Source organism: Meriones unguiculatus, chromosome 6 (genome assembly GCF_030254825.1).
Source record: "Meriones unguiculatus strain TT.TT164.6M chromosome 6, Bangor_MerUng_6.1, whole genome shotgun sequence".
Taxonomy (NCBI): domain Eukaryota; kingdom Metazoa; phylum Chordata; class Mammalia; order Rodentia; family Muridae; genus Meriones; species Meriones unguiculatus.
Genome location: NC_083354.1, coordinates 118551235 through 118695413, shown reverse-complemented (window position 1 = coordinate 118695413; position 144179 = coordinate 118551235). Strand labels below are relative to the sequence as shown.

General features: G+C 40.2%; 2 protein-coding genes and 1 long non-coding RNA gene across 9 annotated transcripts; 1 reads left to right on the top strand and 2 right to left on the bottom strand.

Moving 5' to 3' along the window:
• Positions 1-11816: 11816 nt before the first annotated feature.
• On the bottom strand, positions 11817-36006 carry LOC132654562 (uncharacterized). Its single transcript, XR_009592187.1, has 3 exons — positions 35688-36006; positions 12766-12856; positions 11817-11970 (listed from the first exon to the last, which is right to left on the bottom strand). It is a non-coding gene; the product is annotated as an uncharacterized LOC132654562 (long non-coding RNA).
• A 27351-nt stretch (positions 36007-63357) lies between these two features.
• Positions 63358-99091, bottom strand: Tgs1 (trimethylguanosine synthase 1). Of its 5 annotated transcripts, none has more exons than XM_060385927.1 (14): positions 98835-98956; positions 96868-96939; positions 89012-89076; positions 87271-87428; positions 86179-86989; positions 83734-83851; positions 81872-81958; positions 79557-79731; positions 77653-77959; positions 74772-74927; positions 71972-72115; positions 69653-69869; positions 68742-68820; positions 63358-65076 (listed from the first exon to the last, which is right to left on the bottom strand). In XM_060385927.1, exons 4-14 carry the CDS (start codon positions 87328-87330, stop codon positions 64948-64950), a joined length of 2283 nt encoding a protein of 760 aa, XP_060241910.1. In that variant the 5' UTR covers positions 87331-87428; positions 89012-89076; positions 96868-96939; positions 98835-98956; the 3' UTR covers positions 63358-64947. The 5 variants fall into 5 exon arrangements, 4 of the variants coding, with proteins under 4 accessions (XP_060241910.1, XP_021482135.1, XP_021482134.1 ...); XM_021626460.2 differs by having other exon boundaries at positions 96858-96939; positions 98835-98950; XR_009592472.1 differs by lacking the exon at positions 96868-96939 and adding an exon at positions 68348-68597 and having other exon boundaries at positions 64949-65076; positions 98835-99091.
• A 38-nt stretch (positions 99092-99129) lies between these two features.
• Positions 99130-123551, top strand: Tmem68 (transmembrane protein 68). Of its 3 annotated transcripts, XM_060385929.1 has the most exons (8): positions 99137-99281; positions 104190-104234; positions 105097-105485; positions 110120-110284; positions 114384-114577; positions 118761-118821; positions 120910-121049; positions 122235-123551. In XM_060385929.1, the coding sequence occupies exons 3-8, from the start codon at positions 105161-105163 to the stop codon at positions 122337-122339; spliced, it is 990 nt and encodes a 329-aa protein (XP_060241912.1). In that variant the 5' UTR covers positions 99137-99281; positions 104190-104234; positions 105097-105160; the 3' UTR covers positions 122340-123551. The 3 variants fall into 3 exon arrangements, with proteins under 3 accessions (XP_060241914.1, XP_060241913.1, XP_060241912.1); XM_060385930.1 differs by lacking the exon at positions 110120-110284 and having other exon boundaries at positions 99135-99281; XM_060385931.1 differs by lacking the exons at positions 118761-118821; positions 120910-121049 and having other exon boundaries at positions 99130-99281.
• Positions 123552-144179: the final 20628 nt, after the last annotated feature.

Below are 144179 nucleotides of genomic sequence, written 5' to 3'. Positions count from 1 at the left end.
CTAGCGGTAAGGTTGACTTTGATAATTTGGTTAAGAGGATCCATTAATTTCTTTCGGAGAGGAACTTGGACAATATAACCTTTCTGTTTTTCACCAAACTTTTACCCATTCCTATGAGTGTTCACTGGCAATCCTTGCCTGGATCAATTATTACATGAGGTTGTCAAATGTTACGTACCTACGGCTCTAAAATTAAAAAAAAAAAAAAGCTTAATGGAATTTGACTGTCAGTTAAATAAAGTAGAAGAGATTTGGAAAAATAAATGATAAAAATCAAGGAGAAAGCACAAAATCACCCAGTTTTCAGAGCAGCTTCCCAGTGTCATTTAATCAGAGGGCTATATCAGCACTATGAAAATAGCTGGGTGAATCAAGAGCCGTCATGAAGGATGCTGGCATCAAGAGGAGGTGTGTGCTCTCTGGAGGGAGACAGGAGCCAGAAGAAGGCACTGATTAGGAATAAACTACAGAAAGATACTTCCCTTGGGAGAAAGTGTGGCCACCTCCAGAAGCAACCCTGATAACACAGAATTTGGTCTTAAAACATGGAGACACATATGATTCCTGCTGGAAGATATAGCTCAGTAATTATTGCTTTGAAAGTTGAAAGTTAATAGATAAGTCTGGTAACACACAGAAATTGAGGGAACAGACTCCACTGGTAAAGAGAGGATGACAACCCATTCTCAGGCAGGACCAGGATTACGGCACAGATGTGCAGGTTCACAGCTGCAGAGGGAGTAGTCAGTCACTGGATGCTGAGCTGTGGTGCTCATTCCCTCCACCTCCTCTCCATCCCCTTCCTCCTTATATTACTCCTTTCTTTATCCCCCTCCTCCTCATCTACCCCCTCATCTTCCTCCCCTCTCTTCCTTTATTTCTTTTGTTCTTCCTCCTCCCTCCTGTGCTATAGATCAATTCCAGGGCCTCATCACGTTAGTCAAGCACACTACTTCTGAGCTACAGGCCCAGCCCTGACCGTCTCCTTCCAAGTTCTCCTCCTTATCCTGGGTTGTTGTGTATAGTAATGACATGAGCTTAGTCTCTGGATGGAGGTCTTGACAGCCAGCTGGATTCTGCTCTCAGATCTGTAGGGGATGGCCTTGGGTCCAGGCTGGAGCCTGACCTCAGCAAAAGCCTCCTGGCTACAGGTTTCAGTTCTAAAACCACAACTGTCTCCATTCTATCCATTCTCTTATCTCCCTTTTGCTTCATATTCCAGAGATTAACTTCATCATCTGTGATCCTAGCCACCTCCCACAAGACTCCAACCACCCAGGACAGCTTTCTTAGAAAGAGTGTGTATGTACTTACCCATGAGTGAGACGGTAAAAGTTGGAAAAACAAACCTGTGTTTGTTTGCAGGAAAAATAGGAGACTTTAGCATAAATTATTTACAGATGCAGAGAATTGTTATTTTTTTAAAAGTAACTTACAAACTACAAAACAGTGTAATAAGTATTGTAAAATATCATCTGTGCTGGCTAGTTTTATGTCAACTCGAGACAAGCAAGATTATCTGAAAGACGGGAACCTCAATTGAGAAAAATGCCTCTATAATATCCAGCTATAGGGCATTTTCTAATTAATGATCAATGGAGAGTCCAGTCCATTATAGGCGGTGCCATCCCTGTACTGATGTTCCTGGGTTTTATAAGAAAGGAGCTGAGCAAGCCATGGGGAGCAAGCGAAGGACCAGCACCTCTCTGTGGCCTCTGCAACAGCTCCTGTGTCCAGGTCCCTGCCCTGTTTGAGCTCCTGTCCTGTTATCTCAGTGATGGGCTATTAACTAGAAGTATAAGCTGTAAATTGAAATAAAGCCTTTCCTCCCCAGGTTGTTTTGGTCATGGTGTTTCACCACACCAATAGTAATTCTAAGACGCCATCTCTGCATGAGTTTTTCAGATGCTGACTTTTATCAGGAAAGCACTGATACTGCTGTGATCTTGAGAGAGGTCTTAACGTGTCTTTGATTCAGCTCATGTGCCCAGGCCACAGGCATGTGGTGATGCACCTACTAGGACATTGCTCTGGAGATTTCTAGACAGTGGAAAGGGATGTTATGTGTCGTTGCCACTTGGCGGTGACATGATATCTTGTCTGAGATGCCACAGGTGTGTCCTCTAATGTGCTGCTGTTTGGTCACCGTCATAAATATGTCAGTAAAATAACATCAACCATAATTCAAAAGGGATGTACATGGATGCCCGAGCCCTCCTTACCAACACGAAAACAAATACAGCCTTTCCCCCTGAGCTTAGGCGATTCCATATTGATGTCACTTTTCAGGGTAAATTTGTTTTCTTCTCATTGATTGAACAACTGGCTGAAACTGCTGAATCCCAGAAAGATAAGTTTTCACCTTTTAAGCATTTGCATTGCTTAGTTCAGCACAGTGGACCTGATAACCACCTGAAGATAACCTGACACTGATTTGACAACTTCTCAGAATGTTCTGGGCAAACCAGCTAGTGGTGGCAAGAGCGACATCGGCACAGCAGTCCACACAGCTGTCGAGGCAGTTCTCAGTAACAGAGTCTAGCCAGATTCCTGCTCTTCCACACAGTCATCCCAAGAGAGCGCCATGAAGTGGCACCCCTGCGCTGTGAATCCCGTGGCCTGCTCTTCTAGCACCAGCAGGCCCTAAAACTCCACTTTGTTCACTTCAGCCAGCTTGGCCATTGTTGGTATAAGGTGCTGCAGTGGCCTGTTGTTTTTTTGAGACAAGGTCTTATAATTATGCCATAATAATATAATGTAATTCTCCTGCCTTTCCCTCCAGGGGACTGAAATTGCAGGCATAAATCACCATGTCCACCCATATCAACCTTTCATCTTGAGCCACAGAGAGTCTTTTGGGGTCTGCTGGGATAATGTTGCCTCTCATTCATGGGTCACCGTCTCAGGCAGCCCTATTTCCACTCATCGAGACCCTCCTATGTTCAAGGAGCAAGAAGACAGATGTGTCTGTCTGTCTGTCTGTCGGTCTCTCCCTCTCTTCTTTCTCTCTCTCTTTCTTTTTTTTAAGACAGTATATGACTATGTAGCCCAGGCTGGCCCTTAAAGTTATGACAATCTTTCTGCGTCAGCATGAATTATCACACCCAACTTGTATTCAATTGTAAATAAAGTTTGTTGACAGCCATCAGGTGCACACAGCCAGTTGAGGATGTTGAGATAATGTTGACAATCACTTTTTTTTACCTTAATGTTCTTATCTTCATTGGACGGTGCTCTAACATTTATGTGTATATGTATACATGAGTGTCTATATTTGACCATCTTGAATGTTCAGTTTCCCAGTTCATATCATCTCTGAATAAACTTAATTATCTTATGGAACATCTGATTTTGTACCCAGGTCTGGGAGGCTTAATGGATGAACTTCGAGAACATTTGAAAAACACACCTATGGTCATTGTAGCCCAGAAAATAGAAGCTGAGCAAAGAAACCCTCTCTGACTTCTTTATCTTCAGAGTCTTCCTCAGAGTTGGATTCTCTAACTCAGATTCTGAACAGCAGCAAGAGCAGCTCCAGGCCCTCCAAAGAAGGGATCAAGTCCTCATCCTCTGGCACTCAGAGCTCTGCCTCAGCTAAACATACAAGAAAGAAGAGAGTAGGGAAGGCCAGAAGCAAGAAGTAGATAAACCAGCCAGGGGCCAGCAGACATAGGACAGGAGGTGGAGAAGGAGGAAGGGAGGAACAAAGGCATCGGAAAGGGAGGACTGAGAAAGCAAGGTTTGAAAGCAGAGCTCAAAACTTACAAGATGCAGACTGGAGAAATCCCCTAGCCAAGTACATGGTGGACAGAAGCCAAGAAAATAGTTACAGTAGAGTTGGGAATGGCTGGGACCAAGATGGATGCAGAGAGCTGGAGGACAAGCATGGCAAGACAAAAAAAGAGATGGGAGAGAAGAGGTTCTTTTTCTGAAAATCAGAAGCAAAGAACCCAAAATCAGGACAGTGAAAAATGTTAGAAGAAAAGATCGCCCCAAGTCAAGGGAAAGCAGTAGAAAATATTCAGGTCGTAAAAGTGATGATGACGAGTATCGGAATGGTGCTGAGAGATGATGGGAAAAAATCTAGCAGATACTCTGCACATTCTAGGGAATCAAAGAGACATCAGGAGTGGAGGAGAGAAAGGTCTCCAACAAAACAAAAACAGGTCTAATGAGAACTGAACATGCCTTACATTCAGCTCCAACGTCTTTTTTACATAGATGGACTTTATACAGAACTTTCCTATAAAGTATCCATTTGTAAATTTTAATGATGTTTTCTGTTGGGGGTTCATCTGATGCTATGTATTTTAATGCTAATTACTGGCCCCCAAGTTCTGACTCTGCTCAGATGAGCACATTCTCATGTATACCTGTCCTTGTTATGTAAACCTTGCTCCATCTAATTTAAAGCTTATTGGGTAATAAAAAATGCTGAAGATTGGGATTTGGCAGAAGAAAGGGAGGTAGAGTTTGAGGTTCTCAGGCTGGGCTTGAGGGACCACAAGGTAAGAGAGGAGAAGGAGAAAGAAGTAAAATGGACCATCGTCATGGGTTAGTGTGGGAAAGGATCACATGGTCAGATCAGCACATGGTGAGTATTTGCAAGTATTTATGGAATTTTGGATAGGAAGTAGGCCAAACAGAAATTACAACAGATGCCATGGTATGGAGGCTTGGGAGGTAAAGGATAGCTTAGGAGGTAATATCTGCCGTGCTCCAGGTAAGACTAGTCTAAAAAATACAACAGGTGTCTGTGTCTTTATTTGATTGATAGGGTTAGAGAATACTGCTGTAATAATTATAGCTTAATAATAAACATTTCTTAGGCATACCATTTAAATTAACCACGACATATCGGCTTCCAAAGTGGGGCATGAATCACAGTGAGAGAGAGAGAGAGAGAGAGAACTCAAGTAAAGACGGAATTAGCCAGAGAATGAGAATGAGCCAAAAGATTAGAGCAGATTGCTGGAGTTAGTTTGAAGCCAAGCAGAGCGATTCAGAGGCCGAGAGAAAAGTAAGTTTGAATAAGTCATCTAGGAGAGGAGTTTGAGCCAGGACAGCTGAGCTGAACCAGGCTGCCCCGAGTTCAGTAAGAATAAGGGTGAGCTTATTAAGCAGTAAGTTTCAGAAGCTGTCCAGGACAGCCAAGACTGCATAGAGAATCCCTGTCTCAAACAAACAACAAACAAATAAACCCTCCCAAATAAAAAAGAAACAAAAAATAAAGATAAAGATAAAGATCTGATAAAGATCTGATCTGAGTAAGAGAAGCTTCCAAATGAAAGGTTCGACTCAAGAAAGAGATTAGGAAAGACAGCAATGCAGACAGCGCAGAAAGCAGATCCTCCTCCATGGAGACAGCTTAATACACCAGCTGAAGAGAGGCGCATAGTTCATCAGAAAAGCAGACTGGAAAACCTTGATGCTGAAATGAACTGTTGTTGAAGGACAGATGTCAAGGCTGCAATTATGGGGGATCATCACATCAATGACTGAATGGATCTTCATAGGGACATTTGGACTGTTAAGTTCGTGGGGTTGATAATTGTTTCTTTTGTAAAATTTAAACTGTGTACAATTTTTAACATAAATTGTAGAGGAATGTTAATTCAAAACAAGACTGTTCTGGCAAGAGATCACATCCAAGACCTTCTAGGTCAGGGTGATCTGGTTGGAATACAACATGCCTTTAATCCAGGAGGCAGATGCAAGCAGATCTGAGTTCAGGGCTAGCCTGGTATAAAGCAAGTCTCAGTTAAAAAAATAAAGGCTTAGGTCCAGGGGTGGTGGTACATGTATTTAATCCCAAACAATGATGATAAAGTTAGATGTTTGAAAATGATGTCTAATTGAGTGACAGAAATAGAGATGAAACAGAGAAAGATTTGACAGAATAGGATATTCCCAGCTCTCATGAGAATAGAGCAAAAAAGGGAAGCTACTTAAGGGGCAATACAGAGAGAAAAGAGAAAAGGCAGTCTTACTGGGGCAGTAATAGGGAGAAGGGTTGCAGAGAGAGAATGCAGGTAAAGACAGAATGAGCCAGAGAATGAAAAGGAACCTGGAGATTAGAACAGATTGCTGGAGTTAGTTTGAGGCAAAGCAGAGCAATTCAGGGGCTGAGAGAAAAGTGCAATTGAATAATTTAGTTGAAAGAGGAGTTTGAGCCAGAACACCTAAGTTGAACCAGCCAGCCCAGAGCTCAGTAAGAACCAGAAAGGGTGAGCTTATTCAGCAGTAAGTCTCGGAGGCTGAAAACATTCTAGACCTAGGTTAGATTGTACAGAGGCTAGAAGTTTCCAGGACTAGGCCTAGGTTAGCAGACAGAGCTAGTAAGCCCCCAGACAACAGTTGAAACACAGGAATAAAAGTCTTTTTTACATCTTCCCCCTCATATATGTTGAATTATCTAACAGTTTTTAAGAACTGGAACTCAGAGCTGTGAGTTTGTCTGAGTCTCAGAGTGTCTTTGGACTTTCAAACAGTATCAGAACTATAAGACTTTTGAATTTGGAGTGAGTGCATTTTTCTTTATGAGATCTCAATGAGGTTCAGGCAGTCACACTTTTAGCCACTCCACTGTGCCATTCCTCATCTCCTTTCCTCACACCCCCTAAAGCCTTTATGCCATGTGAATGGTTCCCCATTCATTCACAGCCCAGCAGGGCCTGCCCCCACCAAGCACGCATTGGCCCTCTGATTCCTAAGGAATGTGCTCTGCAGACGTCAGAGGGGCAGCCCTAATAGGTCTAGAACCAGGTTTTGAGAGCACAAGTAGAGTTCAGTATGTATAAAGTAAGTGGTGAAGAATGAATAAAATGCAGACTGTTCCCTTACCTCGAAAATCATGTCCTGCAGTATTCAAAGGTATATGAACCATTCAAAGGTCCAGAGAAGCAGAATCAAGAGAATACGTGTGTATAGATGTATATTCATCTATTCTCTCTGTCTCTCTCTTAATGAGAGAAAGAAGTACTTACTGTAAGGAATTGACACTTGTAATCATAGAGGTTGAAACATATGCTATCTGTAAGGCACTCAGCATACTGGAAATCAAGGGACCTCACAATATTATAGGTCAAGTCCAAGGGCATTCTGCTGACAGAGTTTACTTTTCTTCACTGAACCTCAGTTTGTTTGTTTTTTTCCTCCTAAAGTCTTGAACTGGTAAGAGAAGACCCACCTATGATATGAAAGATAGTTTGCTTTTCATAAATTAATCTACAAAAGCTTAAATCTAAACGGGCACTTCAGGATGTAATTTTTTAATTTATTTATTTTAAATTATTATTTATTAGAATTTATTCACTTTGTATCCCCACTGCAGCCCCCCCGGCCCCCATCTTCTCCCAGTCCCACCCAACCTTCCTTTTCTCCCTCTATGCCCTTTCCCTAGTCCCCTGATAGGGTAGGACCTCCTCCCCTTCTATCTGACCCTAGTCTATCAGGCCTCATGAGGACTGGCTGCATCATCTTCCTTTGTGGCCTGGTAAAGCTGCACCCTCCAGGGGGAGGTAATAACTCCCTGCCACTGAGTTCATGTCAGAGACAGCCCCTGGTCCCCTTACTAGGAAACCTACTTGGAAACTGAGCAGCCTGTAGGCTTTATCTGAGCAGACAGGCTAGGTCCTCTCCATGCATGGTCCTTGGCTAGAGTACTGGTCTTTGCAGGTCCTGGGCTGAGGTGTGTTTTTTTGTTTGTTTGTTTTTTTTTTTTTTGTTTTTTGTTTTTTTTTTTTTTTTTTTTGCTCTGTTGGTCACCTTGTGGAGCTCCTGTCCCCTCCAGGTCTTACTATCTCCCCTTTCTTCCATAAGATTCCCTGCACTCTGCCCAAAGTTTGGCTATGAGTCTCAGCATCTGCTTCGATACCCTCCTGGAAAGAGTCTTTCTGTTCCTTATCTTCTCCTACTTCCAATGTCTGTTCTGTTTGTCCTTCTGAATGAGGTTACAGCCTCTTCCCTAGGATCCTCTTTGTTGTTTAGCTTCTTTAGGACTATAGATTTTAGTATGTTTATCCTATATTATATGGCTAATATCCACTTATAAGTTATTGAATACCATGTGTGTCTTTCTGCTTCTGGGTTACTTCACTCAGGATGAATGGAAAAATGATAGCATCTTCAACAAATGGTGCTGGTCTAACTGTATGTATATATGTAGAACAATGCAAATCGATCCATATTTATCACCCTGAACAAAACTAAAGTCCAAGTGGATCAAAGACCTCAACATAAAACAAGACACACTAAACCTGTTAGAAGAAAGATTGGGGAAGAGCCTTGAACTCATGGGCACAGGAGACAACTTCCTGAACAGAATACCAACAGCACAGGATCTAAGATCAATAATCAATAAATGGGACCTCATAAAACTGAAAAGCTTCTGTAAAGCAAAGGACACTGTCAACATAGCAAAATAACAGCCTATAGACTGGGAAAGGATCATCACCAACCTGACAGAGGGCTAAGATCCCGAATATATAAAGAACTCAGGTTAAACACCAACAAAACAAGTAATCTAATTAAAAAATGGGGTACAGAGCTAAAGAGAGAATTCTCAACAGAGGAATATTTAATGGCAGAGAAATACTTAAGAAAATGCTAATGTCCTTAGTCATTTGGGAAATGCAAATCTAAATGACTGAGATTCTACCTTACACCTGTCAGAATGGCTAAGATCAAAAACTCAAGGGATGACAAGTGCTGGAAAGGATGTAGAGAAAGGGGAACCCTCCTCCATTGTTGGTGGGAATGTAACTTTGTACAAGCACTTTGGAAATCAATCTGGCACTTTCTCAGAAAATTAGGAATACTGCTACCTCAAGATCCAGCTATATGACTCCTGGACATATGTCCAAAAGATGCTCAACCATACAACAAGGACATTTGCACAACTATGCTCATAGCAACTTGGTTCACAATAGCCAGAATCTGGAAATAATCTAGATGTCCCTCATCAGAGGAATGGATACAGAAATTGTGGGGCATTTACACAATGGAATACTATTCAGCCAATTAAAAACAAGGAAATCATGAAATTTGCAGGCAAATGGATGGGACTTCAGGAGTTTTGATATCTGGATTAAAGTCTGGAAGTATTCATGGGCTCAGTTCCTTTCTAGAGAAAGAGGGCATGGCTACAAGGCCTTCCTTTACAACACAAGGAATGCGGCTAGCATGATTTTATTTTTTTATTCTTTGGGAATTTCATATATGTACATAATTTATTTTCATGATATATACCTCACGTTCCCTCCTCCAACTCCCCCCCAGAGCTCCCTAACACTTCCTCCCCCAAACTTCTTTTCCTTTTTTAAATTTTCCTTTTTCTTTTTTTTTTTTTTCAATGCAGTTTATTCAGGAACCTTGAACAATCATCTGACCCTGGGGAAAGCCAGCCCACAGCTTAAATAGCCTCTGGGAAAAAACGGTGCATCTAAAGAAACTAAGCAAGAGAGAGGACCCTAACAAAAATGTCCAATCCCCATCCGGAAAGGCAAAGAGGATGGACGGACATCAGAAGAAGAAGAAAACAGGAAACAACCTAGGAACCTACCACAGAGGGCCTTTGAAAGCCTCTGCCCTTCAGACTATCAAAGCAGATGCTGAGCCTGATGGGCAACTGTTGGGCAGAGTGAATGGAATTTTAGGTAAGAACTGGGAAATAGTAAGAGCTGGAGAGGACAGGGTCTCCACAAGGAGAGCAACAGAACAAGAAAATTTGAACACAGGGAACTTCCCAGAGACTCATACTCCAACCAAGGACTATTCATGGAGATAACCCAGAACCCCTGCACAGATGTAGCCCAGGGCAGTTCAGAGTCCAATTGGGTTACATAGTAATGGGAAGAGGGACTGCCTTTGACATAATCTGATTGGCTTGCTCTTTGATCACCTCCCCCTGGGGGGGGAGCAGCCTTACCAGGCCATAGTAGAGGACAATGCAGCCACTTTTGATGTGAACTGATAGACTAAGATCAGAAAGGAGAGGAGAACCTCCCCTATCAGTGGACTTGGGGAGTGGCATGCAAGCAGAGGGAGGAGGGAGGGTTGGATTGGGAGAGGAGGAGGGAGGGGCTTATGGGGAGATGCAGAATGAATAAAGTGTAATTGATGAAAATTTAAAAAAAAAGGGAAAAAAATAATTTAAGAACCTTAAATGACTTTCAAAAGTGGAGGAAAACATGGAGTTAGTCCTTTTTCTTTTTGCTAACCGACTGTGTCCAATTAAACCCCATATGTGCATAGGTGTTGGGCCAGCCATTAGAATATGGGTCAACTTCTAGTGGCCACAACTCCCAAACAAAAATGACCCTTCCTCTCCCAGCAACCAACTACCAAGGTCAACTACCAACAGCTTCTCAGTTAGGGGTTGGGGCTTGTGAACCACACCTGTACTCATGCTAGAAATGCTTGAATGTTGACTGTCTTATCTAACTAGCTCTCACGTAGATACCTATAGCTACTGTGAGTTCATAAGCGCAAGGGCTGTCATGTCCCTAGGTCTGCACTTCACAACTCTCCTCCCCCTCCTCCAGCTCTTACCTCCCTTCCATTCCCTCACCCGTGGTGTTTCCTAAGCCTGTATGGGCTGGGGAATGGAGGAGTGCTGATACAAATGTCGTGCTTAAGGCTGAGCATGCACAGTCACTTGTTCTCAACACTTAGACCAGTTCTGAGTCTCTGCGTTAACGAGTGGCTACACAAAAAGCCGCCTCCCCGATCGAGGTTAAAAGCAACACAGATGGATGGGTATAAACACAAGTAGTTAGCAGACAGTGTTGCTAAGTGGCTTTTCATGTATCATGTCAATGACGCCAAAGCGGCTCTAATGTTACACACAAAATTGAGACATGCTCAAAAATCACATCACTACTGAGTGGGCCACCAGACATCAGTGCAGTACCCCTGCTTCCTAATGACCTCGGCCACCATTCAGTGATGATACATTTCTCTGTCCATCTAGACCTCAGATGCAGACTCAGTGGTCACATCCCAGGCTGATGCTATAGAGGTGCACTATGCCTATGCCGCTCAAGGTTGACAGCCTTGCTCCTCTTCACCTGCTCATGCCCACAGTGAAAGGCCCCTAGGGCATCCAGTGAATATCTGTTAGATAAATGAATTGTTCAATGTACCGACAATTATATCTATAAACAATTTTTTATTTTTATAAATAAACAAAACTTAAATTTTAAGGATATCTGCTGGTCACACAAATCATCTTTCTGGAAGAGAAAGAATGTGTATAGAAATCCTGAGGTCTCTGCCCCAGTTGTGATTTCACGGCTTCTCAGCTGTGAAATGCTGATTTGTTCATTTTGTAGAGCAGGGCTTGGTGCAGTGGCCTCTGTAATAAGATTCGTTGCTTCTTACATTAAGACGCGAATCCGTTTATTGCTAGTTTAAAGCATTTTACCTAAGAAGATAATTCATTGAAGCCTAGGTCCAAGTTCAAGGAGCATACTGCAATTCCAACACTTGGGAGGCTAAGGCAAGGTTAAGGCCAGTTTGGTCAAACTAGTGAGGTCTTGTTGTAAACAAACAAACAAACAAACAAACAAAAAACAACCTGTGGCTGGGGCATAGTTTCAATAGAAGAGTGTTTACCTCTTGGGCAAAAATCCCTGTGTTCCATCTCCAGGACTAAAAGAAAAAAGATTGAAAACTAGTAAAATAAACCAGTGATCAAATGCTTTCACTTTATTGAAAGGAGAAATTTTCAAATGTTTAGGTAATTCTTTACAATAAAGAAGCCATAACTGTATATTTAAATGCAGATATTGAGAGATATTGGGCCTGGGGTTTGAGTACTCAGTGTGTCCCACAGTCCATCTGCTAAATAATCAGTTACCAGTTTGTGATGATGCTGGAAAGTCGTGAAACTTTGGAAGGTGTGATGGTCGTCTTGGCTGTCAATTTGATGAGATTTAGATTCTCCATGGACCAATTCTTTGGGCATGTCTGTGAAGAATTATCTGGATTAGGTTTGTGGTGATGGGAAGGCCCACCCTAAATGTGGGCTACACTATTCCATGGGCTTAGTGTAAGGCTGGAGAGACAGGAGAAAGTGACCTGAGTACAGGCATTCGTTGATGTTTCCTGACAGTGGAGGTTGTCTGACCAGCTGCCTCCTGACCCTGCTCCTGGACCTTCCTTGCCATGATGAACAGTATCTCTTAGAACTACAAGTCAACTAAACTTTTTCCTTCCTTGGGGGGTTGTCAGGTATTTTGTGGCAGAATCAAGACAAATAATACAGAAGGTGGTGCCTTGTAGAAGGAGACAGGTCCTTAGTGGCATGTCCTTGAAGCAAATTTAGGACCCTACCTTCCTTCTCTTTGCTTCCAGGACACCCCAAGGTGAACAGCTTTTCTTCGTGTGCCTGCAGCCACCATGTCTTGTCACTGGCCCAAAGCAGAGCAGCCAACCGTGGTGCTCATCCTGACTTGACCTCTCTCTCCTCTTGCCTTAGTCTTAGTTTATAAGCATGCACCGCTCTACCTAGCTTTAAAAAACTCACCCATAACCCCAGCACTGTAGTATACAGACAAGACAATCCCTGGGGCTGGCTAGCCACCGGCCTTCGAGAAACCAAAAGCCAAATTCAATCTTTCTTCATTTTGAATTAACTATTTTATAAGGAGTTTCTCTGGATGACACACACAATACATTAGTCAATATGTTGCATTAATCAGTGTTGACAAATGCAATATGTGTATGTTGTAAATCTGGAAACAGGAAAAAGAAATGAAGTACCTGAATTAGGTCCACTGGAATCCATTAAGACATTCTTGCTGTCCCGCTAAGGTGGTAGGAGCTAAACCCTTCACAAGTCCAGCACAGTTCCCTAGGAAGAGGTGGAAATTTCACAGACAGCATAAGCTTTCTGATTCTAGATTCTCTTTCCTACTTCATTAATTTGTTTGCCTTGAATGCTTACTTTTCGATGTTACACAGGGACCTCAATTAGCAAACTAACAGTAGCATCAGGGATAAAATGCAAAGGAAAATTTCACTGTTGTAACACATTCTTGTACATTGTTCTGTGTCTATCACACACACACACATATTACATATCATTTGCTTTTTTAATGAAAGCTTTGTTTGTGTAAAACTATGACCTCTTTGGGGGCATGCTGTCACTCATCTTGCAAGCCGAGGTAATCTGTATTCAGTAATAATACTACTTATTTTTTTCTTCAATAAAAAATCCACTCACTTTGTTGTTATTTTTCTCTTTAACGAAGCAGCCAAAGAACCAGAGAGCCAAGAAGGGACCCAGAGGGCCAGAAGCAGACCTGGTGCTTCATGTACTCACTTGTTCTTCTTTGGTGCTGGGGACTGAGCCAAGCACCTTTACATGCAAGGGACCTGTCCTCCTATTTACCTGCATACTTCTCAGCCTGTTTTGTTTTGTTTTTTAGACAGGTTCTCACTATGGATTGTAGGCTAGCTTCAAACTAATATCCCTTCTGCTGCCCTCTCGAGTGCTGGGGTTCCAGGCACACTCTCTGTCGGGTTCATGTGTTGGTTTTTGTTTCATCTCACTGTGAGGAAATGAGGGACAGTAAAGAATCTTGATCTGCCATCACTGAAGTGGTAAATCATGGTTTTAGGCTAGACCACAGGCTATGTTGCTCAGACTGGCCTCAAACTCCTGGACTCAAGTGATGCCCTTGCCTCAGCCCTTAAGAAGCTATGGCTACTCTTTTTGTGTCTGGGTCTATGATGCCAAGTGTTACACCCAGATCCTCCTGAATCTTGAGTAAACACTCCAGCACTGAGCTCCGTGCCTGTCATGGACCACTCCACACCTCCTGGTCTCCCACCACTAAACAGTCCTTGCTTCATTTCCTAACTTGCCAGTCAAGATGCTTTCTCTACATTTCTGCATCTGTCTCCTAAAAGTGACTCACAGTGGTGTCATCAAGCCCTTATTTCAGATGAGAAAGTCAGGTTCAAGAGGGCAAACGAGTTGGCCCAGGTCATACAGTAAGTAAAGAATAACACACTATGCCCTGCCTTAGTGTAAACTTAGTAGCTACAACTTAATGCTAGAGTGGTGGTGGTGAGTTTCTGGCATGGAGTTTGAGGGAAATGTAGTTCAGTGGTAGAGCTCACAGGTAGGAGATGCTGGCGTTTATCCCTAATGCTTACAAACTAAACAAATACAAAATAAAATTAATTTGAGAATATTCATGAGTGCCAAATGTAGCCTAATTAGCAAATGTTTACTAACGGTTCGTCTCACTCTAAGGAAATCGAAGCAACGAGTGAAAAGTAATTGGACTGACATCATTAAACTAGTGAAATCGGGGCTTCCGTGGTGGAACATAGGTTGTGTTGCCCAGGTTGGCCTCAAACTATGGGCTTCAGTGGTCTCCTGTCTCAGCATTTGAATACCATCCCATAAACAGGCAAGAAGCTGCATTTTTTTAAAGCAAAAGTATTGTATTGTCTTATATTTTTTCATCTTTTCTATTCTTATTAGCTTACTTTTCCCAATCTGTGCATACTGGACCATCATTTCTGGAGCTGATGTTTTTGTTTTTTTTCCACCATTCTACTAGGAAGAACACAAAACCATTTGACAGAATATATTTGAGAGTTCTGAACGAACAGAGTTATGTCACAAAACAAAATTATCTACCATTTCTTTTCTTATTTATTTATTTATTTATTTATCGGTTTGTTTGTTTTCAGAGAAGCTTAAATTCCCATTACGAGTAAAAACTGAGCTGGGGCAGTGGCACACTTCTGTAATCCCAGAACTTGGGAAGGCAAGGGAAGGTGGATCATTATGAGTCCAAGGCTAGCCTGGTCTACAAAGTGAGTCCAAGACAGCCAAGACTACACAGAGAAACCCTGTCTTGAAGGAAAACACAAAAGACTAGAAACTGGAGTTGAGAATGGCGGCACATTCCTAAACATGGGAGAGAGAGAAAGGAGGATTACCACAGTTCCGGGCCAGCTATGGTTACACAGCAAGACACCATCTCAACGGCAAATTGACAAAACCCGAACAAAGGAAACAAAACACATGTCAAAAACGGGAGTGAAAAAAAAAAAAAGAATGAAAATATCAATAGCAGAGTGTGGGGGTGTGAGGAAAGCATGAATGAAAACCAGCAGAGGCAGGAGCTGCTGGTGAGCCTCGGACCCCGCGTGTGTGAGGCCCTGGCTTCAGTCCTGCAACAAATAAGAACTAAAACACCCCCGATGGAACATGTTATCAGAGAGAGCGGTGACCCAAAAGCATGTAATGTTCTTTCTGCGTGAAAATTGAAGCTCTAAGTACAAGGTGTGTTTGGTTAAAGTTCAGTTGCCCTTGTGTCTTCTGCAGTGCCAGAAAAGAAACAAAAAATCGAAGTGCTGGAAAAAGTGCACAGTGACTACAGGATGTCCTGTTACATTATCTGGTTGGGCAGACCCGTGACTCACTGCACAGTTTGACACATCGGAAATGGGGTTGTTGGGCATCAGTCCTCTCCCTCATAAATATTAAACACACAGATGTGATGATAACAAGCTATATTTGTTCTAATATAAAGGTTTCTGACGCAATTCTTTTTGAACAGGAAGAAACTTCAGACATGATTCAAAAAAAAAAAAAAAAAAACAAAAAACAACAACACAGGAGCCTCAAGTCAAACCACCTCTGAAGCACCCCAAGTTCCTCCATCTCCCCCTTTGGAGTTGGAGAGTGTGGAAAAGTTGCCCTTTTGCTGTCGTCTTCCAAAGCTGGGATAGCACTTGCCCTGCTACAAAGCTTCCAGCCCTTCACCTCTAGCAGAAGGATGTGCTGTGGGAGTGTGGGAGTGTGCAAGTGTGCCTCAGTGGCAGAGCGCTTGCCTACCACGCTCAAGGCTCTAGGTTCCATCCCAAGGACAGCAAGGATATATTTAAAAACTCACCAGTAATTGAATAATCATAATCATAAACATAGATTAAGTAATAATCATCATTCACATAATCATAAAAGGGAGCAAAAATATCTTCTCATTGTGAAGATGTAAAAGCAAATTTAATGCGTTCAATTTTGCAGTCCTTTGAGAAATGAAACAAAATGAAAAACACACAGAGAAGTCTTCTTCCTCTTTTTAAATGGCAGCATTTTTTTTTTCAGGAGCCTAACATGTCTGCTGTGCATAGACGCTCCTTGATTACATCGCCTCAAAGAATCTCAGTGTCTACTTTCACTATGCATTGATCACTAAGACACTTTGCTGTTCTGTTGTATTTTTAAGGCACAGTCACATAATGTAGTTCAAACTGGCTTAGAACTCACTATGTAGCTCAAGCTGGTCTCAAACTTGCAATCATCTACCTGTCCCAGCTCCCAAGTGTTTGTAAAAAGAAATGCTTTTGCAAAGAAAGAAAATGTCCTTCAGTTTTATCACTGAAATTACTAAGCAATAAAATTTAACCTTAGTTTTACACCTCTCATCCATTTGTAGAGTTTGACCTAGTATTGTGTGTATATGTGTGTGTGTGTGTGTGTGTGTGTGTGTGTTAAGTGTGTGTGTCTGCACGTGCATGTGCGGGGAAGTGTGTGTACAAATACATGGATGCAGGACAGAATGTGTTAAGGGCATCTGTGGGAGTATGTTGTATTTGTGTGGGGAAGATGTGCGGGTACTCAGGGTGTTTTTAAAGGTCAGGGTATGTATGTAGACGGGCACCGTAAGTAAACATGGCTAGCTCGTGTATGTTTATGGAGGAATACAGGTGTGCAGGGATGTACAGGTCTGTTAAGACACATATGTTAACTTCCTGTAAATGCAGATACATGTGTGCACATGTATATTCTGGGAAAATGCTGTGGAAAGGAATTGGCAATGTGAAGGGGTTATGATATTAGAAGGTAGAGATAGTGGGTCATGGACGCTGGACTGTGCAGATCAAGGACAGGAGTGGAGAAATCGCTGAGAACAGTGGAAAGTTGCTGATCCCCCAGCTAGTAGGACAGGGAGGGAGGAGAATCCATATATGATACTTTGAGAGTATCATATATGTGTCACCTCAGCCACAATGCACCTGGTGACCTGAAGGGTTGAATTTGATGGCTGGGTGGCATTAGGGACAGAAGAAGAGTGAAGAACCTTATCAGTTTCTGAGGCCCTACGTCATGAAGGACAGGAACCTGGTTTCTTTAGGCAAGGCAGTTTGCTACAGACTCAAACTTCTACTCTGTATCTTGTTTGGTTTTGAGATAGGGTCTCATTATTTAGCTTTTGATGACCTGAAACTTTCTATGTAGATCGAGTTAGTCTTATACTCACAGAAGTCTGCCTTCCTCTGCCTCTCCAATGCTTGATTAAATGTTTGTGTCACCATGCCTTGGATCTACTCTATCTCTGAAAAGTTTGGAAGGTGATGAACTTGGTAAAACTTGAGTATATTTAAAATTGTGTTTTTATCATTTATATGTGGAACATAGCACTTTGCTCATGTTAAGTACATACTCTATTAGTGAGCCCTAAGTGTCTAATTTTAAATGGATATATGACTTTGTAGAACTGACCTGGTGATGTAATCAAACAGCACAAATGACTTATTATAACTTGATTCATGGAGAAAGTAGAAGGGGAAGAAGAAAAGAATAGGGATTTACAAGGACACTGACCCTTCAATCTATTTCTAGTGTATCTCATTCAGAGTCCACATTCGAACACTTTCAGGCCACAGAGAATAACACTTTCTATATGGGGATATAATGCAGAACATTCTCACTAAAACCAACACACACCTGTATGAAAGCATTAAGTAAGTAAATAAATAACCAGAGATACAGTGTTCGTGGTAGGAAAAGACAGAGTGCCCTGTTGTTGGTGTGGGATAGTGTGAGTCAGCCATGGGCAGAATGCTATCTACTCAGGATGATTCTTTCTTTACTGACAGGCAAAGGATAACTCTTAGAGGTGTGAGATGAACAAAAAAATCCCTCTCCAGGCCCAACAGATATGTGTCAAGACCAGATCTCAGTCCAGTGTGAAAAGTAAAGTAAAACTAAAGTAAAAAGAAACAATGGTCTATGTATTTTACTCTGTCAGCATAGAGGTCAATGAAATGTTTCATCTGTAGGAAATCATTATAGCTTGCATTGTTTTTTTTTGTTTTGTTTTGTAAATTTGTATGTTGATAGTATTTGGAGAATGGACATTTATTAAATAGATACTTAAGATTGGGTGAAGTCATGAGGACAGGGTCTTTATAATAGGATTCATGGTTTTATATGAAGATGCACCACCAAGGATCATGCATGGAGAGGACCTAGACCCCCTGCTCAGATGTAGCCAGTTGGCAGCTCAGTCTCCCTGTGGGTTCCCGAGTAAGGGGATCAGGGGTAAGGGGATCAGGGGCTGCCTCTGCACAAACTTGATTCCCTGTTCTTTGATCACTTGCCCCTGCCTCTGCAGCCTTACCAGGTGACAGAGGAAGAGGATCCAGGCAGTCCTGATGAGACTTGACAAGCTATGGGCAGATGGCAGAGAAGAAGAACTCCCTCTTTTAGTGGATTAGGGGAAGAGGAAGGGGGGAAGAGGGAGGGTAGGACTGGGAGGAGACTTCAATCTGGATATATAATGAATAAATTGTAAAATTAAAATTAAAAAGAAGCCAAGACAGTTTCTCTGAGTTTTAAAATTGAGTAGGGTAAGTGTGTGTGTGTGTGTGTGTGTGTGTGTGTGTGTGTGTGTGTAAGTCAGAAGACAGCCTCAGGTGTCTGATCCTCACATGTGAGTCCCCTTCTTTTGGGTGTGGTAGGGTGAAAACAAGGTCACTTATTGAAACTCACCAAGTGAGATAAGCTGGAGGGCCAGGAGACCGCAGGGATTCCCTGTCTCTGTCTCCCCAGCACTGGGATTACAAGTAGGCAGCACCTGGATTTTCTATTACATGAGAGCTGGGGATGGAACTCAGGTGTTCCTGTCCATAAGAAAAGCACTTTAAAGACTGAGTTACTGCTTCAGCCACCAAATTGGGAATTAACTGTATAGCTGATACTGGTCGAGAATTTATTACTTGTAGCCCTAGGGCTGAACTCAGATTTTCTATTCTGCCTCAGCCTCCTGAGTGCTGGGATTACAGGCATGCACCTTCATGACTTAATCTACATATTCAGTCAGCGTATTTGAGCACTTACTGTGTGCTAGGTTCTCTGATAGGTGGGAATAATCCCTACTTTGAACCATGGAGACTGAATCTCAGGGAGACCGAATTTGCTGAGATGCCCCCAGAGGCAGGTGGAGAAGGCCAGTCTTCAGCCTCCAGCCTAAATTTTCTGCAGTATAGCCTCACCCACAGTTTAGGGGTTGACCCAGAGAAGCTTCATAGAACTCTCCTGACAAACAGGAACTCGACTTAAGAGAGGAAGAACAAATAACCCATTTGTTCTGTGACGTATAGAATTTAATGAATGTAGGATGTCCTACCCAAATTTTAGAGATCCTTATAAAATTTTCTCTACCCCAAATGCTGAGGATGATTTAGAATATTGAAACCCAACTGATGACAGGTATACCTCTCTGCAGTTTTTCAAGCTTTGTGCCACAAAATAGAGGAGGCCTGGAGAGAAAACAAATGAAATACCTGGATGAGCAGTAACCCAACTTTTAAGTTCACCGTTGGATGGTATTCTGTGTGTGGCATGACTGTATGCAACCGTAGTCCCAGCTACTTAGGAGGTAAAGGTAGGAGAGCAGCTCCAGCCCAGGAGTTTGTGGCTAGTTTAGGCAACAGATTGAGTCCTGGTCTAAAAACAAACCAACCATTAAAAACAAAACAGACAAAAACCAAAACAAACCTAAAAACACCCCAAACTACAAACAAACAAAACCTACCTGGATTTCCTCCCTCCCCCTCTAAATAGAACTTTCTAGTTGACTTTGAGCCTGATAGCAAGTTTCAGTCTAATGAACCCCTATTTTTAAGTGAGACAGAAAAAAATAAAAATAAATTTGTTTCTGATGCAGTTCAGTTTAAGTAATAATAATAATAAAAAAAGTGGAGCTTTGAAACAGAGGACTGACACTTCTGTGAAACAAGGAATTTCTGAGTGAAGAAACCTTACAATGTGTTTGCTTAGCTTACCCTCAATAAAAATAAATGGTATATAACCACACTGTAAATATAGAAAAGAAAGAAGACCACAAACAGGAGGCAGACTCAGCAAGCGCACAGATGTGAAAGGCCTTGGGCTGATGGGGTGGGATATATGAGTATTTTTTTAAGTATATTTTCTTGTTCAGTTGTTGTTTAAATCTAGTATTTCTTGATTTACAGTACATTGGGTTTTTTTTTCCCCTACTATGTCTTCTACTCTGGTGAACTTATTGACTGAACTACATATTCCCAAAATTTATATGTTGAAGTCTCTAAAATTTCAATATTTTATATTCTGATTCTATTTGGAAGCAGAGTCTTTAAGGAATTTACTAAGCTAAAATAAAATCACAAGAGTGAGCCTTAAGCTAATGTGACGGTATCCTTATAAGAACAAAACACTGCGGGCCAAGACATGGCACAGTGGTTTAGAGTGTGCACTGTTTTTTCAGAGGACCAGAGTTTGGTTCCCAGCACCCATGATTGGCTGTTCACAACCACCAGTAGTTCCAGATCCAGGGAATATGATGTCCGTACACAGACAATAGTAATTTTTTTTCTTTTTTAAAAATAATTAAATTTTATTTATATATTTATTTATTACAATGTATTCACTTTGTATCCCTGCTGCAGCCCCCTCCCTTGTCTCCTCCCAGTCCCACCCATCCTTCCTCTTCTCCCTCTATGCCCTTTCCCTAGTCCCCTGATAGGAGAGAACCTTCTTCCCTTCTATCGGACACTAGCCTATCAGGTCTCATCAAGGCTGGCTGCATCATCTTTCTCTGTGGCCTGACAAGACTGCACTCCCCATGGGAGGTGATCAGAGAGCCTGCCACTGAATTCATGTCAGAGACATTCCCCTTTACCCCTTACTAGGGAACCCACTTGGAAACTGAGCAATCAATGGGCTTCCTTTGAACAGAGGGTCTAGGTCCTCTCCATGAAACTAAGGAATGAACATTGTTGACAGCATGAAATGGAAAAGCTTCTGTAAAGCAAAGGACACTGTCATCAGAGCAAAACGACAGCCTGCAGACTGGGAAAGGATCATCACCAACCCTACATCTGACAGAAGTCTAATATCCCAAATATATAAAGAACAGAAGAAGCTAAACATCAACAAACCAAGTAATACAATTAAATAATGAGGTACAGAGTTAAATAGAATTCTCAACAGAAGAATATCGAATGGCAGAGAAACACTTAAAGAAATGCTTAATGTCCTTAGTCATTTGGGAAATGCAAATCAAATCAAAACGACCCTGAGATTTCACCTCACACCCTTCAGAATGGCTAAGATAAAAAACACAAGAGATGACACATGCTGGCGAGGTTGTGGAGAAAGGGGAACCCTCCTCCATTGCTGGTGAGAATGTAAACTACTTTGTACAACTACTTTGGAAATCAATCTGGTGCTTTCTCAGAAAATTAGGAATAGCGCTTCCTCAATATCCAGCTATACCACTCCTACACATATATCCAAAAGATGCTCAAGTATACAACAAGGATATGTACTCAACCTATGTTCGTAGCAGCTCTATTTGTAATAGTCAGAATCTGGAAACAACCCAGATACTCTTCAATGGAGGAATAGATACAGAAATTGTTGTACATTTACACAATGGAATACCACTCAGCAATTAAAAACAACGAAATCATGAAAACTGCAGACAAATGGTGGGAACTAGAAAAGATCATCCTGAGTGAGGTATCCCAGAACAGAAAGACACAAATGGTATATACTCACTTATAAGTGGAGATTAGACACATGATATAGGATAAACATACTAAAATCTGTATACCTAAAGAAGCTAAGCAAGAAAGATGACCCCGGGCAAGATGATCAGTCCCCATTCAGAAAGGCAAATGGGATGGATACTGGAAGAGGGAGAAAATAGGGAATAAGACAGGAGCCTACCACAGAGGGCCTCTGAAAGACTCTACCCAGCAGGGTATCAAAGCAGATGCTGAGATTCATAGCCAAACTTTGGGCAGAGTGCAGGGAATCTTATGAAAGAAGGGAGAGATAGAAAGACCTGGAGAGGACAGGAGCTCCACAAGAAGAGCAACAGAACCAAAAAAATCTGGGCTCAGGGGTCTTTTCTGAGACTGATACTTCAACCAAGGACCGAGCATGGAGATAACCAATAACCCCTGCACAGATGTAGCCCATGGCAGCTCATTGTCCAAGTAAGGGGAACAGGGGCTGTCTCTGACATGAACTCAGTGGTTGGCTCTTTGATCACCTCCCCCCTGAGGGAGGAACATCCTTATCAAGCCACAGAGGAAGACAATGCAGCCAGTTCTGATGAGACCTGATAGGCTAGGGTCAGATAGAAGGGGAGGAGGACTTTCTTTATCAGTGGACTTGGGGACAGGCAAAGGAGAAGAGGGAGGGAGGGTGAGATTGGGAGGTACCAAAATAAACTCAAGGGATGATGCATGCTGGAGAGGATGTGGAGTAAGGGGAGCCCTCCTCCATTGCTGGTGGAAATGTTACTGCCACTTTGGAAATTAATCTGGCACTTCCTCAGAAAATTAGGAATAGTGCTACCTCAAGATCCAACTATATCAGTCCTAGGCATATACCCAAAAGATGCCCCACCATTCAATAAGGACATTTGCTCAACCATGTTCATAGTAAAATAATTAGAAAATCAAAATAAAAAATCAATCAAAATCAAAAGCAGATACTATCTAAAGGGACATGGAGCTCCAAGAGAAGAGAGCATTTTTAGGTCTGGGCCCAGTAAATACAAGACAAGGTCAAAACAGTAAGAAGTAAACTTTAAAACAGTACAGGAATAGCATCAGGAGGCCACCTCAAGGGCACTCTATTGCCACAGCTGATTCCAGGACAGCATTATCCTTGGAAAGTGAGGCTAGAGATGGTATGGTGACATTGGCATTGAAGACGGAGGAGAGGGGTGGAAAACAATGGTTGGTTTGGGGCCTTTCATCTTCCCTTCCCATCAATCTAGCCTCCCGTGGTCTTGTGAATGGCTGTGGGCTAAAGGGAAAGGGAGAGCAGTTGGAGATGCCGAGCAGCAAAAGGAAGGGTAGTCTGCATTCTCATGATCATCTGAGAGGGACCCTATTCCAGCTTGCTACTATTTAAAGATAATAATGGGCAGAGATGCATCGACCACAGGTCACCAGAGCTAATAAAGGACTATAGCAACACTGCCATAGATAGTAAGGGCAACAGAAACTAAGTCGAGGAGTGCTGTATGAAGTGAGAGGTACACATTCATAAGAATAGGATCACAAAGAGATATTCTGGAAGTCAGAGTTTGGAGCTGAGATTTCTGGAAAGTAACACTATAGCTATAGCATTCAGTAGACCCAGTGTGCAGACACACAAGTATAGGAAAACAGACAGGAGCAAAAGGGAGGCAAAAATGGGGAGAGAAGCGGAGGGAAATATCTCACATGGAACAATCAGAAAAATTGAGAATGAAGCTACTGTATTTCAATATCTGTGGGTTACTTTGCGAATTTTGTGGGTTACTTTACTATGTTATTTATTTCATGTCACAAGTAATGTGGACAAGTACACATAATCCCCAAGCCCACCAGTGACTTGTTTTTCCAGGTAAGAGTGCAGAGGTCCCACTATCCTGCCCTAGGAAGACTACAGAGACAAACGTCACTCTGGCTGGTCAAGAATTTTTAGTCAGAATTGTATACCTGATATGAAGGCTTCAAGAGGCCTCGAAAGTCTTTACATTATTTAGGCCTTTGGGAAAGAAAATGAGCTGCTAGTTATGACTCTTGTCCTTTTGTCTTGTTTAATGATCCCAGGGCAAAGTGGCTGCAGAGTCTCCTTAAAAAAGTCTTTGGGGAGAAAGCTGAAGCTTTCTAGTGCTTAGAAGCAGACAGCAAAGCAGTGTGTCCCCAGTATGCATAGAACAGAGGAGGGATGGCATTAAGGCCTATTCGTCACTGCAGATAGACTCCAGTTGTTCCCGAAGGTTTCTAAGTCCTCAGCAGGCCTGAGAAGCACATGCCACCAAGAGCCTGGAAACTGGGTGACCTTGGGTACATTGCTCTGTGGCATTCAAGGTAGGCCTAGTTTTCTGCATTCTCTACAGATGACTAATTAACATTTTTATCAGGAGTTGAAGGTTTGCTCTGAGCTGAAATATAACCTTTTGGGCCACCTGGAAGGGAGGTGGCCAATTTAAATGAAAAGAAGAAGAGGAGGAGAAGAGAGAGAGTGAGAGAGAAAAGAAGAAAGAAGGTGAAAGGAAGGAAGGAAGGAAGGAAGGAAGGAAAGAAAGAAAGAAAGAAAGAAAGAAAGAAAGAAAGAAAGAAAGAAAGAAAGAAAGAGCAAAGGAAAAAACATGACTGATCCTGGATTTCAGTACTGCATGAATGAAAAAAAGAAACAAAAAGAAAAGGAAATGACTGCTCCTTGATATGATGGAAGAAAAAGTTTATTATAGATAAAAGGGAGAGCATAGCCAAACGCAGGGACATTTGGGTGAGTCCAGAGTGGACACGACTCTGGGCCATGTGAGGAGAGGTAGAAGGGAAGAGTTGAGAGCCAGTCCCAGAGGCCAGAAGGTAAAGAGTAGGTGAAAAGAACAGGTAACCAAAATGTTTGGATTATATAGGGATGAGCATCTGTTGGAAGGGCAGCCCAGACCCTAGGTAGGGAAAGTTTGAGGTAGGGGGTGGGGCATGCCAGCAATACCCTGTAACAGGTAGGACCTGAGGGGTGTAGGGAGAACCTGTCAGCCAGCGTTTGTTTTGATGTGTTAATGGGCACCTCAGTTATTTTTCCCAGGTCTGAAACTTAACAGCCAAGTATCAGGGGCCAGCTGCATGTAGGTGCTGCTGTTGTTTGCCCAGGGTTCTGTGAGTAGGGACCATCTCCCCATCTCCATTGCAGCCACAATATCAGAGGCTACAGTATGAATCTATTTCCCTGCAGCCCTTCTGGATGATTGCACCACTCCTGTAAATCTATGGCTGTCTTTACATTCTGCTCAAAGATTTGAATAAAAAGTTAAAGCATATTTGAGCAGTTGTTCATCAGTTTTTCAGGTGGGGAGAGATGAAAGGGACCATGTAGATGCCCCTGGACCCCACAGACATTCAGCATCATAATCAGCTCCTAAGACCCGGTCATTCTCTATCTCTCCTTACCTGACCAGGAAAGACTTATTTCATTAAGCTAATTTTTTTTCTTGTATAATTTACAAAACTGTTCAATGGTGGGGCACTTACTCAGCATTCATAAGACCCTGGCTTTGAGTCCCAGTAGCACAATAAACAAATAAAACTATAAGCACCAAAACAAAACAAACAAAAACCCAATAATGCCAATGACAAGAACAATGGTTCTTAGGCTCAGAATTAACCAATTATTTTGTGTTGGGCAGGCCACAACCTTCTTCTGGCAAGAGAAGGCATGAAACTATGAAACCATATGGCAACATTCATAGGCTATCGTAGGATGTTTTGCTAAATAAAAATCACAAGAGGTCACTGTTTTAGGCTAAACTCCTACTCTAGATGCAATACACTAAACTAAAAATAAAAATGGAGTCATTCAGGCTAAAATTCCATCTCATAAAGCAAATAAGCTTTGTATGCAACCTCCTGAGAAATGAGGATTAGGAGACAGCCAAATTCCCACAGGCTGGTTTCCATTGTATGGCAGTGAGGATTTGCAACTCAGTTCCTAGAAAGGACAGCCGACGGGATCTGATATTGACTGACATTCTGGTATTAATTCACTTTAAAGAGATCACAACTGAAAAATGACCAGTCAGGCTTTGTCCATTGTTTCTATTTTCCTCAACCCTTCTGTATATAAAACCAACCCCTTCAGCTTCCTGTATTTTAGAGAGCAAAGTGTTGCCTAATTCTAGAATTCAGAATAATTTCAATTAAACTAAACTATTGTAATTTAGTATGTTCTTGGGGTTTCTTAAGAGATCAACAAAAAGTGCTCAACCTTGATGCTCTGATGTTGACCAAAGTTTCATGTGGCTTATGACTATATTTAAAGTGAAATTATCCTGGCACATTGCAGTGCAGGCTGGTATCAAACCTAAGATTCTGCTTCAGCCTCCTGAGTGTTGGGATTACAAATGTGGGACCCCCATGCTCAGCAAGAATGATGCTATAAAGAAAAGTGTCCTTAGGCTGGATGATATCAAGGTATGGTGATGATAGAATCACAGAAAAGACATACCAGGACAAAAACCTAGGAGGCCACATGACTTCTGCACACTGACATTCTTTCTGCTCTTCCTTGGAAGAGCTGCAGAGACCATGCCTTTCTGGGGGTCTCTAAAAGTGAGATCTTGATAAATGTTGATAAAGATAGAAAGGAGATTAAAATAAACAGTAACAGGTAAATATTAAATAGTAACAGGTCAACAAGAAAGCCATCCAGAATACCCTGTGTAGCTCATTCCTAGAATTTGGTATTCAGGAATCAGAGGAAGGAAGGAGGGGGGGGAAAGCCAGAGACACTATGCTTGTCTTTTGTAACACAAAGGTACATGCAAGGACTGTTGTTTAGTGTGACACAAATACCTCAGAGGGTGTTGCAAAACCATTGACAAGAAAAGAGAGGAACAACTCACTAGTTACCAAGGAAGGAACCATGTTGAGGGAAGCTCATGGAGAACATCCCAGAGGCTTCTCTGGGCCATTTAACAAGATTGTGTCCTAGTATTCTCACAGTGCTGATTGACATCTAGGATGCTCATCAGCCATAGAGGAACTCATTAAGTTAAGCATTTGAGTAGAGCAAAGCTTTTTGAAACCCCCATGGCAATAAAAAAATGGTATAGGCAACATAAAGTATGAAAGCAAGACAGTGACAAAACGTAATCCTACTTAGAAAGTCCTTTTTGCGCAAATCTCATGGTACTCCAGCCGTTTGAAAAACAACAAAAAACTTCGTAAATAATCATTTCAGGTTCCCCTGGAAGCAGGTATTGCGATTAGAGCACTTTTAAGGAAAATAGCAATTTGGTGTTGTGGCAACTTGTTCCCCAGTTTCCAGTCAGCCAAGGGCCCCAGTTGCTGCTAGGCAGTCAGAGAGCTGATCTTTGGCTTCGGCCCAGGTTGTAGAAGGCACGCCAGTGGCTTTCCTGTAAAGCCTCGTGGACACGAATCCAGATTCATACACCTGGCCCTTCAGCTCTGAGGAAGCTTTCCCAAGAACTCTCCTGAGTTCACATTGAAGTGGGGAACGACAGAGCCTTGTTCAGTGACTCAGTGCAGAGGAGTGTGTAGGGGTGACTGGGATACCGTGGTACCCTATTAAGATTTTCCTTTGAAATCATGCTAGTCTCTGAGACCACTGGGCGAGGAGGGTGCTGATGAAAAGCTGTATAGACTCTTGTCCTTTTGTCAGATGATCCTTGCCCGTTTCATGAAGCCCTTAGTCTTCCTCCTGAAAGTGTAAGAGGTCATTCAAGTGACAGCTAACGTTCTCTCTTGCCCTCAGTATCTATCTCACTCTGCCCTACCTTCTTCAAGACTCCAAATGACGTCATGAGATTAAGTGCACAGACCCCCGTGACTCTCCTGGTATTGGAATCCGGTGCTGCACACACAAGGTATTTGTGCGTGTCCTTTAATAATATAAACTATCCTGTACTTGCATGTGCCAGAGTATTTTCCATACGTGCACGGAAACCTTGGAGATAGACACTGAGCAGGAAGGACGTGGGTCATTTCTTCTAACACCACAGCTCCCTTTGTTCGGTGCTCACAGAACGTCATTTCCTCAGCTCCATTGATGAGATCTTATTTGGGGGTATTCTGCCAGGCACAGTAACGGAAGACAACTAGAAGAGAAGCCAGCTTTTCAGCCACTAAAAGAATGCCCCAGCAAGTGAAGCTGGGTGCAAAGGATAGGTGCCACATGATGATACTGAAGATCAGGTTGGGGATGCAACGGTAGAGATAAGAGGAAACTTCTTTTTGATTTGGCTTTGAGACTACTTGCATGTTGCTTGCTGTGGTTGGTTTTTGTCACCTTGGCAGAAGCTAAGGTTTTATTTATTTATTTTTGGAAAAAAAAAATCTCAACTGAGGAAATGCCTTCATAAGAATACCCTGTAAAGCAAGTCTACAGGGCATTTTCTTGATGAATAATTGATATGGGGGGCAGCACACTGTGGGGGTTGCCAGCCCTAGGCAGGTGGGCCTGAGTTGTGTAAGAATATAGACTGAGAAAGCCATGAGAAGCAATCCAGTAATCATGTTTTGTCCAAGGCCTCTGCTTCACTTCCTGTTTTCCAGGTCTCATATCTGCACTGGCTTAACTCAATGGACTGTGACCCAAGATATGTAAGACAAATAAATCATTTCCTCCCCCAGTTGCTTTTGGTCCTGGTGCTTTATCATAGCAACAAAAATTCTAACTAAGATATACTGAATCCCAGACTGTGAAGACTCAAGTTGCTGTCTAAAAGGCTATTGATTCATTTAACAGTAACCAATAGGTACCACCCACATTCAGAACAGAGCTAAATGAGAAAGAGGGAATGAACTAAGTGTTGCTTTAAAAGCATTGGAGTCGTCACCATCAACATGAGGGCACTATCAGGCCTATGAGTATCCACCTTACTGTGAGTATTACTCTACTCTGCAGCACTTCTGAGGGTACAGTGCCACAATGGGGGGAGTCTCAATGTTGGTGTGGGGAGGATGTTCTCATGTCTCTTTTCTGGATTAGAAGCAGAAGTCTAATTTTAATTAATTTTGCCAGCTGGAAGGTTATTGGAGAGAAAGCCTTTCATGGCCATGCTGATCTTTTCTTTTATACTTAGCATCTATTACCATCTCTGTCTGCTGAGTTTGTTATGAGAGCAAGAGGGTTTGGCAGGCTCCCCAAAGGGCTGGAGGAGCCCAGGAAGACGTGAGCAGCAGCTCACCTTTCTACCAAGAAGCCCTGAGTGGGCTGACAAGCTTTTGCACCTCATGGGCTCTGCTGAGAAGCATCCAGCTGAAGGCAGCTGGTCAGCAGGAGGAAGCCTGTGGAATGGGGAAGTGAGAGCACAGCTAAGAGAGCAGCCACCCTCCCTGTGGCCGGAAAACCGCGAGTGGAAAAAGAAAGACTGCCCCAGAAGCCCTTTGAGAGCCTGCGAGTGAGTACACGGTGTCAGACAGGGCTTAATTTCCTTACCTGAGCCCTCCACATTCCTCTCACCCACAAATGAGCACATATACTCACACACTTTCTTTTTCTAAGTTGCAGACCTCTGCCTCTGTGCTGGGCTGGAAGCTCAGGCTTCGTCAATGGAAGCAAGCTCTCTTCAGTTTGTGGGTTTGCTTGTTCTCATTTTTGGTAGTTGTGGGATTCAACCCAGGTGGGACATATGTCAGGCAAGTGTTCTCTCACTGGGATGCACCTGAGCCCTCATTCTTTGTGTAAGCTGGCCTTGAAGTCCTGGGCTCCAGAGATCATGGGACTTCAGCTCCCAACTTGCTGGGACAGCATGACAGTGAGGAGCTGAGCACAGAGGATACATCTTATTTGTATCTCACAGTGAAGGCAGCATGACCCTAGCTCTGGGTTCCCCAGTTGTAGATACTCATAAAGTGACATGACAGCTCTGAGTTTACATTTCCCCATGTTCAAAAATATAGCTAATTCTAGTGCTCCTCTTCCAAGCCGTTACAAAGAGTGAATATTATTAGGTCCACGAAAATTACTTTAAAACCCTTGAAGTACCTCTCAGCCCTTCCTTAACTATTAGCTAGACCAATCATTCACACAGCAACAACAGTATCTACCCCAAGCAAACTTTCCCCTCCTTTCTTACTTCCTCTTTTTCATAGACCCAAGTAGATATTTTGTCATTAAATTAGATCAATAAACATCTGAGTTTCACATCTGACTCTGAGCTAAATAGGTTTAAGCTGAAGTATCCTCAAGAGAAACACATCATGACCACTTGAAGGGCTCTTAAATGATGCTTATGTCAAATGATAAATGAGCCAAGAAGGAGGGCTTTTCCCCCAGAGCATGACTTAATTACTCAGTTTTCTATGCTGTCATAAAAATACCACAAACTGGGAAACCTAAGCAGAGCTGAGTTCTCTGTTGTAGACCTAGGGAGGTCCATGATCATGATGATGGCTGAATTGATGGAGTGAGTTGGGGTCTACTCCATGATCTCACTTTTTTGGTTGCCTGACTTCTTTTTTTCTAGGATGGTCTGTGTAGCACAGACGGTGTTGAACTCCATAGCTTTCGGCATGCTGAGATGACAGTGTGTCACTGTACTCAGCTTCACAGGGACTTTCTTACCCTTACAGTGCTGGAGATCAACTCTAGAGATCCGTACCCATAAATCAAAGGCTCTCCCTTGAGCTATTCTATAAGCCTTTCTGGAGTTTATTGACTAGTAAAACCCCATGCCAAGGTACCATCCCATGTATAGAGCAAGCACACAGCCAAGGGGCAAGAGAGACTAAAGGCAACTTAGCATGAGGAGCCCTGTTAGAGAGAAAGCAGTCGTAAAAAGGGGAACTCACAGATCAATGTCAACAAATCACTTCTACCAGACTGTCATGTAGCTGCTGAGAGCATCCACACTGGGTCCCATAAACTCTCTTCAGAGCGGTTTGTGTAGTGTTTCCTCTGTGTATAGGCCACAATCTACCTGAAAATTTTGCTTTCCTTGAAGGTTTGTTTTCAACTCTTTATTGAAAAGAGTGCTGCAGTGAGCATCTGCCCAGGTCTTTCTTTTTTGTTGTTTTTGTTTGTTTTGAGACAAAAGTCCTCTCTATGCAGCCGTGGCTGTTCTGCTAAGTCACTCTTACCATGCAGGCCACACAAAGAAGGTGAATGGGCTATCATGTGCTAACTTCTTACTAGCCAGGCTCCTGGGCTGTCATTTGCTAACTTCTTACTAGCCCACGTTGTCCTCTCGTTGGTTACAGGAAACTGAAAATCAGCTGCTCAGTTAGAGGGAAGTTAGATGCGGTACACCAGCCAGGGGTGAAGACTCCCTTTCCCAGGGCTTCTAGAGACTGGCAGTGACTAGGATTCTTCTAGAAATGCTGGGTCCTGGACTTGCACTGCCACCATTGCACGATGGCTTCCAGCAAGGGTGACAACATGTTTTGAAGAAAACAAACAAACAAACAAATGTACAAAAATAAGCCACCTGCTTTCAACGCTAACCAGACAAAAAGGCAGAGAGGACAGCACGTGAGACCTTCCCACCCAGCCACTAGCACACGATATCCTTCCATCCGGCCAGGCTTTTCTGGTAGAGAAACTGAAAAGTAGCAGCTTACATTGATGGACCTGTTTGCCCATGTCTATTGAAGACTCCATATGGTCTCTATCTGGGCATGCTTCTATCCTGTGTGGCAGAATCCAGGAAACCTCCTACAAGTGGCCTGCATCACAGATAACTCCCTTAGTTTAGGTTCCACGCTGTCTCTTTTTCCCTTCCCTCTCCTCCCTCCCCCTCCTACCCTTTCCCTTCTCTCTCCTTCCATTTTCTCATCTCTTCTCCTCTCCTCTCCTTCCTTCCTTCCTTCCTTCCTTCCTTCCTTCCTCTCTCTCTTCCCTTTTTCCCTCCTTTTGGTTGCTGTTGTTTGAGACAGGGTTTCTCTGTGTAGCCTTGGCTGTCCTGGACTATCTTTATAGACCAGGCTGGCATCCAGCTCAGCGATCTACCTCCGCCTACCTAAGTGCTGGGATTACAGGCGTGTGCCACCATGTCCGGCTCCCTTCTATATTATTTTTTTTTTTTAAGATAGGGTCCTATTATATTGTTCTGGCTGGCCTGTAATTTCCTATGCAGCCCAGGCTAACACGGAACTCACAATCTTTCTGCTTTAGCCCACTGTGCTTTCTAATTGTATGCCGACTTGACACAGGTAGAGTCACCTGAAAGAAAGGAACCTCAATTGAGAAAATGACCCAATAAGATTTGGCCTACTACAGGACATTTTTTTAAATTAGTGATTGAAGGGGAAGGGCCCAGTGCACAGTGTGCAGTGCCATCCCTGGGCTGGTCCTGGATTCTATAAGAAAGCAGGCCGAGCAGGCCATGTGGAGCAAGCCAGTAAGCAGCACTCCTCTGTGGGCTCTGAATGAGCTCCTGCCTGAGTTCCTCTCTTGACGTCCTTCAGAGATGGACTATGATGTGGAAAGTGGGTAAGTCCTTTCTTACCCAACTTGCTTTTGGTTATGGTGTTTCCTCATAGCAATCGTAACCCTAGCTTGGACACCCACCATGTGCTGGGATTACAGGCATGGGACACCATGGGACTCATCTGAGTTTCTCTTCTTAGAAGTCATTTGTGAAGGAGCAGAAACCAGAACTTGCCTTTTCTTCCTAATACTTTAACATAGCATCATAGCACCACAACATCACTATGGTCAGCATCCTCTAAATAGTTCTTAAGTGTTGTGGGTCTGAAAAGAGTTCTCGAGCACACAAAGGCTCCGAACTACATCCATTTTCATTTTGCTAGGATCAAGGCGATGCCAGCTTTAAACACAGATGTGAATGACTCTAGGGATTTTTAAAAACATGTTACTTCACCCGACTTCCTGATTATTTTAATTTATATATTATTATTTCCTGAACCATTTTGTGGAATGATTGTTTACACTTTCATAAGAAAAGTGCCAGCCAGCTGCTATGTAGCTGCACATGCTTATAACCCTGGCATATGGGGATCAGTGACAGGGGGTTCACTAGCTCAAAAAAAGTCTGGGCTACCTAGTAAATTCTAGGCTACATAGGGCTCCAGAGTCTCAACCTTATTCTTTCCAAAACACCTCAAAATAAAACATGACAGAGACACCAGGTGACTTGCCTACAATTGGTTTGTACTCATACTGGATCAGTTTTGAGGCTCGGGTTTAGCTGAGTGCTACAATGGGTGCTTGGCATGAGGCTCGATATCAACATTGTAAAATAAAAATGAAGGAAAAAAAATAAAATAATAAATAAATAAATAAATACACACACACACACACACACACATACATACATACATACATACATAGCCAACCTACCTTTATGTTCAGCCCTGGCAGTATGGTTAAGACAATGTGATCACAAAGGTAATTGAACACAATTTAATGAGAAGAAAGAATAATGCTCACTTTCTAGCCTTATAACTTATTCATCTACAAAAGCAGAGATGAAGGAAATGCATTTTTTTTTATAATGAAATGCCAGGCTTGTTATTAGCACTCTGACAGCCATCATCAACCCCTTGTTTTTTCTGAAACATAATTGTGTATCAGCGTTACCCTCACTTTTACGGGTCAATGAAGGTGAAGGCTGATTTGACAAGCGCACTTAAATGAGGATGTGATACAGCGAAGCCATGTTACAAACTGTAGCTGTAAGCCACATACTGAGGTCTGCAGCTGTAGTACCAGACATTCAGGAAACTAAGGCACAAAGAACACTTGAACTTGGGCTTTTAAGGCCAATCTGGACAACCTAGTGAGACCTCATTTAAAAACAAAACTATGAACGTTTATATGTGTGGATATAACTGTACATAGATGGCTCCATTTATGACAGGGTTATGTTCTGATAAACCCCTTTGATAACCCAAAACGTGTACTGCTTTTCCACCATTTTAAGGCCAAGTGGTAGAAGAACCATCATAAACTGGGTATCTTCATGTGTGTGTGTGATAATTTTTTTTTTACTGCAAAATACACATAACATTTTATGTTAAAATACGTAGCTTATTGGCATTAAGCATACCACTATGCAGCCAATATATCTTGGAAAATTGTCATCATGGCCAGCGTAAATTGTTGACATGACAATTTCTAATTCTCTATCCCACTGAGCCCTGGTAATAGCTATTTTGCTTTCTACTTCTATGACGTTTTCTTCTCTAGGTCATCCATGTAAGTGAACTAATCTGGTGTTTCATACGTGTTTGTGTACAGCATGAGCAATAAGCAATGTGGCTATGGTAGAAGTCATCTGCACTCATTCCCTCACCTTCCTTACCCATCTTAGCTTTTTAAGCAGTCTGCATGTCTCATTTTTTTTTAATGAGACATGGGAAAGTATATGGAAAAGTATATGGACTTTATGATAGGCATGTTGTGGAAAAGGAAAGTATCAGAACAAACAAACAAACAAACAAAAAGAATGGGGAGTCATTAAGACATAGGCCTTTTCAGCTGGGTATAGTGGCACATACCTGTCAGCCCAGCATTCGGGAGGCGGAGGCAGGTGGATCTTTGAGATCGAGGCCAGCCTGGTCTACACAGGGAGTTCCAGGACAGCCAGGGCTACACAAAGAAACCCTGCCTCCAAATACAAAATAAAAAACAAAACAACAACAATAACAACAAAAACTGACACACACACAAGGGCATAGCTTTTTGGTAAAGACAAGCAGTGTGTCATTTTGATTGATGCAAGGAGCCGTTTTTTATTGTTGTTATTTGTTTTTGTTTTGTTTTGTTTTTTGTTTTGTCTCTGAGACAAATATGAAAGAAATAGTTTGAAGAAGGAATGAGTCATTTTATATCACAGTTTTGTAGTCCATGGCTAGCCAGCTCCATTGCTTTAGGCATGCAGCGAGACAGAATACTGTGGCAATGGGAGTATGAAGTAAATACTTTTCACCTAATGGCAGCTAAGAAGCAGTGAGAATTGAGACGGGGTTAGGGAGAAAAACTGTATTTCTAGGCTGTGTCCTAGTGATGCCCTATATCTTAGTTTCTGCTATTTCCCATTAATACCAGCATATCATGAATCCATCTGAAAGATGAATTCCTTGACTATGGTAGAGCCCTCACACAAAGCTATGTATATTGTATGCTGTAAATTAAGGAATGCCAAGCCACAGCTTAGATAAAAACACCCCCAAGAGAAACTTGATCTTGACATCCACTGATTTTCAAGATGTTTAAGAGTTTTCAAACAGCTGGGTGTGGTGGCACACGCCTTTAATCCCAGCACTCAGGGAGGCAGAGGCTGTGAGTTCAAGGCCAGCCTAATCTACAAAGCTAGTCTAGGACAGGCAAGGCTACACAGAGAAACCTTGTCACAAAAAACAACAAAGAAACAAGTTTTCAGTCTGTCTACAATAGGAATCAGACAGGAAGAAAGTATTGGAAATGGGCTTAATGCCTTAATTCCCTGCCCTTCCTGCCCTTGAGTTGTTGAAGTTAAGTGTAAGCCTGGCTATACAGCAAGACCTTGTCTGCATTAACTGCTTTTCTCATTGCTGTGGTAAAACTCCAACAAAATGAATGGGAGGCAAAAAGGCCTATTTCCTGATTTTAGAGGACACAGTCCATCACTGTGAGGAAGACATTTGGTCTGGGCTCCTGTAGCCGTGGAAGCATGTGGTGGATTAGTTAGCGGGGTAGGGCTCTAACCCTTAAGACCTGTCCCCCAGCAATCTACTTCCTTCTACTAAGCTCTGCCTCCCAAAGGTTCTATAACTTCCCCAAAACATTACCAGTGGGGACGTTTCACACTCAAATCATGACCCCGAAAACAAAACAAAACACCCCTCAAACACTGTTGTGGCTAAAGAAACTCCATTTTACGTTAGACATCCATTTTGGTACCCACCAGCTGTATGTCTCTGACGCCAGTTCCTGGAAGGTAAGTTCCCAGTAACCCCGACTCGGTGACCCCACCCCAAAACGTACAGCCATGACCGTCCACTTGTTACGACTAACTGCTTTTTCTTGCTTCTGTAACTTGCTTGTGCTCTATCTCCCAGCTGGCTCTTGTCTCTGACCATGGAGCTCTGGCTACAGCCATGCCCCTGCAGCGAGGCTAGGAGGATGCAGGCGCTCCTGTTGTGTAACACTGGCAGGCACCATAAGGTCCCTGTTTTGCTGCACCCTACTCTGCTGCAACTGTTCTGCACCCACAGTCTCTTATCTCCAAGCCTTCTTTGTGCTCTGCTTGCTCTGGTCTCTTCCTCCGATCACCGGATTCAGTTTTTGCAGAGATTAAGTGTCATTATGGTACGGTTAATATTTAAATACTGTTTTATGCTGTTGTACCTTATTAAAAAGCTGGCTCAGGAGTTGGGATGCGGCCTTCCTCTTCTGACCCAAGCGTGGTTGTTGAAAAATTTTCTCCAAAATCTCTGTCCTAGGTCAGAAGACCATCTGGTTCTACAACAAAGAGAGAAAATAAAACAGCCCAGGAAGACACTGTGTGCTTTAAAACAGCTAAAATGTAAACTTTCTGTACCGGAAAATTTATAAGCTTATTGGACATGGTTTAAGAGCTGCAAAACAAATATCTGTAAAGAAAACAAAAACAACCTGATGCCAACGTGTTTTGAGTTCCTGTAGATGACTGGTTTTTATGGTTTTTCATTTCATGGCCTCTAGGGTATAGACATTTATATTATTCTACAACTTAATGACCTTACTAGATAAAGAATACTTATTAAGCTTTTTAGGTTTTCTGCCTCTGTCTACATACACTCACAAGCCGGTTATAAAATAAAATAAAATCTTCAGTCCAAAATCCCTCAATAATAACCCTAGATATGCCTGCATAAAATACTCAGAGCTGGACTTATTAAAAGTTAATATTTCTTCAAAAGAAGGAGTTAGGCAAGGTCATTGGACCCTCACCTTAGAAATCCAGTCACTTCTTCCAGCTGGCTGTATGCAATTAGGCCATAATTGCATGAAGCCTCAAAGTTTTCGGGAGAAACTAGGATATACAGGCTAAAAACTAAGAATAAGAATGGGTCTCCCTATGCAACAATGGAAAAGCTGTCATAGATCCTGGGTAAAGGCTCCAGATATTACCTAACACTCCCTCAGGGGAAAAAAAATGTCTTACAAGAAATGGTAAATTTATTTGTCACTGTTATGTCTCATTTTATTTGAATTTTTAAAGGAAGGATTATATAAAAATTAGGATGGCTAAATGTAATTACAGATGGCCATCTCCTTGACTTTGCCCCCTCCCCTTTTTTTGGTTCTTGTTTATGAAAATTGTTCCCTCAGTCAAAGTCATGGGCACTCCAACTCTTGCCAAAATGTAAACTTTCTTTTTCTCGGGATCTCTAAGAAAACGTATGTTTAGTCAGGCACAGTTTTACATGCCTGCAATCCCAGCACGGGGGGGGGGGAGGCAGAGGCAGGTGGATCTTTGTGATTTCGAGGCCAGCCTGGTTTACAAATGAGTTCAGGACAACCAAGGCTGCACAGAGAAACCCTGTCTCGAAAAACCAACAACAAAAATAACATATGTTTAATAAAGAAAACATATTTAATAAATAAGGTTTATAAACTCCTGAGGTCTACTTGTATTAAAAATAACTGACTTAGACATATTCGTCTAGCCTCCTTGTTTTTGCTCTCTTCATTAAACTTTAACTATTTGGATTAACTGAGTCATATAAAAAACTATAATATTCTGTAATGGTATTCTTTAAAAGGATAAAAACAATAGGGTTCTTAATCTCTCTGTGGACTATTTATGGTTTTATAAAATTACCAGTCTTTCTATGGACTACATTTTTGACTTAAATTTTTATTTTAATACTGAGAGCTTCAATTCAAATATCATAAATTTTAAGACTAAAACTTAACCTGGACAAAACTGTAAAATCCTAATATTATTAAAGCTGCTAACTTCTTATGCACTATTAAGAATAATTAGGACATGCAAGCTAATGTTCGGTTACCTTATAAATGATCAAATTATTTAATATGCTCAAAACTATGATTACAATCGTGCTAAGTACAAATGTAATTCATTTTCAGGGACAAGCTTTATCACTTCTTGCAGCTAGTTGTATACAAGCTTTATTTTTTAGCCTTCTGCGTGTGTTTTCAAGGTTAAGCCTAAAGCAAGTAACTAAAAACAAAGTTTGTTTAAAATTAAGTGTGCTTAATACATCTAATGTTGGCCCTCAAACTATACAGAGTTATGTTAAATATGACATTTAAAATGTGTGTGTGTAGCCAAGTATTAGACGGAACTTGGGGAGTCCTGTGGAAAAGTCAGGGGAAGGATAGAGGGATCTGGAGGAGACAAGACCTCCACAAGAAGACCAACAAAGCCAACTAACCTGGGCTCATGGGGCTCACAGAGACTGAACCACCAACTGAAGAGCATGCATGGACTGGACCTTGGCCCCCCACACATATGTAACTGATGGACAGCTTGGTCTTCATGTGGGTTCCCTAGCAAGTGGAATGGAGGGCTCCCTGTGACATGGACTCTATTGCTTTTGGATCCCTTTTCCCTAGCTGGGCTGCCTTCTCTGGCCTCAGTGGAAGAGGATGCGCTTAGTCCTGCTGTGACTGCATGTACAGGGGTGGATTGGGGGAGAAAAAGGAAGAGGCTCCCCTTTTCTGAGGAGAAGGGGAAGGGGAAAAGGGAGAAGAAGGTAGGAGGGAGGGATTGGAAGGAGACGAGGGAGGGGGCTGCATTCAGAAGGTAAATAAATTTAGTAAAAAAAAAGTGTGTGTGTGTTTTAAATCTTCATATCATAGACAAAAACTGCTAGTTCCTGGAGGCAGCCTTAAGATCTCCTATAAAGAAGACAATGGGGCATGAACAATTCCACCTGGATTATAGCAACTCTAACCAAACAGGCAAACAAACAAACAGAAACATAAACAAAACAAAACAAAACATAAACAAAATAAATCCCAAACTTGTCTCATGCCTTCCCTGCTGCCAGGACCCTGCTCACGCTGCAGACATGGTTACTGGAGAACCAACAGACTCTCTTTGCCACTCAGGGTAGGCCAGTCTCTGAACCTCCTCATACAAAACAGGTCTCTTAGATTTGGGTCTGACAGAGGAAGGCTGACTTGTGTGACCATGACAGACTGAACGATATGCTGTGTGATTGACTTGGAAGACCAAGAACCTCTGTCCCCAAGAGCATCGCAAAGGAGCCTAGGGTAACTGTCTGAGACTGTCATTTTAATCGATACAGAGGCCATTTGGATTATACTTCCTGCTCACATTTATCCTTCTCAGATCTCTGATGGTGTTGATCGTTAACTGTAGTTTTATTAGTTAAACAACAGCAAGCGCCCAGCTGCCTTGTCAGCCCATTTCACATGTGAAAAAACCAGGCCCTTGCTTTTTCTAGGGCGACTGGGTCTGCTGAAAATGACTGTCTCATATAAGTTTACCTCACTGACAGGCTCTGCACTGAAAGCAATTTGAAGTTTCTCAAGGCTATGAGGGTCTAGAAAAATGATTTAGGATTCAAATTGCAAGGGTTTTAGGCTATGAAGGCTTAAATAAGTTGTGTAGGTCTAAGAAAGTAATTTAAGGTATAAAGGGTCTGAGGATATGAAAACTTAAGTAGTTGTGATGATCTTAAAAAGTTATTTAAGGTATGTAAATGCTAATTATAAAGGTCTAAAATTTAATTTATAGTACATATAAAAAAACTAAAATAGTTCAGATTTCTTTCCTTCTTGCTATGCCATTGTTGTATTAAGACTTCAAAAGTTCAGAGTTTTGACATTAATCAATGTTTCCCCCTAAACTCCTTAACTTTATTTTCTGTTCCTAGTCTATATTTGTGCCAGCAGATTTCCAGCCAACTGAAGACTGCAAATTGCTCCAAATACACCAGCCTCGGGTGGGCCTTTGAAACTAGTAAACCTTCAACGTGCTGAAGCCAATATAAACCAGATGCTTCTGAAAAAGCATCCTAACTGCTTGAGCCCCAACTTTGGACTAGCTCTCCAGACTGCTCCAAGGCCACCTGCACTTCACTAGCCTCAGATGGTCCAACAAAACATGGACAACAAACCAGACGTCCTCTGTTCCCTCCAGGCCTTTGACCACCGATCATTCCAGCCTTCCTGGGTGCTGACAAGAACATCCTATTTCAGCTGAGGAACACTTACAGAAGAGACTGCGTCATCCCTTATCATTAACAAAAGGCTGCGATGTTAGGTTTAAAGGAAACTAGATTCCTTCTACCAAAGGAGTCATTTCCCTGTCAAAAGAGAAATGGCTGTCTAGGGTTCCTATTGACATATCAGAGCTCATGCTAGCCTCTAGGCTCCTTCAGTATTACAAATACCTGTTAACATCAGAGAGTTACAGAAAGGGTTACTCAAGATGGGGGCTGGAATCTGATTGAATGGCTTAATTAAAATATCAACCTTTAACCCTACATAAATGTGAGTACCCTACATAAATGTGAGTCAATGATTTGATTCATATGATCTAGAGCCAGTGGAGAATGTTATGGCTAAATAAGCTGCAGGTTATGCTAGGCATCTATCTCAGTATCCACCAGCCACTTGTCTATGACTTCAGTCCCTGGAAGATAACTTCCCAGTAACCTTGACTCAGTGACACCTACCCAAAAATATACAGCTGTGACTATCTACTTGTTATGATATGACTGAATGCTTTTTTTTTTTCTTCTGTAACCTGCTTATGTAGACATCCAAAGATTGTTTTGCATTGCCTTAATCACTTACTAGGCAGATCAGAACTTTTTTTTTTTTTTTTGCGTGCTTTCATAGATACTGAAGGTCTTTCTTGTGGTTTTCCCCCTTTAAAAGTCCTTCCTCACATGCCTCCTAGAAGGCAATCTCAATATGTCTCAGAGATTGTTCATCCTGCTAGCAGCTAATCAATATGTCTTTTAATTATGTGTCTATGGTCTTTTCCCAGGGCTCATACGCTCTAGCAGAAACCCGTGAACTTGGCTGGGAATGACTCACAGACAAAGCACTTGCTTAGCATGCACAGAACTTTGGCCTTAAGCCATGAAAATAAAAGCTGAAAGTTCAAGTTGTGGCTCCAGATGGATCTTGTTTTTGTTTTGTAGGGCTAAGAATAGAACTCACGGCACCTGCACATGCTAAGCACATAAGAGCAACCTCCCCCCCACCAGCCTGTGGTTTCAGCTTTTATGAGAACTTGCTTCTGACCTTCGAGCCCCTTGCTTCAGAGAGTACTACATACCACCAGCATAGGACATTCAAAAACTCACTGTTTGTGGTTTCTATTTGTACTTTTGTCAATGGTAGGAATGTCCCGATTCTTTCTGTGTCTGTCCCTTGCAAAATAGGGGTGATCATAGCCATCTTGGATTCTTGTGAGGCCGCTATGTGAAGATACATGTGAAACCATGACAGCCCACACAGCCATTAATTGAAATAATGCATAGATGTTGCTGTAAATACTCTCGAGAGGAGCACGGATTACTTCATGGGTTTTGTCTTTGCCACGCATACAAATAGTCCATGAGCCTGCTATGCCTGAAACACAGACAAAGCTATGTCTCTCCACAATGTCAGGATTCACTGAATAATAGTCAATTCGCAAGGTTGACAACCTTGTTCAACCCACAGCCTACCTTTGTAGCCTGGCTCAGGTAAATGCAAGTTCTTTCATTCTAGTCTTAATTATTTTCTTACTCTTACATCACATAGCATACAGCTATGGTAAACCTAGCCATATGCTGTGAATAACACAGATTCAAGGAGAGAGACCACTGACCCAAGTCATGGCCAAGTTAGTTAAAGCTGTAGCAATTGATTAAAGTAAGCTTTTATAAATTCACGTACATGGGCTATCTCTCCCCAAAGTTGGGGTTCAAGAGATCAGCATTGGACATAGGTGAAGTAAGGGTTTTTATAGTTCAGAAGCAGGCGGTTTCCAAATGGGGAATTTGGCAGGCAAATAGGTGGGGTTACAGAGGCAGAACAGAAGCATAACAATTTGGCCACAACATCTTGTGAGACAAAGACGTGGCAGCAAGATAGTCATAATAACAAAGTAGTAACAGGGTGGTCACAACAACCTCTTGAAACAAAGCCATGCTTGCCATTTCCTGGAACAGGCAGTACAGATCCATTACTATAGTTAAGGTTACAAGTGGGGTGTAGCCCAATCCTTGAGAAACAGATTTACTTGTAAACAGGCGTTAATCTACTTTGTTTTAATTACATGATGGTTTTCAAGCCTAAGATGGAGGCAGGCTGGTTTACCAATGCACATATATGGGTGACAGAAGGAATACAAGCGTAAGAGACTTGCAGCAGAGTCTAAGAGGCTTTAGAAAGAGTCTGTATTGATAAGAAAGTGAACCAAACCGGTGCTGACAGGGAACTGCTGTTGGCTGGAGCTGCTGGAATCAGGGTTTTAGAATGAAGCTGTTCCAGTCGTGAGGTGGAGGGCTGAGAGCAGGAAATAGCTAGTTCAGGTTCATGCCCAGATGGGACAACTTGCCGATAGGCAGTCAGTGGGGATAGCATTAGTCAACAGCAAGCTGAGCCGAAGCTCTAAGGACAGGGTGTGTGTGTGTGGTAAGTCCTCAATGCACAGCAGGTATCAAGTGATAGTTGTGGGGCCATGTAACCATAGTAGCGTCAGGGTCCAGATAAGGGAGCTCCTGCTTTTCCTTGGTCTGGCATGTCTGATGGTAGATTTTAATATGCCCATGTACTTCTACAGACTTAATTCACCTAATAAACATATATGCTGGCTTCCTTTCTTCTTCCAAAAGTAAGTCATTCACCAGCCGTGCTGGATGAGCAATACCCGAGGTTGTGGCTTTTGTGTCCACTGGGGCTATGGCTAGCCCTACATTTGCTTCTAAAATGGAGTCTTTTCGGGCAAGCCACAGCCTGAGAACAGTTTTATACAAGATGGAGTGGCTTGGAGCAGGGCATAGCCTGAGCTGAACAGTTTTAATTTTTGTTTGCCATGATATGGAGTAAGTTTCCTTTTTTTCTAGAGAAAGCAAGTGGTGGTGGTGCTGTGTGGGAGGGGATGGTTGTAAAACTTCCTACATGGCAGCCATCCAAACAACCAAAAACTGAAAAAGGCCAGGTCTTCCTGGACACACTTAGTCTCAGGGCCGGAAGATCTTTGTTAGTTCAGTGCCAGCCTGCTCTAACATGGAGAGTTCCAGGGTAGCCAGGGCTATGTAATGAGATCATGTCTCAAACAAGAAGACAGACAAACAAACAAAAAAAACAACTTAAAAAATTACCTAAAAATCAAATTACAAACACCAAATTTAGTATATATTTATATAATATTATATAAATTTAATATATATGTATTTTATAGACATTTGGAAAATAGTAAATAATAAAACTTAATCTTTTAAGTTATTTTTTTCATGTATAAATAGTAAAAAAATCTGACTGGATGAGGCTGGAAAGTGAGCTCAAAGTTATTGCTTGAGCCATCTCCATGCCATCTCCACACTGGCAGGCCTACCTCCAGATACAGCAAGACAAGAGCGGTAGTGGCGTTTCTCTCCTGGGAACAATCACAGCCACACAATTGGACTTAAGATCCACTCAACAGAAGGAGATTCATGCCTGGTACACCTAGCCCACTACCTGTAGCTGGTGAGGCGAGGGGCCTGAGAGCAGAACCACCTAACCAACTATTGCCACTTTCCTGAACATAATTTCCGAGAGATTACACAAAGCCTTATCAGGTCAAAATGCAGAGATGGACCGACCATGGTGCCCAGCCCCTACTGATAAAGCTACAAAACAAACTTTACACCCAAGGCTCAGGGAACCTCATGGAAGATGAGGTGGAAAGACTGTATGGGCTAGAGGACCAGGAAGTCTGCCCTGAGGTATTGACTTCAGTGATGGGGATGTAACGCCTATGAAATCTTAACAATATTATTGCCTACATAGGACCTGAAAAATGATATCAACTGACATGCCAATGTGAATAGGGGAAATCTTAGAAGGCCTCATAGATAAAGAGCTATGGGGAATCAATGGCTGCTTCAAGGAGGATCGGTCTTTCCCAGGGAAGAGCCCCAAGCAGTCAGCCCTAAAGCATACATATATATAAGTAGCACTAATCAGATTCAGCAGGTTGTGTTTATAAATATGTGTAACAATAATAAAGAATAAGAGGCTATGATTTTTGAGGAGTAGGAGGATTGCAGGAGGAGTTGGAGGGAGGGGAAGGAGAGAGGAGATGAGTATTTAAAATTAATTAAAAGTTATTGCTTTAACTGACTATATGGTGATGTGAAACACTCATTTTTTTTATCACTGGTAGAATAGAAAAAAAGTACCTTTAAGAGTTCTTTTTTTTAATTTTTATTTTCTTTTTTATTTTTTTCATAGAGAATTATTTTTTAATTACATTTTAATTTTTTATATTAATTACAGTTTATTCATTTTGTATCCCAGGTGTAGCCTCCACCCCACCCACTCCCAATCCAACCTTCCCTCCCTCTTCTTCTCCTATGCTCCTTCAGAGGTCCATTGATAAGGGAGGTCCTCCTCTCCCTCCTTTGACCCAAGTCTATCAGGTCTCTTCAGGACTGAGCTTCATTGTCTTCTGTGGATTGGTAAGGCTGTTCCCCCCTTAGTTGGAGGTGATCAAAGAGTCAGCCACTGAGACAGTCCCTGTTCCTATTACTGGGTAACCCTCTTAGACACTGAGCTGCTAAGGGCTACATCTGCTCAGGGGTTTTAGGTTATCTCCATGCATGGTTCTTGGTTGGAATGTCAGTCTCAGAAAAGACCCCTGGGCCCAGAATTTTTGGTTCTGTTGCTCTCCTTATGGAGCTCCTGTCCCCTCCAGGTCTTTCTTTCTTTCTTTCTTTTTTTTTTTTTTTCTCTTATGAATATTTTTTTTTTCAATGCAGTTTATTCAGGAACCTTGAACAATCCTCGGACCCTGGGGAAAGCCAGCCCACAGCTTAAATAGCCTCTGGGTAGCCAACCCAGGCGTGCCACGTGGGCAATGCAGATAGGTCCACATACATGGAAGCAAGCCAGATCCTCAGCCTTAGCCAAATGTGGAATTGTTCGTGACAGAGAGCACTCACTATCGGGAAGGTGGAAGGCGGAAACCAGCTCCATCTTTAAGGCATAGCATTCCGCAGCTCTCTACAGTTCCCCCTTTTTTGTTTTAGACGCATCAGGCAAGAGTAGAGGTCTGATCTCTGATATTAGAAATAAATTGGGACTTTGTACCGATGTTCGTTTAGGTGTCATTCACCCAAAGAGCATCAGACCCGTCTGATACCTTTTTCTCAGAGGCGGGACCTGGGGCATCAACCCGCATGCAATCAGACATGCTCTTCTCTGGGTCGAAAGCGGCTGACCCTGAGTGCAGTGCTTAGCCTCGCATCCTGAGCGTATCATTTTAGCTTTTTATGGTATCCAACCATGCTTGGGGAGAATGTCCTGCTTCAATGGCTGTAAAGGCCTGAATGATCATGGCTGCATCACACTGTTGTGAGACTCTAATCTTGCATATATACCACAGGCAAACCAAGGAGACCAACACCAGGAGGCCTGCTAACGCTCCCATGCCCGCCCATTCCTTCAGATGATTCATGGCTGCAGCAATCCATGATGATAATCCTGTGGCTAGTCCTGCGTCCACTCTGGTAGAATTTACTGTGACAATGGCCACTCTCAGCTGCTCCATCGTAGTATCGAATTCTCCAGTCCAATTACCTAAAATATAGCTCGACAATTGTTTAGACAGATTTGCAGCACAGGAAAAATTCTCATGTTGTATGCTAGTGACACAAAGTCCAGCATACTTTCATTGACAGCCAGGTTGAGCGATTTGCCATAGGGTATCAATTTGCTCCTGCAAGAGGTCAATCCTCTGATTGACCACCATCAAGCTTCCTTTTAGTTGAGCATTAATTCCTTTATGTGCAACTAAGGCATGAGCTACATTGGCTAAATGATTATTCAGGGTCTGAGCAGTCTGCCTAGTATGACTCATGGCTAATGCCCTGGTGGTAGCTCCAACAGCCGCCAATGAGATGGTAGTAACAATGGTGGCTGTAGTTCCAAGATCCCTTTTCTGTCTGAAGAGAGTCATAGCGTGAGGGGCATCAATGGGCACAGGCACCCAGTGAGGCATGCGAGTAACCAGGGCATACCTAAATTTACTAGCATTCCAGCATTGGGCAAAAAAGCAAGTATCATTACCACAATTACTTGGCTCTATCTGGCTAATAATGAATCCTTTAAGAGTTCTTATGGGTATGAATCTTCTAGATCTGATTCATTATTCATGTAAAATTTTCTGGGCTAAGGCTTCTAAAGCATACGCAGGGGTTGGTGATGCTGGCTGGGTGTTGCCTGGCTCGTACACAGAAAGAAACAAAATCAGTGGAAGTGTGAGCTTTTGGAGGGAGAGGAAGTGGTTCTGAGAGCTCTGGGTGGAAGGCAGATTCAAGAATGATGTGTGTTAGCCAAAAGTGGTGGCACATGTCTTTCATCTCAGCATTTGGGAGGCAGAAGCCAGTGGATCTGAGTTTGAGGCCAGCCGGGTCTACAGAGCAAATTGCAGGACATCCAAGGCTGCACAAGAGAGCTTATCTTGATCCTCTACCCCCATAACAGAATTATGTGTGCTGCTCCTGATTTTGAAACTTGCTGGTCATGTGATTGTTGGCTTATCGCAGGTTCTCTAAACTGAAGAAGTGCATGGCACCATAGTATCTCACTTGCCATGTACTGAATAATCTGTAAGAAGAAAGTTTTGCCATTTTGGTGTATTTCAGGAAAAACAAAGGACAGTGGCAGTATCTGTAGCCGAACCTATGAAAAGCTGTGACTGATAAAGTGTTTTCACATTTTAGCAGACATTTTTCCTGCTCAAAGCCTCAACACAAAGGATAAGCTCCATTAACAGTCATGGGGCAAGACCTGTGAGGCTCTGTGGTGGGTAGTGCAGGGAATCCCAGGGGGATGAAAGAGGAGGTGGCTTTCCAGGGGGTCTCCAGAGGGGAAGGAGCAGGGCCTGAGCCTGAGCTGAGACTTGAAGCTGAGCTTCTTTTAGTGCAGTGCAGCACATGGAACCTTCCAGTCAAGACAGACAGACAGACAGGCTAGGCAAAGACAGAGGGGAACTGAAAGTGTCAGTCTGGGAACAGAGGCCTAGACAGGAGAAGCCCAGAGATGGCATTTTGACCGAACCATTTTGACCTACCTCTTGATCTGTAGGCAGCAGGAAGAGACTGTGACACACTGGCCAGGTGCTTTGAGAGAGGACTCAAGAGTAATTTTCTCTCAAAGACAGATAGAGCAGGTATTATTTTTAAGAATCTGCTTTTTATTATTTTAAATTGTGTGTGTTTGCGCACTTGGGGGTATTTGTGTATGAGTTAGAGTGCCCATGAAGTCCAGAGGCATTGACTTATCTGGGACTAGAGTTAAGAGATAGTTGTAAGTTATCTGACGTGGGTGCTAGGAACCAAACTCAGGTCCTCTGGAAGAGCAATAGGTGCTCTTCATCACTGAGCCATCTCCCTAGCCCTGAAAAATTTTTTCTTGTTTACTTATTTATGCAGGGGTTTGAAGACAGGTCTCATTCCTGCTGAACCAATGTCGTATAAATCCAGTCTCCTGAGAAGTTGTAACACAGTTGTGCTGGTGAAGGAGCTGGAAGACAGGTAAGAAACAGCTCGGTGACTACTAACTTAGTAGTCTTGGTAGAAACTGATGGTAGAGATAAGAGTGGCTTAAACGATCAGTGTGAATGGAGCAGAGAAAGATGGATTTGCCAGTTGCTTACCAAGTACTTATATTGGTAAGACGTTATAGAAAGTGAAAATCCAGGTTTGAGGATTTAGGGAGATGGTTCAGTGGGGAGATCATGAGGACCTGAGTTTGGGTCCTCAGCATCCACATAAAAGCCTGGCTGTGGTAGTGCTGGCAGGCAGCGAAGTGGGATCCCAGTCACTCACTGACCAGCAAGGCCAGTCATCAGTAAACTCCAGGTTTGTTAAGAGAACCTGTCTCAAAAAATATCCTCGGAAGATAGCTGTGGCTTGACCTTTGCCCTCCACCTGCACACATGTGGGTGTGCACATTTGCACAGGCATGTGTCCCCAATCTAGAATTTGTTTTGGTCAATCAAGCTGTCCTAGTTAGCGTTCTATTGCTGTGAAGAGACAGCATGGCCATGGAAACTCTTATAAAGGAAAACATTTCATTGGGGTTGGCTTACAGTTCTGAGTCCATTTTTTCATCATGGAAGTAAGCATGGTGGCATGCACACAGACATGGTGCTGGAGAAGGAGCTGAGAGTACTACATCTTGATCTGTAGACAGCAGGAAGAGACTGTGACACACTGGCCAGGCTTGAACTTCTGAGACCTCAAAGCCTGAGACCCACTTCCTCCAAGGCCACACCTCCCAATAGAGCCACCCCTTATGAGGCCTATGGAAGCTTTTTTATTCAAACCACCACGTAAGTAGACATAATAGGCTTGGTGATTGTATGGTATTGGTTATCTGTTGCTGTGTACCAATGATTCTAAACTCAGTGGGTTAAATTATAGCATCTAACCCAGTAGCTAGTTGTCCTGACTCAAGGCCTAGGTGATGCTGCAGTTAAGGTGCTGGAAGGGTTTCAGTGTCATTGAGTCTCTCTGGGGAGGATCCACTTCCAAACTCACTCATGTGGCCATTTACAGGCCTTAGTCCCTCGCCACAGAGGCCTCTATGTGGAAAGTTGGTTTCTCAGGTGAACCATCAAGAGAGGGAGAATGTCCAAACAGAAGCCGGTGGCTTTGACTCTTAAATCTCAGAAGTGGTACAGTACCAGTGCCGATAAAGTATATGAGCCATCCTGACTGAAAAGAAGAGGGGGTATACAGGGAGGCCAGGCCATTCAGAGGCTACCTCAGGCTGTTTACTAGTTAGGAGCCATGCTTTATATTAAAGACATCACTAACCTTAGGGAATGTGGTTGTTTAAATAAGAATGGCCCCCACAGGCTCATATATCTGAATGCTTAGTCATCAGGAGTGGTACTATTTGAAAGGATAAGGAGGTTAGGCCTTTTGGGAGGAAGTATGTTACTTGGGGTGTGTTTTCAGGCTTTGAAAGCCCAAGCTTAGCCCATTGCCTCTCTTTCTGCTGCCTGTGGATCTGGATGTATAGGACTCTCAGCTACTTCTCCAGAACCATGCCTGCCTTTGTGACGCCATACTTCTTGCCATGATGACAAGGGACTAAATCTCTGAAACTGTACGCAAGCCTCAATTAAATGCTTCCTTTAGTAAGAGTTGCCATGTTCATGTTGTCTCTTGACAGCTGACTAAGACCTATTAGAAATGTGTTAAAAGATATTTTGTCAAGTGATACAAAGAAGAGAAACAACTATGAGACTCTAAATTGCTTGTGATGCCTTCTAAAAAGTGTTTCTAAGAAGCACCAATGAGAAACTGCTGACAGTGCAAAGACTGTCCACACACTCATTCATACTATTTTGTCCATGTTTAGACTACAGAGCAATATACCATTTCTAAAAGCTCAATGCTGGGTGTGATGGCACACCTACCTTTAATCCTAGCACCCAGGAGGCAGAGGCAGGTGGATCTCTGTAAGTCTGAAGGCAGTCCAGGACAGTCTACATCGTCAGAGCTTGTCTCAAAAGAATAATGACAAGGAGCCCCAAAGAAACCAACAGAGCAAATGAAGAACAACAAACATTAAAGGTCTTTTGAAAAGTTCAGTTCTGGGGAGATGAGCCGCGATTGTGACAGACTGGTTTAGATTTTCTCCAAGGCAAGATTCTCCAAGGAAGAATATATTTTCTGGCGTAGACACCCATGCTTGTGGACATAAACAGAGCTCATGCGGTGAGGCGCATGCAAAGCAACAAACTGCCACAAGGCTGTAGACCTGCCTTAGCTCTCTTAGGCTCTCTGGTGTCGCCTTGAGGTTGAAAAAGAAGTGCACAGGACGGTTCAGGGAGAAGAAAAAGATTTCTTATTTGCATACTTGCATTTCTTTGTGAAAATGAATATTTAACTATTTTCAGTTTATTTACTAGAAGGATAATTTAAAGAAAATAAATTTAAATGAAGAGAAGAGAGTAGAATTAAGCAATTCTGCAGGCCTTCTGTGTTCGCTGGGAAGAAGGGGGCTGCCTGGGGCTGAGTTCTCCACTAGTTCTGGTGCATTGAGTTCCAAGGGGATCCAGAAGCCTGAATGGATTAAGCAAATGCCAGCCAAGGCCCAGGATGAGATAGTTGCAACAGTTTAACGCAACCTTCAGCCCACACACTTGCTATTTTACACCCCAGGCATATTATTCTTTATCACGGAAAGTAAAGAATCATGGATTCATTTGATTGGGACAGCTAAAGTGGAATAAATTGAAGGCTGTCACAAACCTAAATTAGAATTTCTCAAACTCTTGGCATACCGTCAGAGACCGGTTTTCATGTTCTTGTGTGGAAGGACAACTTGGATATCCTTGTCTGCGCTACAGAAATTGAGCTGAGTGTTTTGCTTCTGATCTAAAGCCCTGCGGCATTCTCTTACCTAAGAATTTAAATGCTCATCACTTTACTCAGTGTTGTGCATCTCCACCAGGGCTTGCATATTAGATATCCTGCATATAAGATAGTTACATTCCGATTCACAATGGTAGCAAAAGTATGGTCGTGAAAAAGCAATGAAACAGTTTTATGGTGGGGTCGCCATGACGTGATGAACTGCATTAAAGGGCCGCAGTGTTAGGGAGGTTAAGAACCGCTGCTCTATCGTAAGATGGGAAAAGCTGTCCTGTGCAAATAGTGTTTTGTTGTGGTTGTTTTCCAGATGTCTGTATGGGAGCCATTCGCAGGGAGCACATGAGTACTTGAAAGGTATTCGATATAAATTAGATGTAATGCCAGTTTTAGACACTCAGCAGATATTTAAGAAATAGGAAAGCAGCCTGGGTGGTGGTGCACACCCGTCACAGGGGCACTTGGGAGTCTGAGTGCGGAACTCTGTGAGTTCCAGGCTAGCCTGGTTATACAGTGAGACGGCAGAACAGAGGAAATCACCACGGAGTTAGATGCTTTTAATGCTGAGATCAGTTTTTATGGTCTAGAATGTGGTCAATCTTACAGAATATTTCTTTTGTTCTTTGTTTTAGTGGTTTTTTGCTTGTTTGTTTGTTTGAGACAGGGTCTCATTATGTAGTCCTGTTTGGCCTAGAACTTGCTATGTAGGAATTAACATCATGCCAAGTTTGGAAGCAGAAGCAGGTGGATCTCTGTGAGTTCAAAGCTAGCCAGTGCTGCACACAGAGATCCTATCTAAAAAAACAAATAAACAAACAAACAAACAAAAGAAGAAGAGGAAAGAAAGAAAGAAAGAAAGAAAGAAAGAGAAAGAAAGAAAGAAAGAAAGAAAGAAAGAAAGAAAGAAAGAAAGAAAGAAAGAAAGAAAGAAAAGCTAAATTTGTTTTGGATATATATTAAAGCTATCTTTTTGGTAATAAAATATATTCATTTCTTTTTAATAATGTTAATTTATTATTAGTGTGTATGTAGACTAGAGGACATCTTGCAGTTTTGTTCCTCAGGAACGATGCTTGCTTTATTTTGAGACAGGGTTTCTCTTTGATTTGAGGCTCTTCAGGTAAGCTACGCCATCTGTCTGCCTCTGCCTCTCAGGGCTGAGGCTAAAGGTGTGCACTTCCACACCTGGCTTTTTAAAAATTATTATTTTATTATTTTAATTTTAAACCTGGGTTCTGGGGGTCAAACTCAGTCCCTCTTGCATGTATGACCATCTCCCCAGCCCTTGGTTTTAAGTTTTTCAGTTTGATCAGGAAATTTGCGGTTTGCCTTTTGGTCTACTGGAAAGCACAAGTCCAGATGATTCCAGCTCACGTTAGTCCTGAATGCGCTGCCAGCTGAGTTACACAGCGCCTTACCCAGTCAGAGATCCAGCATCAAGCAACTTCTTCTTGCTCAGAAGACAGCTTTGCTTTACAAGTCTGGGAAGATGTGTATTGCGTTAGGAAGAACTAGTCAGGCATTACCCACAGGGCTGATGCTAGCTTGCCTGTCTCCTGTAACCCCTTCCTCCCCATTCTCTCTCACATTCCTAAACCCCTCCCCCCTTCCTTAGTTTTCACTGTGAACAGCGCTCTGTATACCTCCATGCTTCAAAGATGGCTGTATTCAGTGTTAGAAAGCCTGTCCTGAAGGCCTGTAAGAGACTCACTGATAGAATGCAGGCAGTTTGTAAGCAAAGACGAGAACATTCAACAAGGGCACAGCTCTAGCTAGCATTCTGGGATTTGCCATTAACAGGCATTTATACATTATTTTTTTCTATACTGTTCTTGCAATACCATTTCACATATCACTGTTTGAAATGATATAGTGAGAAGACCTTTGACTATTTTGATACTTAATGTTAACAAAAGCATTTTTACGATGCCACAGGCGACATGTCTAACTATTATATAGCTACAGTGATACAGTGAGATTGCTTCACAGCCCTAGGCTTTATTCTATATATTTAAGTGTTGCTTTTTTTTTTTTTTTTTTTTTAATCCATGATCTGTGGGCTGCACATACAGTGATACTGTTGGTTTAGAAACCTGTTTAGGAAAACTTTAGTTCCTGATGACCTGTTACCTAAACTTACCTTGCCTTTCTTTTGTCTCTGTATGCTGTAAAGTCTTATTTCTGCGTTGGAATGTCATACCAATTTGTTGACCTTGAAAACTCCTACTCTAAAAAGTTTTTCTCCACAGGTACAGAAAACACCATGTCACACCTCCTAGGTCCTGGACTGGAAAAGCTTCAACTTCATCATCTACCACCCAGTCCACTGCTTCCCACCCAAAGTAAGAAATGCTTAATATATTAAAAGGGCAGTGACTCATCATTTTGTGATATTTGAAAATCTGTTACAAATCAATTTTAACATTAAAAAAAAAACTCACTTGAAGCTGGGCACAGTGGTCCACACCTGTAATCCCAGCACTCAGGGAGGCAGAGGTAGGCGGATCTCTGTGAGTTAGAGGCCAGCCTGGTCAACAAAGTAAGTCCAGGATAGCGACAGCTACACAGAGAAACTCTGTCTCGAAAAACAAACAAATAAAAAGGCCAAAGCCAAACAAAAACTTCATCTGGCAAATGATATGATAGTGTACATAAGTGATCCCAAAAAGTCAACCAGGGAATTCCTTCAGCTGATAACCACCTTCAGCAAAGTGGCTTAATAAAAAATTAACTCAAAAAAAAAAATCAGTAGCCCTCCTGTATACGAAAGACAAAGGGCTGAGAAAGAAATCAGGGAACCTACACCCTTCATGATAACCACTAATAATATAAAGTACCAAGCAAGTGAAAGACCTGTTTGAAAAAAAAAAATCAAGTCTCTGGAGAAAGAAATTGAAGAAGATATCAGCAGATGGAAAGATCTCCCATGCTCATGGATTGGTAAGATTAACATAGTGGAAATGGCCATCTTGCCAAAAGCAATCTACAGATTCAATGCAATTCCCATCAAAATACCAACACAATTCTTTATAGAACTTGAAAAAAATTCTCAATTTTAGATGGAAAAAAATGAAAAACCCAGAATTACTAAAACAATCATGTACAACAACAGATCGTCTGGAGGTATCTCCATCCCAGATTTGAAGCTGTACCACAGAGCAATAGTAATAAAAACTACATGGTACTGGCATAGAAACAGAATGGTGGATCAATGGAATAGAATAGAAGACCCAGAAATAAACCTACACACCTATGGATACTTGATTTTTGACAAAGGAGCCAAAACCATACAATGGAAAAAAGACAGCATCTTCAACAAATGGTGTTGGTCTAACTAGATATCTACATGTAGAAAAATGCAAAAACATCCATGTTTATCACCTTGCATAAAACTAAAGTCCAAGTGGATCAAAGACCTCAACATAAAACCATACACACTAAACAAGTTGGAGAAAAAGTGGGGAAGAGCCTAGAACTCATTGACACAGGAGACAACTTCCTGAACAGAACACCAACAGCACAGACTCTAAGAGCAACAATCAATAAATGGGACCTCATGAAACTGAAAAGCTTCTGTAAAGCAAAGGACACTGTCGCCAGAACAAAACAACAGCTTACAGACTGGGAAAGGATCTTCACTAACCCTGTATCTGACAGAGGGCTAATATCCAGAATATATAAAGAACTCAAGAAGTTAAAAAGCAACAAATCAAGTAATCCAATAAAAAAATGGGGTACAGAGCGAAACAGAGAATTCTCAATTGAGGAATACTGAATTGTAGAGAAACACTTAAAGAAATGCTCAATGTCCTTGGTCATCAGAGAAATGCAAATCAAAACGACCCTGAATTTCACCTTACACCCTTCAGAATGGCTAAGATAAAAAACTGAAGTGACAATACATGCTGGAGAGGATGTGGAGAAAAGGGAACCCTCCTCCATTGCTGGTGGGAATGTAAACTTGTACAACCACTTTGGAAATCAATCTGGTGCTTTCTCAGACAATTAGGAATAGTGATACCTCAAGATCCAGCTATACCACTCCTAAGCATATATTCCAAAAGATGCTCAAGAATACAACATGGACATTTGCTCAACCATGTTTGTAGCAACTTTATTGGTAATAGCCAGAGTCTGGAAACAACCCAGATGTCCCTCAAGTGAGGAATGGATACAGAAATTGTGGTACATTTATACAATTAAAAACAAGGAAATTATGAAATTTGCAGGCAAATGGTGGGAACTAGAAAAGATCATCCTGAGAGAGCTATCCCAGAAGCAGAAAGACACACATGGTATACACTCACTTATAAATGGATATTAGACATATAATATAGGATAAACACACTAAAATCTGTACACCTAAAGAAACTAAGCAAGGAGGACCCTGGGTAAGATGATCAATCCTCAGTCAGAAAGGCAAATGGGACCAACATCAGAAGAGGCAGAAAACAGGGAACAGGACAGGAGCCTACCACAGAGAGCCTCTGAAAGACTCCACTGAGTAAGGTATCAAAGCAGATGCTGAGACTCAGCCAAACTTTAGACTGAGTGAAGGGAAACTTATAAAAGAAGGGAGAGATAGAAAGACCTGGAGGGGACAGGAGTTCCACAAGGAGAGTAACAGAACCCCCCCCCCAAAAAAAATGGGCACAGGGTCTTTTCTGAGACTGATCCTCCAACCAAGGGCCATGCATGGATATAACCTAGAACACCTGCACAGATGTAGCCCTTGATAGCTCAGTGTCCAAATGGATTCCCTAGTAATGGGAACAGGGACTGTCTCTGACATGAACTCAGTGGCTGGCTCTTTGATCACCTCCCCCTGAGGAGGGAGCAGCCTTACAGAGGAAGATAATGCAGCTAGTCCTCTTGAGACCTGGTATGCTAGGGTCAGATCGAGCGGGAGGTGTACCTCCCCTATCAGTGGACTGGGGGAAGGGCATGGAAGAAATGAGGGAGGGAAGGTGGGATTGTGAGGGGATGAGGGAGGTGGCTACAGCTGGGATACAAAGTGAATAAACTGTAATTAAATAAATAAATAAATAAATAAATAAATAAATAAATAAAACCTCCCCTGATTTAAAGTATTAAGTAGAGGTTAGAGTAGAGCATGCAGGAAGGAATGTGCCAGCTGGACTTCACCACCATATGCCTCTTCCCACGGACATGATAGTATCCTGATAATAGCTGATGACTTTAGGAATCATTTGAGTAGTCTGACATAAAACACTAATATTTAGGAAGATGAATTAAATACATACAAATATTCCTTTGCTATTTCTCACTTTTTATGTCAGAGATTATTCCAAAGAGAAATGTTTAAAAGAAGAATAAGAGAAAATATCATCACCACATACTCAACTTCATGGTACTAAATCAAAATGTGATTTCAGGGTATATTTGAGGGATTTATAACTTACTTAAAAAAACTCATGAAGATATTAAAAGTAAACCAAAAGATCTGTGCATGGCGGCATGTGGCTGAAGGAGAACCAGGAGTCTGAGGCCAAATTGTGTCACAACAAGACTGGCTTACGCCTAAAATCAAAGACAACACAAAGTGAAACAAAACTGCTGTAGCCAAAATATCTCGCTTCAGAAGGTACAAGACCCAGTGTTCCTGGTACTGTACCATGAACTCAATGGACAGATAGAGCCAGCGTTTAGAACCCAGTTAGAAAATGAAAGATGGGGACTGGAGAGTTGCCTCAGTAGCTTAGGATACGTGTTCTAAGGAGGATCCAAGTGCCATTCCTAGCACACACACGGCAGCTTACCACCATCTATAATTTCAGTCCCAAGGCATTTGATACTTTCTTTTGACCTCCGCAGATACTAGGCATGAATGCAGGGCACATACATACCTACAGGCAAAATACTCATACACATAACATATAAAATAAAGAGAGAGGCTGTCAAAAGCTTCCAAAACAGTCTACGCTGGCTACTAAAACAAGGCAAATCAAACTGAGCCAAACCAAACGAAAGTAGGATAAGCTGAATCAGGCAAGGTTATTTACTTAAATTACAGTATTGAATTAAAACTATACATTTTGATATAAGACTAATGGAGATTAAGTAATTTGAAAATTTAAAATGGCTTAGATTTTATACACTAAATAAAAACTTCCTCCAAATCACCACCACCACCACCGAAACCTTTTTAGACAGAAGTACGAAGCAAGAGTCATTTTTACAAAATTCCCAACATCCTAATGAATGCAATAGAAAAAGAATAGAAATTAATGGGTACGTGATGAGACAAGTGGTCGTGGATGCCAAAACCTATTTTGAAAAGCAACGTGAAAGAATTGAGAGCCATTACCACCATTTAAAACACACACACACACACACACACACACACACACCTAACAGATTTAAAATTAATCAAGATTAGTTCCCTTAACATAAAATGATGGAGCAGCTCCAGATGGTAATCCCAGTTCCTAGGAGTGTTGGCAGCAAATGTGTTGATCAGTGGCTTGTGATGCTCAGTGGTTTTTTTCTTTAATCCATTTTTACATATTTAACTTCACATTAGAATTTTATTTGATCAAGCATCACATACTAGAGTAGGGCACTTCTAAACTCTTGCCAAGTATAAACGATGAATGAAAGTCTATACATGAGTCTTTTCCCCAGTGCAGTCTATCTACAGGAATACTGATGCTTTGGGTAGGCCTCTTGTTCTACACACATTTGTGCACATGTGTTCAGGAAGACAAATAAGAACATACACTGTAAAAAGCCACACATGCATGAGAGGGTGTGACAAAAAGCTAAAAATAACTGGTGATTTTGGCAACCCGCTTTTGCCTCTGTTTAGTGCTAGTTTCTGTAGAGAATTATTAGTGAGCATTGAAGGCACTATTTAAAAAATGCTGTATAAGAAGCATGGAGAATAGGGAGGTTTGATGTTTCATATTAAATTAATAAAAATTAATTTGATCCTATTAATGAGCAATTCAGCTGCTTGTATTCCAAGGCAAGTGAGCAGAGTCGAAACACTTCAAGGGTGCCAGCTCCCTCTCCAGTGTTGCTTTGTTATGGAAAAACCCATCATGTGTTTGTTGCTTCATTCCGAGGACACAATCCAGGGCTGCAATGAATTTAAGCACACGATTCCTGAGTGTGCCTTGATCAGCCAAATATTCCTGTCCCGGGCGTTCCAGTGTCACTCAAAATCCCTCCAATTGTTTTATTTCCTCCAGGACTATCCCAGGCAGAATGAAAACTTTCCAATAGCCACAGAGATGAACTGCCTCCTACCTACTTAACAAATGCAAACACACTTTTGTTTTTATTAACCTACCATTTAAGGATTCTTTAAAACATTTTTATTCTGTGTTTTCCGTGCATGCACACATGTGCACCATGTGTTTGCCCAGGGAGGACAGAAGAGGGCACTGACACTCTGGAGCTAGAATTACAGACAGTTGAGTCACCATATGGGTCCTCTGCAAGAGCAACAAGTCCTCTTTACTCACTGAGCCTTCTTTTCAGCCCTTGAACATGCTTTTTAGATGAATAATTATGCAACACATATTTTTCCTTTGAATGTAATTTTAATTAAGGAGTATAATCTTTTAAAATTATTATTATTAATTAGCAACAAAGATCTGGATTTCATCATGACATTTTAACATTACTACCTGCCACATGGATATCCTTATATTTGTTGTTATTCATCCTCCCCTCCTCCCTCTGCCCCTCTTGTTGGTATCTCCTTTCTACAAACGGTCCTCTCTGTTGCTTTCAGGACATACATGTATTACTGTCCTTGCTTGTTCTCCCCTCCCCCTCCCTTTAGATCTTGTCTCCACTCATAGCTTTTTACTTTTGTTCCATCCATCCATCTACCTATCTATCCATCCTAGATCAATCTATCTTATCTATCTATATCCCCATGTGATTTCTCTGTTCTACTTTTGTTCCATCCATCCATCCATCCATCCATCCATCCATCATCTAACTAGCTATTTATCTATCTGATCTATCTATGTCCCCCACAGGGTTTCTCTGTGTAACCCTGGCTGTCCTGGAACTCATCTGGTAGACCAGGCTGGCAGAGCTCCACCTGCTCTGTGTACCAAGGCTGGGATTAAAGGTGTTCATCACCACACTAGTTCATTTCACTTTGTATTTTTAGAAAAAAATTTCAACAATTTATGTGTATGTGTATGTGTATGTGTGTGGGTGCTTGAGGAGGTCAGAAGAATGTGTCAAATCTTCTGGAGCTGGAGTTAATGAGGTTGCACATCACTCAATGTGGCTGCTGGAAACTAAGCTTGGGTCACCTTCAAGAAAAGCCAGTGCTTTCTTAACTGTGAGCCATCTCTCAAGACTGTGGTTTCGTCATCTTGATTGTGCCATGGAGAGATTCTTGTTGTTGGGGGCTCTAAATGTGTCTTCTTCATCCTTTTCACAGAAACGTTTTATCCCTTTCATTTCTTGAAGGGATTCTCTGTGCCTTTAGTTTAGTGTTTGTGTGTCTCATATGTGCATGAGTGCCCAAGTACAGATATCGGTGCAGGGGTGCACATAACAGAGGCCAGGAGGGCATCAGATGTCCTCTTTATTACCCTTAGATAGGGTCCCTGACTCTGAAGTTAGGATCAACTTTTCTCTACCTCTACCCACAAAAATTACTGGGGTTACAGGCACCTGTGGCTATGTCTGGTTTTAACCTGAGTGCTAGGGATCTGAACTCGTGTTCTCATATACACAAAGGAGCCATCTCCCTAGATCCTGAGCCTTGTGTTCATCTCAGCTCCTTTTTCTACCTACAACTTTGCTATTTTGATCCCATTTTGCAGTTTTTCTAAGTTATAGCTAGACTCATTTAGTTTTTGATGTCAGAATACAGTATTTCCTTGAACTTGTCCTCCAAAAACTCATCTAACCTTTTTTTTTTTTTTCCAAAGCTGTCTTGTAGTTTCTTCCAATAGACCTAATAAACAGCCCTGAGACAAGCAAAATCACACATTGCTGTGAGGTATTTCCAATGGTGTGTGGCTACTGGTAGTCCCATTGGAGGGACAGATCTCAATGCATCTGATAAATTTAATGTAGCATTTAAAAATATTTTATTAGTTCCAGCTTATTCACTTTGTATCCCAGCTATAGCCCCTTCCCTCATCCCCTCCTAATCCCACCCTCTCTCTCTTTTCCTTCCATGCCCCTCCCCAAGTCCACTGATAGGGGAGGTCCTCCTCCCTTTCCATCTGATCCTAGTTTATCAGTTCTTATCAGGACTGGCTGCACCAGGCCACAGAGGAAGACAATGCAGCATCCGATAGTGTTTATGATTGGTGCTTCCCATTGTATTTAACAGATCCTAATTTCTAACATTTCTGTCCCAGACAATCTAAATTTTCTTCTTACATTTATCTCCCACCTAGCTGAGCTCATTCACATTGCTGTTTTCTTTCCTTTTTCATCTTGCTGACTTTTTCATCCAATACTGGCTTTTGTCACCAGACAATGGACTTGTTTTCCTTAACAATCTTCTTGCTTATAGTATCGTTGGGTCATGGACCACTTTTGCTAGTACACTTTTGAGATCTTTATCTAGTGTTTTATTCATTTGTCTTTGAACTCCACAGCTCAGGAGTCAATCTTTTGCTGGAATGATTGATGACTTGCCTTTTCATATTCACTGTTTTTTTTTTTTTAAACCCATTTTTGTTGTGTGTTTGTATGGATATCATGGTGGGTGTTTGGTATAAGAATAACTTTGCAGACTGCTTATTTCATTCCATTGTGGGTTCCAGGGCCTGAACTCAGGATGTCAGGCTTGTGTGATGTCAAGGCTAGCTTTAGTTGTCAACTGGACATGCCTGGCAAGAGGACAATTCAACTGAGGGAATTGCTATCAGACTGGTCTGTGAGGAATTTTCTTGATTGCTAACTGATGTAGGAGGGCCTAGGCTGGGAGCAATGCCATCCCTAGGCAGTTGGGCCAAGGGTGTAGGAAAGGTAGCTTTGTAGAAGTCAGGAAGCAGCATTTTGCCATGGCCTCTGCTTTGACTCCCCTCAGTGACAGATCATGACCTGGAGTTACAGTTAAGATGAAATAAATAAACCCTTCCTCCCAAGCTAGATTTGGTTAGTGCTTTATCAAAAAAACAAAAATACCAGAGAAGTGCTTTTATCTGCTGAGCTACTTCAATGGCCTTACTGTGTTTTTGTGTTGTGATTTATTTATTTATTTATTATAATTATATCCTAGTTTGGATATAATTTCTGGTTTTATCTGGGGCACTTTCAGTCATAGCTTGCTCTTGAGGGCTTAATCTCCAGTATCAATCATTGGGAAAACTAACAGTAGCAAACTATTCAAGATTCAGAAATACACTTAAAGTCAAGTAAACATATAACTAATGACTAAAAATGTACTAATATACAGTGTACTATGAAATTAGAAATATTAACAAAGATTAATCAGGTTAAAAATGAAAATAATAAATGAATGAGATAAAGGGATAGGACCAGAAGAAAGTAGAAAAACAAGTAAAGATGAAAAATAAATAATGAATGAAGAAGGATGCTACTGAGGAGACAAAGGCAAAACTAAGGGAATACAAAAGCACAAAGTTTTGACAATAAAGATAGTAAAAATAAAGAGTACCCAATAATGAAGAACATGTATAAACAAAACTAGATAAATGGCATAATGAATAAAAAAGGAAACCAATAATTTAAATAAGACACATGAACACAAAAATATGGCACTGGGAGGTATATATCCTGCAGAGGATGTGGTTTGATTCCCAGCACCCACCTGAGGCTCATAACTGTCTGTAACCCCAGTTCTAGAAGACCTGATACCCTCTTCTAGCCTCAATAGACACTGGACATTCATTACAGCATATACATACACATAAGCAAAACACTCATCCACATTAAGCAAAACAACATCCCTCCAAAATTCAATAAAGTAAAAAATACTTTTATGTTTTTTTTTTTTAAACAAAACCTCTGAATTTAATCTTCATTCCTTCTGCAGGAAACACTATAGAAATTTTAAGTCAAATATACATGCTGACTTCTCACAAACTGTGTAAAGGAGTTTCTTTTAGCTTAATGTATATAAACCAAAATATATTGATATATTTGCAAAGTTAATAAATTTTTAAGAGATGATTCTTCTGCTCTCCATCCAGGTCATGTTCTGGATTTCTGAATACAGCCCTTAAAGATGGTCCGAGAAAGGGTACACTAAAAAATACTTCTAAAAGTATAATAAAACCCAAACCAAGTAACTAGAAAAATACAAGGGAAAAATACTGTCGGGAGCCGCATTCGCCATTACAAGATGGCGCTGGCTTCCTGTTTCCTGGTTCTTCTTGTCAGTGCTGTATCTTGCAGCAGCGCATGCGCCACAGGATGCTAATATGGATTTGAGTGCTCTCCCTATCAGAGAACACATGCTAATTGGGTATTGTGCGGAGCACCAATTACAGACGAGCACGTAGCCCTGCGGGCTATTTAAGCAGAGCACTCACAAGGCTTGAGGTCCTTCTCCATCTACTTTCAAGAGCTTCATAATAAAGATTCTGCTGGACAAATCTTCGGTTGCCGCGTCTTCCTTATCGGCAAAGGATTGCGCGCGACAAAATACTAAACGTTCGAGTAGCTTCTTTCCATGGTCTTTGAAAATTGGAGACCATCATGTATATATGTGGGTTGGGTAAAAGGTCAGTTGAACTTCCTCTGATTCATGCCATAGCTAAGCTTGTTTTTGCCAGGTGGCTGAAGCCTGCTGGAGCAGGCTTCAGTTCTGTACCTCACCAGGGGCCTCTGCTGGCCACACTGAGCTCTACAGTCTGGCCTGGATAGGTTCTCAGACGCTTCCCAGACTGTCCAGTTTAGCCCCTCTAGGAGTGTTACACTATAGCTGGGAATTGGTTCTCAAGATACATTGGGAGTGGGGGAAGCCAGCACATCAATGAGATCTGTACAGGCAGAATTGCTCCCATACTTTCAAAGTCTATTAAATGTTCATCACCGTGCTAGTGCATGATGCTTTGATGCCAAGTCTTACACTGGGGCTTTGAAGTTTAAACTCAATAGCACTGAACCTCATGGCTGGCTTTAGAAGCTAGTCTACTGCAGTCTTCTGGCCCAGTCTTAGTTGGGTTACTATTGCTGTGATGATACACCATGACCAAAGGCAAGTTGGGAAGAAAAGGGTTTATTTGGCTTACACTTTCACATCATAGCCCATCACTGAAGGAAGTCAGGACAGAAACTAAAACAGGGCAGAAACCTGGAAGCAGGAGGTGATGCAGAAGCCATGGAGTGCTGCTTACTGGCTTGCTCATCCCACTTTCACTACCAGTTCAAGGATGGCCTCAACTACAATGGGCTGGGCCCTCCCACATCAATCAGTGAACATCCCATAGGCCTGATCTATCCCCCCCTCTTCAGTGACTCCAGCTTGTGTCAAGTTGACATAAAACTAGACAGCATACCCAGGGCTACTGAACTCCTTACTATCATTTATTATTTGATGAGGTCTGCTTCCAGGTATGGCGGGGCTACCTCTCCCTGTTCCTTTAAGTGTTGGCATTCTTGCTCTGTGTCTCTCTTCAGGTCCCTCTCACCTGAGATGGTAAAAGGTGGAGTAAAGATATGCTAATTTGATTGTCCTATGTTCTCAGGAACCAGTTAGCCCAGTTTTACACGACAGGTTTCTCTCAAGGTGACACCTAAGTAAAGCTCTCTGGGTGCTGGAAAGTGAGCGCAGGTCCTCTGCAAGAGCAGGACTCTTAACTACTGAGTCTTTTTTTAGTCCTAGGAAACCCCTCTTAATGCTAAACTATTCCAACTGGGCTTTCTTCATTTTGATTCATCGTTCTCCTGCATTTAAACAATTTCCAGCTGCCTCACACTCTTGCTGTCTATTTGTGAAGACACACACACACACACACACACACACACACACACACACCTCTAGCTAAAGGAAAGAAATAAAACAAAAATTGAGATAAATAAGCCTAAAAGCAAGTTGAACTTTATTGAAACAATTTGGTCTTTTTTTTTTTTTTTTTTTTTAAATCAAGGCTGAAATGTACAAACCCCAGCGGTCTAACTGCTAGAAACTTACCAATTGAAATACCTGTTTAACAGCAAATATTGTAAGGAAAGACAGTAACTATATAACAGTTGGTAATGACAAAACCATAAAAACAGCTTGTGTGGCTCTCAGTAGAGAACCGTTTATACATACAGACGATGGACTACAAGATAGCCATTTAAGAAACGAGGTAGACTGACATGTATGTACTGAAACGGCCTTCAAGATACACTGAGAAGCCAGGTATGTCAATGGGCTAGGAGTACAACGTCATCCTCAGCAACACAGAAAACTTGAGGCCAGTTTGGGTTACAGGAGATTATCTGAAAACAAAAACAAAAACATACCAAACCAGAAAAGTAAAAACATTGATTAAAAAGAAAAAGCATCTTGGGCTGGAGAGAGAACTTCCTTCCACTTCCAGAGGACCCAAGTGTATTTCCCAGCAACCACACTGGACAGATCACAATCACTTGTAACTCCAGCTCCAAGCCACCCAACACTCTCCCCTGTGGGCACCTGTGTACATGGTGCATGTGCACACAAACACACACACACTCCTTCTCTCAAGCAGCTATTTAATAAAATATATATTAAGTATCCAAAAAGGGAAGGCACTGAATGAACAGGAAGTGCATCAAAGGGAAACTGTATCAGGACACACTGGTATACTACAGTCTTTTCTTCAGAAGAATTATCAGCAGGGGCACCAGCGGGATGGCTTAGTAGGTAAAGACTCTTACTATAAAGGCTGATGACCTAAACTTGATTTCCATGACCCCCATCGTAGAAGTAAAGAGATGCCTGCAAATTGTCCTCCGACCTCTACACACGCACACACGAAGACAAAATAAAAATGTAATAAAAAAGTAAAAACCAAAATACCATTAACTGCGATTATTTTTAGATAGTTAAATAAAAGGTAGGTAAAATGGTGGGAGTTGTACTTTTCTTGTTTTAGCATTAAATTGGTAACATTATTTCAATAGGGGAAAATGTATAGATAGAACTGGTTTTTCTTTGCATTTTAAAAAAGCAATAATTATTTACATACACACAATGATGTTAAATCAAAACATAGTTAAAGAATAAAAACATACATATATACACAGATGCACTTAATTTGAACTCAGGGACATGCTTAGACTTTTTATGATTGTTTTTTATTTTTTTTTGAAGCAGGTTCTCACGATGTAACTCAGGCTGGCCCTGAGTTGTACGGCAGGCAGCACAGGATGACCCTGAACTCATGACCTTTCCGCCTTCACTTCTAAAGTGCTGGCATTATAGGCACCCCACCCTGACCTGATGCTCACTGTTTTAAAGCTAACACAGCTCAGTTCACATTACTCAGGGACATGAAGCGGTGTCATAAGCATTCTTTACAACTCACAAGTTTCCATACCACATGTTCACACAATATCAAGGGGCCTAGGAAGACCTTCCCAGCGTCTCTCGCTTGAACGCCAGTCTCACTCCACATGATCTTTCTGTGCTTTACAGCATCACACTTCTGCTTCAGAGGCTGGCCTCCTGATCAGGTCACCAAAGTATGCAGTGATCGTCTTCAATTTGTTGTTAAGAAAATTCTGTTCTATTTCCACTTGCCCTCCAGGACCAGCCAATGATGCCACCTGTGAGGCAAAACACACAAGTTATGCATACAAGCAGAATTAATTTCTTTCTTTTTTCTTGAGGCATGGTCTCATTAAATAGCTCTGGCAGGCCTACTCACCATGTAGATCAGGCTGTCCTCAAACTCATACCCTGCCCCTTAAGATTAAGGTGTCCACTATCACGCTCAGCACAAACAGGACTTTCAAAACAGCTACCCAAGCCCAATTATACCATCAGTAAGAGGAAGACTACCTTTATAATCCAATAATACATACAGAGGACTCATATGAATGTCAGAGGTACTATCCACCAAGCTGGTATATAGCTACAATGTGGCACAGTTAATTTAATACCAAGTCTGTATTCCCTCCATACACCCAACCCAACCCCACCTTTAAGACTCTTTTACGCTTCTGGTATCTGGGCCTAAAGTAAGGGTCTCCCATCTGCTAGAACAACTTCATAGTATTTACCATATGGATATGGTTTTAAAATGTATTTCTACTGTTAGTTTAATGCAGAATATTTTGATCTTTCATTAACTGAAACATTTAGAAACTAGTAAGGCTATAATTTTCTACTTTAAAAAATGCTAATGAACTGAATTTAGTTGTAGTCAAAATATTTTCCAAATAAGAGAATCATGTAAGAGACTCTTAAGTAGTTCTAGTTATTCAGATGCACACTAGATTTTTACATAGCACGTTTTAGAAATGTTTTTAGGGCTGAAAAAAGTGGCTCAGGTTAAAAGTCCTTGATGATCTTGAGTTTGGTTCTAGCACCCATGTTGGGTAGCTCACATCTGTAACCACAGTGCTAAGGGTTCTGATACTTCTTCTGCCTTCACGTGCCATCCACATACACGGCACACATTCAAACACACTTTAACAGAAAAACAAAAAACAAAAAACAAAACAAAAACAACTTTGGAAGTATTTTCAATAACATCCTTATTCTTCTCTACCTATCTACCTTCCTGTTCATAAGTCAATGAATGTAAGATGTTTTGAACAAATTAGTTTTAGTTTTATAGTGTGATATTGGATAATAAGGGATACATGTCTAGAACAACTCCAAAAGAAAAAGGGAACAAGAGGAGAGGTTAAGGCAACAGGACACCCAAAAAATATCTTACTGGCTAAAATAGATAGATAGATAGATAGATAGATAAGTGAAAAATCAATGGGCATCATCTCCCACATGCAACATTTTTTAAGACAGGTTCTATGAGCATACTCATTTAGTAGTGAGTAGAATGTAGCATATCCACTCTGAAATGGAAATTAAATGCCTGCTACAGATCTATTTAGAGAAAAATGCAGCCTGAATTTCAAATGGCAGGCTCATAACCAACTCCTCATATTTTCAAGCTTGCATTTCGATCTCCTTTCATGTTAAAAACCTCATACATGGATATATTTTGTGCTAAAAAAAAAAATTGACTTCCCAGTGCAGCAATTTCATCTACAGTTCATACCAAGCGCTTTCCTTTATCATTTTCTAGTGTCACTACTCCCTCTAGAGGCAGAAAACACAAAGCAACTATGGAGTCTAATGCTGTGTGCTTGTGGATGGTGTCTACATGGGTACTCGCATTCAAGTAAGATGTGAGGTGTATGAAAATGCGTACACGTATTGTGTTGAGGGCAGAATTTGACAACAGGTATTTTCCTTTTCTCAACTGCTCTTCACCCACTTTACCAAAGGAACCATCTCCCTAGTTCCCGTAAGTCTAATTCTGACAGATTTTGAGGGCAAAACAAAAGGAAAAAGCAAGCTAATTTTTCTTTGTGTTAAAATAAATTTAATCACTGAAACTTTCATATTAAAATTGGCTTTCTAGCCAGGCTGGGGTGGCACTCACCTTTAATCCCAGCACTTGGCAAGCAGAAGCAAGCAGATCTTTGAGTTCAAGGCCAGCATTGGACTATAGCCAGGGCTGTTACATAGAGAAATCCTGTGTGAGGGGGGTGGATATTGCTACTGAAATACCCAAATTGAGTCTGTACTATTAAGGACCAAGATTTAGCTGATCAAGATCATATAACCTCTTAGGACAGTTTTGGAGCATCATGGCTGCCTAAGCCTAGAAAGCAGTTACACAAGTAACAGATAATAGGTTCAACATGAAGGCTGATGAGAACACGGATGACATTCACACATTATATCTTGGGAGGCTTAATGCTTGGCCAAGTAGATCATAAATAGCGACAATTTCACTTCCCTCTAACTCAGCCAAATTCATTTCCCTCTAACTCAGTCTAAGCACTCAGCTTTTTCATTTAATCTTTTTATAACCGTGAGAATTTCAACTATGGAGGACATTATAATTACTTGGGGGGCTAAGAACAATTTATGCTTGGGCATCATCCCAGAAAATAAGATAGAGAATTTTTCTTAGTAGATTAGGGTTATCTTTAGTGGATAGAAAAATCTATTCAGCCAAAACTTTAAGACTCTTAGATAAGAATGAGAAAACACAGGTAAAACATACAAACTGAACTTGGTAAGAAATGAACATACATGAGTTGAAAGGACAGACAGGTGATTTAGAAGGAAAAAGTAAAGTCTAAAACAGTAAAATTATAAAGAGGACCAACATGAGGTAAACAGGTGCTCTAATAAAAGGACAAGAGATGGTGAGGACAGTTAAAATTGTTCCTGGTCAAGTTAAAGGCAGCCTACTTCCTTATTTTTCCCCTTCCTACTCACAGTGACCCTCCTGTTTTTGCCAAGTGCTGGTATTATGAGCCAGTATACCTACGTCTTACCTCTTTAGCAGGGTTACTATTTTCTAAAATATAGTAAAGGTGGGCCTTTACTCTCCTGATGTAATTGTAGTCTCTGGGCTTACTGCCTCTGTGTGCTAACCTAGGCCTAGTCTGAAGCCTCTAACCTCCATACAATCCAATCTAAGCCCAGAATGCTCTCTCAGCCTCTGAGACTTACTAACCTCATCCTTTCTACAGAATAAGTTCACCCTTTCTAGTTCTTTCTGAACTCTGGCTGGCTGGTTCAACTCAGCTGTTCCTTTTTAGTCTCTGGCTCATTCTGTCTTCACCCGTGTCTAGCTTGTCCTGACTTCAATCTTCTCTGTAAAACTCTTGTAAAAACTGCCTCTGAATTCCAAGAACTAAACTCTCATGAACTCAACTCCACTGCACTGCACTGCTTCTCAACTTATTAACTCAACCAAACTGATTAGAACTCAGATCTCCATGCCTCTGTCTCCTAAGTGCTAGGATTAAAGGTGTGTAGCACTAAGCCAGTACATAAGCTTTTCTTTACCTGAAACTTGCTTTATACCAGGCTGGCCTTGAGCTCAGAGATCTGCTTGCCTGTCTCCTGGGATTAAAGGCGTGTTTGTATTCCAGGCAGATCACATAGACCTAGAAGGTCTTTGGATGTGATATTTTGCCAGAGCAGCCATGTTCTGAATTAAAATTCTTCTATAGGTCTTGGACAGCTGCCATGAAGTCTCTGTAACATGACATCATTAGTCATCCTGCCAATCCAACTTCATCCTCCTCCTCAGGAGCTATGGTGGTAGAGGGATGGAAGAGACAAGACAGGGACTTCTCACAGCAGGTTCTCTAGTAAGGAAATTACCCCATATCCTTGTCTGCCCATCCTTCCTAACAAATAAGCAGAGGCGCACAGAATCTCCTCAGCAGTGGCTTACCTGGTCAATATCAGCGTTTCTTGGAAGAAAATAAACAATATTATTAGTGATCTTCTGGGAAAGCCTGAAAATTTCAAAGGTAACCAACAGTTAAGGATAAAAAGTTAATTTCTGAGCAGAAAGAGACATTCATTTTTCATGCATCAAGTGCACGTATTTTCATCCCAAGAATTAGACACAAGATTTGGAATCCAGCAACAGCACCTGATTATTAGATTTAGCTGCTTTTAGTATAAGGTTTTGCATGCTGAAGTCCACTTCCAATAGACCTGAGGTTCTGAAGAAACTTTCAGTTTCTACTAATTCCAAATAGTAAGTTCATCTATAATTCTCAAGGCAGGTTTAGTAGGGCAGACCTAGACCTTGGGAATTTGGCTGTACAGCATTTATATCATGAATCAGCAGCCATACTGTCAAGCCATCCTCATGAAACTAGCAAATCCTGTTTTTTTCCCCATACTCAGGAACTATAGCTTATGTCTTGCTTTACAATGGCTAGTAACAGAGATCTAAGTATATCCATACATACATCTATTGATCAACTGACACATAATTTTTACAGTGTATGTTTGTCAAACATACAAATTTTTACAGTGTTTGTTTTTGTTACTACTGTTATTATTAGAGTATGTGTACATGTGGTTCCTGGGTGCATCAGTGGAAAACTCTCTTCTTGTACCTTTACATGGGTTCAGGTTGCCAGGTTTGTGGAGCATGTGCCTTTACCAGCTGAGACACTTGGCTGGCTCCACACAAATTGTTTTCTGTGTAAAACACAAAGGAATTCATCAAATGTGATTAGCTAATACCTTTCTCTCTCTCTCTCTCTCTCTCTCTCTCTCTCTCCACATACACACGCACAGAGAGACCTTTCCTCTCTGAAAGCATTTGTTAGGTCTTCCAAAGGATATCCATCAGGAGACATCATCGTCCTAATATCGAAGGTCTCTGCAGTAGCATAATCTGGACCCCCCCAAGGAGGGCTTAGGAACACAACATCAGCCTTTAAACATGGAGCCAACAGCAGGAAATCTCCACATATAAACTCTATCTTATCTGCTATCCCATAAACTTCTGCATTATTCCGAGCAAGATCAATCTTAACAGGGTCAATATCAATGGCAATCACTAAAAATACAAAAAGAAAAAAAAATGGTCATTGACACGGAGATGGTTTTCTGAATAAAGCACTTTGAAAAAAAAAAGACTTAGGAGACGTGCACACACAAATTAGTTAACATTTATTTAAATTAATAGGGTTCACATATAGTTTGTACCAAGAAAACATTATCTAAAGAACAGGCTTCCATGTTATCTTGCCCAGCCATCAAAGCATGGTCTTTTGGGGAGGGGGTGGGTGGGTGCTATAAAAGTTGGAACAATAAATGCTTATAAATGCTGCTACCTGCATATAAAGCTCAATAAAGCTTCCAGAAAAGACCAATTCCTTAAACCAAGTCAATGTCTCTAGTCCTACATGCTGCCAGAGTAGAGGCTATGTCATCACAGCACTAGGAAGACCCAGTGTTAGCTACCTACTTCCTTTTCTTCCCAGGGTCTAGAAATCTGTAAAGGCGAGTGATAAAATGACACCAAGAAGCTACAGAGCAGTGGTTCTCAACCTTCCTAATGCTACAATCCTTTGAATGTTTCTCATATTGTGGTGACCCCAGCCATAAAATTATTTTTGTTGCTACTGCATAACTGTAATTTCACTACTGTTATGAATCATAATGTAAATATCTGGTATGACCCCTTTGGGAGTCACAACCCTACAGGTTGAGAACCATTGCTATAGAGGGAATCAACAGTAAGAATATGGCACTAGCCTTCCTTTAAGATCCACATTAAATATCTTTCTTTACCAAACGTGTGCTAAGCTACATAAACCCTACCATAAACCTTATCAATTAAGAAACTAATCTATAATACACACATTTTCCATGATATTTAGAGAAAATTTCCAGACTTGTTTATCATGTTGTAATCACTGTCTTATAACAAAATGCTAAAAGGGAAAATTTGATAACTTTTGAGGAAAAATATTATATATATATATTTTATATATATTTATTATGTGTATATATATATTTTTTTTCACTTGAAAAAATATTGCTTGAAAATATATATATGTGGCTTATCTGAAAAAAAGAATCTGAGAATTTTAAAATCTTGAATTAGTGGAGGACAAGAAAATAATTACTTTCCTGGTAAATGTGAAAGCTGTTTTTATCTAGGTTACTGGGAAACCATGTAAAGTTAGCAAATATCCTGCATGCCTGGAGCACAAGCGTAGCAGAATCAAGATCACAGCTTATCAGCTCTGATCTTAAAACTAATGGGCAAATTTAGACATCATTTTTCTGACTTCTCTACTCTGCTTCCAGATTCATATTTTGCTTTCCCAATTAACATTAAAAAGTTCAAGGGCTCTATCAGGCTACATCTTCAGTCCCAGGTATTTAGAAAACATTATTTTTTGAGGGGCCAGAGGTATGGTAATCTCTGTAGCTCATTTCAGTCTCAAAAATTTGCAACTTTTCTTCTTGTCTCCCAAGTGCTCATATGCATCCCCATATTCCATGAGAACATTCCATTAATTTTTACTTTTGGTTGTGAGCCTATCCTTTAACAGCTGATCAATCTCTCTAGCCCTCTATTAATTTTAAAAAGCATTTACTTATTTATTTATGTACTTATTTATTTATGTATGTGGTGCTCGCTGAGTTACCTCACTGGTCTAAACAATCAGAATGTTTTGGAGCTTTGGGTTTTATAGTTGAAAAGTATCCTAAGACTATGTGAATTTAACGTGTCCTTCAAAGTTGAATTATGTCAAGAGTCATAAAGCCACTGAGTCAGAGATAAAGCTTGTTTTCCCTATCCATTGCACATTGATTCTAACAACCATTACATATTACTTTTATATAGTGCTAGAATCTTGGCTCCAGAGATGAGTAGGTGTGTCCATAAAATCCTGTGCAATTACTCATCTTTTTATGTCTCAAAAGACAGTAAAAGATGTAATTTATGGCTGTTGACTAAATGAATACATTGTGAAGTACTTGCTAAACAAAGTATGCAAGATGAATAATAAACACAGTAGGCTATTGCTTGAATATTTGGTATAATTATCAATTATATATTAAATTTCATCAAAGATATGAACAAAAGAATATTCTCTGCATAAATTGAAAGCAAAGCAGTTCTTGGCCGAATGACTATATTACCTCTTTTCCCTGTTAAAGCAAACTGAATGGTATTTCCTCCAACTCCACAGAAAGCGTCTACTACAATGTCACATTTGAAGGACTGACTGACACGGCCAGCAATGTGCTCAGCAATCTTCTCAGGAGTAACCGAAAACCAGCCCTCTGTAAAGGGAGAATATTTTTGCAAAACGTTCAATTCCAAGAATCCAAGCATGAAAAAGAAACCATATTGCACAAGTTAAAGAAACTTCGTTTGGGATCTAGAGAAATGGCTTAGCAGTTAGGAGCTCAGTTAAAAGCTTGTACTGTATAATATAGGGTAACTACACTAAAATCTGTACACCTAAAGAAACTAATCAAGGAGGAGGACCCTGGGTAAGATGATCCACCCTCATTTAGAAAGGCAAATGGGAGGGCTATCGAAAGAGGGAAAAAAAAGAGGGAACAGGACAGGAGCCTATTAGAGAAGGCTTTTGAAAGACTCTACCCAGCAGGGTATCAAAGTAGATGCGGAGGCTCATAGCCAAACTTTGGACAGAGTGCAGGGAAACTTAAGAAAGAAGGGGGAGATAGAAAGACCTGGAGGGGACAGGAGTTCCACAAGGAGAGCAACAGAACCAAAAAATCTGGGCATAGGGGTTTTTTCTGAAACTGATACTCCAACCAAGGACCATTCATGGAGATAACCTAGAAACCCTGCACAGATGTAGCCCGTGGCAGCTCAGTGTCCAAGAGGGTTCCCTAGTAATGGGAACAGGGAGTGTTTCTGACCTGAACTCAGCGGCTAGCTCTTTGATTACCTACCCCTGAGGGGGGAGCAGACTTACCAGGCCACAGGAAGATAATACAGCCAGTCCTGATGAGATCTGATAGATTAGGGTGAGATGGAAGGGGAGGAGGACCTCTCCTATCAGTGGACTGGGGGAGGGGCAGAGGAGAAGGAGAGGAGGTGGGCTTGGGAGGGGACGAGAGAGGGGGCTAAAGCTGGGATACAAAGTAAATAAACTGTAATTAATAAATTTTTTTTTTAAAAAAAGCTTGTACTGCTTTTTTAAGGGGCCTGTTAGTTCCATGTCCACAGAGGGTGGTGGGCTATAACCACCTCTAACTTCAGCTCTACTGGATCTGATACCCTCATCTCTCCACCATACTCAGGGCGCACCCTGTACCCACACACATACACATAAAAAACACGAACTACCTAGCTTTAGAGAAAGGCTCTACAAAGTGGCTAATTCCTGATTCATTTGTAAGATATCCATATTTCTTTAGCAATCATATATAAGCACAACTTTTTTCTTTAAGGCACTAACTACTGTTTATCAGCTATGGGAATTGGTAAGTTCTAACTGGCTAGCTGCTTCCTATATGGTGAGTTTCTCAATTATTTTATTCACATCATAGAGAGAACTCAGATTTCTATTGACATTGGGAACATTTACATGTTTTCAAAAATTTTTATTATTATTTATAAGCGCTTTGCCTTTATGGATCTGACCACAGTGTGCATGCCAAATTTCCATGTTTTAAATGTCAGAAAAATAACAAAGAGTAACAGCCAGTGAGCAGGAGGCTGCTTTAGCACAATAGGAATAGCAGAGCCTTTGCCATCCTCAGAAGTGAAATGCCACCCTGCCTTTCTACCAGAAGAGCTACTTTTCTCAGAAACTTCTTTGAACAAAACGATGTGTAAGTTTTCCTGTTCTCACTACTTACTAAAAGTTTAAAAGGCTCTCCATTACCTGAAGAAGGTAAACTTTTATTTTTTTCCCCTAATAAATTTCCATATACTTTCTGTAGCGCACACTATATTACAAATTATACAGGGAGTACAGAATCACCAACACTACAAGACAGCAAGGCCTCCAGATGTTGATACTTAATAAAGATATTTAGTTAGTTTCATTATGAAAATCAGTGTCAGGCTGTGAGACTAAATTAAGTCTTTTTAAGATCAGGGAAGGGGGGGAATCAAGAGATCACTCTGCGATTAAGACTACTGGTTGCTTTTTCAGCAATCTTGAGTTCACTCCCCAGCAACCACATGGTGGCTCCCAACCATCTGCAATGAAATCTGATTTCCTCTTCTGGTATGCATTAAAATAGAGCACTCATATACGTAAAATAAATAAAAAATCTTAAAACAAAGATCGGAGAAGGAAAATTTCAAGCTTTCAGTGCTAATTAATTAAATTATAAATTTCTACATTAGGAATGTCTTCATCAGACATTCTTTTTAATAACCTACATACTTTTGCTACCTTGTATAAGATGCTACACATACCGATTAAACCTAAAATTAAAACATAAATTTTTGTATATATGTAATTGAGTGATACTACACAGAACAATGAACAATATTCCTTAAAAATGTCAAAGTCATGTTGCGGGCCTGCCTCAGTGGGAGAGTACCTGCCTGGCTCAAGTGAAGCCCCAGGCGTGAGAGTCTGAGGAACTACTACAGATTAAAGGAAGCTAAGGCACCATGAAAACTAATGCACAACATGCTCCTTTACGGTAACAGGGAGAACTTGCTATCTTTCATTTATTTTCTTGTTCTAATAAGGACCAGTCCCAGGCCTTGATTAGTATCACAGCAAAAATCTTGTCCTTAGAAAATGTACACAAAATTAAAAACAGGGAGTGGCATGACATGGAATTGGATCAGAAAGACAACATGCACACAGAATGAATTTTGTAAATGTCAGAAATAGCTATATCCTGCAGAAAAGGATATGAAAATTTCGTTTTACAACTTTTCTGTGTATCTGAAGTGGCATCTAAATAAAGCCTCATAACACACCTATATTGTATTTACCTTTGTCCAACTTGATCCCATCATCAAAACGAGAGAACAGCCTGTATCTCTGGGCCCAGTATTTTGCCAGCTCTGGAACAGAGGCTATTTCAGGTGGCAGACCATTTATCTTTTTGTTCTTGCCTTTTTTCTTCTTTTTCTTCTTTTTTATTTCAACTAAATAAGATACAAAGAATACAGACGCTGAGTATGTAAAGAGAATGAACAAAGGAATTCCCGAGAAGCAGCCACATCAAATCATCACAATTTTGGACTGTACCAGCATACATAAGGCAACACAGAGAAGTACAGAACAAGTACAGAGCAAGAATACCACCACTTCAGATCAAAGCTTGCCTGTCAATTTGTTAGCTTGAGAAAACTCTATTTGTTTGGACCTTGGTCTCTGCTGCCACACTGTTCCTGGCATTTACTAATTCTTTCTTTGTTTTATTTCTTTTTATTTTATGTGTATTGGTATTTTGCCTACATGTGTATCTGTGTGAGAGTGTTGGAAGCCCTAGAGCCAGAGTTAAAGTTGTAAGCTACTGTGTGGGTGCTGGGAATTAAACCCATCCTCATCCTCTGGATGAGCAGCCAGTGCGCTTAACTGCTGAGCCTCTCTCCAGCCCTCTAAGCTCTAAGTTCTTATTCCTACACAAGGAACAGATGAATGAATGCATATTATTTTACTAACTTCACTTACACCACTGATGGGGGATAACAGATAAACATTAGAAATCCTCCAAAACCAGAATCATGAAATACATCTGGTCCCCACTATGTCAAATACAGAATATTCAGCCCATATAATAAAGACACTAATACAAAATTATCGACAGCCATAACAGTGCTTTAGTTGGTGAATTTCTTTACTCCTTTTGTGTTGCTGGCCTGGGGAATTGAACCTTGTGGTAGGCAAACATTCTGAACTACATCTTCAATCACTTTTTAAATTTTTATTTTGAGTAGGGTCCTTAATTTGTCCAGGCTAGTGTTGAACTTGTGGCTCTCTTACTTTAGACTCCTGAGAAGGAAGGTAATGTTGTAGGTTATGTACCAACAGGCTCAGCCTTTTTCAATTTAAAGACAAAATCTTTCCAAGGCCAACTAAATTCTAGCACTGGCCATATAAATTTTAGAGAACACAAGATGCTTCTGAAGTATGGTCAAATTCCAGTCAATAATTATTTAGATAAACAATTATTGGTTGAGTATTAGGTTTCAGTCTCCAGAAGATTAGAAGGAGCCATGCAGCAATGTTTAAAGAAGAGTGGGCCGAACTTGGTGGTGCATGCTTATAATCCCAGCACTCAGAGAGGCAGAAGCAGGTGGGTTTCTGTGAGTTTGAGGCTAGTCTGGTCTACAAAGTGAGCCTAGGACAGGTAAGACTACACAGAGAGGACCCATCTCAAAAAACAAAAGAAAAAAAAAAAGATGAAGAGTGATAGGGTACTGCAATGGAATTAAACCATTGCATAAATAAATGGTTTTAATAAAGCTCCGTTAGATTTAAATGTTTTTTAAGGATAGTACTATGTTCTACTATGTTCTACTCTGGCCATCAGGTCATTGCAAACAACCAAAAAGTGTTGAGGGAAAAGTACTGTTTTCACCCACTTCGGCCAGCTGCATGTAGATTAAGAATCCAAGTGGCAGATGAATGTCAGCGTAACAGCTTAACATCGGTAATGAAAAACCATAAAACACCTGAAGTCTATACGGTAAAAAGGCAGGAGATAGATAACAGGAGACTTAGGTATATATGTGCCCACACAAAGGAAAGGAATCAACTAGATTACATATACTGGCTTAGTTTTACGTCAACTTGACATGAGCTAGACTAATTTCAGAGGACAAAATCAATTGAATATCAACTGAAAAACTGCCTGTTAAAGATGGGGCTGTAGTCAAGCCTGTAAGTAATTTTCTTCGTTACTGACCGATGTGGAAGGTCCCAAGCCCATGGGTGGTGCCACCCCTGGGCTGGTGGTTCTGGATGCTATTAATAAGCTAAGCAAGGCAGTAAGAAGCCCTCCATCATGTTCTTTGCATTCTTGCTTCCATGTTCCGGCCTGGGTTGAATCTCCCTGCCTGGGCTTCTCTAAAAGAACTGTGATTCAGGATATGTAAACCAAATAAACCCTTTCTTCCCCAACTTACCTTTAGTTATGGTGTTTCATTGATGCAACAGTGACCATAACCAAGAGATGAAGCTATGGGCTGGAGAGATAGTTTGCCAGTTAAGAGCACTGGCTGCTCTTCCAGTAGGTCCTGAGTTCAATTCCCAGCAACCGCATGCTGTCTCACAACTATCTGTGATGCAATCTGATTCTCTCTTCTGGTGTGCACATACATAAATTAAATAAAATCTTAAAAAAAAGATGAAGCTACTCTAACGGTGAAAGGGAAGGGCCATAATATAGTTGTTATAGAAGGACAAACATGGAGCGTTTCAACAAAATGAATACTGAACTAAGTAAAAACACCACTTTCATCTGTATTTATAAAGGAATTTTAGCTACTAAAAATGTTAGTTTTGTATTTATTAGCACCAAGTACTACAAATATATTTTGTTAATGTTCTATTAAGACCTCCCAAACCATTACAAAAGCAATTATCAAGAAGAAAATGGGTGCTTCAGCGATTTCAATAGGAACATACCATTGTCAGCCAGGGACAGAGTGACAGCAGAGATCAAGGTCCACACAGACAGTTTTCTCATGTTTACCTAGATTTGATCCAGCCTGATGAACCAAAAGTGAGGAACACTCACAGAACCAATCACAGCCATTAGCACATTCACATTAACACACATTCTCTCTACTTGAAAGAATCCCGAGGAATAAATGCTATCAAAGTGTGAACAAAGGACACACAAAGGCAGGTGCATTTATTTACCTTCTGTTTCTGTGTGGGGAGAGTTTGTTATTTCCTCAGTTACACAACCCTGCTTCTCTGGAACAGTTGCTACCAAGGAGGCCCCTTCACTCTTTTCTGCTTCAAGTTCATTGGCTGAAGAGATGGTCTGACATTTTTCAGGGTCTGGATCTCTGGTCTCCATCAGGTCATCAGCTTTCTCCAAGGACAGGTCTTTTTCCTCTGAGTCACTGCTTGTGCAAGTGTCTTGTGTTTTGTTGTAAGAAAGAGACTCCTGTGATGTCTCCTCACCTACTGGTTCATTAACCCATTTTAGGAATTTTTCCACCTGAAATTTTAAGATACCATAAAGAACATCAATTAACTATAAAGACAACAGAATCTTCTCACCTTTTACTATGTGTGACTTGATAACAAGCCATCATAATTATTAGCTCAGAGAAATACATGTATCATACAAGCTACAAGTAATTCTGGGCGATCTGGAATTTAGGAGAGCATCCTATAACCTTAAGAATTCCTTTAAAAGAAGTTACACGGCGTCAACAGAAGAGTGCCAATTTGTCCTTAAAATAAAATCGGAAGGTACCAGAAAGATAGGTGAAGGCTGCAGATAGCTCAGCCAGTCAGAACATACACCGCTCTTGCAGAGGACTTGGTTCTGTTGCCAGCACCCACATGGCAGTTCCTAACTCCAGTCCCACGGGATCTCCTGCCTTCTAGTCTACACAGGTATGTATACACACGGTAAACATGCACATATATGCAAAAAACTCAGAAACATAAATAAACCTAAACATAAAACAAAACTCAAATCAGAGCTATCTCAGAATAAGTAAGAACAGCAGAGCTGGTAAGTTCTAACAAAATAAGTGTATTTGCTACGATGGTCAGTAGCCCAAGGTTGGATGAGGTAATTCCTTGCATTTGCTGTACAATGAACTTTCAGGATAAGGAAATTTCAAGGAGTGGCACACAAATGATAAACTAAACCTCACACTGAGAAGGGCCACTTATCTGCACCCAAGAGAACTAAGGACATCGCAGCCATTATATACACCTGTTTCTTTATTCATCCATAGGTAAATATAAGGGAAGTATTACTACCAATACATTACAAAAAGTCTTAAAAGACTGACCCTAGGAAGTCTATTTCATATGTTAAAAAAAAGGACCACTAAAGTATTCATGAAAAGATCATCAGCCTTAACCAATCTGAAAGAAAGAAACAAAGAAACTACCTATCAATTCATAGCATGTTTTGCCAGAATGCTTAAGTCAGAAAGTAAGTGATGGTACAACACAGTCCTTCAGAAGCCTGAGATTGTGTTCCCTGTCCTTAAAGGGAGCTGGTGGCAACCTCAATGAAGGAAGGCTCTGCTCCTCAGAAATGCTCCATCCTTAGTAGGATAACTCACCCAATCAAAGGATACTCTAATACATTTGCTTCCCATTTCTTGAAAGCAAAGTCCAAGAGGAGTCTTGCAACTATCAGGGTACAGTGCGAATGTATAAATTGTGCCTGTACTTTACACTCTCGGGTCAAGTTTATTTTTCAAAGTGTGATCAATCTTTGGATGAGCTCAGAATCAGACTTGTAGTCTAAAACCACATCAGAATCTATACTAGGATCCTCCTTTGTGTGAAAAAGGTTAAGAAAATTCCCTTTAAATTTTGTCTGTGGTACATGGGCAAAATGATCTGTCTTACCTTCTTAGATGCTCTACCTTTTTAGTTTTCAAACATTCTTTTCTTCACATTACCTCAATTTCCTTCCCCCCCACCCTCAAATTGGTAAAGCTAGTAGAAAATAATTTGAGGTATCCTTCAATCTTGGAGCGTGAGACTTGCCATTTGAACACAACTTTAAGGAGGCAAGTGGTGAACTGTGATTCTGTCTCAGCTGAAGGCAAGCTTGTGCCCACCTTACTCCGCACTTTACTCTTCTTGAGAAGTGGTTTTCCAGGCTCCTCGGTGAACAGCACGTGCTTGTTTTTCACAGTCATCCGCTTGCGCATATCCAGGTACTTTGACTTGTTTTTCACGTTCTTCTCTAGATACCTGACCCGTCGATGACTAAAATTTGGAATTCCACCATATCTGGATCAAACCAAGAAAAGTGAGTCATGTTAAGTTCTACAAAAATTTCCCCATAGAGGAAAAATAAACAAAACAAAAAACCCCAAACACCAAAAACCCCCAAGTAGTTTTTACTAGTATTTGCTAGTTATAGCTACCATTTAACCCTAATAAATTTTGAAAATGATGAAACCACACAATATCTGTAGAAGAATTTAGAATCTAGTTTTTATGAGAATTTAAAGGCAAACATGAAAGCAGATTTCTGAGTTTGAGAACAGCCTGGTCTACAGAGAATTCCAGGACAGCTAGAGCTACACAGAGAAACTCTGTCTCGAAAAACCAAAAACCAAACAAATAAACCCCAAAACACCACTACCACCACCAAAACAAAATACCAGAAGCAAAAATGAAATACCAATGATGAGACTAGAAGGTTATTTTTTCCTATTTGAGAAAGGATTATACCATGTAGCCCAGGTTTGCCTTAAATTCTTGATTCTCCTACCTCAGATTTTTGAGTGCTGGGATTACAAATGTGCACCATCACAACTAACACACATTTCTAGTGTAATTTAGAAAGTAGAAATTATGTAGCAGACTGCAATAAAGAGGAATAACAAAAACATTTTTCCTTGTTAGGGAAATTTTTCTTAGAGTGATGACAAAGACCTTAAACATATCAGGACATATTCAAATTAAGGTTAAGAATGGTCACTGAATGCTTAATTTGGAGCAAATCTGATCTAATCATCTGATTTTATCTGTCTGTTGTAAAGTTTTCAAGGTCCTTCTCATTTTTCTTTGAGCCAGGTTACAATAATAATAAAACTTATCTTTCTCTTTAAGTAGAATACTATTTCTAAATAAAAGACAAAAGATAATTCCCAAGCAATGAAATTTACCTCCATGAGTGTATTCTACCAAGAGCCAAACAGCTAAAATTAATGTCGCCAACAATGTCAATAGATTTGATATATACTGTTAAACTCTATCCTCCTCAGCCTAAAATGATTATACAAACCACTATTGTCTTTAGGTACCTAAGTAGGTGACTTTAAAAGCCATTTATAGAATTTTAATTATAAGCATGAACTCCTGAACTAATCTGGTGTCAATTTATACATTAATCATGAGGCAGATCTCATTTTCTTTTCTTGCTAAATTCATGATGCACAGCTTATTTAATTTGCTAACACACAGATTACTAGGACATAATGTCTGAGTGTTTAGAAACACACACACAAAAAAAAAAACAACGGACTAAACTGACAGTACATACTAAGGCTGTTTTATTCACTCAGTTCAATCTTCCTGTCATGACATGAAATTACCATTTACTCTTGGATAGTTATCTATTCATTCATATTTCGTTTTAAAACTTGGGTACTTAATCTGAGAAAACAGGTCTCTACACACAAATGTTCATAGCTGCTTTATGTACCAGAAAAAAGCCATAGACCATTTAAAAGGCAAATGGTTGAACAATTTTTAGTATCTCCATTCAATGTATTGACTACCCCATCAGGAGTGGGACAGAATAAATAGGATACAGCATAACAGACATTATACTTAGATCTTAGGAAACAACCCAGATATTGTTAATGAGCGTGGAGAAATAAATAGAAACTTTCATTGAAAGGATTAGGTAAGTGCTGTGTGTGCCAACAAGAAAGGGAATTCACAGCATACTGCTGAGAAAAGCACACTGTGAAGTATGCAGCCTACATTAGTTGACTTCTAAACAAGGAAGTAATCTGTGTACCTAGTTGTGAAACATTTGAATTTTCACATCTTCTAATCTTTAGAAGTACAAAGGCGTAAAGAGATGCCAGGTGCAGATTATAATTTGAAGTTCTAAGATCTGAGCTTAAACCTTCTCTCTTTGAATGTGATCTGGACTAGGTCAAAATGTCTGTGACTTACAGCTGCTTTATCTGTGAAATAGACTGGAGTAACATTTGGCTGCTACTAGGTATAACTGAGTTAGTATAGGAAATACACTGTAAATACAGTATGATTTCTACTATTAAGTCTTACTAACAAGAGAAGTGGGTGTTTTATTATTTGCAAATACAGTATTACAGATTAGCTATATGAATGCCAAAGAGATTGAAGGTAGTTGAAGTTATTAGGATTTCTAGAAGTTGACAGCTCTTACTTTTGTCCTGAGCCATGCTTGAATCCTAGAAGAAAACCACTGTCATCGACTTCTGAATCTGGATTTTCATCGATGTCTAATTCATGACTAAAACAAACAGAGAAAAGGAAACAATAATAAGCCACAACTTTCAGTGTGAACGGTATCATATAAAACCATAAAGAATGGAGACAAAGTACTTCAATCAGGATTTTTTGGATAACTTAATGTTCTCAGCAGTGTTTGAAACATTCTGGCAAGCATTCATACTTTTTTAATTTAAAGATTTTAACTTAAATTATATGTATGTGTGTCTTTTATCTGTGTGTAATTGCATGTGAATACTGGTGCCAGCAGAGGCCAAAAGAAAGGCCTCAGAGCCTCTAGAGCTGGAGTTACAGTGAGCTGTCTGACATGGGTGCTTGGAACCAAACTCAGTTCCTGTAGAAAAGCAGCAAATGCTCTTAACTGCTGAGCCATCCTCCAGCCCCTAATCTTAAACTCTCAGAGTATTCTACCTCTATTACTGAAGATGGTGTAAATATGAATTTCTATATGGAATCTTGGCTGAAGGCCAAAATTAATTTTCTGGAGTAATTTCTCTAGAGGTCTCCATAAAAGGAAACATTTGAGAAGTAACAATCAGACCAAACATTTTTTGCAAAAGAAATGTTACTAAGAAGAGTAAGTTATGGGGGCTGAAAAGATGGCTGAAGTTAAGAGTACTTAAAGTGCTTTCAGAAGCCCAGAGTTTGGTTCCCAGCACTCACACTGAGTGGCTCACCTGTAACTCCAGCACCAAGGGATCTGATCCTTACTTCTGGCCCCTTTGGGCACCTCATATACTACCCTCAGAATATAAACAAACCAGCAATAAGAAAACAACTCTTTAAAAAAAAGCTGTGATAACCTAGGAGAATCTACCAAATAGGCACTGGGATTGGTTAGTCTTTACCATCAACTTGATCAGACTTAGAACATCTGAAAAACACACCTTTGGCTATATTGGTGAGGGTTTTCTTAGAGGTTTAACTGGGGAGAGGAGCACCTCAGATGGTGTCCCAGACAGACTTCAAGCAAGAAGGGAAATAGCACTTGGAAAGTTTGTCTTTCCAAGTAAGCCAAACTCACTAAGTATTTTGAGTGCCTACTAAATCCTAGGAATATGAGCATACATCCCTTTGCCTCTAAAGACTTGTAATACACTGTGGGGCAATTAATAAGAAAAGTTTCCTACATACAGCCAATGTAGCAGTAGCAGGGCATACTTTTATGGACTACGTTACTGACACTTCAGAATTTGCTTATCATTTATCTAGATGCTGCATGGAAGACAAAAAAGTCTGATGTGGAACACTACAAAGAAATATCTCCACCTACTGCTCCAGTTTCAGCACTTGGGGCACATTTGACTTTACATTATTCTACACTGTATTGTATAGGTGGTAAACAGAAAGAGCAGTGTCTTGGGTAAAGTTATCTTTGCTATAAAGATCTTTTTGTAAGTACCCAAGAAAAGAACTTACCTTTGTCTCGGCATTCCTATGCTTTCAATAAGAACATTTGATTGAAGTCTATTTCAGAAATAGGTTAACATATATATAAGAAAGAAGTTCAACTGCATGTGCAGGGTGGGCTGTTATCTAATCACTACTTGCATGTACTTCATTAATAGTTACTGTCATATACGTGAGACAGTTCCAGTCAACCTAATGATATCACAAAAATTACTATCAGTCGCATTTTGTAGACGGGGAACTAAATTTTATTTAGGGTTTCTGAGTAATAGACTTAGGATATGACTCTGGGTCTAAAAGTCTTACTAATAGATTCCTCTTTTCCTTACAGTATAGTGCTACCAGGCTAAGTAATATGCACCTTACCTTCTCTTCACTTTGCTGGGCTTATGCTCAGGTGGATCATCTTCACTCTCATTTCCATCAGTCCTGTTGGAGTGTGGTCTTTCTTTATTTGTATTTGTTCCTGAAGACTCCTGAAACTCTAAAGAGAGAAAGAGAGAGAGAGAGAGAGAGAGAGAGAGAGAGAGAGAGAACACAGTGGATTTTCCCTGAGGTGTGGCAACTTTTCTATTATTTTCAAAGGCAATTAATTATATGCTATAAGATTTAAGATCTCATGATGTAATCGTATAGTAACATGTTATATAATAATGTTTTGGTCAAGGATGTCACTGCATATTTGAACATTCAATAGTGGTCTCATAAGATATTATCACAATTTAACTTTAAATTTCAGTGTCCTCTGATGTATGCAAAGCAGTGAAATCACCCCATAATAAACCTTTCAGAACCTCATCTCCTATGTAAATGAAGCACAACTATGCTTTAAAAAGCAAAATGAAACTAGTTTGTCCAGATACATATAAAGTATCCTGCAGGGTACAGTGTCACCTTTCTGGTAACTGTTAACTGCTGGCAGGCACATTCTTTTCTTCTTTTAAATCAATTAATCTGTGTGGTATGGATGGCGAGTTGGCGTGCCATGACCCGAGTTTCAGGTCACAGGATAACCTGTGGGAGCAGGTCTCTCTTCTACCAGGTGGGTTCTAGAGATTAAACTCAGGCTGTCAGACAAGTACCTTTACCTGCTGAGCCATCTCACTGACGCTGTAAGGCACACTTGTTAAGGTAGCAACATGTGAGAACATGTTCTAAGAATAGAGCAGTGTGAGGAAAATTGTGTGCTTGTGAGAAAACTCAAAAAAAAAAAAAAAAGACAAAGAGTCTTGTGATCTCAGTTTTTTCAAAAGAAGAACAGATTTGTTCTTGGAATGTGTTTCTATGCCCCTCCCGGGTATAGTGGAGAGGAGTAAGTTTACTTCAGATTGCTCATTACAAGTGGCTATCATTATCTGTTTATGCCTTTAGAGAAAAAAGATTTTGCCATGTGTGGCTTATGCTTGTGATTATACAATTTACTTGAGTGACTCTTCTTATCCCTCAGAGTATAAATTATCTGATGCTGTGAATAAAGTTGGTCATTGCACAAGACTTTAGTACATTTCATTTATTGGCTCCATTTTCCCAGATCCCACTGCCTCTGGAGTGGGGAAACAGGGAGAGACTGGAGAGTATCCGTGACAAGAATTGGAAAGCGCACTCATACATGGAAATGTAACATAGACTTTATGTTTTCATCTTAATGGGAAAAGAAAAGTATGTTAAAGTATGTTAAAACTTTAAATCCTCACTGATCTTGAAGGATGACACAAAGGAGCAAATCACAACCAATCAACATATATTTATAACTAAAGGGCAGACAATAGAAGGCAGAGACTGAGAAGTTTTACTGTGTTTGAAAAGGAAAAAAAAGTAGAACTAGGGAAAAGAATAAAAAGGATACTATAAGGCAGAAACACAGCCTAATATACTGACCAATATATTGCAAACTTTTGTTTTAATAAGTAGAGAATCTGTGATGGTGAGTGTCCACTGTCAACTTGGCAGGATCTGGAGTGACCTAGGAGACAGGCCTCGAAGGACACCTTTGGGGAATTTTCTTAAATAGGAAATCTGTCAGGGGCAGGGTTAAAAGCTGGGTGGCACCATTTCCTGGGCTTGGGCCTGGACTGCATATAAAGTACGAGCTGACTATGAACATACATTTCTTCCTGGCTGCAGCTGAAGTAAGACCAGCTGCTTCAATGTCTTGATGCCTTAAATTCCATGTCACGGGGTCCAAAACCTTTCGTCAACTGAGAGATAAAACAAACCCAAAACCTCTCTTCCTTAAGGTAGTTCTGTCAGCAACACAAAGTTGTATTTTATCATAGCAATAGGAATGATACCAAGACAGATGCATCATGAATACACAGAAGAGTACCAGACTAAATAAGAAAGAATGAGTATCAAAACAGAAAGGAGTAAGACTGTAACAGTACAGAGAAAAGAGAAATAGAACAGCTACACAACTCATCAAATTTCTAGATGATCATAAATTCCAAGACAGCCTGGTTATGTGATCATGTCTTAATACAACCTCAAATTTCTAAATGAGAAGACAAGCAATCTAAGATAAGCAACACATTTTCCTGTCAAATGCTTGCTTCCAATTCTAATTCATTTGTTCTGGAAAACTGTAAATTTACTGTAAAGTAGATTCCCAAGATATTTTCAAGTTTGTCTTTACTGGCTACAGATATACAGATGGAAGGATTATTTCTGAGGATAAAGTTCAAATCTTACTAATATAGATGGGTAATCAATATACTATTTGTGATATAGAATTAAGATAGCACGCTTTCATTAATGTGTTAAGGAGGTTCTTTGATAACCATTACTTGACTGAATAAATCTGGGTAATCCTACCTTGAGCTGGTTGATCCGTGTTTCTGTTCCCAGATCCGTCACTTTCCTTAGGTGTTCCATTACAGGAGTTACTTCCTCCAGAGGCAGGGCACTCTTTCCCACTGCTTGGTTCACTCAGCAGCTTGTCACAGTGCACAGAGGAATCTAACTCACTCTGTTCTACTTCTTCTGAAGTCAGAACTATGCTATTAATTCCAGCAATAATTTCATTATGGTCTTTATCATTTGAACTAGGACTTTCATCTTCAACTGTGTTAGTTGAAGATGAAAAAGACGTTAAATCCACTTTCACGCTGCTAGTATCTTTCCTGTCAACCTCTGCTTGAGATGCACTAACATCTATCTCACTGTTTTGCGAGGCAGCAAAAGTCCAACCCTGAGCTTCCCAATACTGAAACTGTTCCAAATAATACCAATATATCTGACTATAGTGTTGCTCCCATTCTTCCTTCGTATCAGGAAGGTTCCAAGGCTCAGAAGACTGGGTATGATCTGGGTATTTTTCCTGCCAGCTTTGCCACAACAGCCCTTCTCCATACTCACTCCAATACTTCTCCCAATTCTCTGTGACCTCTAGCTTTGGTGACACTGTACTGTCAACAGGAAGGCCTTCTGCTTCAGTATTTGTTTCCCTCTGAATTTCACATATTCTGTTGTCCTCACAGTGTTCAACTGAAGATGGATCATCTGAAGCTAACAGGTCATCTTCTTCATAGTCATTTCTCCAAGATTCCAACACCATTTTATCTAAGTACTTCTTTCGGTGTTTTCTTCTTTTTTGCTTTACTTTATTTCTTGTATTCATAGACGCCTGAATCAGATAAATGGTATCAAGTCTGAATCTGTTTGAAGATTAGCATGACCAAAACCATACCCAAACTCCCAGTGTGGGTGTTCAATACACAAGGAAGTGACTCTTACAAGTACTCAACAGAAGAAAAGTTACATGTGGAACATATCCCAACTTGCAGCTTAGTTATAATATATAAATGAGTAAAGTGTTCTAACCATGAATGAATTTTATTATAAATAAAAATATAATTCTTTATATTGTTTTATGAAAAATAAGAAATAGTAAGAGTAGATTAATACCTCAAAACTTTCATGTGCAGACACTCTACCAAACTGAATTGGCAATCCCATACTTCTCATGAGTTTGGCCTCAGAATCAAGTTCACTTTCATCTGGGCTGTGTGATTCTGCAGTGCTATGGGAATGACCATCTTCCTCCTCTTCTGTAGCTTGGTCTCCTACAGACAGCATTTGTTAGCTTCATTGTAGAGAAAAATGCAAAGGCAGGTTTTCTCATCCTCATTTTAAAGAACCTGAGATCCAGAACTCATCCATGACTTGCCCATACTTGTACTAATGCTACTTTTATATACGTTAAAAAAAATTAAATCAAAAAGAATTGGTGGTAATATGGATTAATATAAAAAAACAATAAAATTCGAAGCCAGCTCATCTTTACAGGAAGTTCCAGGTGATCCAGAATATATGAGACTCTGCCTCAAAAATCAAAGCAAATAGCCAATCATGGTAGTGGGTGCCTTTAATCCCAGCTTTAAACTCAAGGAGGCAGAGGCAGGCAGATCTCTGTGAGTTTGAGGGCATAGTGATCTACAAAGTGAGTTCACGACGGCCAAGGTTACACAGGTTACAAGGTTATGCTATCTTTAAAAACAAAAACAAACAAAAAAAGTACCTCCCCTACTCCCTGTCCCTCTTAGTAAAAAAGCTCTCCAAGTTCTTGATCAGGCAACAGAAATAGACATCAATAAAGAAACCTCATGTATGAAATTATACCAAAGAGGCTCTTAAATGAGGAAAAAAGACAGCCATCTAAAAAGTGAAGGGCATTCCACTCACTATTCCACCCAGTGAAATTATGAAAGCTCAGGTGAGCATAGGATGAGGAAGATGACTCAACTAACTTTGTGGTCTTGTCCTGGTAACTCAGTTTCTCAGGTTCAGTAGGGACCTACTGCCTACAGAACTTACTTTAGAGCACAGTATGAAACCTTGCCTTATCCTATCTTCGAGAAAATCAAAGTCTTTCGAAGGCAATTATGTACCAGAGTTGTCTTAACTCTATGCTGTAGTTGCGTTCATTTTGAGTAACAAGATAAATAGGCTAGGAAAATCAGAGAGAGCCTAAAGAGAAGTTGCAATACAGACCAAATTTTGTTTGTTTGGGAAGAGAACTCAGACAGGATTGCAATGTCTTATCATTTCAGACAATAGGCTGTACATGTTCACCCAGGTTCCACCCTCCCTCTACCTTTACTATAAAAATCTGGCACCGAAACTTCACTGTGCTTTTCAAAACTTCAAATTCAGGTTGCAGACATGGCTCAGTGGACGGGCTGCTCTTCCAGAGGGCCAGGGTTAGATTCCCAGCACCCACCTAGTGGCTCATAAACATCTGTAGTTACAGTTCAGGGGATCCACTCGATGTCTATCTGGCCTTTATGGGCACTATATCCTTGCAGTATACTTACATACATGCAGGCAAAACACCAATATCACCAAAAGGGGAAAAAAAAAGGCTTTTAAAAAAGTTTCAAATTCCAGGCTAATGGCTACAAGTCAGGAAGAAATGGTAGACAATGGATCAGGAAAAAGATGAGCTTTGATAGAAATTCTAGAACTGCATCTCTCTCTCTGTGCGTGTGAAGTGTTTACAATTACAGGTTTATTTGCCATTCACCATTTATGCCAGCAAGTATAATACATTACTACAAATTATAAGCAGCAATATGGTAGTACAACTAATTTTTATAAAAAAGGGTATATATATATATATATATATATATATCTTACTCTACATTACCTGTATTAGTGTCATTGCTTTTGATGTAATAGCCTTTTAATCCCAAGTTGTACAATTTTCGATCCCTGTGAAGCAAAATAAATAATCCACATTAGAATAAGCTGAACTATAAACCTGGAAAGAAGAAAGTGTTAATAGTGCATAAATTAGCTACTATAAACATTAGAAATAGAGACGCAACCTGTTAATTTTTTTTATTTCACCATTTAAGGCAACATTTCCCATGGAGTTGTAAAAATTGTTAATATATATAAAATAGCATTTCTTGACACATGAAAGCACTTATTACTAATCATTAAAATTAAGTGAAATTTCTCCTTGATATTGAGAGGAAAATCTGATTTTCTCTGTTACACACAAGCAATTAGGTTATCATCTGAATATATACCAATAAAGGAAAGGTCGAGCTCACCTACTTTTAAAGCTACATGTATACTGTAATGTATTTGCAAACAGGATTATCTATTACACAGTAGACAAAGTACTCATGATATGTCTAAGGCTGAATAATGATGTTCTTATTCAACTTTTCTTTTGCACATCTATTTTTAAACCTTTTAATTACCATAACTAGACATTTCACTACTAAAATAAACCTAAAATAAAGAAAGTGTGGCTTTATTTAATAGAAGTGTACTACACATTGTAGCTAAAACTAGCCCCTCCTGTCCATTTTCTTTGATAGGGTCTCACCATGTAGCAAATAGCAACATCTGGCCTTGAACCTGAGATATCATATACTCTCCTGCCCTTACTTCAGTATCCCAACTACTAGGATTATAGGCATAAGCCACCATATCTGGCTCTAGCACTAAATTTCTGGTGAACTCCTAACAAACTTTACAAAATAAAATTTCTGTCTGCTTGACCTAACCTGTTTTTGAAGGGATGCTTATTGAAACAAGGGAAGGAGTGGGAGCCACACATAGGCATCAGTGTTTTGTCTATCAGCACCCAACTATGTGGGTCACAAAGACATTAGGTGGAGACAAGGTCAGTTTAGTTACCATTTTGGTTACAATGAACAAATAAGGACATGGACTGAGGAAGACTGACCTAAGATTTGCTTTGTTAAAGGTCATTTCAGAACATAATGGTTCAGTATTATAAACTCATGGTACAGGAAATATACAAGAAGTTTAAAATGCTGACTGTGTACAGACATGCAAATACATATTCCTACACGTACTACAGTTCGTATGGATACTGCACAATTGTCTATTGAAAAGACACAGGAACAATAAATACAACGAGCAGATAGCTTTTGATTTTAAAGTTCTGGGATGGTTATCTTTAATTGTCAATCTAACACCATTTAGAATCCCTGGAAGAAGGGCCTCTGAGAATGTTTGTAAGGGATTATCTTAATTGCTTTAACTGATGAAGGAGACTGACTCACAGAGGTAGGCATCATTGCCTGGCATGTGTCTGAGCTTGGGTATTCCAGATTGTGAAAATGCATAAAGTGAGGACTGAGTACTAGCATGTATGTGTTCCGATTGCTCTTTTCTTCTCACTGTGGCCTCAATGTGACCCGCTCTCTCAAGCTCCTGCTGCTACGATGGACTATAACCTGTAATGGAGAGTTAGAATAAACCCTTTCTCAAGTTGCACAATTTTTAGGACAATTTTCATCACAGCAACAGAAAAGAAACCCGAGACAAGAACTATTATCCACTAAAAGAACCAACACCCCTTGGAGAAGTGAGTCTAGAAACTGGAAAGGTAAATCTGGGTTATCTTACAACGGAATGTGAGATACATCAGATAGGCAACAAGAACCACCCTAAAAAGTCTCCTACTAGGAACATTAAAAATGGTATGAAAAGCAGTAATAACCAAGGCAGTGGATTATAACTCTCAATGAACTAAAAGAATGTATGTCAGGCTAGTTAGAGTGTCACACACCTATAATCCCATTACCCTGGGGGCTGAGGCAGCAAGATCACAGGTGTGAGGTGAGACAAACTTGGGATACATAGTAAGACTGTTTTAGGAAAACAATCTGGCTAACATTAACAAAATTTAACAAATAGGAGCACACAGAAAGAGAAGGAAAAGGACCCCATATAAAATGTTAACTGATAAATCACTACCTTCAGAAATAGCAGTTTGAAGCATAAAATGTCAATTAAAACTAAGCTTTTGGGCTTGTTAAGATGTCATAGTGGAATATGTTCCCACAAAGTATTGGTTTAAACAAGAGGAACCATTACAACAAAGAAACCCTGGCAGTCAGTAGTGATGAGAATCATGGCCAGAGTTGAGAATGACATCATGTAGCAATCCTGCTAAGGCATGATCTGACAGTACTCCCAATGAAATATCAGATAAAGCCAGGTCAGGAACAGTAACCCTACAGGATAAAAGGACCCCACTTTTAATTGCCACTGAAGACATTAGACAAGGATCCTCAACAATTTAGGGATTAAGCTTGTATTACTGACTGTAGAATTAACCACACCCTCCCCTGCAAAAAATTTTTTTCTCTGTGGATCATCCGACAGAATGGAAAGAGACACATTGTTGGGAAAGCACAAAACACACACACACACACCACAGGAATTTCAATTCACTACAGTAAGTATGCAGCAAAATACTACTATTTATGAGAAATATAGATCTTATTATTTACAAACATGTTTGCAGCTTGCTCTTTGGTAAAAGACATGCTAATAATGCCCATATACATAAACAGAACAAAATAGATGGGGAGAAGACTTAGAACAAATAATGTTTATTGAGTTGTTTGGAGAATAGGTTCATTTGTGTTCATGTGTGGGTGTACATATGTATGTGGTTGTACATACAGGACAGATTAAACTCAGGGGTCATTCCTTAGGCACTATCCAGTCTCTTTTTGAGACAGTCTCTTCGTGGCCTAGATATCCCCAAGTACTCCAGGATGTCTGGCCTGTGAGCTCCAAAAACCTAAGTGTCTCTGCCTTCTCAGTACAGAGATTACAACCGTGGGCCACTGTGCCCTGCCACTCAGGTGGGTTCTGGGTGTTGAACTCAGGTGTCACATGCAAGCACTTTACCAACTAAGCCAATTCCTTAGCTTTCTGTTATTTTCTACAAACTATTCTTGTAAGTTTAAATTACCTAAAAGTGGATTGTAAAAAAACTGAAACATACATTTTATAGCATTAAGCAACTTTGTAACAAAAACAATTAAGTACCAATTCAGCATTTTACTCTTAAGCACACAATTTTATATTTACAGTACAGATATTTTGAATTCTGATGAATGGCTCAGGTTTTTAAGACCAACACAAATTTCTTCAAGGCTCCAAGCTAATATATCAAATTTATATCACCTATTCTTGTGTATTTCATAGACTCTTCCAAAAAGAAACCAAAATTAAACTGTTGCTACTCATATCACTGTCCCCAAATAAAACTCCTCATTAACCAGTAATCCTCTATCAATGAAAGAAAAGTAGCAACATAAGAACTGAGTTACCTTTGGTCCATTCTTTTTTTTCCCCTTTTAAAAGATTTATTTATTATTTATATAGTGTTCTGCCTGCATGTGTGCCTGCAGGGCAGCAGAGGGCACCATATCTCATTTTAGATGGTTATGAGTTACCATGTGGTTGCTGGGAATTAAACTCAAGACCTCTGGAAGAGCAGCCAGTGCTCTTAACCTCTGGGCCATCTCTTGAGCCCTGGTCCACTCCTTTTATGCTCTGCCCTTAACATACTCCTCTCAATCCAATCTTTTTTTCTCCCTTTTCTATTGCTGTCTCTAATTTAAAAAATTGCTTTGTGACATGGTCTTGAAATAAAACCAATGCTGGCTTACAATCTACTGCTGTCTTTCTCAATCAAGGCTATTTTATGTCTTTCCTGAACAAAGTTTTGAGTGGCTGTTCAACAAACCACCATTCACACTACTAAAGATAAGTTTTTAAATGGTAATGTGATCGCTGGGGTAAACTCATATAACCATTTCATTCTCATGCTTCAAGTTTTCTTTTCTGGGGTTCTATTATTTCTGTTTAATAAGTATTATAAAGAGTCAGTAGTAAATTTTCTGGATTTTAATTCTTTCTTTTAAAGCTTTATTAGTATAATCATACAGTGATAGATTTCAAGTATACCATTAACTGGGACCATACTCACCTCCCCCATTATCATCTCTTGTTCCTCTCCCTCTGCCAGTCACTTTTCTTTTCCCCAATAGACTCCACTCTGGATGCTACTGTGGCACAGTAATTTGGTGCATATATTGTACTTATACACCAAATATTCCGTATTTTATTTCTCATGTCATGTGTATGCTACATATGCACACATTATATGAAATCTAGAGAGAAAAATGACGTGAGAGAAAATTTGTTATATCTTTCTAGTTTAACTTATTCTGCTTAAGATGATTATCCAGTTTATTTCAAATGACAATTTCATTGTTCTTAATGGATTAATAAAATACCACTGTATATACAGACTAGTTTATTTATCCATTCATCTGTTAATGGATACCTAGATCGTACTTGGTTACTGTGACTAGTGCTACCTACAATATATACGATGAGTAGGAATCTCCTTAGTATGTGGACTTAAGACTCCTTAAGACTCCTAAGACTCCTTAGGTCTATTCGTAGAAGTGGTCTATCTCAATTATTGGGTTGTTCTATTTTTAGTTTCTATTTTTAGTTTTAGTTTAGGATCCTTCATACTTATTTTCATAATGGATGATTCCACCCAATAGTCCCATAAGGCTTTTCTTACTCAATCCTAACAAACATTTGCTAGGACTTTGTTTTTTTAGGGACAATCATTCTAGGGTGAGATGGAATCTCTATGTAGTTTGGATTTTAGATTTCCCTTGATAGCTAAGGGTGATGAACATTTTTTTATGTATTTATTGACAATCTGCATTTACTCTTTTGAGAAGAGTCTGTTCATCTTACATGTCTTTCTACTAGTTGGATTGTGTTAAATTTTTTGACCTCTTTATAGTAGAATTGTTAAGTTCTAGGTTCACTTTATTTTAGTTACTATTCTTTCCTTTGAAGAGACCATGACAAAGGCAACTCTCATAAAACGAAGCATTTAATTGGGGGCTTGCTTAGTACCATGATGAGAATGATGCTAGAGAATGGTGCAAGCAGATGAAAATGGTGCTAGAGAGCTTTACATCCTGATTCTCAGGATGTAAGGTAGCAGGTAGCAGGAAGGAGATGGGATGTGGGATGTGTAGACAGACTGACTGGGCCTGATGTGGGCTTTTGAAACCTCAAAGCACATCTCCAGGAACACACCTCCTAATGCTTCCCAATCAGTTCCACTAACTGAATTCAAACATACAAGTCTATGGGGCAATTCTCATTCACATCACCACAATCCTGTTGTCAAAGTTAGGGTGGGCAGAGAGATGAAGAGATCATTTCAGGGGTAAAAACCCTTACTGTGCATGCCTGTAATTCCAAGAGACAGATCTTAGGAGCTCACTGGCCAGTCGGTCTAGCCTAACTAGAAAGCTGCGGGTTTCAGTGGCAGACCCTGTCTGAAAGGACTAAGGCCAAGCAAAAGAGACAAAGGAAAGCATTAGGCATTCCCCTCTGTCCTCCTCACGCATACATGAGTATATGAATCTACATGCATAACAGAGGCCATGAGCTTATAGGAACCACAAAATGGTGGTTCAAATGATAGATGTCCCCTACAGGCTCAGGTATTTAAAACGGTCCACAGTTGATGGCACTGTTTAGGAATGGGGTGCAGTCTTATTGGAGGAAGTATATTATTGGGGGCAGGATCTTAAAGTTCTCAGCCTTGCCCATTGTAGTCTGCATTCTTTCAGCTTCTTGCTGCCATGTTTCTCCTGACATGGACCCTTCCTCTGGAAACATAAGCCAAAATAAACTCTCACATAAGTCGCTTTTGGTCATGTTGTTTTGTCACAGCAACAATAAAGTAAAACTAATACAGCTAATGTGTAAGACACAAGCAGGACACTTTTGAGAAGCCCAAGACAGGTGTGTCTCTTTCTCAAAAGCATTCTTTCTATCAACATTCATGCTTACCTCTGTGTTAAAGAAAAAAAAAATCTCTTAATCTGCAACTCAGCTTCCTAAGATTATTTTTTTTCTGATGTGATGTTTAACATTCTGTCTTCATCTAAGTAGCTGTCTCTAAGAAGTCCTCCAGCTGCTGCAGGTGACAGCTCAGAGCTGTTTCTGCACTTTCTGCCCCACTGTGACTGACATAACCTTTCTCTACGGACACAGAGGTTTCTTTGGAGATGGCCTTGGAAAGAGGTCTAAAAGAAACAAACAGGGTAAGTGTGACTGGGAAAAAGCACTCCTAGCTAACTTGAATTCTAGGTGAAGTCTAGAGGCAGTAAAGGAAAGCCTATGAAACCAAAGGAAAAGACTAAGAAAGGAGACAGAGTCGGAGAAGTAGGCAGGGTCAAAACATACAGGATGATGCAGAAGCCTGGACTGTCCCTAAAGCCACGGTCCAAGTTTAGAATGACATGGAATGAATATCCACATTCAGCAGAAACCAACGTTTAGAGTTTGAAGTTAAACTATAGTTCAGTTTTTAGAATTCTCAAACTCAAAACGACTCTCTTGACGGTAAGCCCCTGTAAAATTAAAAACCAAATTACATACTTACAACATATAGTGGTACAGAAAAGAAGAATGGGGCACAGCGAAGAAATGCTGAACCAAAGCAAGACCAAGTTCTGCAGCTCTATGTCCTATGTCTGGAACTTTAATTTCAAAGGGCTTTGGCGGCTCAGTCCCTCCACCTTCGCTGCCAGAACAAACCCCTCCCAGGTTGTTCTCACACCCTTAATTTAGCTCTCCTTGGCAGGTATTTCATGGCTCTGCATCTTCATTATCTTGAGGTCTCCATTCAGATATTCACTTTTCAATATTCTTTTTTCAGATATTCATTCAGATATCTCCATTCAGGATTCACTTTTACAACTACAGGCAATGGCACTTTAGGGCCTTCATGCAGAGGCTCCAGCTGTGTAAAATGTTGCCGGGCCTCCCTCAGAGGCTCTCTGGAAGCATTCAGGAAGAATCCAGGGCCCCTCACTGTTGAACCTTTCATGACTGCACAGCCAGGACCACACAGAAAATGCTTTGGCTGCTAGGTTGGGATAAATTTTGGGTCCCTTAAATCACACCTGCAGCAGTTTTTGTGTGCATTTGCTTTCTAGGAGCATAAAGCTTCAGTCCTTTCTTTTCACAAGTTGGAGCTGGCTAGGTGCAGCCCCCGGCATGCCTCTCTTTGTTCTGGTACAGGGTAGAGGGCTGTCCCTAACTGCTAATCTCACTAATGTAACAGCCTCTCTTACAGCACATGCCCTGCCTGTAGCATAAGCTTTCTAGTGCTCTTTTCTCTCCAAAGTGTACACTTTTTATTTCTTTTTGCTCCACTGCTCTTTTTCATTGCAGACCCGCAAAAAGGGAAATCAATCACACGAGACTCAATGTCATGTACTCCTGAAAGTTTCTCTGCAAAAGAAACAAATCCTCAGGTAAGTTCTCAGGACATGGGCAGAAAACAGCTGGATTTTGCTAAATATATCACAGGAATGGATAAGTTAGTATTCAGGTCCTGAATTCTCTCTTCAGTCTCTATAGTCTGTCTTATTCTCAATACTACTGTCTTCCAGGTTACTACTAGAATGGCCTGATAAGCTCTGCTTATAGCATCCAACCTCTAGTCCAAAGTTCCAAAGTCTTCACAAAACAAACCCAACACGGCCAGGTTTTTGTATGAACAGCTCATTTTCTGGTACCAACTTCTGTTCTAATTACTTTCTGTTGCTGTGATAAAAGCACCATGACGGAAAGCAACTTATGGAAGAGTTTACTTTGGCTTACGGTTCCAGAGGGAGGGTCCATAATGGCAGGGGACATATGGCAGCAGGCAACTGGAACAGGAAACATCTTCAACTGGAAACATGAAGCAGAGAGAATGCAAACTAGAAATGGGCAATATGATAAACTTTTAAAATCTGCCCAAGTTACCTACTTCCTGTAGCAAGGACGTACCATCTTCTCAGACAGTGCTACCCACTGGGGACCAAGTGTTTAAAGACCTGAGCCTATCTCTGGGGATCATTTTTCATTTGAACACATCAATCATATGTTTCTGGTGGCTTCTGGAGCTCTACTTCAAGGGATCACTAAGAAATTTATATATTACACAGCAGCTTCTGGGCCATTCCCAGAAAATTTCAGATTCATATACGGGAACTAGTCAGACCATAAACGCTATGCTTAAGCATGGCTAATTGTTATTTCAGCATTCTCTTAAAAAACAAAACATAGCCAGCCTGGTCTACAAAGTGAGTCCAGGACAGCCAAAGATACACAGAGAAACCCTGGCTCAAAAATCCAAACCAAACCAAACCAAACCAAACTGCATATAGCAAGGTGCAGTAATCCTAGTGTTGGGAGGCAGAGACAGCTCCATGAGGCCATCCTGATCTACATAGTCAGTTTTAGGCCAGCCAGAGTCACTTGGTCTTTTGGTCAGACCATGTCTTAAGTTTTTGGGGTTGGTTCTCTCTCTCTACCATGTGGGTCCTGGGGATTGAACTCGGGTCCTCAGTACTGGTGGTAAACGTCCGAGCCATCTCAACACCCTACTTCAACTTTTCTTCCCCCCGGCTTTTCAAGACATGGGTTTTTCTGTGTTAACAGAGCCCTGTCTATTCTAGACTCACTTTGTAGACCAGGCTAGCCTCAAACACAAGAGATCCGCCTGCCTCTTCCCTGGTGCTGGGATTAAAGGAGCACACTACCCTACCCACCCTATTGCTCTTATTCCATCTGTTTCTACATGTTATGTTTACTCAGGCCACCTTCAAGGCAAATTTTGTTAAGGATGCTAGATTGTATTCTTGATTCTCAGCTGACAAGAGACTTCAAGAAGACTCTGAAAGGGGGAGTTTCTTTCTCTGTCCAAGGCCTCAGGACTTTCACTATCTATCCTGCCAGACTGATATCAAAGTGCCTCAGATTTCTGTCTCATATCCACAGTTATCTGAGTAATTTTGCAAACAGCTATCCTAGTGAAGTACTGATCTCCTTTGCTTAGAAAGTAAATTTAGTTCAGCCTGCTTCTGTCTTATATGCCATTGCCTACCAGGCTATCTAATAAAAGCACAAAACAAAACTTCACTAAATTAAATGCACACCTGACTATAAAGACAGTATTTTTTATATTAAATTTAACATTTTTTTAGGAGTTTTCCAGTATCTTCCCCAAGCACGTAATGAAAAAAAATACCTTCAAACTTAAATTTTAATTTTCTTATCAATGGTTTTACTACAAGAAGGTTCTTTTGATTCAGGCAATTTTTAACATGAAACATTTTCTCTAAAACTGCCTCAAAGAGTTAATTCTTTTATCTCAAATAATTAGAATTGCGTCAATTTTTGTGGGAAAAGATTTTACCGTTTGAAAAGAGCTCTATTTTCAATCGTCACCTCATTATGCTGTATGTATTGGTTTATACTTCACACCTCCACCTCTAGCTTACTGGTGGATGGACGCTGGTCTCGAACTTGTGATCCTTCTGCTTCTGAGGCGTATGATTACGGCCTGGGCCACCTCACCCGAGTCAGTCAACTTTTGAGATTGGCCCTTCGTTTACGTAAACAACACATGTAAGGCACCACATTTTAAAAACCAAAAACAGAATTAACCTTCCTTTTAGTAATAGCAGTAGAAGAGCATTCCGTCACGCCCTAGGAGCAGGTCATCCTGGCTTTCGGGAACGCCTCACTCGACCTCGGCGACACCCACTTTCCCCGAGCAAAGGATAAAAACCGCGACTTACTCCACAAACGCCCGGGAGCAGAGGCAAAGGATCTTGTACTCCTCCTCGCGGTCTTCAATGAAGAGCAGCATCTCGGCCACGTGGTTCCACTTCTCGCAACACATTTTGTTCTCCGGGGTCGCTCTCCCGCGTCCCAGCGTGGTGGCTGGGCCTCTGCACGGCTGCAGGAAACAGAAAACCCTCGGCCGCGCGAGCGGGCCGCCGGAACGCGCCTGGGGAAGCTCGAGCCCGGAGCCCGCCAGGAGCGTCACAGGAAGCGGCTACGCTGGCTACCGGAAGGGGCGGGGCGGCCGGCGGTGCTACAGTCAAGACGGCTCGGGCTCCTTCCTCACAGGTGCTTAAGGGAAGCTGGCCGTACCCGAGCGTCCGTCTCTCCCGGCAGCCCGGCCGCCGACCAGCTGCCGACGTCGCCGAGGGCAGCCCGGTCTCCCGCGCCTTCCGCGTCAGGTGCGTCGGGCCCCCCCTGGACCTCCCCGCGCTGTTTCAGCCGGTGGCATGCGCGGTGTCCGGGTCGCGGGGCGGGGAGCGGAAAGGCGTTCTGGTTCCCGGGCCTCTGCCCCTGCGCTGTCCGCTCCGGGAGCCCAGTTGTTGCCACCGCTGTCACCCGCTGGTTGTCAGCGCCGGCATCTCTCTCCACTGCCGGAACTGCCCCACAGCTTTTCTTGTGTAGCTAGGCTGCTCGCGTGCCGGGTGATGGCCCAGTCCCGCGAGCCTGATGGAGCCGGAGGGAAGTGTGACCGAGCCATTGGTACTGGTTAGAAGTGTCGGTGTGCTGACTGATCAGGCTTGGAATCCTGGTTTATGCTTTTCAGTATCCATGTGACCTGGCAAGTGACTTGGCCTCTCTAAACAGCATCCCATCGTCTATAAAAAGGGGCCTCGTAGCAATAACTACCCATAAGGCTGTGGAGAGGATCAAAGGAAACAGCACTTACAGACTTTTATATTGGTGTAAATTCGAGTCAGTCCAGACCTTGTAGATGATGCGCTGCCGCTGTCGCTGGCTTTTTCAATCTACAAAATATTTATTAAGAAATAGTAATTCATAAATTGGATATAGAATACTTACAGCATTGCTATATTCAGTACTAGGTGCTGCTTGAGACTGGGCAACAGCTTCCTCAAAGACAAATCAAGCTCATGCTTGAAGGTTGTTCCATCAATGAAGACTTGGTTTGTTCTGTTAGCGCTAGAATATCATTAGTACTTTTTATGGGCTATATAGGAACTGAGCTGAAATCCAGATATTTAGAATGCTCTTTTGTATTTGGGCCACGTTTGTGAGTCGATGGAAATACTTTAATTTCCAAAGGAAATGTTTATTCCCGAATTCATAAAGCGGCTTTATTTTGAGGTCAAATATATATTGAATTTAGGAGTTAGGAAAGATAGAGTATTGTAGTTGCAGATACCCCAGGCTAGATGTATATTGTAGGTGGGCATGATGGCACACACCTTTCTTTAATCGCAGACTTGGGAGGCAGATGGAGACAGATCTCTCTGAGTTCAAGGCAGCTTGGTCTGCAAAGCAAGTCAGGACCACACAGTGAGACCCTGTCTCTAGATAGGTAGGTAGGTTGATAGACAGACAGACAGACAGTTGGAAGGATGGATGTGTATTGCAGCATTATTGAAGTGACTAGATGTGGAATATGGTACAGTAGAATAGTAGTCATCAAAAGAGTGCAAGATTTTAGCCAAGAGTAGAAGAGCATTTTTATATTGAAAACAAACAAACAACGTATTTGAAAAGTAATGCATATCAGAAGCTGGAGAAAGAAGCTTAAAATCACAATGTTGTTTTTTTTTTTTTCTTCATTGTTAAATGACACCTGGGTGTTGGGGAGAAGGCTTATTGGTTACAGGTGCTTACCACAAAACCTGAACTGACTCGTGAAAGTTGCCCTCCACCTCCACATGAACAGCCGTGACACATGCTCACTCATGCACCCTCCCCACAGGGTCAGGTAATAAAAGTATTTTAAAAGTCTTTAAAAAGTAAGTGGCAGCTAATAATTGTACATATTTCTGGGGCACAGGGCAGCATTTCAGTGCATGTATATAGTGTGTATTCGTGATCAGGTTGGAGGAAATGATATATCTTTCACCTCAGACATACCATTTCTTTGTGTTGAGAGCATTCAGAATGTCCTCTCTGAGCTGTTTTTGGGTACTCCTTTTGTGAACCAGTTTTCCTACTGTGCTTTAAATGTTAACTCTTCATTTTAGCTCCCGTCACCCCATTAAATCACCCTGTCTATATCCTTCTTTCCTGCACTGAGGAGCTGTGCCAACCCACTATTCTTTATCTTTGAGATTAATGTATGAGCATGGGATCATGCCATGCAGAATTAGGGGGGAGTCTCCCACCTCCGTTAACATTATTAAAAAAAAAAAATTCCTCACAGACAGTCAAAGAGGTTTGTCACTAGACAGGAAAGGGAGGTGACTTCAGAGAGCAATGCAGAGGGAAAGAGGGGCCCAGTTTTACTGGGAGAGTAATACAGAGACAGGTTGTAGAGAGAACGAGGTAGATGCAAGTAAAGACAGAACAAGCCAGAGAATGAGAAGGAGCCAGAAGATTAGAATATTTTACCAAAGTTAGTATGAGGCCAAGCAGAACGATTTAGTCAGAGGCTGAGAGACAAGCCAGATAGAATCAGTCAGTCATCTTGGAGAGGAGTGAGTTGTGTTGAACTAGTCAGCCAGAGTTCAGAAAGAGAAAGGGTGAACTTACTCAGCAGTAAGTCTCAGAGGCTGAAAACATTCGAGGCCTAGAATAGATTGTAGGGAAGTGAGAAGCTTCCAGGACTAGGCCTAGGTTAGCAGACAACAAGCAGGAAATAAACCTCTGAGACAACAATTAAATTAGGCAAATAAAAGTTAGTGAAGATAACTGATAAGCTAGGGTCAGATGGAAGGCGAGGAGAACCTCCCCTATCAGTGGAATTGGAAAGGGGCAGGGAGGAGATGAAGGAGGGAGGGTGGGATTAGGAGGGAATGAGGGAGGGGGCTACATCTGGGATACAAAGTAAATAACCTATGATTAATATAAAAAATGAAAATTATAAAAAAGAAATAAAGATATAGAAATGAGAAAAAAATTACTTTAACAACATTGAAGGCAGATACGGTAATGACTTCAGCATTATGCCTGGTGATCAGGGTTGCTTTGGTGATTTCAAGTCTTTTGTGTTTCCTTATGAGATTGAGGTTTGTACTAGGTCTGTGAATGCATTTTTCTATTTTTGTGAAATGTCTTGGTATTTTTATTGGTATTTCTTTGAATCAAAATACCATTTTTTTGACTAGTGTGCATATCTTAACAATATTAATTTCTTCAACCCATGAACATAGAATGCTTTCAATTTTTTTTATGTTTTTTAAATTTCTTTTATCCCTGTTTTATAGCTTTTATTGTAGAGATTATTCCTTTTCTTTGTTAAGGTGTCTTCTTTTCATCTTATGTTTTGTATGTGCACTGTGTTCATAGCTGGAGGTTATATATTGCACCTGAAGTTTTGACTGTGATTTATCATATGAGGTTGTGAATTTAAGTGTGGAATTTTTTAGTTTTTGACATTCAGGTTTTTCTGATTTTTGAAGTAGTTTGGATTTTATAGAACTTGGTCCTGTCCTTAGTTTTAGGTATATACCTGGGTCCTAGAATGTACACTTTATAGATAAGGAGAATACTCTAATTCTATTTGTTAATAGAATTGTCTGAGGAGATAGTACAGAAATCTATAAAGTTATAAGATGCTAAACCTATTAAAATATAGAGAAGTGTAGATTATTGTAGTCAGTTACCTTAAATAATAACAGTCAAAAGTTTCAAACTGTTGGTTGGGCCTAGGCAATTTCTTTTAACCTGTATGAAAGTTTATATATATTTTTTATTTATTAGCAATCTTTAAACACTTTTAAACAACTTTTGAGATACAATTCATAACATGCACCATTTTACACTGCAGGTTAGTGGGTTCAGGCATCCTTATTCTCTAATTCTAGGATATTTCCTTATCTCTTTGACTCTCCACAGTCCTGGCAACCACTAATTTTCCTAACTATTTGGATTAGCTTATTTTGGATATGATATATTAATGCACATGTATCCACTCATCAGTTGATGGGCATCTGAATCTGTCTACTTTTCAGCTATTATGAAAAATTCTGTCACAAATGCACAAGTTTTGTGTAAATAGTGTATCTGTAGTCTTTTTGGGTATATACCTTGTAGATTTTTTTGGGTAATATAATAATGTATATTTACCTTCTTCAGAAACTTCCAGGCCAGTTTCTGAAGGCACTAAATTTTGCTGTATTGAATTCTAAATGATCAAGCAGTGGTAAATTATGATTCAACTCCTACTGTGGATTGATTAATATAATGATTAATTTTTATTATCAACTCTAGATTTTATCAAATTTTGATTTTGATTTGATTACAAAATACTTGGTACATTAGTTAAGCACCCTGTTGGCTGTGTCTGAGAGGGAATTTTCAAGTAGTTGGGCCTTGGTACTGAGTGAAAAGAGGAAAAGCAGAAAGCATGGTGATCACTGGATTCCTCTCTGTTGCTACAGGACCAAGTCTTTCATGGTGCCACAACTTCCTGCTGTTATTTCTGTATTTCTTTGAACCGTGAGCCAAAGTAAACCCTTGTTACTGTAAACTGCTTTCTTGCCGAGTATTTGATGGCAGTGATGAGAAAAACAACCATGCAGTGATATAATGAAATGTAGGTTGAGGAGCTTAGCATATACTGTGTTGTCCTCTATAAAGAGAATAGGCCCAGTACTTTCCCAAATAAATGCTATTGGTTACAAGGAAACCAGACCAAATCTTCTATTATTCAAAATGTGTGCTCTGTTCCAAAACTAGAAGATTAATAATACGTGAGGGTCATTTAGGCATCCTACATTTATACTTCTCCCTTCAAATAGATGCAAATATATTTTAATATGAAAATTCAGAATGTTTAATTGGATAAAATATAGTTCATCTTTTTTTCTTCTTGGCAATGCTAGATAGAGGACCCAGCACCCTATACATTGTAGGCAAGCATTCTACCACCGAACTACACCTCAAGGGCTACCAACCCACCCTGATAGATGCACATATTTTATAGTTATAGTAAAACAGTTTAATGGGTGGGCCTTCATAGAATGCTGCAGCAGTCTTAAAATGTGCAAAGGTGTACTGAATGTAACTTACTTGAGATACACCTAGGGCTGTCATTGTTTGTCCAACATTTGTGGTTATTTCTTGCCATTTATTTCATGGAAATGTAAACATAAGGGACTAGTGATTTTTGTTTAATAATATATCTCTTTTGTTTACTGTGTTTTCAGAGTACCTATATTGAAGCTAGAGACAAGATATTTTTGTAATTCCTGGTAAGTGTTTTAGAGAGTGAGTTCATACAATTTTTCTATTTGTTTTGTTTTTTTTCAAGACAGGGTTTCTCTGTGTAGCTCTGGCTGTCCTGGACTTGCTTTGTAGACCAAGCTGACCTTGAACTCACAGAGATCCGCTTGCTTCTGCCTCCCTGCGTGCAGTCTTTTTGTAGCTGTGTTCAGTCATTTATGTTTTAATAGAAATTTTAGTGAATGTAAGAGAAAAGTACAGTTTATTAAAATTCTGTAATATTAAAAGAGCAGACAAGCTCTTATGTAAACCCGTTTCTCTATAAAGGAAACTAATCCATACGTATGTCATAATTTCCTAAAGCTTTGGATTACTTGGCTGAATCAGATACTGATGTTTTCCTTTGTGAAGTACACTGTTGGTCCTAGTATAAAGAGTAAAATGCTCAGCATGATCCACAGAAATAATGAATTAGAATACCAATTTGAGCTGCAATTTCAGTCTGCATCAGGTTTTCCCTCTTAAACACAGTTTGGAAGTTATTTCAAAAACCAAACCCAACACTTTTCATGATTTTGTAGATAAAAACCTTTTCATTCTCACAGTTAAGGGTTAAAAAATAGCTACTCATCTTTGGTATTACAGATGACTCTCCAGCCAGGAAGTGCTCATGCATGCCTTTAATCCCAGCACTCAGGGAGGCTGAGGCAGCCAGATTTTTGTAAATTCAAGGCCAGCCTGGTCCAGTTCCAGGACGGCTAGGGCTACATGGAGAAACCCTGTCTTGAGACTTCCCACTCCCCCAAAATTATGACTCTTTATAGCACTTATGTATACATATTTAACTTTGTTGTTGTGAAGAGAATAACTGCATTATTTTCTCCCTTCTAGAATTGAAGTTAAAACATATGGCAATGAAGAAAGAGACAGAATTTGGGATTTTCATCTAAAGAAAATGATAGACACCAACCAAACCTGTACTGCTGGACAGGACTCTGTGCCCTACCTGACTTGCATGATTCATGTACTCGAAGAGTGGCTGGGTGTGGAGCAACTGGAAGACTATTTGAATTTTGCCAACCATCTCTTGTGGGTTTTTACCCCACTGATACTTTTAATACTTCCTTACTTTACTATCTTTCTTCTCTACCTTACTATTATTTTCCTCCACATCTATAAGAGGAAGAATGTATTAAAGGAAGCCTACTCTCATAATTTATGGGATGGTGCGAGGAAAACGGTGGCAACTCTATGGGATGGACATGCAGCAGTTTGGCATGGTAAGTGGGGATGCTGCAGTCTCTGTTGCCTTGGAGCATAGCAATGACACCATGTGTCTGTTTATTGATGGCGAAGTTACTGAAAAATAGAGTGGAAGGATATGAACAATTCCTTGTTAATCTGTTTACATATATTGTGTATATGTCTTTAAATGATTTTTCCTAAACAAGTTTAATTTTGTTCAAGAATTACACAGCTCTTGACTATTATAAGCCAAAATATAAAAATTGGTATTTAAAACATCTATAAAAAGTCTTAAAACTGTCAACCCCTTTGTTTTCTTACCACACAAAGTAATAACTTTTATTGTGACATTTTCATGTGTATCTGTCAATATACTTTGTTCTTATTCACTGTCCCATTACTTTTTTCCTCTCCCCATCTCTACCTTTTGCCCTTCTTTCTTGCCCTTTAAGTAGTCCTTCTCCTTTCATTTCATATATATTTTATTTTTGTCTTTTGTTCCCTCCTTCCCCTTTAGAGCTTTTTGTCTTGTCACATTTTTCTTTTTTTTTATTTCATAGTAACTGCTTTTTTGTCGCGGCTTTCAAAGATTAATTAACTAATCTTGCTTGTGTATCTATCTATCTATCTATCTATCTATCTATCTATCTATCTATCTATCTATTGTACATGTGTGTGCATATGTAGGTGTCGTGCTGGCAGAGGCCAGAGGAAGAGTCAGATGCTTTTGAGCTGGAGTCACAGCTGTTGTGAGCCACCTGACATGGGTGGTGGAAACTGAAGCTAGGTCTCATGCATCAGCAACAAGTCTGCTGGGCTGTCTCTCCAGCCTCGGTTGCTTTTGGTTTTCTAGATGAAGTCTGTGTGTAGTCTGTGTAGTCCAGCCAGTCTGGAATGTTTAGTCCTGCTTTGGCTTCTTGAATATTATTGGGGTTATAGCAAATCCCACTGTGTGTGGCTAGAAAAATTCTTTTTGTTTTAGTTTTATTTCCTAGAGACAGGATCTCTGAGTAGCCCTGGCTGTCTTGGAACTCTCTATGTAGACCAGGCTGGCCTTAAACTCACAAAGATTTGCTTGCCTCTGCCTCCCAAGTCATGGAATTAAAGATGTTTGCCACTACTCTTTTGTTCTGAGTAAACTTGATTCTAACAATCTGACATTTTTTTAAAGAGTAAATGTTAAATATAACATAATAGTAAACATTAAATATAAGTTGTATAGTGATGTTTACCTGTTTGTTGTTTGATCCATCTAAGAAGTCAGTGTGTCTTTCTAGATAAATGATATGGCCACACATTTCTCTGCAGGAAATGCGCTCTTTCTTTATTACTTGGGAGGCTATGATGCTGAAAACTTAATGTTTGGTGGCTCTGTTTATGGCTGTCATGAAAATTGTTTCTGAGTGTCTGTTTTCAAGGACTTAGTGGTTTTCTTGACCAATTTTTACTATATTTTCAACCAGTCTCTTATTTGTAGGTGTCATGTGTTTGGACTATACAAAAATGTCAAGAGTTTGGTCCATATGTATCTCAGTCCATTTTGTTTCCAAAATAGAGTACCTGAAATTGAGTGATTGGTTAATGGCTAATAATTCTAAAAATCTAAAAGCATGGGCAGATACCTCTGTGGCTCCTGGTGAAAGTTGCATGTGGCTTCATGAATGGCATGAAAGTGTAAGGGCAAGCAGGTACCTAGAAAGAAAGAAAATGTAAAGGGAACTCTTACTTTACTAGAGCCCGCTGTTATAAAGAACGGCTCCTAACATATTAACTCTACAAATTGGGAGTCATTGACATGTTTCTGCATTAATATCCATTTTGCATTAATATGCATTCACTTTTCCTCTTCACTCCCACTCACCCGGTCTCTAAAAGTTCTTTTAATTTCTTTCTGTTCTCCCTTTCTAGTCTCCAGTGACCACTGTTCTATTCTGTACTTACAAGTTTTCATTCAATGATTTAAAACATGTGGTTGTCTTTTTGTGTTCACTTTGTTTTACTCACTATAATGCTCAGTTGTATCTATGTGTACCAACAGCTCCTTTGGCTATGTACCCAGTTGCGGAATTGCTGGCTCTTTCAGTAACAATATTTCTGGTGCACCCCTCCCCCCCCCAGGTTTTCCATCTTATTTTCTATAATGGCTGAACTAATTTACATTTTCCCCAATTGTGTGTAAAACTTTACTTTCTTCTTTATCATGACCAGCATTTGTAGTTATTCCTCCCTAACTCCTGGGGATTGAACCTAGGACCTCATGCATACTGGTAAAAGCACTCTACCACTGAATTATATTCCCCTGCAGCTTTTTGTTATCTTTTGATGTTGATGATAGCCATTATAATAGGGTGAGTGATAGTTCAATGTGGTTTTGACATGCATTTTTCTGATAATTAGTGAAATGCATTTTTTTTTTTCATCTATTTGTTGGCCACGTGTATGTTTAGTTTTGAGAAATATACTTAGTCCTTTCTGGGACATTGTTTTATCATTTCAACATTTAGGAAGCTGAGGCAAGGGAATCACCAGAAATTCAGGGCTATCCTGGATACGAAGTGGGATGCTATCTCAACACAAAAAGAAAACGGGCCAAGTGATGGCTCAGCACTTGCTACTGCTGCTAAGGACCCAGATTTGCTTCCTGGCACCCAGGCGGTGGCTCACAACCATTCATAACACCAGTGTCTAAGAATCCAATGCCGTCTTCTGACTCCCCAGGCTTCAGGCATATGCATGGCGTGAAAACAACCACACAGGCCAAACACTGATGCACATAAAATAATAAATATAGCTGGGCATGGTGGCCCACGCCTTTGATCCCAGCACTGGGAGGCAGAGGCAGGTGGATCTGTGAGTTCAAGGCCAGCCTGGTCTAAATGAGTCCAGAACAGCTACCCTGAGAAACCCTGTCTCAAAAAACAAAACAAACAGACAAACAAACCAAAATCTAAAGTATGTTTTAAAAAAAGAAAAAGGAAGGAAAGAGGAGAGCTCTTATTCTTTACACCATTTAAAGATGTTTGGCTTTGTTCTTCATTCTTTGAGCCTCTTACATATTTTATGTATTCTGGATATCAGATTTGTTCAATGTGCCATTTGTGAGTGTTTTCTCATTTTGTACATTTTCTTTGAATATTGCTGTTTCCTTTGCTCTGAAGAAGCTTCTGAGCTTGTTGTAATCACCCGCGTTAGTTGGTGATCAGCCTACTTTAGTTGCTGTGCCATGGGGTCATATCTTAAAAAACTCAAACAGCCTACTCTTAAAGTAGTTTAATTCCCCAGGAGGAAGACCTGCTTATGGGAGTTTCAGTCTAAATAGAATAAATGTAAGGGTACTGCCCATCATCTAGCAACCTCCCTTAGACACCATTTCTTGTTAATGTAACCCACCCAAAACAGCATTTGACAAAGATTTCTGTAGAATATCATTGAGCCTCAGAGTGGTTTCAGAGCAGAGTTGTTTATTTGTTTTTTTTTTTTAAGTTTTGGTTTTTATTTTTTTTTATTTATTTTTATTTTTTTATGTAGACCTAGTTGTCCTGGAACTTGCTATGTAGACCACCTAGGCTGATCCTGAACTCATAGAAATCCTTCCAAGAGAACAGACTTTGAAATAGACACTTGGTAATATACATCACTAATGTATAGGCTAAAACTCATTTTGAAGTTAAACTTCACCCTGAGATTATATATAATTTTAATTTTTCTAAACATTCTGTGATTCTCTGAAATACAAAGAAACAGCAGTTTGAAGTTTTTTAAGTAACTCAGCTTGGTTTGGTTGGTAATGAGTCAGTGAAGTCCCTATCCTCAAGTGGCTAACAGCCTTCTAACACAAACCTTTTACTCAGTTTTTAAAAAAGCATTATTTCGGAACATGGGAATGGCATTCTTACAAGCTAGGCTCTTAACATTTGTTTCCCTTGAAAATTCATATAATAAGGGAAAGTCCTCAATAGACATTTTGTACTTTAAAGAAAATTTAAAAAATATTTGTGAAAGCTTAACAGCAGTAAGATCACCACACATATTGTAGATCCCGAGGTACATTGTTGGGCAGATAAGATTTCTAAGTCTATTCATAGTAGGAGGCTACTTACGCTAAATCTACATCAGCAAGAAAATGTAGGTGCATTCACAACTACGCAGTGAATCATTTGTGTGTGACAAGTGTGTAAAGCCATGAGCCTGGAGAGGCTGGTTGTCCTCAGCTGCTCAGGCAGCCCTACCCTAGGCACATCTCGTACAGGGACCCTTTTCTCCACTTTTGGCTTAACTTCTTGGGGCAGCTCACTGCTGAGGTGGATTCTGTTCTTGTTTTGCTCGGGCCCCGTGGCTATGCTTATTCTGTCTACCCTCGGCTGCCTTTGTCTTCCCCAGCTCCCATCACTATAGGCTGTACTCATTCCTTTTTAAGTGTTGTCCTCACAACTCTGCTCTGGCTTTGACTCCCACTCCTAGGCTTCCTTGCTGGTGGATCCCTGACCTTCCTGGACTCCCAGCACCACTCTGCCACTTTTCCACTCACATGCCGTGTTTATTCTGTCTCACTGCAATGATAGAACCAAATTATTCTCTGTCAAAAAAGAAGGGAGGAGAAGAGACCAGGAAGGCAAAGACAGGTTTTAAATTACTGCATTTTATATATTGCAACTTGTCTTTCAAACAGGTTATGAAGTTCATGGGATGGAAAAGATACCGGAAGGACCAGCACTTATAATTTTTTATCACGGAGCTATTCCCATAGACTTTTACTACTTCATGGCTAAAATTTTCATCCACAAAGGTAGAACTTGCCGAGTAGTAGCTGACCACTTTGTCTTTAAAATCCCAGGTAAAATTTAACTGTGTTCAGTGATCAAATTATGTGGTAGTGTCTCTTCAGTATTATCTAGAAAGTATTTTGCCTCTTTAGGATACAAATTTGAAAAATACTTAATTATCCAGTTTAAGTAATATTTTTCCTCTTTTTTATTTTATTTTATTTTTATAATTTATTCATTATATACCCTGATTGAAGACCCCTCCCTCAACTCCTCCTAGTCTCACCCTCCCTCCCTTTTCCTCTCTGTCCCTTTCCCCTGTCCCTGTCCACTGAAAGGGGAAGTTCTCCCCCTCTGCTGTCTGCCCATAGCTTAACAAGTCTTATCAGGACTGCCTGGATGCTCTTCTGTGGCCTGGCAAGGACACATCACTGGGGCAAGTGGTCAAAGAGCAGGCAAATGAGTTCATGACAGAGGCAGCTTCTGCTCCCTTTACTCGGAGACCCACATAGAGACTGAACACCCAGTTGGCTACAACTGAGCAGGGGGTCTAGGTCCTCTCCATGCATAGTCCTTGGTTGGTGCATCAGTGTCTGCAGGACCCCCTTGGGCTGAGGTTTTTATAGGTTTGTTGGTCTCCTTATGGGGCTCCTGTCCCCTTCATCCCCACCCCGCTTTGTCTTATTCCATAAGACTCCCTGTGCTCTGTCCAAAGTTTGGCTGTGAGTCTCAGCATCTGCTTTGATCCCCTGTTGGGTGGAGCTTTTCAAAGGACCATCTATAGTAGGCATCCTGTTCCTTCTCTTCCACCACTTCTGGTGTCTATCCTGTTTGCCATTCTGAATGAAGTAATAAATCTTTTTAAAAAGAGCCAAAAAGGTCATTTTTTTGTTTGTTTTATAGACAGTATTGCTCTGTTGCCTAAACTCACCCTGAGTGGGTATTCCTCCTGACTTAGCTTTTCAGAGTCCTGATTTATAGGTGTGGCCATCACTGCTGGCTCAACTTATACCCACTCACTTTTCCTCTCTTCCCCCTTACCTCCCTCCTTTCCTTTTTTGCCACCACTGACTCTAACTATTCCTTTTCTCTTTTCTCTCTCCTCCTCCCTCCTTCTCCTTCCCCCCTTGCTGCTGTTCCCTCTTCTTCCCTGTTCCACCTCCCCCTCCTCCTCTTTTCTTTTCTTTTTTTTTTTTATAACTAGTACTGGGGATCGAACCCTAGGGATGAACACATGCTAGGCAACAGTCCTCCCTCTTTCTTTCTCTCTCTCTCTTTCTTTTCTTCTTATTCTTTTTTTTTTTTTTTTTTTTTTTTTAGTTAACAGAATTTTAGTCAGTATTTTCTAAGTTTAAAAAAAGATCTTTGTGGCCATGTCTGTTTGATGACAAATGTTTGTCAGGGAATAAATGTCTATTGTCATTAGCGCTCAGTGCCCTCCCCCTTCAGTGTTGAGCCCCAAACCTTCCTTTCTATTTAAGTGAGGGGGTGAGGGGTTCATATCAGCAGCAATCATCAACCAACCAACGGGTTCTACTTAGTGATGACTGGATTTGGCCTGATCACACCACAGTGTGGCCACTTGGGTTCTTGTAGAGATTGCCTCAGTTTCTACCATTCCCCTAGCGATTGCCTCTTTCCTGATCCAGAGGGACCTGGAGACTCCTGGTTGCAGGTCACTGGATCATTCTGAGGTGGGGGTGAGAGCCCAGGGGCTGCTACTGCCGTGGGAAGTCCTTGCCTCTGGTAGATCCAGCCTTAATGTCTGACATCCCAGGAAGAGCAGCCCCTGCACACGTGGGTATCAGTTACTACTGTGAGGAGGAAATAACGAGAACAGTTTTACCAAAGAGAACAAGACACCACGTCATGTCTGCCTGTTACATTGATTTGAGTGCGCCCTTAGAAAACTGAATGTAACACAAACCCAGGACAGTTTTGGAAATTGTATGCTCTCTAGCAACTTTGTGTGAATTTTTATACAAGCACTGTTTTATTAATTATATAAAATATAAAAAAAAAAGATCTTTTAAAAACTGAGACAGGATCTTGCTATGTTGCCCAGACTAGCTTTCAGCTTATAGTCTTAAGGCAACCTCTTTCCTTCATCCTATCAAGTAGGTGCAGATATGTATGCCCAATAGCAATCTTAAATCTCGAAGTTTGTTTTTTACTGTGATGCTGGAGATGGAACAATAAGCAAGTGCTCTGACCTTGAACTATATCCCTAATGCAAATCTAGAACTTTCAAGTGGAATTTAAGAAAATGATACATAGTTTTGTATACAAGGTTGTTAAGTTTGTATGTTTTTGTAAGGTAATGTTTTTTTTCTTGTTTAATGCTGTTAAAGTTTGATAGCAAATCATAATTGGGAAAAACTATACAAGGAATATTTGTCCACACTCTCCTAAAGTGTATGTGTACGAATTACATCTCTTCCAGTGTATGAGCTGCCTCAATGATTAAGCTCTTGAGATTGAAGACTGCCTTTTAAAAGTCTCTTCATCATGACTTTATGTCTTTTTTAAAAGTTTAGTCAAATTTCTTAAGATGAAATAGTTATTTAAAAACTCATTGAATGAAATTACTGAAAATAAATCTTATTTTCTTTCATCACTAAATCACTAGACACAAGCCAGGAGAGTTGATAGTATGTTCTCTGAGTAATAAAAGCAAAGCTGGCCCAGCAACCAGACTCAACCCCACCAGCGAGTTAAGGAACAGTCTACTCCAGTGCCTTCCATACATATGGTTAGTGCTTTAGTATATGTAGAACACCTGTTTGTACTTTGTGTATATGCTAAATTAGGTGTAAGGCTTTCCTTTAGAAAGATTGGGAACAGAAGGATATTTAATCTCATCATAACTAGTTATTTTGACTTTTTAAACACATTTACAAACAATTTTGTGGGTTTTATCCCCCGTAAAGATTCAATGTAAGCATTACCGTCTTTCAGTGCTTCCTACCTTTGTCAGATTCTTGAGATTGCATCTAGGATCTTCCACATGCTTGCCAGATCACTGATCTACATCACAATGAAGAACAGTTTTATCGTATGGCTCAAGTGTTTACTTAACTGTTGTTCTCTTATGGAACATAGCTTTGTTTCTAGCTTTTTCTTTTCATAAATAAGAAATATTTTTTATCTTTTTCAAAATACTTTCCTTTGTGCTCAGACCATATTTTGACACTGATTTACCTTTAGACATTTATAATCTCAGTGAGAAATTTTGTATTTTATCTTATAATTTATGGACCCTGCCTTCCTTACTCTGAGAGTGCATCACAGTAAGTCAGTGAGGTTTTGGGGCACGGTCAGCATTATTTCAATCTTAATGACACAGTGTTTCAGCTCTTTAAGGCCATGGGAGGCTATGTTAGTCTGCCCAGTTCTATGACTATCCATATTCTTGGTCTCAAGCAGAAAAATACATGTACATAATCACAGAAAGCTCTACTCTAAGATCTTTATTGACAGGATGTCTTTTATACATAAATAGTCAGTTTAAAACGCTGTGTAATATTAAGGTTTGGAATTAGCTGTTTCTGAATTGAGTACCCTTCCTCAGTTGGTTAAAAACTCTCAGTGATATTTGCTGTTGTTATAAAAATCTAATTGTAGAATTAGCATGATCTAACTTTTTATTTCAATAGATTTGATTATAGCCAAAGCTAGTTTTTGGTGTGGCTGAACATAGTCGGATTTACATTCTCTCAGGTGGTTCTTTGTTACAGGGTTAATGGGAGAGTAGGTTTTTAGTTGCTGATGAGAAGTCATCTCTGATTGTTTTAATGGTACTTAAGAATATATATGGCTTAAAATTCAGTGAAGGGCACTTAGGACTGGACATATTGCAGTGGGAACCTTTGTTGTGTGACTTTGCCTGTGCTACCTAACTTTTAAGGCCAAGGCTTGTCATCTATAAAATGGGGAGAAGAAACCCCATTTTTCATGATAATTTTGTTTTAATTAAAAGTTTAAAATGTAAAGTAGCATTAGTAAGAAGGTAGTCAGTCAGGAAGTAATATATGTTTTACTTCATAGGTGAAACTGGTCTTATACCTTAACAGCTATTAACCATGGAGAGTAAATTGCATAGATCATGGTGAGTTTTGCTCTTAAAGAATTGAACAAGATCAAGACGTTTCTTTGTTATGTTTTTTACAGGGTTCAGTTTATTGCTTGATGTATTTTGTGCTCTTCATGGACCAAGAGAAAAATGTGTTGAAATCCTAAGAAGTGGTCACTTGTTAGCCATTTCACCAGGTGGAGTTCGAGAAGCCTTACTTAGCGATGAGACCTACAACATCATATGGGGTAATCGTAAAGGCTTTGCTCAGGTTGCAATTGATGCAAAAGTGGTGAGTCATATCAGAGTCATTATTCAAGCAAAGCTTAGTTGAATTTCAAAGAAAAGCTTAGAAAGTGAGTCAAAGTATAAGAGGCCAGATTCTTTTATTATAACAGCACATAAGTTACTATATACAACAATTTGTAGGCATGTATAAAAAGACAACTATTCCTTATGCATTAGAAGCCATCTTAAAAAACTAATTTAGATATTTGGGAATTATCCAACAAGGTTTTATTTTTCAGTTGTAAATTCCACTTTTTTATTTATTATTTTTGTACTTGTGTACACAGTCCTGCCATTCTTTCAGCTACAATTTTTTAGGATATAGTCTGCTCATTCTTGATGTTCTAAACTCTTGGTAACGACATGAATGAGTTGGTGTGTTTCATGGAAGAATTTGGTTCAATAGTTCTTTTATGTGTAATCAGATTTTATAACAATACATGTACTATGTGAATAATGTCATTTTTCATCAAATGTGATTTCCTATTTTATAGTATAATGATAAGAAATGGATAGAGGTGTAACAGACACTTTTAAAGCACTTTTCAAATGAATTCATCAATAAAATTAAACATACTTTGGAGTTCACTGTAATTATTGTGCTTCCTAGACCAAGTGGTAAGCATGTACTTTGATATATTTTCTTTGTGGGGTATTTTTCCGTTAGAAAGTGTTTCTTGGTGTCTTGCTCTACATATGGCACTTTATCCTAGGGAACACTTCCGTTCAGCAGGTGATCTTGCAAAGTCCCTTTTGGACTTTTGCTCTTTTCTCTAACCGGAGAGGTTGAGTCAACTGCAGTAACTTTTAACATTTCAGGTTGCTGTCATTAGAGACAAGTCTGTATCTTTAGTGTGACTATGTAAATGTATAGACTGTTAATTAAGAAAGAAAGATTGTGGATGACTCATTCTAACCAAAGAGTAATATTTAAAGAAGAATGGGTATTTTTATATTTGAATTACAAAGTTTATAGCAAAACAGAATACTCCAAAGTGCTGAGTAGTTCTTTTCTTTCCTGTACCTATGCCTCTTCTTTTATGTGATTCCTGGAAGTCATTGCTATAGTGCTTTAATATGGGCTTCCAGTTTAAATTAATCTACTTTCTAACTTTTTAAATAGCATGTGTTTAAACAGTACAGTCCTATAGTAGATTATAAGTTGAGTACAAAGGTTTTATATTTAAATCCTTAATGCAATGATCTACTTTGAGAAGGGTTTAAGTAGTTGTATTTAAGTAGTTGAATTTTTTGTCTTTAAACACAGATTATTTAACCCAGAAAAAGCTTTTCATGTATGTGTTTGTTGTGTTAGTAATAAAGAATACTGACTAATAACACATTTACTCATTTTCTAAAGAATTTTATAAGCACAGATGTGGAAGTCAGAACCATAGACTGTTAGTACTATGGTATACAAAAGGCTGCATGCAGCTGTGCAAGATTAAGAATAATCAATGCAACATTTTAAATCAAGAATAACTAATTCTAAATTAAAATATTGACTCATTTTCTTTAAGTTTATATTTTGAAAGATTTGTTTTTTAAATATATATTTCAGATAAAGATAAAATCAGTTTGAATCTCACAAGTTTATCATGGAATTCTAATCTAATTCTAATTCTTCATCCTTATGTTTATAGTAGGATATTGCTTAAGAGACCTGAAAGAGAAATGACAAAACTTTTAAGATTTTTTAATTTCTTGGTAACTTTTTATAAAATTGCAAAAATTTGAGAAATATCCTTCTATAAATTTAAAATAAATAAAACATGTAAATCTGTGAAATTGCCAATAATATTTTAAGTCTGATAAAGAGCTTGTAGCACTTTTGAGGTTTGTCTCTGGGTAAGTGACATGTGTAATATTGTAGTGCAGGGCTATTCAACTTGCGGGTTGCCTATGACCATCGGAAAATACAGATATTTATATTATGATTCATAACAGTAACATCATTACACTTATAGAATAGCAAGGAAAATAATTTTATGGTTGGCGTAACCACAACATAATGAGCTATATTAAAGGGTCTCAGCAGTAGGAAGGTTGAGCGCTGCTGCTCTAATGTTACAGATTAGACTCAGGCAGAGAGAGATGGAAGGATAGAAGAGATCTGGTCTCAGCAAGGCAGCCACAGAGCAGTGTGCAGTTCAGGCAGTGGTGCTGGTGCCTTCCCTGACTTTATTTCACAGTGAGTGCAGACATCAGAGATTAAAGGAATCTTCAAAAGATGCGAGGAAAACTTCTCAGCAAAATATTTGCATGGTTTTTAAATGATAACTATCCCTTAATAGATCAAACTAGAAGTGTAGCTGTTTAAGCTAAATCAGTTAAGCTGAGTTGAACCTGAATCATCATCATGAAGTGCACATTGTAATACAGGCTTTTGGAATCATGCTCATCTGTAGACATGATCAGCAATTCCAGTAAAGGGAGAAAAACAGTCAATGTATCTGAGCTGAATAGCTTTCTGTTTATTCTGTGAATTTGTAGTTCTCAGTTCTGGGAATGTAACTTTTAAAACATTAAGATTTTTATCCACTTTGTTTTACAACACTTGTAATCTCATAGATAGTAGGGTTTTTTTTTTTTAACCGAAGAATTCAGTGCCCGTTATCATCCTTATAAAGTAGTTTCATGAATTAACCTCATCAAATTTACATTCTTGACAACTTTGTCTGCTTTTTCTAGTGTTGAGGTTACTGTTGCCTGATTCTGACTTCTGTATTTACAGAACATAGTTCATTAGAAGCATTGTCTTTCTGTTATTTACTCATTTCTTTAGTTCATTCATAACCTCCTTTTATCTCATCTGTTTTAGGTACTTTTCTAAGTGCGAGGGATACAGCAGTGAACGAAACATGTATTAGGTGTCCCTAAAATATATTAGATGTCTTTCCTCTGGTAAGAGGAGAGAAACAGCAAGTGATCAGCTAGTTCAATGTGAGGATAAGTTTTTATGAAGTTTAATCCTTGTGTTTTCTAGTCTCTAAAACTGAGTGAAAAAGATATTATCTTTATTTAAAACCCTGCTTTTAAAGGCATATAGTTCTGTAAATGTGAAATTTGTACAAACATGTACATATAGTTTTATGTAGTTAAAACATTTAGTTCATTATATTTGTTTATATGTGAAAATATTTAATTTTGATATTTCATTTACAATAGCATAACCTTCCCATATCTACTTTATTATGTTTCAATATTATAGAACATTTACCTAACATGTCTATTATTAAATATCACAATTAACCATGGATATTCATGGAACGTCCTATAAACTTGTTATATAAAAGTCTTTAATTTATAAACTTTTTACAGTTCTTATACATATTTTTTAATTGATACTGAATGGGCTCATAAAAATGTTGCATTATTAATTCTATGAGAACATCTTGCTGAAACCTATCATTTAAATTTATATAAACTTTCCCTTTGTTTTAGTTACTTTTCTGTTTCTGTGACCAGATGCCATGATGAAGATAGCTTATAAAAGAAAGCCTTAAATTTTGGGCTCACAAATCCTCAGGTCACAGTCCATGACCATCAAGGCAGGGAGCATGGCAACAGGCAGGTAGGCATGGTGCTGAACAAGGAACTGAGAGTTCACATTTGATCCATCAGCTGGAGGCAGAGAGAGCTAGCTGTGTCTGGTGTGGGCTTTTAAAACCTCAAAATCTGTCCTCAGTAACATACATCCTCCAAAAAGGCCGTACCTCCCATCCGTCTCTAGCAGTTCTGCCAGCCTGGGACTGAGACTTCACATATATGAGCCTAGAGGGGCCTTTCTCCTAACCACCACACCCAGTAAAGTGTCTTCATCTTTTAACTTCTTCAGTGAGCATATTATTTAGGAACCAGTAAAACTAATTTACCACATTTGTTTTATATAATGAAATTAGTGAGTATTAAAATCTTCTGTAATAGTTTCTAGGGTTTATCTGCAAGGAAAATTGGTAGATGAAATATTGAGTGCTGCAACTAGAGGATAGCCTTTCCAATTTATATTTTCATACATGGTGAAGTCAACTTTAGTCTGATCAATTACGCCACCTTAGGTATGCCTTTTGTGTTAAGATCTATTTTTAGGATTTCAAATGTGCCCTCAAAAATTTTGCCTTGGTAACTCAATGGAGACCTTAAGTGTATTTATTTATTTACTTTTTAATTCAAATTCTTTTCTTTAGCCCATTATTCCTATGTTTACACAAAATATTCGAGAAGGATTTAGATCACTTGGAGGAACAAGTAAGTTCTTATTCATATGGTTTTTAATTATAGTATAATATATAAAATAGGTTTTGAACTCTATTAGGAAACCTTTTGATTTTTTTCTTTTTTGAGACAGGGTCTCACTGTGTAGTTATAGCTCTTCTAGAATTCAGTGTGTAGTCTAGGCAGAGATCTACCTGCCTCTGCCTCTTGAGTGCTGGGGTTAGAGGCATGCACTACTATGCCTGGTGACTTTTGAATTATTAATTTCAGAAATGAATATTTAGGTACTGTTCTAAATAAACTCCAGTGATAATTGATTCTAAGTAATGGCAGTTATTATTTTGCAGGGGTTGAGCATTGATACTTTTTATTGCCATGTAGGCAGCCTGGCCTCAAACTTGTGATTTTTATGCTCCACCATCCTGAGTTCCTGGAAGATACTATGTTTCTGTTAAGAGTATTATATACATATTATAATTTATTTGAATAGGCTTTTTAAAACTTCCAATTGATTCCTCTAATATATTGTGTTAAACTGTGTTGATAAGATTTAGAGCACATTTATATACTATCAACTGAAGAAAACAGCTTTAAAATTGGATGATCTACATAGTATACTAAGATTAGCATCAAAGAAGATGGAGATGTTATTTGCTTTGGTTTATCCTATTAGCTTAATATATTTACATTGATAAGTGCTTTATCTGACTTTAGTTTACTAGTCAAAAGTTCACTTTTAATATAGTTGTAGGAATAAAAATCAGGTTGTGTTTTTTTTCCCCTTCAAATGTGTATTATTTTGGACTGCTCAGCTTATTTTCCACCTGTGGTTTATATATTAGATTCAGTATTTTATGTAACTGTTGCTGTTCCTGTCCACATAGAAACCCTATCATAGCAAGCCATTAATTGCTATTGTTTTAACTCATTTAATATTTAACTTTGGAAATTATATTTAATTTTCTGTTAATCCTTTTTTATAATGATAAATCAGGAATTATAGAATTCTGGGTTTTAATATGATTATAAGTTATTTTCAAAATTCTGTTAGCTGCTTTTAAATTTTACTTAACTTTAAAGTTCAGTATCTCCAAGTGTCTACTGTTTTTTATTTTAACTTTATTTATTCAATTCATTAATTAATTCATTCATTCACTCATTCATTTTCGAGGCAGTCTCACTGTCAAAGCATTGGCTGGTCTGGAACTTGTTATGTAGATTAGGTTGGCCTTGACCTCACAGACATCCACCTACTTCTGTCTACCTTCCCACCAGTGCTGGAATTATAGGCGTACATCACCACAACTGGCTAGCTTTAATTTTTGTGAGTGCTACTTTGAGTGTGACAGTAAATTTTGTGTTTTTATTTGTAATCAGTGTTTTTAGTACATAACTATATATTTCATGAAACTTACCTTTTTGGATTCCATTGATGCTGTTTTTATTTTTTTAACCCTTTCAATTCACTTACATTTAATACCTTTAAACTCATCCTGGTGGGTTTGAAACCTCGGCATCTCTAGCCGGCCAGTGCGTGGTGTCTGCCTAAAGTGTGTCTGCACTCCTTGTCTTTGTCTGTTGTATATGTAAAGCACAGGCTCTGCATCCTGGAACACTTCAGCTTCCGGCTTTTGCTGGAACTTCTCAGCCTTTGTTGTGCAGTAACGGTAACTGGTTAGTCTTTTAATAGTCTTAGATTTTTACAATGTTACGTGGTCTTTTAATGAGTTGATTTAGTTTTTCTTTTTCTTTTTGGATTTATGGGCAAAAAAAAAAAAACTGAGTACAAAGTACAGAAAATTTTTGTATGTTCTTTCAGCAGTCTCTAGGGTCGATTCTTAGGAGTACCTGTGTGTTGCATTTGTTACAACTGATGAAAAGCTCGCCTTACAGAAGTGCTGTTCATGTAGCTTGGTGGAAGAGGCAATGGATTCAGCCCTGAGCTTCATAATTCTAAGAAATGTGTACAGGCTTGCGCACGCGCATGCACACACACACATACACACTAATTGCTAATATTTTTGTCACCTTCCTGCAAGTTTTGTGTAATTAATTAGAACGTTTACAGTTATATGCATAGCATATGTGGCCAGTAAAATGATTTTGCTTACTTTAAAACAGGATTGTTTAAGTGGCTTTATGAAAAATTCCGCTACCCATTTGCTCCAATGTATGGAGGTTTTCCTGTAAAGTTGCGGACCTACTTAGGTGATCCCATTCCATATGACCCAAACATAACAGCAGAAGAATTAGCTGAAAAGGTAATTTGTGCTTCCTTTCTTAGTCTTAGGACAGATTTTTGTTTTAAATTATTTGAAATTTCATTGTTTTGTGTATCATGTGCCAAAAATTCTCAAACAGTGATTTTGCCCCATGGGAGACATTTGGCAAGGCCCAGAGACATTTTTACTGACATGAAAGAGTTTGGATGGGGTATGCTACAGACATTTATTGTTTAGAAGCCAGGGATAGATTTATAGGCACCTGCGGAAAAATCTAAAACATTTCTGTATCTGAGTTTTTGATAATAAGAAAAACTAGAGTTAAGGAAAAAAGCCACAATTGATGCTAAAGACTTAGAACTTAGGTGCTGTATAATGACTGTGGAAGCCTTGAAGTTTACAAGGTAAAGAGGTAAGAAAACATTTGAATAGCAGAAGGTTGTGAGGATTTTTAAAACATTGGTGTGATCAGTAACCTTGCAGAGAGATGAAGAATTGTGAGAATGAGAAAGACTACTCATCTTGGAATTAAGCTTTGAAAGAGTCCAAAACTATGAAAAAGAACCTTCAACATTATGTTATTGAATAATTTAGAAGATAGGAGGCATATAGATTTTTGTTGTTTCTGTTTTGTGATACTGAGTATCAAGTTCAGGGCCTGGCTTGTGTTAGGCAAGTGGCTCTACCACTGAATTACATCCCTTGTGTGTGTGTGTTCTGATTATAACTTTTATACCAACCTTTATATACTATATAAGTGAGATTCATTTAAAACATTTTGAATTATGATGGAAAATGTGTAAGCTTGCAGGGCATGGTGATGCACCATTAATGTGCCATTAGTCCCAGCTCTCAGGATAGAGCAGAGGGAAGCAGATCTCTGTGAATTTGTGGCCAGCCTGGTCTATAGAGTGAGATTCTATCTTAATCAAAACAAGGTGAAACAAAACAAAAATAGGTATGCTTATAGTTCAGTCCTGTAAAATACATCAATGTTGTTGAACAGAAGATTTTTACCGTGAAAAACTAGGTCTATTCCCTCTACTAAGCTCTTGACAAGGCTCCGAAGCCTGAAATACTAAATTGTTAGAAGAAGGCAGACGTGGTGTTCTGCAAGACATGGGCGTGGGACAGAAGTTCTTCTGCAAGTAGAACATGAAAATCCTATAGATGATCTGTCCTGATGCTGAACCAATAGTGGCTTTTGTTTTGTTTCCTAAACAGACCAAGAATGCTGTTCAAGCTTTGATTGATAAGCACCAAAGGATACCGGGGAACATTAGGAGTGCTCTGCTGGAACGCTTTCATAGAGAGCAGAAGACTAATTAGCAGAAGAGTTAATGTGTCTGTAGTGACAAGCTTGCACCTATGGTACTGTCTTTTAAATTTTTGTAGGTTGTATATAGTGTTTTTAAAACATGTTAATAAGCATCTTTCTTAGAGCTTATTTATTTAAACTTCTATTGTTAATCTTGTCTTTTCAATCAGTTGTGTCAAATTTAATAAGTAACTCATCACTTGCTTGACTCAAAAAATGATCATGTTGCATTTGCAATCTTTAGTAGTATATGATAAACATAGTTTTAAGGTTAAGACTTTTTTTTTCCTATCAGCAGTTTAGCTTAAGCAGACTTTTCTAAATTTTGCTTCTTATGTCTGTGCCCATTACACCAGTATGATAGTAAGAGAGTCCATGTGTTAGGGTGTAGTACTTAATTTAGATGAGAGATGCCTTTATGTATCTGTCCTTCATTCCATTCACAACTTCGGGTAAGTTGTGGAATGCTTTTGTACTTCAGTGACTTATTTTAAGCATGATAACACTGTGGTGAACATTATTTTAAGTTGCTTATGTCTGTTGTGTTAGATATCTGTAGTGAGAGCTAGAACTGAATTTATTCCTGAATCCTGTAGGAGGTTTGTCCATTTTTGTTCATTGGATGTTGAAACTACTCCTTCAGGTGTGATGTCCAGTTGCCAAGCACATTGAAAGAGATGTGTTGTTTTATAAATCAAATCATTGTTATTTGTAATATTTATTTACTGAATTGCTTAGTATTTATTTTAAACAAGGATCTAAGTAAATATAAAGGATGAGTTGTCAGTATGGTGTTTTATGATGTAAAGATAAAATCATGGTTGTGCTCTGTACTTTGTGTTAGAAGCTGATTCTAGGCTGAGGAATAACAAGCTAAGAACACTGTGGTCTTGCTCAGTATCATGGCTCATTTTAGTGGGCTTTGCAGCCAGTCATGTGGCTTATTATTTCAATGAAATGTACTTGAATGATGAGTTTCTGTAAACATGGAGCCCTCTGAAAATGTAATGGTTTTTGATTTGTTGTCTTCTTGAAAATTGATTTTAAAAGTATTTAAACAACAAAGTATCATGAATCTACTGCAGTATGTCTCCTTCCACCTTTGTAGTACTTGGGTTTTGTATGGCCTTTTAAATTACAAGTGTATATTTATGATATATGTATATATATAATGTATATAGAAATGATGTGAAAATAAAGCTGAATGTTCATTCTTTTGTGAAGTTGTGCATGTGACATCATTCAAAATGATATTTTTGTTTTACTCTCCGTATTTTTCACCATTCATTTTTTTTTAATCACAGCCAAAATAAATGTAGTATACTTCCCATGTAGTCAGTATATTTCAAAGGCAATTTCAGTGAAAGGAGTCAATTTGCTGCCCCCCCCATATTTGTGAATCTTACCTAGTTTAAAGCTATTAAATATTTCCAGAATGAGTGAATAAAAGAGTATAAAGTGAGCAAGAAAACTTTTTTTTTGAAAATTAGTTTTTAGTTTTTTTTGTTTGTTTGTTTGTTTTATTTCTTTACTTTACATCCCAAACACAGCTCCCTCCTCTCCTCCCACTCTCTTCTCTCTTTCCCCTTTTCAGGAAAGGGGAGCCCCCCCCTTTCCACATATCAACCCTCTCCAGCACATCAAGTCACATTAGGCCTGAGTACATCCTCATCCACTGAGGCCAGGCAAGGGAGCTATAGGGAAATGATCCAGAGTAGACAACAGGGTCCATATCAGAGACAGCCCCTGCTCCTCCTGCTGGGGGGCTCACATGAAGACTAAGCTGCCTACTGACTACATGTGTGTAGGGGCCTAGGTCCACACCATGCATGCTCTCTATTTGGTGCTTCACTCTGGATCTGGATCTGGGTTGATCTTTTTGTGGGGTTCTTATCCCCTCTGGGTCAAATTAGTTCGTTTTAAAGATTGAAGAAAGAGTGACATTTGCTGCTAATATTAAAAAGCCGGTTATTTTTTCAATTGTTTTAAGTATTACTTTCTATTTTAAATGATTTTAGGTTCCTGGTACTCATGGCGTTAGGGTCCCATTCCAATTGATACTTTTTTTCTCTGCACTGATTGAACTTAAATCCCCTTTGTAAGATCCAGGGACTGTGACTTGATGTAGAAACAGATAGAGGTGGGGTGCATGAGAGCCTGACCTGTTTTTAGGCCAATGTTCACACTTAGCCCGGTGCCAGCATGAAGGGACTTTGGAAACTTGACTCTGCTCTGCCGTGCAGGGAGATGTTTCAGACTCCCTTTAAAAAACTGGTATTTAGAAAAAAATGAATCTCAAACTTTACAACCTTGCAGTCATAGCAGACATACCCCTTGTGCTCTACCCATAGTCAGCAGTCGTTAGCATGCCACTTTGTTCTACTTTCCTCATACCCTCCCTCAGTGCACATGCATTTCTAGGGTTTGTTTGGTTTTTTTTCTCTTGAACAATAAGCAGCAAACAAGGAAATTTGTCATTCATATAAGACTTTTATGTACAGATCATAGATAGTTTTCATGGGCTATCAAGTTGGCTTAGCAGGTAAAGGCACTTGCCACCAAGCCTGCATTCAATTCCTGGGACCCACATGGTAGAAGGAAAAAAGCCAACTTCTGCTAGTTGTTCTCTGACCATTCCTGTTTACTGTTGCTTCTGTATGTCCGCACATATGCACTGTAAATAGGTTAATTTTTAAAATTCAAGGTTCACTAGTTATTCACAGCAATGGTCATGTCAGATTTCCTCCGTGCTTCAGCCTCCACAGGAGACATGCATTTAGTTTTCCTGCCTCTTTAGTACCTCTGTAGTATGGTGTGATTTCTCAGCCCTACTTTGTCTTTAGTAGTCCTAAGAAAGTAGAATGGAGGGAACATTTGTTTTCTGGGTAAGACCTTAGTTTGTCTTTTCTTTGATAATTTATCATGATTTGATTTAGGGTCTGTGATCCAGAGCTGCGACTTTAATGATGTGGCTTTTACTAGCAGCACATCACATGAGGAGGTATGTGTTGATTTGTGTCATTTATAATGATAGCTAACTGGTTAGTTAAGACAGTGTACATCTTGGCCAAGATGAAAAACTCAAGTGACAACACATGCTGGAGGTTGTGGAGAAAGGGGAACCCTTCTCCACTGCTGGTGGGAATGTAAACTTGTACAACCACTCTGGAAATCAATCTGGCGCTTTCTCAGACAACTAGGAATAGCGCTTCCTCAAGATCCAGCCATACCACTACTGGGCATATATCCAAAAGAGGCTCAAGTACACAAAAAGGACATTTGCTCAACCATGTTTGTAGCAGCTTTATTTGTAATAGCCAGAAGCTGGAAACAGCCCAGATGCCCCTCAACTGAAGAATGGATGCAGAAATTGTGGTACATCTACACAATGGAATATTACTCTCCAATGAAAAATAAGGAAATCATGAAATTTGCAAGTAAATGGTGGGACCTGGAAAGGATCATCCTGAGTGAGCTGTCCCAGAAGCAGAAAGACATACACGGTTTATACTCACTCATATAGACATACAGACATATAACAGGATAAAGCTACTAAAATCTGTGCATCTAAAGAAACTAATCAAGAGAGAGGACCCTGACTAAAACACTTAATCCCCATCCTGAAAGGCAAAGAGGATGGATATCAGAAGAAGAAGAAAACAGGAAACAACCTAGGAACCTGCCACAGAGAGCCTCTGAAAGCCTCTGCCCTGCAGACTATCAAAGCAGATGCTGAGCCTGATGGCCAACTGTTGGGCAGAGTGAATGGAATCTTATGTAAGAAGTGGGAAATAGTAAGATCTGGAGAGGACAGGAACTCCACAAGGAGAGCAACAGAACCAGAAAATTTGAACACAGGGGTCTTCCCAGAGACTCATACTCCAACCAAGTATCAGGCATGGAGATAACCTAGAACCCCTGCACAGATGTAGCCCATAGCAGTGTAGTGTCCAAGTGGGTTCCATAGTAATGGGAAGAGGGACTGCCTCTGACATAATCTGATTGGCCTGCTCTTTGATCATCTCCCCCTGAGGGGGAGCAGCCTTACCAGGCCACAGAAGATGACAATGCAGCCATTCCTGACGAGATCTAATTGACTAGGATCAGAAGGAAGGAGAGGAGGTCCTCCCCTATCAGTGGACTTGGGGAGGGGCATGCGTGAAGAAGGAGGAGGGAAGAGGGTGGGTTTGGGAGGGGAAAAGGGAGGGGCTTATGGGAGGATATGAAGTGAATAAAGTGTAATTAATAAAATAAAATAAAATTAAAAAAAATACAGTGTGCATAATTCTTTTCCCAAAGTTAGTTTTGTCCTTTTCATCAGTAAGTACAGGGACAGATACTTCGAAAGCATCTATATCTGACCTTCACTAAACTTTAACGAAGTAGTTTTAGCATCCTTTAACTTCATTTAGATAAATTGTTAGTCTGGGATTTTAAGAGTGTAGGTTCCTGGTTGTAATCTGTACTTAGCAGTTGGCAGTTTAGAAGGAATATCTGGAGGTTGGACATGGGATTCTTCAAAGGGTTATACACGAGTGTTAAAGCTGTTTGAACAGAGGCCTTCTGAAGCTTGCATGTGCAGTAAGCTGAAGGGGCGTGGTGGGGCCTGTTTCTATATTTGTATATATGGTGGTGATTTTTCTTCAAAATTTGATTTTACATTGAATTGTTGGGGGTGTGTGTCGGTGTCTGTGTGTGTTTATGTGCCTGTGCCACACAGCATGCCTGTGGAGGGCAGAAGACTTCTTGTAGGAGTCAACTCTCCCTCCTGGGGATTAAACTCCAGTCTTTGAGACTTGGCAACAAGTGTCTTTACCCACATCACTGACCCCATGATTATTTCTCAAAAATGTGTTCTGTTTTCTTTTGTAAAATACACTTTATATCAAGTTAATTGTTTGACAATTTTAAATATTAATCACAGTCGTTACGTACATTTACACAGTGTGGGACCGTCGCTACTGATCATGTTCCAGAACTCTTTCAGTATCCCAGAGACCCTGCAATAACTGAAAATCAGCTCTCTACCCCAACCCGTGCACACATGCTCAGCCCCAAACACCTTTTCTATTTTCTGTTTGAATATATTTGTCTATTCTGCATACCTCAAATAAAGAGAATCAACCTATTGTCCTCTTGTGTCTAGCTTACTTTAACCTTGCATTGGTGCTTGGTGTTTTTCTGATACCGTGCTGGCTAGTTTTGACATAGGCTAGGCATTTGGGAAGAAGTACCTTAGTTGAGAAGATGCCCGCTCCCACGAGGTTGGCTTGTGGGAAGGCTTGTTGGGTATTTTCTTGATTAATGATTGATGTAGGTGACTTATTCCACAGGAGGTGGTGCCACCCTAGGTGAGTGGTTCTGGGTGGTATCAGGAAGCAGACTCAGCGAGCCTCGGGGAGAGGAGCAAGCCAGGAAGCTGGCTGCTGCTTCGTTCCTGACTCCAGGTTCCTACTCTGTGAGAGCTCCGGTCCTGCTTTCCCCCAGGTATGGACTACAAGGTCTGAGATGAAATAAACCCTTTCTTGCCCATGTTGCTTTTGGTCATGGTGCTTTATCACAGAAAGAGAAACCCTAAGACATAACAAATATATCCTAAAAAGAACTTGGTGGTCTGCAAATTTAATTCAATTGACAGCAACATTAATTGACCTCACCTTGTGAATGTTCATCCCTTTAAAGATTATTCCCACCTCAAATGCTAGCCACAGCTGTGGTCCCTAGGCTACCCTGCTTTTGCCGGTCCAATAACTCACTTAAAGGTTTTCACAACCCTCCCAAAGCAGCTCACAGAACTCACTAAAGAAGTATACTAGTTCTATTGTAAAGGAAGCAATGCAGGAGACTGTCAAAATGGAAGAGTATTCTATGATGGAGTGAGGTTGCAGAGCCTGCCAGCACCTCCAGCACACCCATGTCCACACGAAGTTTGGATTCTACCAGACTTCATAATGGAGTGATTCATTAAGTCATAGGTCATAGGTGATTGAAATCTACTTACAATCCTGTGCATCTGCTGAGGTTGGGGTAGATGAAAATATTACTCTTTCACTCTTGTGAGTGTCCTTTTCATACAAGCTGTCTTTCTGAAGCTCAATATGGAGTCTCTTCTATGAGTAGTCTCTCTAACATGCAGGAGGCATTCCTGTTCAGAAAATTATTCGCGATATAAAAGTTCTGAGCTAGGCATGGTGACACCCACCTGTAATCCCAGGACTTCAACCCAGGGATTGAGGCAAGAGGAACAAGAAATGAGGCTAGCCTCATTTACATTAGGCCATATCCCCCAAACTAACAAAGATATGTTTGCATATATGTGTACATATGTGTAAATTTATAGATATGTATATAAGTGTATATTTTTTTCTGTAACATGAAAACCTTTTCATCCCTGTTACAGCATGTTAAAATCTCATTTTCTTCTTGCAGCTAAAATATCCATAGGATGTGTATCCACAACTTACTCATCTGTTGGTGGACATTTGGATTTTTTTAGCCTTTCAGTAACTGACTACTATATGTGAATATTCCTATATAGACATGTGTCTCTGCCTTTAATTCTTTAAAAAATTATTATTTTTTTTACAGTTTATTCACTTTCTATCACAGCTGTAGACCCCTCCCTCATCTCCTCCAGTCCCATCCTCCCTGTATCCCTCCCCTAGTCTACTGATAGGGTAGGTCTTCCTCCCCTACTATCTGACCCTAGCCTAACAGGTCTCATCAGGACTGTCTGGAATATTTCTCTGTGGCCTTGTTAGGCCATCTCACCAGGGCGAGGTGATCAAAGAGCCAGCCCTGAGTTCATGTCAGAGACAGCCCCTGTTCCCCTTACTAGGGAACCCACATCGAGACTGAGCTGCCCATGGGTTACATCTGAGAAGGTCTAGGCCCTCTCCATGCATGGTCCTTGGTTGATTTGTCTCTGCAGGAACCCCTGAGCCCAGATTTTTTGGTTCTGTTGGTCTCCTTGTGGAGCTTCTGTCCCCTCCAGGTCTTTCTATCTCCCCCTACTTCCATAAGATTCCCTGCACTCTGCCCGAAGTTTGCCCAAAGCTTCTGCTTTGATACCCTGATGGGTAGGGTATTACCTACCTTTTCAGAGGCCCTCTGTGGAAGGCACCTTTAATTCTTTTAAGTTACTACTGCTGTTCTTGGAGCAATGATGACAAGACGGAGGATATAAGTCAGTGGTAGAGAGTTTGTCTAGTATGCACAAGGTGCAATCTACAGATTTGGGGGGGAAGATGGTGTAGTTTGAATGAGGACATCCCCGTGTAAGCTCACATATTTGAATGCTTGGTCCTCATTTAGTGGAACTGTTTGGGGAGGATTAGGAGGTGTGTTATCAGGGATGGACTTTGAGGTTTCAAAAGGCAACACCAGTCTCTCTTAGCTCTCGCTACCCTGTGCTTGTGGATGAAGACATGCACTCTCAGCTCCTTCGTTGTTGTGTCATGCCTACCTATTGGCATGCCCCACATGGTGATGGTTCATGGACTTTACCCTCTTGAACTGTGTGCCCCAAATTAAGTGCTTTGCCTTTGTCATGGTGTTTCGTTTAAAGAGTGGGAAAGCAACTAAGGCAGGAGTAAAGGGGTGGGGGAGGAAAATTGAGGTGAGGCGATAGTTCAATTGATAAATTGCTTGCCATTGAAGCAGAATTGGATCTCTAGGACGCAAGTACAAAAATTGGGCATGGTGATGTGTACATGTAATCCTACCACTGAGGAGATGGAGGCATGTAGAGTCTCACTGGCTAGTTAGCCCACCTGAATCAATGAACTCCAGATCAGTTTGAGGCCCTGTCTCAAAAACCAAGGTAGATGGCTTATGAGGTGTGACACCTCCAGTTGTCTTTTGACTTCTCATGTGCACACAGGGACACAGAGACACACATGCACAGGTACACAGACACAGCATTTATTAGACCACAACAGTGAGAAAAGTTTAATAATGAAAATGTATTGCAGGAGAAGACAGTGGATCAATAGATGAATTCTCAGAGGGAATGGGATTTCTAACAGTTAAAGGAACAGTTGCTTTTGCATGCTGTTTGTGTGGGATCTATGAGTAGATATATAGAGGACATCTCATTATCTTGATTACATATATATCTATATATACATTTATATCTAAATATATAGACACTTAGTCTATCATCTGGCCAAGGGAATAGCCCTCAGGAAGGCGAGTTTGCCTTATGCCATGGTAAAGAAATAGGAAGAATAATTAGTTCTTTAATGAGTCAATGGACTTTTCCCTCAGAAGTCCCCTTGTAGGGACTCTACAAGGCGCTATGAAGTTCTGTTGTGTCTGCTCACCTTTCTGAATCCTGACTCAGGAGAACATTTTCTTTTCTGTCTCTTTCAGGTGCTAATCTAAACATGGTTTGTTTTTCTTTTTTTTTTTTCCCTCTAATTCTTTGGTCTTCTGTACTCTTTCTCTAAAGCTTCTCTTCCTGCCCTGGGGCTGCTTGCCCACTATGTAGCTGACCACCATGCAAGCTTAACTCAAACTGTATGGCTTTCTCACCTCCCCACCTCCCTCTAGATGGCTGCTGAGGTTACAACTGCATGCTTTGGAGCTTTTGTTTTAAACTCTAAAATAAGGGTCCCTGAGCTTCCATTTGAGTCCTTTCTAAAACTGTTTTATTAATGAGCCTAAGAACCCTAAGAAGGGACCTTGGATTGCTTCTGTTATCATTTCTGTCTCATCCTGCTGAGTGTGGAATTTTGCCCACTTCACTTTTGATGAAGCAGGTCCCTTCAAACACTGTGTATATATGCCAAGCTAAATGGAAGTCTGCTCTCTCTTCCTTCTGTCTTGCTGTAGAGAAACTGGGACTACAGAGGTGCTTGAGCACAGCCAGCCTTTATAAACTGAGCTCTCATATATGTGTGACAGATACTGTACCACAGAGCCATCTCACGAGTCCTGGCTTCCTTATATAGCCTGAAAATTAATCCATTAGACATATAATTTGTAAATGTCCCCCTTCTGATTCTTTTTATTTTCTTGATAGTGTGCTTTGATGTTTAAGAGTTTTTTTTTTTTTTAATTTGGTGAGATGCAGTTTAATATTTCTTTCTAGTTCTGTGTTTTTGTTGTCATAACCAAATAATTATTGTAAAATTTAGTGTCATGAAAATTTTTAATTTTTATCTTATCTTGAATGAATATTGTAAAAGCATATATTATTGGTTCTACTTATTTTTTTTTTTTAATTTTTAGAGATGATGGCAGCTAGGTCAATATATTTGAAAGAAGTCTAAAAGTTGGCAAAATAAAGAGTTGTTTATGCTAACATAACCCAACCATAAAACTAAGTCACCACAAGTTTAAGGCTAAACTAGTCTACATAATATTTGATTTTCATGTCAGCCAGGGCTACATAGCAACTAACTTACTCTCTGTGTCTCTGTCTCTCTCCCTCCACTTTCTCCCCAGCCCGTGCACATAAATTAGTAAAACAAAATAGTTAAAAAGGAAGGGTTCTCATGTATAATTAACTGGAAGTTACTATCACAAAGGACTCTAACAGAACCATAACCTTTCATAAAAGTCACTGCACACACGTACGTACACACACACACGTACACACACACACAAACAAACAATTTCTGTGGAGGCATTTGCCCAGAAACTGTCATTCAACCTTGGATTGACTCCACTCTTGTTATTAATTGTCACAGTCAAGGATTATTATTTTCAAATACCTTGTGGAGCTCTCCTCATTTTTTGCCTTTAAAAATTTCCATTTGCCTCAACTTTCTTGAATATTCAGACTTTATTGAGGAATGTGTGTTCTTATTTGCAATTCTGTTCTGTTCTCGAATCAATATTGTACTTCTGGGAATCTCTCTGATTATTATTTAGAATGACAGGATAGATATGAACCCTGAAATCTTCCATTTCACACAAATTGAGTTCCCGATGTCAAGCTGCCTTGTACTGGAGCTATTTTGGCATTCTGGGTGGCTTTATGGTATTATTTTAGATGCTAGTTCAATATCCGGGATGCAGTCTTCAGTGTTTGTCATTCCAGTGAATTCTTCATAGCAGTCATTTGTTTGCCCTCTCCTTTCTTCTTTTCTAATGTGAGCTGGGCATTTCATACTGCCGTTTAGCCTCAAAATGTGTATATTTATTGCTTAAGTGAACTTTGCTCTATTCTTTTAGTCTTTAACACTTTTAAATCGTGAAACATAACCAAATGTGATAGTCATATGTGTTCATCTTTAATTTTACTTATGATGTTTTTGTCAGATTTTAATCAGTGTTACTTTAGCTTCATAGAACTAATAAAAATGAGCCTTTTTCTCTGCTTTGGAGGAATTTCTATATTGGTATTTCTCTTTTAGACAAGTGGAAGAAATTAGTTGGTTGTCTCTTGGAGTCTTTGTGGATTTTACTTACAACCTTGTTTTCTGTAATAGATGAGGTTCTTGCTAAGATTCTGTCTTTCTTTGTAAATTTTGATGATATATGTTTGTCTCTCTAAAACTTCACATTTATGATCATGTTGTTTCTGTTCTGTAAGCTTTGTAGGGAAACATTCTCTTTTGTAGTTGGGATAAATAGTCTATGGACTTTCATTGTACCTTTGAATATTTGTGTTCCTTCTCCATTTTCTCTGGTTTTTGTCTTGATACCACAGATCAGGATTCCCTACCTTTATTTAAAGTCAATGTATTCCTTTATAGTAACAAATTCTAGATATTGTTGTCTGCAAACTACTCTTTTTTTTCTTTTCTTTTCTTTCTTTCTTTCTTTTTTTTTTTTTAAATCTCTGTTTCCCTTGCCTAGGTTTTAAAAAGATAGTTTTTTAAAAATGTCCTAGGTTGGACACTTGGATTGTTACTTCAGTGTCTTAGTTAGGGTTTTTACTGATGTGAAGAGACATAGTGACTGTGGCAACTCTTATGAAGGGAAACATTTAACTGGGGCTGGCTTACAGTTTCAGAGGCTTAGTCCAGTATCGTCATGGCAAGAAGCATGGCAGCATGTAGGTATTGGAGAAAAAGCTGCGAGTTCTGCATCTTGATCTACAGGCAGTGGGGAGAGACCGCCTCTCCCCTCTCCCTGGCCTACCTTGAGCATATGAGGCCTCAAAGCCTTCTTCCACAGTAACACACTTCCTCCAACAAGGCTACACCTACTCCAACAAGACCATACCTCCTAACAGTGCCAATCGCTATGGGCCACGCATTCAAACATATGAGTCTATGGGGGGGCTATCTATTCAAACCACCGCACATTAGCCTTTCTTTTCTCTCATAGGGATTAATTTTTTTTTCTGAAAACCCCTTTAAAGCCAAGCATGAGTTCTACCATGGAGATCACCCAGCCCCTAAACCATCCTTTAAAGCATTCAACTGAAAGTATTATTTTTATTTTTATTTATTTCCTTTACTGCTGCCAGGGTAACGGAAGTGCATTGCTTAGTTTCCAAGCATTCAAATTAATTTGATTGTTTTTGTTTGCAGTTGGTTTCTAGTCCAGTTACTCTGTGATAAGTGAATGTAGCTGAATGATTTAAATCATTTAAGTTTGCATAGTGGTCTGGCATAACATTTCCAAAAGAAGATTTTGGTCCGTGTGCCAACTTTGATAACTGCTGTTTGTGTCTCTTGTATGTTAGTGGACCTTTTCTCATTTGTCTCCATTTTTTCCCTAATATATTTGGAAGTCATATATTCATGTGTTTATTTATTTATTTTATATGTATATATGTTTGCCTGTGTAAGCTTATGTGCACCACATGCATACAGGAGTCCACAAATGTCAGAAGAGGGCATATGATCTCCTGGAAATGGAAGTATAGATGCTTGTGAGCTACCATATGGATGTTGGGAACTGAACTTCTGCAAGAGCAGTAAAGACTTTTTTTTTTTCAATGCAGTTTATTCAGGAACCTTGAACAATCCTCGGACCCTGGGGAAAGCCAGCCCACAGCTTAAATAGCCTCTGGGTAGCCAACCCAGGCGTGCCACGTGGGCAATGCAGATAGGTCCACATACATGGAAGCAAGCCAGATCCTCAGCTTTAGCCAAATGTGGAATTGTTCGTGACAGAGAGCACTCACCATCGGGAAGGTGGAAGGCGGAAACCAGCTCCATCTTTAAGGCATAGCATTCCGCAGCTCTCTACAGTTCCCCCTTTTTGTTTTAGATGCATCAAGCAAGAGTAGAGGTCTGATCTCTGATATTAGAAATAAATTGGGACTTTGTACCGATGTTCATTTAGGTGTCATCCACCCAAAGAGCATCAGACCCGTCCGATACCTTTTTCTCAGAGGCGGGACCTGGGGCATCAACCTGCATGTAACCAGACATGCTCTTCTCTGGGTCCAAAGCGGCTGACCCTGAGTGCAGTGCTTAGCCTCGCATCCTGAGTGAAACATTTTAGCTTTTTATGGTATCCAACCATGCTTGGGGAGAATGTCCTGCTTCAATGGCTGTAAAGGCCTGAATGATCATGGCTGCATCACACTGTTGTGAGACTCTAATCTTGCATATATACCACAGGCAAACCAAGGAGACCAACACCAGAAGGCCTGCTAACGCTCCCATGCCCGCCCATTCCTTCAGATGATTCATGGCTGCAGCAATCCATGATGATAATCCTGTGGCTAGTCCTGCATCCACTCTGGTAGAATTTACTGTGACAATGGCCACTCTCAGCTGCTCCATCGTAGTATCGAATTCTCCAGTCCAATTACCTAAAATATAGCTCGACAATTGTTTAGACAGATTTGCAGCACAGGAAAAATTCTCATGTTATATGCTAGTGACTCAAAGTCCAGCATATTTTCATTGACAGCCAAGTTGAGCGATTTGCCATAGGGTATCCATTTGCTCCTGCACGAGGTCAATCCTCGGATTGAACACCACCAAGCTTCCTTTTAGTTGAGCATTAATTCCTTTATGTACAACTAAGGCATGAGCTACATTGCCTAAATGATTGTTCAGGGTCTGAGCAGTCTGCCTAGTATGACTCCTGGCTAATGCCCTGGTGGTAGCTCCAACAGCCGCCAATGAGATGGTAGTAACAATGGTGGCTGTAGTTCCAAGATCCCTTTTCTGTCTGAAGAGAGTCATAGCGTGAGGGGCATCAACGGGCACAGGCATGCAGTGAGGCATGCGAGTAACCAGGGCATACCTAAATTTACTAGCATTCCAGCATTGGGCAAAAAAGCAAGTATCATTACCACAATTACTTGGCTCTATCTGACTAATAATGAATAAAAATGGGGGATATAGACAAATAGGTGTGGGCTTATAGGAAATATTATGAGATGCCTTAACCCCCTCGTTGGAACATCCTGTGTCAGTTCTAGAACTAGCAGTGGTGGTGTCCGAGGTCTGAGTAGGTTCAGGAGACCATTGCCCCCAGGGGCGAGACGGGCTCCATGCCAATTGACTAACTCCATGTTTTCCTCCACTTTTGAAAGTCATTTAAGGTTCTTAAATTATTTTTTCCCTTTTTTTAAAAATTTTTCATCAATTACACTTTATTCATTCTGCATCCCCCCATAAGTCCCTCCCTCCTCCCCTCCCAATCCCACCCTCCCTCCTCCCTCTGCTTGCATGCCACTCCCCAAGTCCACTAATAGGGGAGGTTCTCCTCTCCTTTCTGATCTTAGTCTGTCAGTTCACATCAAAAGTGGCTGCATTGTCCTCTACTATGGCCTGGTAAGGCTGCTCCCCCCCAGAGGGAGGTGATCAAAGAGCAGGCTAATCAGATTATGTCAGAGGCAGTCCCTCTTCACATTACTATGTAACCCAATTGGACTCTGAACTGCCCTGGGCTACATCTGTGCAGGGGTTCTGGGTTATCTCCATGACTAGTCCTTGGTTGGAGTATGAGTCTCTGGGAAGTTCCCTGTGTTCAAATTTTCTTGTTCTGTTGCTCTCCTTGTGGAGACCCTGTCCTCTCCAGCTCTTACTATTTCCCAGTTCTTACCTAAAATTCCATTCACTCTGCCCAACAGTTGCCCATCAGGCTTAGCATCTGCTTTGATAGTCTGAAGGGCAGAGGCTTTCAGAGGCCCTCTGTGGTAGGTTCCTAAGTTGTTTCCTGTTTTCTTCTTCTTCTGATGTCCATCCTCTTTGCCTTTCCGGATGGGGATTGGACATTTTAGTTAGGGTCCTCTCTCTTGCTTAGTTTCTTTAGATGCACAGGTTTTAGTGGGTTTGTCCTATGTTGTATGTCTATATGAGTGAGTATATACCATGTGTGTCTTTTTGCTTCTGGGACAACTCACGCAGGATGATCCTTTCCAGATCCCACCATTTACCTGCGAATTTCATGATTTCCTTATTTTTCATTGCTGAGTAATATTCCATTGTGTAGATGTACCACAATTTCTGCATCCATTCTTCAGGTGAGGGGCATCTGGGTTGTTTCCAGCTTCAGGCTATTACAAATAAAGCTGCTACAAACATGGTTGAGCAAATGTCCTTTTTGTGTACTTGAGCCTCTTTTGGATATATGCCCAGTAGTGGTATGGCTGGATCTTGAGGAAGCGCTATTCCTAGTTGTCTGAGAAAGCACCAGATTGATTTCCAGAGTGGTTGTACCAGTTTACATTCCCACCAGCAGTGGAGAAGGGTTCCCCTTTCTCCACAACCTCTCCAGCATGTGTTGTCACTTGAGTTTTTGATCTTGGCCGTTCTCATGGGTGTAAGGTGAAATCTCAGGGTTGTTTTGATTTGCATTTCCCTAATGGCTAGTGAGGTTGAGCATTTCTTTAAGTGCTTCTCTGCCATTCGGTATTCCTCTACAGAGAATTCTTTGTTTAGCTCTGTTCCCCATTTTTTAAGTGGATTACTTGGTTTGCTGCTTTTCAGCTTCTTTAGTTCTTTATATATACTGGATATGAGTCCTCTGTCAGATAAAGGGTTGGTGAAGATTCTTTCCCAATCTGTAGGTGGTCGCTTTGTTTTGATGACGGTGTCCTTTGCTTTACAGAAGCTTTTCAGTTTCATGAGGTCCCATTTATTGACTGTTGCTTAGAGCCTGTGCTGTTGGTGTTCTGTTCAGGAAGTTTCCCCCTGTACCAATGAGTTCTAGGGTATTTCCCACTTTTTTTTCAAGCCGATTTAATGTGTCTGGTTTTATGTTGAGGTCTTTGATCCACTTGGACTTCAGTTTTGTGCAGGGTGACAAGTATGGATCTATTTTCATTTTTCTACATGTAGATATCCAGTTAGACCAGCACCATTTGTTGAAGATGCTATCTTTTTTCCATTGTATGGTTTTGGCATCTTTGTGAAAGATCAGGTGTCCATAAGTGTGAGGGTTTATTTCTGGGTCCTCTGTTCGGTTCCATTGATCCACCATTCTGTTTCTATGCCAATACCATGCAGTTTTTAAAACTGTTGCTCTATAGTACAACTTAAGATCAGGGATGGAGATACCTCTGGAAGATCTTTTATTGTAGAGGATTGTTTTAGCAATTCTGGGTTTCTTGTTATTCCAGATGAAGTTGAGAATTTTTCTTTCCAGGTCTGTAAAGAATTGTGTTGGTAATTTGATGGGCATTGCATTGAATCTGTAGATTGCTTTTGGTAAGATGGCCATTTTTACTATGTTAATCTTGCCAAGCCATGAGCATGGGAGATCTTTCCATCTTCTCATATCTTCTTCTAATTCTTTCTTTAGAGATTTGAAATTTTTTTCATACAAGTCTTTGACTTCCTTGGTTAGGGTTACTCCGAGGTACCTTATGTCATTTGTGGCTATTGTGAAGGGTGTTGTTTCCCTAATTTCTTTCTCAGCCCTTTTGTCTTTTGTATACAGGAGGGCTACTGATTTTTTTGAGTTAATTTTGTATCCGGCCACTTTGCTGAAGGTGTTTATCAGCTGTAGGAGTTCCCTGGTAGAGTTTTTGGGGTCACTCACGTATACTATCATATCATCTGCAAATAGTGATAATTTGACTTCTTCCTTTCCAATTTGTATCCCCTTGATCTCCTTCAACTGTCTTATTGCTCTAGCAAGGACTTCCAGCACTATGTTGAAGAGATATGGAGAGAGTGGGCAGCCTTGTTTTGTCCCTGATTTCAGTGGGATTGCTTTAAGTTTCTGTCCGTTCAGTTTGATGTTGGCTATAGGCTTGCTGTATATCGCCTTTACTATGTTTAGATATGTGCCTTGTATCCCTGATCTCTCCAATACTTTGAACATGAATGGATGTTGGATTTTGTCAAAGGCTTTTTCAGCATCTAGGGAGATTATCATGTGGTTTTTTTCTTTCAGTTTGTTAATATGGTGGATCACATTGATGGATTTCCGTATATTGAACCACCCCTGCATACCTGGGATGAAGCCTACTTGGTCATAGTGGATAATATCTTTGATGTGTTCTTGGATTTGGTTTGCAAGTATTTTATTAAGTATTTTTGCATCAATGTTCATAAGGGAGATTGGCCGGAAATTCTCTTTCCTTGTTGAGTCTTTGTGAGTTTTAGGTACCAAGGTGACTGTGGCTTCATAGAATGAATTTGGTAATATTCCTTCTGTTTCTATTTTGTGGAATAGTTTGAAGAGAATTGGTGTTAGCTCTTCTTTGAAGGTCTGGTAGAATTCTGCGCTGAAGCCATCTGGTCCTGGGCTTTTTTTGGATGGGAGACTTTTGATGACCGCTTCTATTTCTTTGGGGGATATAGGACTATTTAGTTGATTTACCTGGTCTTGATTCAGCTTTCGTAAGTCAAATCGATCAAGAAAATTGTCCATTTCATTTAGATTTTCAAATTTTCTGGCATATAGAAGTAAGTCCTAATGATTGTTTGGATTTCCTCAGTGTCTGTAGTTATATTCCCCTTTTCATTTCTGATTTTGTTGATTTGGGTGGTGTCTCTCTGCCTTTTAGTTAGCCTGGCTAAGGGTTTGTCGATCTTGTTGATTTTCTCAAAGAACCAGCTCTTGGTTTCATTGATTCTTTGAATTGTTTTATTTGTTTCCAATTGATTGATTTCAGCCCTGAGTTTGATTATTTCCAGCCGTCTACTCCTTCTTGGTGTGTCTGCTTCTTCTTTTTCTAGGGTTTTTAAGTGAGCCATTAGGGTGCTTGAATGAGCTGTCTCGAATTTCTTCTTGAAGGCACTTAGTGCTATGAACTTTCCTCTTAGCACTGCTTTCATTGTGTCCCACAAGTTCGGGTATGTTGTTTCTTCATTTTCATTGATTTCTAGAAAGACTTTAATTTCTTTCTTTATTTCTTCCCTGACCCAGCTGTCATTTAGTAACAAGTTGTTCAGTTTCCATGTGTGTGTAGGCTTTTTGTTATTTCTGTTATTGTTGAGGTCCAGCTTTATTCCATGGTGATCAGACAAGATACATGGGATTATTTCAATCTTCTTGTATCTGTTGAGGCTTGCTTTGTGACCCACTATATGGTCTATTTTGGAGAAGGTTCCATGAGGTGCTGAGAAGAAGGTAAATTCTTTTGTGTTTGGGTGTAAAGTTCTGTAAATGTCTGTTAGGTCCATTTGATTCATGACCTCTGTCAGAGATATTGTTTCTTTGTTTAATTTCTGTTTGTTGACCTGTCCTTTGTTGAGAGTGGGGTGTTGAAGTCTCCCACTATTAATGTGTGGGGATCTATATGTGCTTTAAATTTTATCAATGTTTCTTTCACAAATGTGGGTGCCCTTGTATTTGGGGCATAGATGTTCAGGACTGTGATGTCTTCCTGGTGGAATTTTCCCTTGATGACTATGAAGTGTCCTTCCCCATCTCTTTTGATTAATTTTGGTTGAAAGTCTATTTTATCAGATATTAGAATGGCTACCCCTGCTTGCTTCTTGGCTCCGTTTGCTTGGAAAGTCGTCTTCCAACCCTTTACTCTCAGGTAATGTCTATCTTTGTGTCTTAGGTCTGTTTCTTGTATGCAACAGATTGCTGGGTTTTGTTTACGTATCCATTCTGTTAATCTGTGTCTTTTTATTGGAGAGTTGAGTCCATTGATGTTGAGAGAGATTAATGACCAGTGGCTGTTAGATCTCTTGATTTTGATGTTGGCTGTGGTCATACTGTTGTGTGCTTGGTTGCTTTTTGTTTTACTGAAGTGAGGTTATTTATTTCCTGTGTTTTCTTGAATGTAGCTAGCTTTCTTGGGTTGTATTTTCCCTTCCAGTGTCTTCTGTAATGCTGGATTTGTTTGTAGGTATTGTTGAAATTTGTTTTTGTCATTGAATATCTTGTTTTCTCCGTCTCTGAGGACTGAGAGTTTTGCGGGATATAGTAGCCTTGGCTGACATCTGTGTTCTCTTAGGGTCTGCATGATATCCGTCCAGGCCCTTCTGGCTTTCATAGTCTCTGTTGAAAAGTCAGGTGTGATTCTAATGGGTTTGCCATTATATGTTACTTGGCCTTTTTCCCTTGCAGCTTTTAGTATTTTTTCTTTGTTCTGTATACTTACTGTTTTGATTATTATGTGGCGGGAGGATTTTCTTTTCTGGTCAAATTTGTTGGGTGTTCTGTAGGCCTCATGTATTCTAATTGGCCTCTCCTTTAGCTTGGGGAAATTTTCTTCAATGATTTTGTTGAAAATATTTTCTGGGCCTTGGAGAAGGGAGTCTTCTTTTTCCTCTATACCTATTATTCTTAGGTTTTGTCTTTTCATATTGTCTTGCATTTCTTGGACGGTCTGTGTCAGGAATTTTTCGGATTTAACATTTTCTTTGACAGATACATCGATTTCTTCCATTGTATCTTCTACACCTCAGATTCTTTCTTCCATCTCTTGTAGTCTGTTGGTTATGCTTATCTCTGTAGTTCCTGTTTTCTTCCCTAGATTCTTCCTTTCCATTATTTCTTCCATTTGTGTTTTCTTTAATTTTTCCAATTCTATCTTCAGGTCTTGAGTTGTTTTGTTTACTTCCTTCACCTGTCTGATTGTACTTTCCTGTTTTTCTTTTAGTTCCTTCAACTCTGTTTCTATCATTTCATTCAGTGTTTTAAGCATTTCCTTTCTAAAGGCCATAAACTGTTTGGCTGCAGCTTCCTCTATTTCTTTACGGATGGCAATATTCTGTTTGAGTTTATCTTCCTCTTTGTCTTTACGAATCTTATTTGTTTTCTCTGTTATCATCTTCATGAGCATACTTGTTAGGTCATTTTCTTGGATTTCAGTTATGGTGGGGTGTCCAGGGCTACTTGCCCCTGGGTAACTGGGTTCTGGAGATGCCATATTGCTCTGTCTTTTGTTGCTTGAGCTTTTACGCTGGCCTCTACCCATTGTGTTATCTTAGGTGTTTGGGGTTGTTTTCTGGAGGTTCCTGGGGATCCTGTGGTGGAGAGAATCCCCTTTGCAGAAAGCTGGTTTTTCCTGAAGGATGTCTTCTCAGCTTTTTGGGTATAGTCCCTGGATGGCTGGTGTTTTTTCAGGAGTTGCTCACCTCAGGGATATAGACCTGAGTGGTAACTGTGGTCTTTGTTAGTCGAGAGGGTTCTCCTCTCACCCAGGGAAGTCCTGAGGGCAGCTGCCCTGTTTCTGGGTTTCTTGTTGTAAATTTAATGATCAGCTGCTGTGACCCAGTTGGACATCAGGCACGCCTCAACTGTTTGTGCCTGTGTCTGGAGCACAGCTGAGTGCTGGCGCCTTGGCCCCACTAGACTGCTAGACTTTTTCTAGGGAAGGATTGGGTGATTTAGGTCAGTAGTTTCCTTCCTTCCCCGTGGATTCTCTGGAGACACGGACTCCCATGTCCGTGTGCCCTGGTGCATACTGTTCAGTGTCCGCCAGCTGGCTGGCCGCAGAAACTGCCTGTGCCTGGAGCACAGCTGTGTGATGGCGGCTCAGTCTCTGCCAGCTGTCTGGTACGCAGAAACTGCCTGTGTCTGCCTTTGCGGCTTTTGGGAGCCTGAGTGCCTCCCTAAGCTGGGTAATTTTCCGGGGACCTTTTCAGGTTGGGGGTGAGCTGAGTGCTCTGAGATCAGACCCGCCGTTTCTATCTCCGGCGGCGAATCAGGCGCACAGGCAGGCAGGGCTCTGTGCCGGAACCTGGGTCCCCAGCTTTGGCTCCGGGCTGGCTCCTGGGGTGCCCGTGGAACCCGCCCGAGTCTTTTCCAGGGGATATCTGGGTGACCTAAGGCCGGTCCCAATCGTTTCCTGTACCCTGGGGTTATCTCTTGGCTGAAAATTCCAGTCTCTGATAGTGTGGTGCCCACGGTTCAGTCTGGGACCGTGACCAGAGACACTGGCTTGTGGTTCTGGGCTGGGGCTGGGGCTGGCGGCCGGCAGCCAAGCGTCTGGCGGAACTGGGATCTCTTCCGCGGTTTAGCCGGGTGAGTTAAAAGCTTATTGAATCCCCCACCGTGGGGTATCCTCTCACCTGGGAAACACAATGACTGTGTTTTATGGCCAAGAGTTCTGATTGCTGGTCACTGTGCTGATCCTGCTGTGCTGCTGCTCAGAATGAGAGTCCTCCCGGCGCCGCCATCTTGCCCCTCCGTCCAGTAAAGACTTTTTAACACTGATCCATCTCTCAAGCCCCAGAAACTATGTTGTAAGGCCATATGCATTGAGAATTTCATACTTTCCTGATGAATTGATGATTTTTATCATCATGGAATATCAACTCATTATCTCAAGTGACATTTCTTCCCTTAAAATGGAGTGTGTTACTAGTATACCTACATGGCTTTCTTTTTGTTAATCTTTACTTTTTCTATGTTGTAACATACAATGATTCTGTATCCTTGCATATTGATGTGTTTCTCGCAGTCAGCATTATAAAATAAGTAATTAGAAAATAAATAATTGCCTGACAATCTATTTAGATAACTGGCCTATTTCAGTTCATTATCTTATTTATTTTTGTATATGTATGTACCCTGGCTCATGTGTGGAGGCCAGAGGACAACTTATGGGAGTGAGTTCTCCTTCCACCATTTGGGTCCTGGGGTGTTGATTTTATTTTATTTTATTTTTGTAATGGAAAAGTTACTAATGTACTTGCTGGGCCTTATATCTGTTGTTAAATCTAATTTAAAAGTTTCTACCCTATTTTATAGTCCTTGATCTTATTTTTCTAGTCATTTCTTAGATTAACCAAGCATCTTCATTTGTCTGTCCCCAAGTTTTCTCTCCTTGTCATTGGGCCTTCTACAAATGAACAGATTTAAATTGGAGACCTTGTGACTCAGCTCTATGAGCCTTATTTATTTCCCTTTTATATTTTTATCTTCATTTCTCTCATTTTTGATTAGTTTTACTGATTGTCATTTTAGTGTGTTTATTCTGCTATTTGGTATATACATTGAGTTTACAAATTCTATATTACCATTTGTTTATTGGAGTTATTGTGTGTTGAAACACTCCCCTCTACCTAAAAAAATAACTACCTTCTCTTCTTCCATCTCCTCTTTTTCTTCTTCCCTTTTATTCTTCTCCTCCCTCTTTCCTTGGTATCATTTACCTCCTTCTCCTTTTTCTCTTTTTTCTTTGTCTTCCTCCTCATCTTTCCCTCCTTCTCTTTTCCTTATTCCCCTCCTTCCAAACTGAACTGTGCATAAAGATTCTTTTGTTTCTAGGAGTCTGGTTCTGCTGTGTGCTCTTATTGCTCTACCCTAGTAGTTATGAATTGGTCTAATTTTATCCTTGAGAGGACATTTAGCTCAGTCTGGAAATATTTTATCCTGCCATCCTAGGGAAGGGAACTTGGACGTATATCTTTTTGTACGGGCCAAGGATGCTTACAAACGCCTACAGTGCACCGAATGCCACACAATGAATTTTCTCATCCAACACTGCAAAGGCTGCGATTCGTGTATCTTTTTTTTTTTTTTTTTTTTTTTTTTTTTGAGATATGTGCTTTTTAGTTTGAGTATCTACA

What these genes read in the sequence shown, in the direction of transcription:
- Tgs1 (XM_021626459.2), bottom strand. Translation starts at nt 98,938, where the DNA reads ATGTGTTGCGAGAAGTGGAACCACGTGGCCGAGATGCTGCTCTTCATT. An exon ending in TGGGATCAAGTTGGACAAAG is followed by an intron (nt 72,116 to 74,771) that starts GTAAATACAATA and finishes CTCCCTTTACAG; the next exon opens with AGGGCTGGTTTTCGGTTACT. An exon ending in GAAACGCTGATATTGACCAG is followed by an intron (nt 65,077 to 68,741) that starts GTAAGCCACTGC and finishes TTTGCCTCACAG; the next exon opens with GTGGCATCATTGGCTGGTCC.
- Tmem68 (XM_060385929.1), top strand. Translation starts at nt 105,161, where the DNA reads ATGATAGACACCAACCAAACCTGTACTGCTGGACAGGACTCTGTGCCC. An exon ending in ACATGCAGCAGTTTGGCATG is followed by an intron (nt 105,486 to 110,119) that starts GTAAGTGGGGAT and finishes TCTTTCAAACAG; the next exon opens with GTTATGAAGTTCATGGGATG. An exon ending in TTGCAATTGATGCAAAAGTG is followed by an intron (nt 114,578 to 118,760) that starts GTGAGTCATATC and finishes TCTTTTCTTTAG; the next exon opens with CCCATTATTCCTATGTTTAC.